Source organism: Macrotis lagotis, chromosome 3 (assembly GCF_037893015.1).
Source record: "Macrotis lagotis isolate mMagLag1 chromosome 3, bilby.v1.9.chrom.fasta, whole genome shotgun sequence".
NCBI classification, from domain to species: Eukaryota; Metazoa; Chordata; class Mammalia; order Peramelemorphia; family Peramelidae; genus Macrotis; species Macrotis lagotis.
Genome location: NC_133660.1, coordinates 295,605,022 through 295,749,200, shown reverse-complemented (window position 1 = coordinate 295,749,200; position 144,179 = coordinate 295,605,022). Strand labels below are relative to the sequence as shown.

Genomic DNA, 144,179 nt, shown 5'->3' with positions numbered 1-144,179 from the left:
GTCACAGTGTGATTAAACTTTTCCATTAATTCAATAACTTTTTTCTTTGCTTAGAAGATTATACATTTCTGAATTGCAATGACCTTTAGGCCTTGGAAAAATGAGGGGAAATCATCATTAATCACTGGAGAACACAACATCAACTTGAAATAAATACTTTTTACTTCCTTAACTCAACTAAATAACTTTTTTAATCACTCATTCAAAAAAAAAACTTGTTGAGTGTCTTCTATTTCCTGAAATATGAAAAGCTTTAGGGAAACAGAGAGCAAATCTAATACTGATTTCAAGAAACTTGAATGTTAATGTCTGCCATGAAATTTGCAATCATGTTATAAATATGTATACTGCTAGAATTGTTTGCCCTTTGACCTGGGTGCTTCGCCAGAGAGCCTCGAGATACAATGATTAAGTGAAAAATGTCTTTCAATATTAAGGAACAGATAATCCACTAAGATTTTATATATAGATAGATAAATAGATGGATAGATAGCTAAGTGGAGAGAGAGAGAGAGAGAGAGAGAGAGAGAGAGAGAGAGAGAGAGAGAGAGAATACATAGATAGATACAGAGATACATAGGCATATAAATAAGAATATTTTTATCCAAAGCAGATAAAAGATAAAAATAAGTATATTTGAGGAATCACATAGGAATTTGGGAGCCTAAGTAGGTTTTCACTGAACTGAGGTGTTTTTTCTTAGGTTTTTTCAAGGCAAATGGGGTTAAGTGGCTTGCCCAAGGCCACACAGCTAGATAATTATTGAGTGTCTGAGACCGGATTTGAACCCAGGTACTCCTGACTCCAGGGCCACTGCTTTATCCACTATGCCTCCTAGCCGCCCCCCCCCCCCCACTGAATTGAGTTTTGATGGAAACGGTATTTGAGACAGAAGCAGAAACTATGGATTAGCATCTTGGGCAATGGAAAGAGAACAGATGAAACATTTTCAAATGCGATACAATAATTAGGGCAGTACGGCAAGCTTGTCAAGCAGTTTAAAAATCTGTGCAAAAGTCTCTCAATTAAAATAAGAGGAGTTTACATTTGATCAGAGTTTTAGGTACCTACTGAAGTTTTATTGCTGTTTTTTGTTTTAAGTAGGAAAGTGAAATAGTAAGGCCTGCCAAGTCAAATCAAGTCAGCTATGCAAACATACTGGGAATAGAGGTAAAGTCAAATGGCAGTCCCTTCATCAAGGATATCATCGTTAAGGGGGAGAACATGAAAATAACTGTTTAGAAATGATAGATATATACTTCTAGAAATATTTAGATTTAGATGCTATGAATATAATATAAATGTCACAAAAATATTCAACAAAGAATCAGGAATTATTTGAGGCAGAGATGCCAGGTTAGAAACTTTGGGAAAAAAATCTAGGTGAGATGTAGAAAAATTTTTGAATGAGAATGAATATCAAATCAGTGGAGAGAATTTCATAAAGTTATGATAATAATATCAATAATAATAGGATTTTTTGTAAAGTGTTGTGTATGTATTATCTCATTTGATGCTCACAATAACATGGTGATGTAGCTTTTAGTCTTATTCTCATTATGCAGACAGGGAAATTGAGCCTAATTAGTCTAATTAAGCAACTTTCCGAGGTCACATGACTATTTAGTCTGATGCAGTCTAATGACAGCCCTCTTTAAATTTAAAGTCTACAGTTCAGTTTGCTCCACCAAGATTTGATAAATATTTCATATTTAGAACAGTCAATATTTGGCAATTGAATAGGTGTGTGCAATGAGAGAGAAAAACATTTTCTCTCCTCTGTTAGATTGTGATGTCTTTGAGAGCCAAAATTATCTTGTACCCCTAAGCGTATGATCTAGGTAAACTAACTTCAGTGTCTTCTTATCAACTTGGTAAAGGTAAGGGGTTATTTCTTCTTTCCTTTTAGTAATGACAACATTCAAATATTGCCTATCACCTAATAAAGGCTTTCAAAATGATGGATCCTTCACAAACAAAAGTAGGAAACAGTCATTCATAAAATACTCATTATTATCATATCTATAATCCACATTTCTTCCCACATTTTTTTCTTAAGTACTTGGATCCCAAAGTAAAATCTAGACTTTATAAATCCAGTGGATCCAAGAAATTATAGAAAGAGATATTCAAATTAGAGAGGTCCTTAAATGTTAATTCATCCCAATTTTCATTTTAGTGATAGTATCTCTACTGTTAGAGAGACAGTATCTGTAATCTCTGACAATTTCTACTTTTGTGATCTTGTTCAAGTCTATTGGAACACTGGAAGACCTGAGTTCAAATCTGGTTTTAATTAATTCCTAAATGTATGATCACATGGTCACTTAAACTCTGTCTTACTCAATTTCCTCAACTACAAAATGTCAGTAAAAATCGCACCTCCCTCCCAGGATATTTGTAAAGAAATAATTCCAAACATATGAAGTACCTTACCTAAGGTCTTTTAACTTTAAATTGAGCTCCTCAATCACTGGATTACATTGTTTCATATTCCCTAAATATTAGATTTGAAGATTCCTTTTAATTCACTTTAATTTTGGGATATGTTGTTATAGTATAGAGGTGCATTTCTGAATGCTTATATCAAAAGAGCACTTTCAATCTGAAATGTTATAAATAAAAAAAGAGATGAATTATTGAAAGAATTCTTCTTTTCAAGTATACAATTCATACTTTTTGTTGTTTCCTAGCGACTGCCTCACTGAAGACAACCCAACTCAAAGTAGTCTTGCTCCAGCATGATCAACGTGACCATCATCATCATCATCATCACCATTATTACTATTAATTACCATCCATGCATCATCATAACAGAGTTCATAAGTATTGCAGTTATAGATCAGAGCTGAATCCCCAACTGCTAACTTTAGTAGGAGTGAGTTCATAAACAAATTACCCTATTACTTAATAATTTTGTAACTAGAATAATTTCCTGAGATTTTTAATTAAATAATAGACAGAGAGGAATACTTGTTGGAAATAACTGTCATTTCTGAGTGTTCATACTCTGATTTGATTCTATTTTGAATCCTAGTGACTCTCAAAAAAGTCATGTATGATACAAAAACACATGATTTCATTTAATCTCCATTTATCAGATAAAAGTGATAGAGATGTCTTGATTTGACCTGATCTGCTACTAGGAAGTAGCAGAGCCAGAAATACATATATGAAGCATGATACAGTGGAATCCAAGGATGCAAGTTCAAATTAGCTTCTGACGCTTTCTACTTCTGTAATTTTGTTCAAGTCAATTCTAGCATTAGCTAGAGCTCTGAGTCTGAAGTCAGGAAGACCTGATTTCAAATCTGGCTTTAGGTAATTCCCAAATGCATGATATCATGGTCACTGAACCTCTGTCTAATTCAATTTCCACAACTACAAAATATTAGTAAAAACAGTGCCTACTTCCCAAGATGTTTGTGAGGAAATAAATAGATACAGTTTTCATAGAATTTAGCATAATTCCTGGAAGTTTTGGATTACTTAAAGTTTGTTTTCTTCTTTTACATTCTGGACCTGTTTCCTTATTTTTAGAAGGTAGTGAATTTAAAAATCACTTTGGTCTCTTCCTAATCTAAAGGTAAAAATCCCTGATTACTTTACCATATGAAAATATCTACATAGCAAGTCATCCTTCTTCTTTTGATCATTCTTCTTCTCTGTATTTGCACACACACACACACACACACACACACACACACACACACACAAAGAGAAATACAAACACATACCTAGATCCCACATGATTTTTAGTGATCCCCTATTGCTGCAATAGCAGTGTTTTCTGTGTTAGCCTCCTACAATCTGGCATGAATTTACCTTTCTAACCTTCCCTACCTTTCCAAACCTTGCCTAAGGTCACAAAAGACTGCTATCAAGGCTCGACTTGGATTACTGACTTTCTGACCTCTCTGCATCAAATTGAGCTGGTCTATGCTCCCCAAATACACACAATTTTAATTGTTTAATACACACCCCTGTACCTTTGCTCCTGTACATCTCTACATTTCAGATTCCCTCCCTCTATCCTGCTGATGAATTCCTGTCTTTTAAAGTCAGTCTTAAATGCTACTTTCTATAAGTATTCTCCCTAATCTTCCTCTTTGGTAAAGATTTTCCCTATCAAACACATTACTCTTTTATTTTGTAACTTATAATATTTTTACTTGTCTTTTTCTATGTACATATATTAGGACAGCAAATGGAAATGATTGAATAGATAGTCATATCATCAAAACGTACCTACCCACAATTAAAATATTTATTATTTTATACATTTCAATGCAGATAATGAAGAGAAATCATTGGTAAAGCCAATATATTATTTTACTTGCCATCCCCTATCTCAAAATGTAGTATTATCAATTACAGGAGGAAGAAATCACTTTCAAATCTGGAAGGGAAATCTTGCTTGGAGGAACTTGGAAAATCCTACCTCAGTTCCTGAAGAGTCAGATGAAAGAAAACATATAGAAGTAACCAAGATGTCACTAATTCAGTATTGTGCTAATAATTAAATTACTAATAACAATTCTAGTTTTTGGATGTTTTCAATATTAAAATTTAGTTACTGGCTTGTTTATTTTTCACTCCTGTCTAAAGTAGTGAATTCATTTGAAGATCTGTATTATACAAACTGTACAAGGCATATTATTAAGTGTGCTAAGGAAACATAATGAAATATGGAAGGTCTGATAATAAATAGTTTCTGCTTTAATATAGATAATAAAAATAGTGAATGTTACTAAGAGCTGAACAAAGTATTCAGAATTCCCTAAGAAGGCAGAGAACTTTTTCTACTCTCTCCAGATCCATTGAATTTCTGAATCCAGATAAAATCAAATTAAAAAAGCAAACATCTCACCTTGAACAAATACATGGAAAGGAGAGGCGACTGGATGTGGTTCAAAAATCAATAGAATAGAAGGCAAGACAGCTGAACTACAGCCATGAATCTGCCATTAGATGTCGATGTGACTCAGGATGAATCTTTTCACTTTACTGGGCCTCTTATGATCCTCATGTAAAATAGTATTACTATTGGATAATATTGAACCAGATGGTTATTGAAATGAATCATGATATAATTTCTTTCATCTTCTAAGTTCTCTTCAAATCAAATCCCATATTTTAAAAATGATATTAGCTATAATTTTTATGTTCCAACTGACCTTTACAATTTTTTGTTTGTGGGGGTGGCTAGGTGGCTCAATGGATAGAGCACTGGCTCTGGAGTCAGGAATACCTGAGTTCAAATCCAGCCTCAGACACTGAATAAATACTTAGCTGTGTGGCCTTTGGCAAGCCACTTAACCCCATTACCTTGCAAAAACTAAAAAAAAAAATAAAGATTTTATGTTTGGGTTTTGGAATTCTAACATTAAAAATCCTAACTTTTGAAAAAATTATTCTGGCTTGTCATTCTATGTCAAAAATTCATTTTAATCTTAATATGGTCATCAAAATGAATGACTCGTTCTCTACATTACATATATATGTTGAGCTTCCAGTTCATTAAAATGTCCAAGACTCCTTGATTTAAATATCCAAAGATAATGAGCATGCTTTCATTCTTTTCTAGGTTTGTGGGATTTTTTTCCATTCCCTTCAGTACTCAGAGGGAAATCAGTTATCTCTTCCTTCTTTTTTTACTGCTCCAGACTACTCATTTTCTCTATTTAAGCTAGGAGTTGGGATATGTGTTGGAATTTTATTTCAAATAAAGTTGCCTCTGAGCTAAAGTTTCAATGTTAAGCTACATCAAGATTTTTCTCTCCTCTACACCCTTCTCAGATTTCATGAAAAAATTCTAGATGGTGATAAACCCAAAGTTCAATTCTTTGGAGTGCAGGATATAGCTAAAATATTTATGCTCAATGTAGGACATTACTTTGCCCTTTGTTACCATTCTAGTATCATATAATTCACTTGGACATACAATGACTCAATTCCTAAACTATGTGATGCAGGAAAAATGTTTCTCTAAGGTCCCTTTCAGTATTTAAATCTCAGACCCTTGTGAGTTTAATGCCAACATAAAAGAAATAGCTTGAATTATGGGAGTTAAAGCATTATGGCAAGCTGGTATGTGAGACACTGAGGCTCAGAAATACCATTTTTGACACTAACATCCCACCATTCAGGCAGCTGCTTGTAAACCACTAACTTCCACTGTGAGAAAACCTTGAATCATGCAACTTACCGATAGCTCCAGAGGTAGTCATCACTAAGAAGTCCAAATCTGCTAATCTTGGATCCTTTTCTATTTGCTTTGACTTCCTCTGGGTATAACAACTGCACTTAGGTCTCATGGATTAGGAGATCTCTCTCAGAGGAGATCATGGAGCACACTAGGGAATCATGGTCTCAAAAATTGGTCTCTCCATGTCTTCCTTTCTCTCTTAGAATTCTGCAGAATTTAGAATAAAAACAATTAACCACTTTTACTTCATGGTCCAATAGACTTTGTAATTTGGGTGTGACAGGACTTTCAGTATCTTAAAGCTTCAGAAGCTAACAGAGCTCTATCACATGCACAGTTATTTCTCCAAATAACCATGGAAAAAACAATTTTAAGAATACCTTTTTGAAAGTGTAAAATATCTCAGCTCATTTGATGTTCTTTTGACTATATTAGATAAATTATGTGTTGAAATATGAAAAAATGAAGAAGACTTCTTGCAATAGTTTCTACTTCTTTCCTACTGAAAAATAGTGTCTATGGGTTGGAAAGAGGTCTACATTCAACAGTCATAGGACCTGAGTTTCAATCCTATATTTTATAGATTCATTCATTCATTTGTTTATTCATTCATTTATCATTATTTATTATTTTTGTATGTATGTATGTATATATATTTATTATTATTTATTTCCCATATGACTTTTGGTCAGTCAGTCAAATTCTCTCAGTCTGTTCTCTTTTCCATAAAAGTAAAAAGCTGACCTAGGTAGGTTATAAGGTTCTTTAGAATTGGCCATTCATAATCCTACAATTCTTTATTTTCAGTGCAGTAAGAAAGACATAATAAGCTAAACTCTTATTTTCTGTGAAGCAGAATCTAAACCCTAAAGATATGAAGCAAAGCAGTTGAAGTCTTCAAAGATTTTATATTCTAATGGTAAGATATAAATAAAAATAAATAAATATTATGTACACAGAAAATAATAAAAACAAATTAATGATTTCATAAAGGAAAGGATAAAAATACCTCAGACTCATAGAGTTTGTAACTTGGCCAAGGTCCTATACCAAGTCATATAACTCAAGAGTAAAACTTCCATTGAGGCCCAAATGGAGCAGTATCCCTTACTTTTTATGACATCAACCTTTGGGACTCCAAAAGCACTGAAAATGAAAATCTGTTAAAGTAGGAAGAACACTATTATAAGTTTCACTTTATATATTTTATAGCTGTGAGAACCCAGGAAAATTCCTTTGTGTCTCTAAGCTTAAATCTCTGCATTTGTAGAACGGGGAAAATACTAGCACCTACTTCAAAGAATAATTGTGAATTGTCAAGTTACCTAATGTGTGTAAACAATTTTGTAACTTCAAAGGGCTAATTAGATGTTATTTGCTGTTGTCGTTGCTGTACTTCTTTCGAAGAAAATGAAAGAATGACAAAAGAGACATAAGGGGTGCTGTCAATTTTGTCTAAGTAGACACACCTCCATAACATCCTATCCTTTGGTGAAGGTCACCAGATACAGGAAACTCCAAAGCTCTCATTTGAAAGACAGGAAAACTGAGAACCAGAGACTTAATCTCTGATTTTCCACTTGCTCAAGACCATATGGAAAAAAAAGGATCAGAGATTGAATTTGATTGTAGGACCTTTGATTCTAAAACCCGGGGGTCCCTTCAGGCTTTCACATTGCCCGGTAATGAGACAATGTCACTGTATTTCTTTGGACATGTTATGTCCAAAGACAAAAAAAAAAAATCACAAAACAACACCTTCAGGAAAAGCAGATATAATTTAATTACACTCAGTGGAGATATACGTAAAAGCAAGATGGATAAAAAGGAAATCAGAACGTATTCAAAAGAGACAAAAGTAAAAAAGTCTATGCAATTCCACAAGGTCAGAGTCATGGTTAAACAAGGCTCTAATACAGAATGCTCTCTCAATCTTTTGAGCATCTCAGTGAAGATCTTCAAAATCACATATGATGTTTATTTTTCAAATATTTTATAGAGGGGATTAATATGAGTTTGCTACTGTAGTCCATTTCAAACCTAAAATTCTCTGATTCTGTGATGATTTGGCCAATGGAGAAAAGAATGCATGCATGAATGAATGAATTCAGTCAAATGCTTAGAACTTATGGTTGTTCTGGGGCAGAGCCAAGAGGGTGGAGTGAAGATAACATGCTCCCAGGGTTTTTCCCTTCCAAAGATAGATGAAGCCTCAGCAATGACATTCAAACTACAGATCCCACCAAGAAAAAGAGAAGATGACAATAATGGGACATCATATCAAAATCATTGAATAAAATAGAGAAAAAAAGAAATCAATGATTTGGTCATACCAAAAAAAAGCTATAAAAATAGCCAATTAAATATCCCCAGCCAAATACCAAATTAGAAATTGTAAAAAAGGAAAGGAAAGAGTAATAAAATTGAAATCAGGAAAATCATTTATCAAATAAAAGGGAATTTGTTCTAGAGGGGAAAAAACAATAACATAAACAGACTTCTGATTAATGTGATTTAAGAAAAAGAAAGAACACCAAATCACAAGTATCAAAAATGAAAATGGTGAAACCATTACCAATTAGAAGGAAAATCCAGAGAGAATTTAGAGCTATTTTACTCAATTACATGCCTAAACTCAACAAACTGAGTGAAATGGATGAATATTTATAAAAATAATAAATACCCAAATCAACAAAAGAAGAAAAGAAATGTTTAAATAACACCATTTCAGAAAAAAAATGGAAGAAACCATCAATAAACTCCCTAAGATAAAGTCTGCAGGTCCATATGGATTCAAAAGCTAAACCTACTAAACATTTAAGGAACAATTACCAATTCTATGCAAACTATTTTTTTAAAAAAAGAAGGTATTTTATCAAATACCTTTAATGATACCAATTTGATTTTGATATTTAAATCAGGAAGTGTCAAAGCAGGATAAGAAAATTATAGACCAATCTCCCTAATGAAGATTGATGCAAAAATCTTAAATAATATTTTGGCAAAGAGATTTCAATAAGTAATTACTAGAATAATATACCATAATTAGGCAGGGATGATTCAATATTAGAAAAACACTCATAATAAATGAACACATCAACAAAAAAAAACAATAGAAGTCATATGATTACTTCAATAGATGCTGAAAAAGCCTTTGACAAAACACAACATCCATCCCTATTAAAAACACTAGGGAGTATCAAAACAAAAGTAGTTTTCTTTGAAATAATAAGCAGCATCAATCTAAAACCATGCACAAATATTATACGTAGAGGGGATAAACTGGGAACATTTCCAATAAGATCGGTGGTGAAACAAGGATATCCATTATTACCATTGAGTTTTATACATACATATATATATATATATATATATATATATATATGTATATATATGTATATGGCATTCAAAATGTTAACTTTAGCAATTAAAGAAAAAGGAATTGAAGGAATTACACTTAGCAATGAGGCAGTAAAACTTTCACTCTTTGCAGATGATATGATGATATACTTAGAAATTTCTAGAAAACCAACTAAAAACTACTTGAAGTAATTAACTTCAACAATGTATCAGGGTAAAAATAATCCCACATAAAACATCAGCAGTAATATATATATATATATATATATATATATATATATATATATATATATATATATATATATTAACTACAAAGTCCAAGCAAAAGATAGAATGAGAAATTTCATTTAAAATAACTGCAGTTAACATGATATACTTGGTAATCTACCTCTGAAGATATACCAAGAAACTGTCAACATAATTACAAAATACCTTTTACACAAATAAAATCAAACAAATAAAGTCTAAACACTTAGAAAAAACATCAATTGCTCAAGCTTAGATGGAGTAATAAACTAAAAATTATAATTCTACTCAAATTTAATTACTTATTCAGTGTCATTCCAATAAAACTACCAAATAGCTATTCCTGGGCTAAAAAATACTAACAAAATTAATCTGCAGCAATAAAAGGTCAAGAATATCATGAGAAAAGATGGAGAAAAATGCTATGTAAATGAATAAACTGTACTAGATCTAACTGAAAAGATTTGCACTAATAAAAGTAAAGCAACCAAGATTAGAATGAACAATTTTCACAGCTAAGAGGAAATGATAAAAGTCTCATTTCTATAATATATAGGGAATTGAAACAAATTTATAATGTTACAAAGCATTCCCCAATTGAAAATGGTTGAGTTATAGGAACAGGCAGTTTTTGAATGAAGAATTTTAAATACATAATATAAAAATAATAATATAAATTAATAAATTTATTAAGAAATGTAGAATATAATATATAATAATAAATGGTACATAATATAAACAGTAAATAAAAATAAATTAATTGATATAAAATAAATAATATATAAATATATAATTACAAAGAAAAATATGAAATCATTTCAGATTAGAGAAATGTAAATTAAAACAACTGTGAAGTACCACCTCACATCTATCAGATTGACTGAGATGACAAAAATGGAAATAGTTAATGTTAAAGAGGTTGTGGCAAGATTGGGACATTACTGCACTGTTGGAGTTGTGAAGTAATCTAACCCTTCTGGAGAACAATATAGAACTATGTCTGTAGAACAATAAAACTGATCATACCCTTTGACCCAACAATACCAATCCTAGCCCTATATCCAGAAGAAATCATATCAATGGGAAATGTTTCATATAATCAAAAACATTTATAGCAGCTCTTTTTGTAGTTCTGAAGAATTAGAATTTGAAATGTTCCCCATCAACTGAGGAATGAATGACTAAAAAAATTACGGTATATGAATTGTATGGAGTATTATGGTTCTATAAGGAACCACAAATTGTTGGACCCTAGAGAAGCATGGAATGAATTTCAAGAAGTGATGCTGAATGAAGGGAGTAGAACCAAGAGAACAATGTATACATTAACAACAACATTGTGAAATAATCACCCTGAGGGATATAACTTCTCTCAGCAGTCCAGAGAGCTAGGCAACCTTATTAGACCAGCTATGTGCAATGCTATCCCCAACCAAAGGAATAAAAACAAAAACAAACAAAAAAACCCCTCCAGAATTTGATGAACACTACATTCACTTTTTTTTTTTCAACAAGGCAACGGGGTTAAGTGGCTTGCCCAAGGCCACAGAGCTACGTAATTATTAAGTGTCTGAGGTCGAATTTGAACTCAGTTCCTCCTGACTTCAGGGCCAGCGCTCTATCCAGTGTACCATTTAGCTGCCCCTACATTCACTTTTTTTAAGGTTTTTTTTTTTTTTTTTGCAAGGTAAATGGGGTTAAGTGGCTTGCCCAAGTCCACATGGCTAGGTAATTATTAAGTGTCTGAGACCGGATTTGAACCCAGGTACTCCTGACTCCAGGGCCAGTGCTTTATCCACTGTGCCACCTAGCCGCCTCCCCCATATTCACTTTAAAACAAAATATCTCTTATGTATTTCCTTTCATCCTAATTCTTCATACCAAAAATGACTAATCTGTAAATATTTTTAACACAAATGCGTATATATTTAAACTGAAGAGCAACTAGGTGACACAGTGGTGCCTGCACTGGCCTTGGAGTCAGGAGGACAGGAATTCAAATCCAATCAGACACTTGGCTCTTACTAACCACAACATTGTTGTTGTTGTTGGGCAAATCACTTAACTTTGATTGCCTTGCATCAAGAGCCATCTCCAGTCATCCTGATCCATATCTGTCCACTAGACTCAGATGTATCTGGAAGAGAAATTGAGACTGGTGACTTAGTTTGGGCCCTACCTCAAGCACATCCAAATCACATGCTTGTCATTGTATCATCAACCTGATATTGTGGTCTCCTTTGAAAATGAAGGATAAGGAACGGCTAGGTGGCACAGTGGATAGAGCACTGGACCTGGGATCAGGAGTACCTCAGTTCAGACACATAATAATTACCTAGCTGTGTGACCTTGAACAAGCCACTTAACCTCATTTGCCTTGCAAAAAAATCTACAGAAAATGAAGGGCAAACATTATTATTCAAAACAAATAATATGTGGGGTGGCTAGGTGGCACAGTGGATAGAGCACTGGCCCTGGAGTCAGGAGTACCTGGGTTCAAATTTGGCCTTAGACACTTAATAATTTCCTAGCCGTGTGGCCTTGGGCAAGCCACTTAACCTCATTGCCTTGAAAAATCTAAAAAAAAAAAAATAATATGTAAACATGTTAGTCACAAATTTATATATACAACTTTAACCAGAATGCTTGCCACTGAGGGGACAGAGTTGAGAGGGGGAAGTTGGAAGAAAAATGTATGACATTGATATAAAAGTGGAAAATATCTATAGAATATAATTAGAATAATAAAATAAAATATTTTTAAATGCCTGAAAAATAGAGGAAACTACAAAATAACTCTTAGAAAATATGACTGGCCTGGAAAATAGAGCCAGAAGAGATAATTTACAAATTATTAGTCTACCTAAAAGCCTACATCAAAAAAAGAGACTGGAAAATAAATTTTCATAAGTTCTCTTGGAAAAGTACTGTAATTTTTTGGAAGAAGATAAAATAGTGTTTGAAAGAATCCACCATTCTTGTCCAGAAAGAGATACCAGAATAAAAATATCTGAAGAAATATTATAGCCAAATTTCAGCTAAAAGAAAAAATCCTGCAAGCAGCCAAAAAGAAGCAGTTTAAAAATCAAGGAACAACAGTTAGGATTATGCAGAACTTATCAGTTTTTATATTAAAGTATCAGAGGGTCTAGAATATAATATTATGTAAGGCAAAGGAGCTCAGATCACAATAAAAAATCAGTTAATCTGAAAAAGATTAACATATTCTTTCAAAAGGAAAAATATTCTCTGTAATAGAGATCTTTCAAAATTATCTGGTAAAAAACCAGAACTGAACACAAAAAAGCTAATCTTAAAATACAAGACTCAAGAGATGGATAAAAATGTAAAAAGAGAGAAGAAAAAACATTGATCAATAACATTAAAATGGAAATATCCCTAGTTGGGAAGAAAATATTTGGAACTTAAGAATTCTATTTCTATGAATGGACTACCAGGGCAGAGCCAAGATGGCAGTGTGAAGCTAACATAATCCCAGATATTTGCCTTTCAAAGGAAAATGAAGCCTCTGCACTGCTATAGTGTCTTTTTTTTTTTTTGCTATAGTGTCTTAAAATACATCAAAAAGCATGAAGAAAAAAGAGAAGGAATGGGGGGAGGGATGGTTGAAGAGTAAGGTAAGAAAGAGGAAAAAAAAGAAAAGGAGGAAAAGAAGGAAGGAAGGAATGAAGAAAGGACAAAAGAGAGAAAGCATGTAAATACTTTTAGAGTCCCTTCAGAGAGATAAAAAAATATTTATAAAATAAAATAATATAAAGGAAAACAGCAAAAGTATATCTCATATCATGGAAAAAATGTGCTAAAAACAAAAAAATAATGCCTCAAAGTAGAATAGATTCCCTTAAGAGATACTGGATTCCTCACTGATTTAAGTCTTCAAGATGAGATTAAGGGACAATTTATTGGATATAGTGTAGTGAAGATTACTTTCAGTAACTGGATCTTAGGTAAAACATTTACAATCAAAATTTCTTTTGACTCTCTGGTAAGTTTTGGTCTGCCAATTAAGGAATTCTCTTTCATAATGTTCCTGGCCTTAGGTTCTTTAAAACAATTTTGATCCTTGCTAACAATTAGATTCAGAATCATCAAATTCTGCAATATTCTCACAAGGAGTTTTGCTAAATGCTTGATTTGAGGAAGGAAGAACAAAAATAAAAGAATTTTCAGAGAAATCCTCTCACTCTCTCCTATGATGGATTTAAAAATCATTCTCACTTACCCCAATGCACTCACCTAGATTATCTTTAATATTTATCTGTGACATAAAGAACCAGTTGGATGACTTCATTATGTTTTGGACAGCATTTCAGCAAGAAGTCTATTACTTGATAGTTCCTACTTTTATGGAGCTTAATATCTCTAGAGAGAATTTTATGAGTTCCTCTCTCTCTCTCTCTCTCTTTCTCTCTCTCTCTCTCTCTCTCTCTCTCTCTCTCTCACACACACACACACACACACACACACACACACACACACACAAACATACCCATGCACATACACATATGCACATGAATATAAAAATGACAATATAAGACAAAGGTCTTTTCCAGAAGATTTAATATTCAATAGTTAAATAGTTTAAGGGAAGGATTTGTAGACATCTGATACAATATAGACTTTGTTAAGAAGAAAAAATAAAAAGCTATTAAATGCATTCAATAAAATATATGATTATAAATGAAAGCAATTTTTTATTTTTATTGATATTTTACTTCTACAAATACATGTTTTGAATTTTTTTTGAACATTCATCCAAGTGCCAATGTATACTTCTACATTATAAAATTTCCTTCCACCGTCCCTTCCCTTAGGGGCCAGCAGTCAGGGTAATATTGTAGTTATGCATTTTGGGGTTAGACATTTTTGGTATAAGGAATTAAGATTAAGGGAAAGAAATACATGAGATGCCCTTTAAAAAAGTGAATGTAGTGTTCCTCAGATTCTGAAGGCTTCATTTTGGTGTGGCTTTGTTGTTTTTCTTCCTTTGGCTAGGGATAACATTGTCCATAGCTAGTCTAATAGGGGTGTCCTAGGTCTCTGAACTGCCAAGGGGAACCATATCCATCATGGTTGATCTCTATCAGGGTTGATCATCTCACAATGTTTTTGTTTCTGTATGCATTGTTCTCATGGTTCTGCTACCTATACTCAGAATCAAATTCTGTAATTCCTTCCATGCTTCTCTAGAGTCTGACCCTTTATGGTTTATTATAGAACAATAGAATTCCATAGCATTCACGAACCTTAACTTGTTTAAGCAATCCCCAATTGATATACATCCCCTCAGTTTACAAATTTTGCCACTAGAAAAGCAGCTGCTAAGAGTATTTTGGGGGTGGCTAGGTGGTGTTAGGGGCAGCAGGGTGTCGCAGTGGATAGAGCACCGGCCCTGGAGTCAGGAGTACCTGAGTTCAAATCCAGCCTCAGACATTTAATAATTACGTAGTTGTGTGGCCTTAGGCAAGCCACTTAAGCCCATTCATTGCCTTACAAAAACTAAAAAAAAAAAAAAAAGGTAGGGACTTTTCCCGGTTTTAATGATTTCTTCCAGATATAGGCTTAGAATTGGAATTACTGGGGTCAAAGAGTATGAACAGTTTTATTGCTTTTCTGGGTATAGCACCAAATTGCTCTCCAGAATTGTTGAATCAATTCACAATTCCACCAACAATGCATTAATGACCCAATTTTCCCACAACCTCTCTGACATTGATCATTTTCCTTTTGTCATTTTAGCCAATCTGATAGGTGTGAAGTGATACCTTTTAATTGTTTTTAATTTGCATTTCTCTAATCAATAGTGATTTGGAGCATTTTTTATATAATTATATGTAGCTTTAATTTCTACACTTGAAAACTGTCTATTCATATACTTTGACCATTTATAAATTAGGGAATGAGAGTGCATTTGTTTTGAAAAAACTATAATTTTCTCCATCCAATTTCACATACCTTCTGAAATCTATCCATCAGCCTCTTGGCAATGGTTTTCCTTCACAACAAGAGGAGACCCTTTAATGGTTCGTAGAAGGGCTTGGAATACACTGTATTCTGTGTCATAGCCATATTCTGTCTTGATAGAGATGATACTCATACTGATAAAATCATTTCAATAACAACAAAAACCTAGGGAACATGTACAGGAGATAAAATGAAGGGAAAAAAACTGATTGACTCATTGACTTGATATATCAGTCTGGGAGTAATAGAAGAATGCTGACACCTGGAAGAGAAAGAAGGGAGTTTAGGATTAAGGCAGATTGAGAAGGGAAGCTAAGGAATCCAGGTTTTAGAAATGCTGATTTAAGATATATCTGTGATAACCAATTTGAAATATCTAATAAAGAAATGATGATCAAAAGAAAAATTACTGGAGAATTTGATAGAATGTTTCAGCTATCACAATTTTCCTAACTAACTAGCTTTGCATTTTGGAGTCTTTTTTTGGGGGGGATCCCTCTTAATCAAATACGGTACTTATCTAATGTATTTTGCCTCCTTAACTGATTCTCTTCTTTATACTCCTAGATTCTAGTGTCTCATGAATTTTAACCTTGTCTTTTTTCACCTTACATTGTAGAGGAGACTGATAGTCTTCTAAATGGTCTTCCTGCCTCTAGTTGCTTCTTTCAATGCATCCTGAACAGTCATAGATGTGGGGAATTCCCTCCCATATCACAGATCTATTCAACTTCTTAAGATTTTCCACAATCTTTTCTCCATGGAAACGTTCCATGAATAGACTAAGATTGCGGACTTGGATAGAAGATATAAGTGGTATAATGCATAAAAAAGACCTAATATAGAAGCTCACAAAATATCAATAGTGTTAATATTTTAGAAATCTTAAATTTGACTGGTGGGAATTTATAATAGGCTTAGGCTAAAAATGCTCACTGTAGACATAATAATAAAAGGTTGTTGTTCAGTCATTTTAGTCATGTTTGATTCTTTGTGATTTCATTTGAGGTTTTCTTGGCAAGCATATTAGAATGATTATCACTTCCTTCTCCAGCTCATTTTTACAGATGATGAAATGGAGACAAACAGGATTAAATGACATATTCAGAGTCACCATACTCAGACAGTAGGAGTCTGAAGTCCAATTTGAGTTCAGGCCTTATGACTCCAAATTCAGCACTCTATCCTCTACACCATCCAACTGACCATATAATATTAATTATTAGCTTTTGTATAACTCTGTACATTTTGCAAAGATCTATACAAATATTATCTGTTTATATACTCAATAATACTACCATTATTTTGAAGTAATTATTAATTTTTCTCAATGAAGAAACTGGGATAGAGTTTTAGTGCCTTCCCAAAGTCAAACAGATAATAGGTATGGATGGATAAATTTAAAATTGATTGGCTGTCTGTTTAATTAATTGCTTTCCTCAAGTATTTAAAAGTGTGCCTCATACAATCTTTTTAAACATTTGAACTTTTTAAAAGAACTACTTTGTCTTACTTAGCTGGGTGAACTTGGGAAAATCACTTAATCTCATTGCCCTTCCAAAAAACAATTATTTGTTTAAACACACATGTTGAATCCTCCTTGACAGTCATTCCATTTGTACCTCAATATGAGGCTATCAATGTTCAATTGATTTCCTAATAAAGCCAAATATCAGAATGGAGTGGACAAAAAGTAAAATTCTATGGTGCCAACTTTTCTATATTTCTAAAATGCAGGGCTTATTGATTTCTAGAATTTCTATGGCTTAAAAAATTCAAAATCTTCATCTTTTCTGAGCCTCCAACCTCTGTCATGATAGCCAAAAAGAAGCTGATATGGGAAAGTTAGGTGGTGAAGAAGAACACAGGACCATTTTACCAGCTGAAGAATATCTCAAAGGTGGGGGTGGCTAGGTGCCACAGTGGATAGAGCATGGGCCCTGGAGTCAGGAGGACCTGAGTTCAAATCTGTCCTCAGACACTTAATAATGACCTAGGTGGGTGGCCTTGGGCAAGCCACTTAACCCCATTGCCTTGGAAAAAATTTAAAAAAAAAATAAAGAATATCTCAAAGCAATTACAAAAGCTTTGACTTCATAATAAAGTCTTTTCCAAGAATAATGTCACACAAAGGGTTGTCTATTTGCCTTATTTAATGGTTCTAAACACATCATGAAGGTAATTGTTGACCTTGACTATGGAGAAATTTTGTTTTCTATTTAGGTCTTGAGTGAAATTGATGAGATTTTCAAGTTCAGTGTCAGGTTCTAGCAGCCCCTCATAAGGGCAGCAGGATTCACAAAAAAGTGAAAGAATTACAAACTCTAAGTGAACTCATTAATGTCTAGTAATCATTAGTAAATAAATAGATTAAATATGTGTTAGTAAGTGTAAATGTAATACGGGTTCTGGGTTGCTTCAAGAACTCAGAATCAGATTAGTAGGTTGGATTTCTGGAGAAAGGCTATTTCTTCTCCCCATTATAGTTCTAGGATAAATGCAAGACCCTAGGGTGCCTTTCTAGTACCATCACACATGATACCTAATTATTCTATTTTCACCCAAATATTCTGTATTCAAAATTATATGTGTTTAGTGTCCCTCAAATCTATTTAAGTGATTAACATCAATGAACATTTATAAAGTGATATTTAATGAGATTTATCAAAGGCTAAACTACAAAAGTGCTGCCCCACCCCAGTAAGTGCATTCTGTCTCTCTATACCTCACTAGAGGAGGGAACAAAACCAGAGAAAATTGAGGAAAAACTTAAAATGGTTTTAATAAAATATCTCTCTCAAAAAAGGGTTTTGGAAAGTCATCTTGAGCTTAAAGTAGAAATTGCAAAACATTCCCTTGCTCACATTCAATTTTGAATATTACATAGCTAATAAACAAATCTCTCCATTTCTTGTATGTTATTTACTGTCATCTGCCAGGTCAGTTTATTGATGGACTGGGTTAAGTAGCTCACTTCTTGGGTATACGCTCAGTCCATGCATTTGACTGATGTACCTATTAAAGATTTAGTTATGAGACATCACTGAATCTTCCATAGATCATAAGGTTATTCTATCTTCAAATCTCATTAACATAGGATCAGGGAATAATAAGCACAGCAAAAAAAGAAGGGGGGGAAGTATATTCAAATCACAAGACATTCAGTTGGAGAAGAGACTTCCTTAAGAAAAGGTTCATGATTCTCCTTCCTCCTCACTTAAAAGCTACTTTGGAGAGAATGAGAGAGCTCATGAATTCATTTCTTTTGTTTGCATACTTAGCTCCAACTAAATTAAAAAAAATTAAAGAATTTCTGTCTCCATGTATTAAGCCAAAAGAAGACAATAACAGAACAGCACCCCATTCTTTCAATTTTGCCAAGGTTTCTCCATTGCCCATTACCAGAAATAGCTTCACCAAGTCTCTATTTAGAATGTCAATCCCGTTGATTGTCTAAAGATTAAGCCTTCATTAATCAGTCTCCCATTAAATAAGAATGACAAATCATGGACTCTTATCAATATACAAATACAGGGAATACAAATGAGTTAAATATTAATATCAATTATGAACTCCAGGTAATAATCATCTCTTCTCTAGAAGCATAAGCAACTTCATACTGTTCATGACTGTGCTATAAACAATAGAATCACGGAATTGTCTATAATTAATTCAGGGTATTTTTTGTTTCTTTTATTTTTCCACACTGAAACTTTTAAAGTCCTGTTGTAAATTCTCAGTGATTTAAATATAAAGCAGAAGTCTCTGAAGTATAGACTTTTTATATTATTACTAAGTTGGAAGGAAGCAAAAAAGGAAACCCTTATAGGAAATGCAAATAATTTTTTTAAAAAATGAATCCAGTTAAATTTGTAGAAACTCAACACCAGTTTCTATTCAGAGCAATAAAGTATTCATCAACTCTCAAAGACCATTATTTGTTGTAAAGGAGTTTCAATCTCCATCAGCAAAGAATACCAATATTGCCAATATCATGAAAATGTTAAAGTCAAAGTCTTAAAGCAAGAAAATGGGAAAGTAAAATGTATTGTGGAAGTAGCTCTATAATCATATGTAGTTTAGTGAGAATTCTGTTTCCTTAAAAATAATAGTAATTTAGGAAAAGGCATTCTATTAATTGTATTCCACAAAGAAGATATTCTTTTAAATTTCCTTAAACAGTAAGTATTTTTCATAATAATAGTGATTTAAATTATAATTTAAACCAAAGATAAATGATTTAATCAGCATCAAGACATTGTTACACCATGAATGATCATAACTTATATATCACTTAGTAGATGACCTGGAGAAGGAAATGTCAGACCAGTCCAGTTTCCTTGCCTAGAAAACCCCAAATGGGGTCACAAAAAGTTAGAAATGATTCTCACAACTCAACTAAATAACATAAAAGAACAGTCCTAGAGAGCTACCTTAGACTGATCAAGCAATTTTTCTAAAGCATGGTACCTCACCTTCTCAAAATCTCCATGGGTTCTATATTCTCACCAACATAAAAAAGAAAGTCCTTTGTTTGGCATTTGAAGCTCTTCCAAATGAGGCTCTTTTCTATCTTGCAGCCATATTATATGCTTCTCATCTCCACCTAATCTCCACATATTTTAATTATCTCCCAGAGTAGCCTTCTCTCTGTTCCTTACATGTCATTTATGTTTTCTATGTGTGACTGCTAACTTTCCTCCTTGACTGGAATAATTTTCATCCTCATCTTCACAGCTAAGTTTCTCTGCTTCCAAGATTTGGCTCAAATCCCACCATATACAAAAAATTCCACTGAGGTTACTTTCCTTACACTATGTATATGCTAATTTATTATATTTTACCTATTGTTATAGATCATTGGGCCTATTGTAATTTAATTTTATATATATGTACATATACATATATATTATATGCCTATTGATTCAAATGTTTTCATCATCACTAAAATGTAAACTCCTTGAGGGCAGAATTCTTCATAGCTCTAGCACTTAGCATATCTTGGCCACATAGGATGAGATTAATAACCTATAACTGGCTGAAAGATAAATGAATCACTGATCTACATGAAGTCCATTTTCAAACATTGCCAGAGACAGGATTTGAGCTCAGATCATTCCCTCTACAAACAGCTCAAAAGGTACCACAACTAAGACTTTTTCAATATTAACTAAATAACCAAAAGCACTTGAATGTACAATCATATTTTTCTTCAAATATTAATAGAGTTTCACTTTGCTAGACCCAAAACTTCATGACATTACTTAAAATGTCTCAACTCTTACTATACTATTTTATACCTGGAAAAAGATGTTATATTCTAGATGATTTTAATGTAAAATGGTTGAAAGAATTCTGAGTTTCAGATGACAATCCCATTAAATATATATATGAATTTGAGGAAAAACCACAATATTTTCTTCATATTTAGGAAGCTGTCATTTTGCAGAGTTTCTTCAGGGCCTCCTTCACATCTTTATTCCTCAGACTGCAGATCATGGGGTTCAGCATGGGGAACAGCACAGTGTAAAATGTGGAGACAATTTTATCCCGCTCAAGGGAATAGCTGGAACTTGGACGAGAATAAATGTAGAGAATAGAACCATAGTATAAAGTAACAGAAATCAAGTGAGAGGAACAGGTAGAAAAGGCTTTGAGTCGACCCTGGGTAGAGCGAATCCTCAAGATGGCAGCAATAATGAAGAGGTAAGACGCCAGAATTAGAAGAGTAGGAGTGATGACATTGGAGGCTAAGAGGAAATAGAGCACCTCCTGATAACTGTCCTTCACATTACAGGCCAGTTTTATCAAGGGTGGAACATCACAGAAGAAGTCATCAATGATATTATCTCCACAGAAATTCAGAGTGAATGTATTGCTAGTAAGTATGATAGAATTAACAAAACCACCAGTGTAGGAAATGCCAACAAGACATATGCATAACCATCTAGACATGGCCTGAGCATAGAGCAGTGGGTTGGAGATGGCTACGTAGCGATCATAAGCCATGGCAGCCAAGAGGTAGCATTCACTGTATGCTAAACCAGCTGAAAAGAACTGAGCTACACACCCAGCAAAGGAGATGCTCTTGTCCTCAGAGACACAGGTCACCATGATTTTGGGGGTATATACAGAGGAGTACCAGAGATCCAGAAAAGACAAGTTCCCAATGAAAAAATACATGGGGGTATGCAACCGGGAGTCTGTATAGATTAATACTATCAAAGTGATATTCCCCACCATTGTCATAGAGTATACAATGAGGAAAAGTACAAAGAGTATCAGCTGCATCACAGGATCCTGGCTGAAACCTAGCAGGATGAATTCAGTTACAGTATGGTTGACTTTCTCCATACATACAGAAAGTTTCATCTACCATGAAGGAGGGTTTTCAGAAGCACCTTTGTCCATGCCTAAATAAAACAAATGAGAAACAAACATTGCATTATTGGTGAACAGGTTTCGAATACATATTGTGTTATTGATTTCATGACTGACATTTATGGATTAACCCAACTAATTCCAAAGAGGATTGTATCCTTCCAGTCTTAATAGTAAAGGATAGTTTAACCACAGCCATCTTCAACAAATAGCAACCAGGATACTGAAAGCTGTTGTATGAAATGCTGAATTATCCCCATCAGTGAAATCTCCATAAAGTATTGGAGTTTTTCATAGGGCATCATTTTAAATTATATGTAATTACAGTTTGGGTTCATAAGTCTATTCTTGCTTATGTTAACTGGGATCCCATTAATTAGCTCACTAAACACTATGAGTGGGACTAGAAATTCTGGAACCATTTCTTCAACAGTGAATCTAATCCTTTTATTTTTCAGAGAAGGAAATTGTGATTATGAGATGTATCCATCTGAGTCCATATTCAGTTCTCCTTACACCAAAGCACAATGTCTCAACTTTTTCCTGTATTAGCATGAAACATATATGTATCTGTGTAAACATCAAGAATAACAAAATCTCAGAATCTGAGAACTGAAAAGACTTTCATAAGTTGTCATCATTGTAAGTCAAGATTGAAATTAATTCTCAGTACAAAAAAATCTAAGAAATAGTTATCTAGTCTTTGTTTAATTACTTCCAGTAGCAAATAAAAAAAAGTTTTATTTTTCAAATCATAGTACACAATATGCATTGTGCTTAGGAATAAAATAATCAAGGAAATTCAACTAAAATTGTTTTTTTTCTATTCTACAATACAGACTTTCTGTTAATTATTATCCTCCCAACAATCTATGATAGTTCAAATTAGTGAAATTTTATCCTATAATGATGATGATGATCATCATCATCAACATGCATGTTGCATATAATGATTGAGTCCTATTATTGGGCTGCTTGGGCAGCTAGGCATGGACAGATGCAGGATCTGAAGGCATGAAAATTTATCTTCCTGAGTTCAAATCTAGCCTCACAAATCACAGATTTATCCAATTGGCCATGGCTAACTTATTTATAAAAAGAGTTGGAGAGGGAAATGGAAAAACTCATACCGGTGCATCTTTGAAGAAAATACAGAATGGTTCCAAGAAGAATCAGACATGATTTAAAAACAACTTAATTTCAACAAAACTGTGCTGGTAATCAAATTATGGAATCACATTCCACATCTTCTACCAGTAGTGTCCTCCATAGACACGACACAACAATCCCCCAGAACTTATATCTAGTCACTCTCACTCAGTTTCCATGACTTTTTTTAGTCCAAATCTCAGTTTTGGAAAGAGATATTCCTGCTTCCCCCAATTTCTAGTGTCTTCTTCTCAGCCTCTTTTCACTCCATTCTGAATAGATGTTATATTTTTCATTATTTATACATTTCCTACCAATAGAATATGAGCAACTTGAGGGTAAAATATATCTCTTCTGTGGAGCACTTTATACCCAACACTTACTACATCAAATGAAGTGTTTCAACCCTATTTTTGACTCTGGATTGGTAGAGGATAGTCTTATCCTAGGATAAGACTTGTTACTTAAATTCATGTATTTTTAACCATAATAATAACTCCCTCCAAATAAACTTTGTTGTTGACATATTTGATTTCATTTTGTCCTCACATCTCCAGAAAGGAGGTGACAACTTTATAAGGAGACCTTTGAAAGCACATAGTATTTTGGGGAAAAGGCATTTACTTGAATTTTATAGTTATACTTTTAAATATGCATGAAAATGTTCAGGCAGATATGTGCCAAAGAGGAGAAAGGATAATTCAAATCCCTCCTCAGACACTTATCAATTTTGTGAACTAGAACAAATGACTTGTCCTCTTTCTCTGCCTCCGTCTCCTATTCTGTAAATAAAAGAGATTAGATTAAGGGTCTAATCGAGATCTTTAAATTGTCTTTCAAGCATCCTTTCAGATCTAAATCTCTGATACCATAATTATATAAGTTTATGAAAAGTTAGAACTAAATAGAATTCAAAAAAGCAAAGAAAAATTACCAGGCTGCTGGCAACTCTGAAGAAAGGACCACAAGCAAGATATTATACTACCTTCATCCAAGTATGAAATTTTCTAAGCATTTTGACAAATGAAACTGCCCAAACCATGAATAGGTAGACCATGCTGTGCCTTGGCAATGAACCAGGCTTTGATTGTACCAGGAAGATGACACATATAGCCTTCATGTGACTTAGATATAGTTTGGAATTTCCTTTTCTGAAATGACTTATCGAGTTAATTAGTAATCTGTGCTGGTCACACCCTAAGTGATGTAAGAGATTATGATGTCATGACTTTTTACATTTTCTCATAGAAAATATAGAAAGATAAGTATATGTTTCAAAGTCAATCTTCTACTCCACCCTCTTGTAATTTAGTAACTTCAGTCATGTCCAATTCTTTAAACCACCCATTTGGTACTTTCTTGGCAAAGATACTGAAGTTGTTTGCCATTCTTCTCCAACTCAATTTTTCAAATAAGGAAACTGAGGCAAATAGGTTGAATGACTTGCCCAGGGTCACATATAGTGTGTGTGTGTGTGTGTGTGTGTGTGTGTGTGTGTGTGTGTGTGTGTATGTGTGTGTACCAGAAAGCTCAGGTCTTCCTGACTCCAGCCCTGACATTCAATCCATCCACTGCATTGCCACCTCAATGTAAACATTTCTAAATATCAGAATAATTTCCAGAAGCAGTGAATTACAAAGTGTATTTTTATACACACACATACAATATCCTTTGTTCCTCACAATGACTATGTGGGGTAGGCTAGTATAAGTATTTTAATACCAATTGGCATATGAGGAAACTGAGTCCAATTTAAAAAAAGTAAATTGCCTAAACTCACACAGGTCAGATCCCACTGGGGACAATGTATATTTCCAGTTGAATATTAGAAAATGTTCTGGATGGAGACAGAGATTTGGGGTTAAGAACCTAACTGAGTTATCTTAGCTGCCCAAGTCATTTAATCTCACAATTTATCATTTCTACCATCTGGAAAGAAGTCAGATACATTCTTGTGAAACTAGAAAAAATATAGAAATCATTCTCAAATCTATAAATGAAGCATCTATATCACTCTCCTTTTTATGTTGGGGCACCTGGAGAATTCCCCTCCCCTCCCACTGGGGCCATATAAAAAGTATGTTGTCCCATAGGGAGTTCCATATGGAAACTGTTTTTCTCGGGCTTTGCCAGAAAGGAAGCAGTCTGAAATAACAATCTACTTGGAAATAATGGTGTGAGAATCTTATTCCATGTGATAATTTCAGTCTCATATGCTTTCTGGATTAAAACATGTGGTTTCTTGTCCTTTCTGACTTGAACATTTGCTTAATCAAACTGAAAAACTGGGCTAAGCACAAAATGCTAAACATGGAGACAGCAATGTTCATAAATTCAAGATAAGCCTTTACAAAACCTTGTTCAACAGACTTCACGCTAAGGGTTGACTCAAGTTCAAATCCCATCTCCCACATGAAACACTTTTCACTCCCCTCTTTCCCCTTTAGAGCTTTCCCCCTGAAATTTCCTCCCAGTTACAGTGTATCTATCTTTTATATATACGTAATTATTTTCATAGCTGTCTCTCTAATTGGAATAACACCTACCTCAGAGAGCAGACTATGTTTTTTTCTTGTATTCCCAAACCTGAGCAAAACATCTGAAACATTCTTTTTTGTTTTGTCACTTTAGCTGTGTTTCAGTCTTTGTAACCCCTGAACAGGTGACCTCTGTCCGTGGAGTTTTCCCAGCAAAGACACTTAAGTGGTTTGACATTTTCTTCTCCAACTGCAAACAAAGGTTAAGGGACTTGCCTAAGGTTACACAGCTAGGAAGTTTCTAAATGTTGGATTTGAATTCAGGTCTTCCTGATTCTAAGCTCAGTGCTCTATCCACTAATCTATCCCACTGCCTCTGACTCGATGGAATGTCTAAGATTTCTCTTCTTTCTTATTAGAGGATTTCTTCTTTATAGCAATATTTATTATGTTACTTGGCCCACAGTAAATGCTAAATAGGTACATGTAGACTAAACTCTTTTGGATTTCCACATATCTGATTAGAGAATTTTAGCTTAATGGCTGCACTTAGTACCATGCCTGAAATGATGCAGGTGCTTAATTAATACTCATTGATTTAATTTAACTTGACTTAATAGTAATAAAGATAGTTAACAAATGGTCCTAAAAACTGGTGAAATGTTACTGACCTTCTTAGAGAGGCTTCCTCTCTTGAAGTCCTCCAAATTTTAGGGTCCATCCTAGCTTAGAAATACTCTCAAGTTCTCAAAATGAATAGTTAACTTTGACCCAAAACCTTTGTTGGAAATGAAACCTAGAATATGGTAAGGAACAGTAAAATGGAAATTCACAAATTTAGCTCTGCATCTGCTACTAAATACATGCTCTTGGGAGATAAACTATTATGTCTGACCAAAGAATTCTGATATGTAAAATAACCAGAATGTACAAAATTATAGGTTCTTAATTTTTCTTGTCTAATAGAACCTCGATTCTGCTACTCTGGTTAAACTAATGAACTATCTTTTCACAGTAGTTTTGAGATATTTTATCTATAAAATGCATACAATTACAAAGCAAATCAATCATATGAAAATATAGTTGTCAATAAATTATTTCAAAAGTAATATTTTAATATATCTAACATTAAAATATCTAACATTGAGTTCAATTGTAAGGTAATGTTTTAGAGTAATGTTGAATTATAAATGCTCTTTTGAGACATTTGTAACAATTACCAAGCTATATGAAAATATCTATGATATCTATGATTTCTATTGTTTGATAGAGTCTCATGGATTACTCATATTTCTATGTTCCATTGTTTAAAGACATAATGAAAGCAATTAAATTTCAGTTACAGGTTAAAAATAAAAGATGTAATCTTTGCTTATTTGTTAGTTTTATTCCTAGTCAGGGTAATAAAAGCATTAACCTGAAATCTGTCCAGAGATACCAGGTGAAGAACTGAACTTTCAAGGCACTAAGATCTTTGTGAAATTCTATGTGCTATGGCACAATGGACAAAAGTGCTACACCAGGATCAGAAACTTACTTCTTAAATTCATATACAGTCTCAGAAAATGACTACTTGGCCAATCCTGAAAAAGTCACTCACCTGTATGCCTCAATTGCTCATCTTGTAAAATCAGATGGAGAAAAAACAAGTAAAGCACTCCTTTATCTTTTCCAAGAATATACCAAATGTGGCCATGAATAGTCAGAGAAGATTGGAAATACAGAAAGCAACAACAAAATGTTTTAAAGTATCTTTGCATTCTAATAATTAGTAAGAGAAAGACCCTATTATCTCTAAATTTCAAGTTGTGGGTTCCTTTAATCTCTGACATTTTATTTTCCAAATTTTTATAGTTTGAAATATTTTATGTTGTATATCTAAAAGCCTCACCTAGTTATAGCATGGTTGCCATCACTTTCCATGCTCTATCCCCTAGAAGTCCCAGTTTGGGCAGATTAAGTCCTCAAACTCAGTTAGACATTATTTTCTAATATTCCTTCCAGATATTACATTCAATATCTATATTATGCACCTATATTTATGTATGTACATATATATATATATATATATATATATTTCACTGAATATTAAAATAAAAGTATAACCTTGTGTGGAAGGGACTAATGAAGTTAGATTTTCACTGTACGTTGAATAAATAATCCAAATGAATGCAATAAGTATAAGTTTGCATCCTTTCCCAAAGTTTTATTATTTTTCTTCCTTGCATTTCCCTATATTTTTGTTATCCTTCATTCCTTACTTTCTTAATTCCATCCTTTCATCTCTCCTTGCTCCCATTCCTTCATACATTTCTCCCCCTTTACTCCTTTCTTCTTTCTATCCTCCCTTCTTATTTTTTTCCTTCCTTCCTTCCTTCCTTCCTTCCTTCCTTCCTTCCTTCCTTCTTTCCTTCCTTCCCTCCTTCCTTCCCTCCTTCCCTCCTTCCCTCCCTCCCTCCCTCCCTCCCTCCCTCCCTTCTTTCTTTCTTTCTTTCTTTCTTTCTTTATTCCTTTCTTCCTTCCCTCCTTCGCTCCTTCCTTTCTTCCTTCGCTCCTTCCTTCCCTTCTTCCTTCCTTCCTTCCTTCCTTCCTTCCTTCCTTCCTTCCTTCCTTCCTTCCTTCCTTCTTTCCTTCCTTTCTTTCTTTCTTTCTTTCTTTTTCTTTCTTTCTCTTTCTTTCTTTCTTTCTTTCTTTCTTTCTTTCTTTCTTTCTTCCTTTCTTCCTTTCTTCCTTTCTTTCTTGGTATTCCTGTTGCTCTGATAATTTCTTATCACTGTGAATGCGAAGTTAATAAATATTTATCTTTTCTTGATATCAACTACTGAAACTATCCCATCTTCAATTTGGTGGGGAAACCAAAAGCCCAAAGCAAATACAAACTAGATCATATATTTTTTGAACTGAGATTTGAGAGTGTTACACCATATGGTTTGAACCAAATCTCTCAGACATTAGCATTTTCCCTTTTATCAATCTGCTGAGTTCATAACATTCTTTAGGAATTTACTCTAAGGCTAGGAAAAAATCGTAGGAAACTATAAGGTTATCCTTTCAACCTGAGGCTCTTCCAAGCAAATTGGGAAAGATTTTGCTTCTGGAATCAAAAGATCCAAGTTTGAGGCCTTGTTCTGCTCCCTGTTTGTTTTTGTTTACTCTATTTTCTTTTTCTGTAAAATGAAATGCTTATGGCTTCCAACTCTCAGTCATAGTAAATATATGAACCTGCTAGAGGTGATGCCAACATCAAAGGCGAGATGTTACATATTGAATTTCAAGTATTGTGTCAGGTCTATACATGAGATAGATGGAACCAGCTCTGTGGGAACTCACCTGGCACCCTACATATTATAGGCAACTGCATTTATACTTCAATAAACAGACTATCAGCTTCTACTGCAAGAACAGAATAATTCAAATGCATCTCCATCCCTGGATCATATAACTTACCCAAAAGCTGAGCAACATTGCCTTCCCAATGGAGTTCTATTCTGCTGATTCCAAAATCTTTTCTACCTTCTTTGGATTCTCCAGGGCCTCATGTTCCAATAAAAAAAAACACACTTGTCTAAGAAGCTCTTGGATATTGCAATTAAACTGAATTCCCTCTACATTGCCTTGTTTTAATTCCACAAGATGTTAGTATCACACTGGGGAATCATGCTCACCAGTTCACTCAGTCATGACTCACTTTAATGAGACCTAGACAATACAGTGAGGTAATACTAGCAATGATGTCCCACTGCACCAAAATCCAATAAAATCTTTAGTCTGGTTTGAGATAGGGGAGATTTCTACTTAAATGTAGGGGATATATTTTCTCAAGTTATTTTGAGGCTTTAAATTCTGTAAATTCATTTTCATGAGTCATAGAAAGAGGAAAAAAAGCTAAATTGCACAAAAATAAGGAATGGCTCAAAATTAATATATATAAAAAGAACTGCTAAAGTAATGATGGTCCTTTCTATTGTTTTTAGACGGTCTTTTGTTTGCAATGCACTTTCTTTTTTTCTTTCAAAGCCTTTTTGTTAATATTTTATTTTTACAAATATATGTTATGAAAGTTTTTCAACATTCATCCATATGCATATTTATATTTTTAAGTTACAAAATTTCCTTTCACCCTTCTTTCCTACACCCCTCCCCTCAATGGCCATAGTCAGGTTAACATTGCACATTCATATTTGTGGAAGACGTGTTATTTTTGGTGTGAAAAATAATGATTAAGGAAAAGAGATACATAAGACATATTTTTTTAAAAGTGTTTATCAGATATTTTGTTTTGTTTTGTTTTGTTTTCCTTTCTCTGGATGAAGCTAGAATTGTCCTAGCTCTCTGAACTGCTGAGAGGAGCTGCTTCCATCAAGGTTGATCATCTCACAATGTTGCAATGCATTTTCAAATCAATTCATCAAAAATATTTCTTCTTACAATGTGCAGAGCCCTATTCAAAGAGCTATATACATACATGCAAAAAAATCACTGTGTTTCAGGACTCAGCATTATATTACAGGGAGACAACATATAAACAAGTAAGTCCAATATAAATCTGACCTATAGAAAGTATTCATGGAGAGTCAAGATGACGAAGAAAAGGCAATGTCTTACCCAAATTTCCCCACAAATAGTAACTCAAAATAAATTCTGCAGTGAGAAAACTCACAAAAGAGTAAAGCAAAATATTTTTCCAGACTAAGACAAACAAAAAACAAAGCTGAAAAGGACTATTAAATCAGGTGAAAGTGGATCCAAGGCCAAGACAAGCATTCCCTTAACAAACCAGCAGTAGGACTTAGGGACAACTGACTTGATCCTTTTTGGTCCTTCTAAGGTTCTCAGCTCACAGATCATAAAGGACTTAGACAATTGATAAGAAAATTATATTGCACATGTACTGGATAAAGTTTTGAATGTCAATCCTAGAATGAAGAGGAACAATATCACACTAAATTACTTAATCTTAAATAATGATGGATCAAACAGCAAATAATAGAAATAATCAATAATTAAATCCAAGAAAATGAGACATCATACCAAAATTTATGGGATGCAGTCAAAACAGTTTTCAGGGGAAACTTTATATCCCTAAATGCCTATATGAAGAAAAATAGAAAAAGTGGAGCTCAATGACTTGGATATGCAACTAAAAAAATTAGAAAATGAACAAAGTAAAGATCCCCAATTAAATACCAAATCAGAAATTCAGAAAATCAAAGAAGAGATTAACAAAATTGATAAGCAAGAAAACAATTGATCTCAGCTAAGAATTGATTTTATAAAAAAAAATAAAATAGATAAACCTGTGGTTAATCTCATGTTTTTAAAAAAGAAGATAACCAAATTATCAGTATCAAAAATGAAAAGGGTGAACTAACCACAATGAGGAGGAAATTAAAGAGATAATTTTGGCCTTCTTTGCTGAACTGCACGTCAATGAATTGGATAACCTGAGTGAAATGGATGAATATTTACAAAAATACAAACTGCCCAGATTAACAGAAGAAGAAGAAATAGAATAACCCCATTTCTGAAAAAGAAATTGAAGAAACTATCAATAAAATCCCAAAGAAAAAGTTTCAGGTACAGATGTATTTACAAGTGAATTCTACCAAACATTCAAGAAAGACATAATTCTTATTCTACATAAACTATTTAAAAAAATATTTGAAGTTCTGCCAAAATTTTTTTATGACACCAACATGGTGCTGATACCTAAACCAGAAAGAACAAAAACAGACAAAGAAAATTAAAGACCCATTTCCCTAATGAATACTGATGCAAAAACCTGAAATAAAACTTTAGCAATGAGACTACAGCAAGTAATTACTAAGATAATACACTATGATTAGGTGGGATTTATAGCGGGTGGGCAGGGATAGTTCAATATTACAAAAACACTCAATATAATTCAACATATCAATAACAAAACCAACATAAATCATATAGCTATTCCAATAGATGCTGAAAAAGTCTTTGATAAAACAAAACATCCATTCCTATTGAAAATACCAGAAAAATGAGGGCAGCTAGCTGACAAAATAGATAGAGCACTAGCCTGGGAGTCAGGAGTATCTGAATTCAAATCCAGCCTCAAACACTTAATAATTGCCTAGTTGTATGACCTTGGGCAAGTCACTGAATGACATTGCCTTGCCAAAAAAGAAAAAAAAGGGAAAGAAAATACTAGGAAATTTAGGCATAATGGAGTTTTCCTTAAAATGATAAATTGTATCTATCTAAAACCATGAACAAATATTATTTGTAATGGGAATTAACTGGAAGCATTTCCAATAAAATTGGGGTGAAATAAGGATATCAATTATCACTATTACTCTTCAATATAGTATTGGAAATTCTAGTTTTGGCAATAAGAGGAAAAAAAAGAAGTGAAAGGTATGGGAATTTGCAATGAGGAAACAAAATTTTCACTCTTTTCAAACAATAAGATGGTATACCTTGAGAACCTGAGAAAATCAACTAAAAAACTCCTTGAAACAATGAACAAATTCACTGAAGTAGCAGGATATAAAATAAATCCACATAAGTCATCAGCATTTCTATATATGAATAACAAAGCCCAAGAGCAAGACCTAGAAAGAGAATTCCCATTTAAAGTAACTATAGCCAACATTAAATACTTGGGAATCTACTTCCCAAGACAAACGAAGAAACTCTATGAACACAATTATAAAGCACCTTTTAGCCAAATTAAGTCAGATTTTAATAATTAGAAAAATGTCAATTGCTCATGATTAGGTCGAGGTAATATAATAAAAATGACAATTCCACTCAAAATAAATTATTTCTTCAGTGTCATTCAAATCAAACTACTAAATACCTATTTTACCAAACTAGAAAAAATAGTAATTAAAATCATCTGGAGCAACGAAACATCAAGAATAGCAAGGGAACTGCTGAAAAATGTAATAGAAGGTGGTCTGGCTCTACCATACTTACCACTATACTACAAAGTGACAGTCACCAAAATTACCTGTTAATGGTTAAGAAATAAAGTAATGGATCAGTAGATTAAAGAAGCTGCAGTAAATGACTGCAACAATCTACTGTTTGACAAACCCAAATAAATCAGATTCTGGGATAAAAACTTACCATTTTACAAAATTGTTGGAAAAACTGGAAATTAGAACAACAAAAACTTGGCATAGAGCCACATTTCGCTCCTTACACCAAAATAAGATCAAAATGAGTAGAGGATCTAGCCATAATGGACAACATCATAGACAAATTTATAGATCAAGAAATATTCTATCAGATCTATGGAAAGGGGGAAAATTATGACCAAATAAGAAATAAAGTACCTTATAAACTGCAAAATCAATGACTATGACTACATTAAACTAAAAGATTTTTTCACTAATAAAATCAATGCTGCTGAAATTAGAAGGAAAGCAGAAAGTTGGGAAACAATCTTCACAACCAAGAATTGTGATGAAGATCTCATTTCTAAAATATATAGAGAATTGTCTCAAATTTATAATGTCATAAGTCCTACCCCAATTGATAAATGTTCAAAGGATATGAATTGACAGTTTTCAAGTGAAGAAATTAAAGCCATATATAATCATACGAAAAATGCTCCAAATCATTATTGCTAAGAGAAATGCAAATTAAAATAACACTGAGGTATTACCTGTCACCTTGCAGATTGTCAAAGATGAGAAAAAGGAAAAATTATCAATGTGGAAGAGGTTGGGTGAGGATTGAGACATTGTTGCATTGCTGGTAGAGATGTGAATGGAGTCAAACATTCTGGAGAGCAATATGATACTATGCGTGAAGACCAATGAAATTGTTCATTCCCTTTGGCCCAACAATTTCAATTCTAGGCCTATATCCAGAGGAAATTATAAAAAAAATGGGAAAAGTCCCACATGTTCCAAAGTATTCATAGCAGCTCTTTTAGAGGTGGCAAAGAATTGGAAACTGAGGGAATGTCCATCAATTGGGGAATGGCTAAACAAGTTATGGTACATGAATACTATGGAATATTATTGTTCTATTAGAAACCACATAAATGGTTGTACTCTAGGGGAACATAGAATGAGTTACAGGATCTGATGATGCTGAGCAAAGAGAGTAGAACCAAGTGAACATTGTGCACATTGACAACAGTATTGTGAGATGAACAACTTTGGTAGAAGCAGCTCTTCTCAGCATTTCAGAGAGCTGGGACAACCCTATTAGAGAGGCTAAGGATAATGCTATACCCAATCAGAGGAAGAAAAAGAAAACAAAGCAAAACAAAAGAGCAAAAATAACCCTTTGAACACTTTATAAAAATTATCTATTATGTATCTTTTCCCCCTAATCCTAATTCTCATACCCAGAATGACTAAACTGTAAACATTTTTATCACAGACTAGTGAACAGGCTGCTAGTGTTCTCTAGGGTGAGCAGGAATCTCCCCCAGCCCAAGAATCTTGGGACAGTAGATTCCACAATGAGTAAGAAAAGTCAGAGAAAAGACATGTAGATAGAAAACTACTTTGAAGATAAGGATGAGCGTAGGAATACATGGAGTTTTCCTTATAATTATAAGCAGTATCTATCTAAACCTATCACCAAGCATTATATGCAATGATGATAATCTAGAAGCATTTCCAGTGAGATCAGGGGTAAAATAAGGATACCCATTATCACCACTATTATATAGTATTTTATTAGAAATGCTAGCTTGAGCAATTAGAAAAAAAATTGAAGTAATTAAAATAGGCAATGAGGAAACAAAACTTTCACTCTTTTCAGATGATATCATGGTATACTTAGAGAATCCTAGAAAATCAAGTAAAAACTACTTGAAACAATTAGCAGCTTTAGTTGCAGAGTATAAAAGAAATAATCACAAATCATAAGCATTTCTATATAGTACCCACAAAGTACAGCAACAACATACAAAAGGGAAAAGTTCATTTAAAGTCATTATAGACAACATAAATACTTGGAAATTTACCTCCTAAGACAAATATATGAAAACAATTGCAAAACAATTTTCACACACAAAAAAATCAAATCTAAATAATCAGACAAATGTTAATTGTTCATATGTAGGCTAAGCTAATATAATAAAAATGACAATTTGATCCAAATTAAATTACTTATTCAGTACCATATCAAACAAATGACCAAAAATTACTTTATTGCATTAAATAAATAAAAAATGACAAAATTCAGATTAAGGAATAAAAGTTCAAGAATACAAAAGGATTAATGAAAAAATCTAGAGATGACCTATCTGTACCAGATCTATAACTATATTATGAAGTGATAATCATCCAAGCTATCTGGTACAGGCAAAGAAATAAGGAAGTAGATCAGTGGGAAAAAAATAAGGTACAAAAGAAACTGTAGTAAATGCTTATGGTTATCTACTGTTTCACAAATTCAAAGATTTCAGCTTCTGGGATAAAAACTCACTCTTATTTAAGAACTAGTAGTAAAACTGGAAGATTGCATAGCACAATCTAGGCATAGACGAACATCTCACACTCTATAACAAGATAAGGTCAAAGTAAGTATGGGATTTAGACACAAAAGGTGATATTATAAGCTACTTAAAAGGCCAGATCTATAGAAAGGGTAGGAATTTATGACCAAAAAGAGATAGAGAACATTATAAAATATAAACTAAATAATTTTGATTACCTTAAATTAGAAAGATATTGCCCAAATAGAACCAATGCAACCAAGATAAAAAGGAATGCAGAAGGGAAACAATTTTGACTACTGTCTCTGATTAAGAAGTCATTTCTGAAATATATAGAGAACTGCATTAAATTTGTATGATTACATATGATTCCCTAATTGATAAATGGTCAAAGGATATGAACAAGCAGCTTTTAGATGAAGAAATTAAAGCTATTTGTAATCATATAAAGTGTTCTAAATCTTTATTGGTTACAGAAATGCAGATAAAAATACCTCTGAAGTACTAACAATCATCAGATTGTTCAAAATAACTATAAGGAAAAATGCTTAATGTTGGAGGGATGAGGGAAAACTTGGGTACTAATGGATTATTGGTGTAATTATGAATTTATCAAAGCTTCCTGGAGATCAGTTTGGAACTACACCCAAAAGAATAAAACTGAACATATCCCTTGATCAAAAAGTACCACTGCTAGGTCTGAAGCACAAAGAGATCATAAGAGAGGCAAAAAAAGACATGTAAAAAATATCTATAATACCTCTTTTTGCATTGGCAAATGATTGGAAATTGAGGGGATGCCTATCTATTGGGAAATGGCTGAACATATTGAGGTCTATGAATGTGATTGACTACTGTTGTTCTGTAAGAAATCATGAGAAGCCGGATATCAGAAAACTCTGGAAAGTCTTGCAGGATCTGATGATGAGTTAGGTGAACAGAACCAAAAGAATACTGTACACATTAACTTTAAACCTATGTGATGATGAACTATGATGGACTTGCTCTTCTCAACAATACATATTCAAAGGGAATTTTAAAGGTGATGAAAATAATCATCCATATCAAAAAGTAACCATGAAGTGTAAAGGTAGACCAAAGCTTACTAATTTCAAATTTTAAAAATTTTATGTCTATATATGTGTGTACATATAAACACAAACATGTAAGTGGCAAATAGAGCATTTGTAAGAGAGAAATAGAGCATATTATAAACTGCAAAATGAGTGATTTTGACTATATTAAATTTAAAAAATTGCACTAATAAAATCAATGCAGCCAAAATTAGAAGAAAAGCAGAAAATTGGGAAACAATTTTCACAATCAGGAGTTCTGATAACTTTCAAATTTATGAAGTTACAGTCTTTCCCCAGTTGATAAATGGTGAAAGGATATGAACAGACAGTTTTCAAATAAAGAAATTAAAGTTTTATATATAAGTATATGAAAAAGTAATCCAGATCACTATTAGAGAAAGGCAAATTGAAACAATGAAGAGGTATCACCTCACATCTATTACATTAGCCTAGATGCGAAAAAGAGAAAATGAGCAACATTGGAGAGGTTGTGGGAAGATTGGGACATTAATACATTGCTAATGGAGTTGTGAATGTATCCAACCTTTCTGGAGAGCAATATGGAACTATACCTAAAGAGCAATAAAACTTTTCATACCCTTTGACCCAACAATCCCAATTCTAGGATTATAACCAGAAGAAATTGTTTAAAATGGAAAAAGTCTTACATGTTCCAAAATATTCATAGCAGCTCTTTTTGTAGTGGCAAAGATTGGAAATTGAAGGGATGCCTATCAATTGGGGAATGGCTAAACAATTTGGTACATGAATACTATGAAATATTATTGTTCTATAAGAAATAATAAATGGTCAGACTCTAGAGAAACATGGAATGACTTATGGGATCTGATGCTAACCAAAGGGTGTAGAACCAAGAGAAAAATTTATACATCAACATTATGAGAAGAACAACTTTGTTGGAAGCAACTCCTATCGGCAGTCCAGAGAATTAAGACAACCTTATTTGACAGATTATGGACTATATTCTCCCCAATTAAAGGGAAAAAAAAAACAAAACACACAGAAAAGAAAAAAAACCTACCAAATCTGATGAATACTTTATAAAAATTATTTCTTACGTATCTCTTTCCCTTAATCCTAATTTCTCATGCCAAAATTTACTAATTGAAAATATATTTAACAAAATATATACGTAAAATGCTAACCTGACTATTCCTTGCTGAGAGGAAAGGGTGGGAAGGGAGAATGGAAGTAACCTGTAATTTGGAAATATACATGTACAAATATATGAAAAATAATTAAATGAATGAATGAATGAACGAACGAATAAATAAATAAATAAATAAATAGAAAAGGAAAAAAAGAGAATTAGAGTCTGATTGAATTCCTGTAAAATTTGGACTTTGCATTGGATTTTAATTGAAGCAATAAAAATCAAAAAGTAGTATATGGAAGAGAGAGGTAATTATTATAGAACCAACAAGTTTCCAGAAATTATGCTAGACATTGTATAGAGAGTATTTCAATTAATCCTCAAAATATCCCTAAGTGAGTGTTATTATATTCTCCAAGCTGGTAATATAAATACTACAATGATTTGAATTTTACAATTCAGAAACCCGAGGCAGAACATCTTAAAGTAATTTGTTATGTATATATAGTGATACAGTTACTGTCTGTGACTGAATTTGACTCAGATATTCCTAACGCTGAGCTCAGTGCTTTATCCACTGTAACATGTTGCTGCTCTCTTCTGGTTGAAAGTAGAATTACTCTATTACTCTCTGGAGTACACCAAGTAAATACTGGAAAGTCACTTGCCATTTATCATTGTTCAACTCTGGATTGGACTAGCTTTCTTCTGAAATTGTTCCCTGTTCTAGTATCCAATGCTGGGACTGAAGCAAAGGAACAATGAACAAGGCTAGTTCATATTTTTCTGTATTTCCAGAAACTTTTTGATTTTATGGTTCAGGTCTTCATTACACTGGCCCATATAACAACTATTTCATAACTGAAAATTGTCTTTCTGGAGATGAGTCTCATCACACTAAAGAAAGTTTGATCTCTGGAAAATAGATATTCATTATGGAAAAAATTACTTAGTCTTTCTGACTTGTTCATTCTTTCCACAGACTGTTCAAAAGTTATACATTTGGGGTGGCTAGGTGGTACAGTGGATAGAGCAGTGGCCTTGGAGTCAGGAGTACCTGGGTTCAAATCCGCCCTCAGACGCTTAATAATTACCTAGCCATGTGGCCTTGGACAAGCCACTTAGCCCCATTGCCTTGAAAAATCTAAAAAAAAGTTGTACAACTGCCAAAAGCCCACGTAACTTACAAAATATGAAGAAATATTTGGCTAGGATAATGATGGAGTATATTATTATTATTTAGGTAACTCTATAAAAGGTTACGTGGGTCTCATACCAAGGGTAAATATTTGGGATTTCGAAGAGTAAAATGAACTGTCATTCAGAAGGTTTTATCCACATTTCTGGAAGTTCCAGTTATCTTTGATCTTAAAATTCAATGGACTGGTATAAACACAAAGGAAGAAGAGGCCAGGGGATTTCATAAATTCAGCCAAAGATGCTAGGAGTTATGGTCATTCATCTGTGATTCTGTAATTCTGAGCTTATCAAGTAGCTTTAATAAATGTTACCATGAATAAATTTATGCCCTTATTCCTGATTATATTGGACTTGGTTGCTAAATATTACAAAATAAAGTGAACAATTAATAAGAAATAAATATGTAAGAACCTATTCCTAGAAGGTAACAATTAGCTCATTTAAAGTAAAATGTAATAAGACATCACAAGTACTCTGGCCACCTTAATGACACAGACTCTTAGTTAAATTTATATAAAATGAAGGTGAAAATTTTATGGCTCTCAAATATTTCTGAAATTACACATGGGAACAAACTAAAATTTCCATTTATTTAAAAATTATTTATAAATAAATTCTACATTTGACAGCTAGGGGGCACAGTGAATAGAATTCTGGGACTAGAGTGAAGTACACTCTTCATGATTTCAATCTGGTCTCAGCTACTTGTCAGCCAAGTGACCCTGGTCAAGTGTCTTGACACTGCTTCCGTTTCCTCATCTATAAAATGAGCCAGAGAAGGAAATGGCAAGTCACTGCGGTATCTTGGCCAGGAAAACCCTTAAAGGAGACTTTGAAAGTCAGGAAAAACTGAAAAGCAATCTAACAATTGCATTTTTTTCATATAAAAAGATCAAAGAGAAAAATAAAAAAAGGATACACATCTGGGACCAGAGAAAATTGATCAGTATTGAAAGAACAAATGAAATAATTTTTTCATCAGTTTAAACAGGTTCGAAATAACTTGTGGAAACTCTTGACCCTTCAAGAATACATCTTTGAGGAAAAATATCACAGAAATATTTGAAAATGCACAACTCCTGAGCATCATTGTAGTTGATAGTTTTCAGTTTCTCACAATTAATAACTTATATTTATTCTTTGTCAGTAGGGTCTCAACAGTACTAAGGAGTGTGGTTTTTGGCTTGTTTGCATCGGAAAACACATTGGACTTGAAGTTAAAAAGCTCAGATAAAAGACCTGAAGCCAAAAAAAAATCTCAAACCTGAATCTTATTAACTCACTGACAACAAATCACATTTTTAACTAAGATCTAGTTATCTCATTTGAATACTGGAGTAATGATATTTATATTACCTAAATTACAATGTCATTGGAAGGTAAATATTTTACAGACTTTGAAAGTCATGGACATACATACATATATTTCATGCATATGTACATAAATATATTTGCACACATGTATAATATGATATTGTTTCTTCATTTTCAAAGAAGAGCATAAGATCAGGGAAGTGATGCCATGAGGAGTATATGATTACATTTGAGTCACATTTTCTCCTACGGAACCATCTGGGTCCAGTGGCCAGATAGGAATCAGGACGACTGGAGATGGTCCTGTATGAGAGGCAATGTGGCTATATGAATTGTCCAAAATCACATAGTCAATAAATGTCAACTGTCTGAGGCTGGATTTGAATTCAGGTTCTCCTGACTTCAGAATCAGTGTGCCACCTAGCTGTATACACATTTATTGTTGTGACTACATAAAGAATTTGTCACAACTATAGTAAAGTAACAACTCTTCATGAATTTATTGTACTGATTCCCATCAAAACCATTCTTTGACTCAGTAGATAATTTGTTAGGAGTTGCCTTGTAGTCTTATAAATATATGATATATTATTTGGGATAGTTGGAAGGATGATATAGTGTTGTGGGTGATGGGCTTTGATCAAGGAAGATATGGGTCCAAATTCAATATTTGATACTAAATACAGTATCTGTCTGACAATGGGGCAGCTCACTTTATCTCTAGATTTCCTGAAGAAACTTCCTCAGATCCATCTACTGATATATGGGGATGAAATTAAGATGTCAGTAGAAATATAAAACAAACTAAAAAAAACATTTAGTGATCAAAGATATTGATCAAAGGGCATTATGAGAATAGTACTTAGAAATCTAGGAGGAATTTCAGCATTTCATTCATTTTAATAGCTAACTGTTTTCAAGGAACCCTTACTATCCAATATGATTATAATTCCTGTAAAATTACATGGACATAGACAAATAAGTATACTTCTCAAGGAATTTTACATGTGTGGCACTAATTTGTAAAATGATGCTTTTGTCTAGTCACTAATCTAATTTCATTTTCAGTTATACACAAGACTTATTTTTATAAACTGAATTTGTGATAAGTAGTCAATAATGCCATTAATTACAGATTGATTTAATTTTTTTAAGGTAACAAATCACCAAGAGTTACAGATGACAGAAAAGTTGTCTCAAAATTAGGAAAGTGACATTTGGAAGAGTTTTTTCAGGACTTCTTCCACATTTTTTCCCTCAGACTGTAGATCACAGGATTCAATACAGGAAAGACCACAGTATAAAATGAGTAGATAATTTTGTCACGCTCTAGAGAATATCTGGAACTTAGGCAAGAATAAATGTAGAGAACAGAGCCATAATACGAGGTGACAGAGATCGAATAGGAAGAACAAGTAGAGAAGGCTTTGAGTCGGCCCTGGATAGAATGAATCCTCAAGATGGCAAAAATGATGAAGAGATATGAGGCTAGGATGAAGACACTCAATGTTATGATATTAGAAGTAAAGAGGAAATAGAGAAAAAGATGGTAATTATCTTTGATATCCCATGTCAGCATTACAAAGGGTGGTAGATCACAGAAGAAATCATCAATGGCACTACCCCCACAGAAAGGCATGGTGAATGTTTCATGTGTAATGATGGCACCTTTAGTGAATAAGACTTACACAGATCTTTGGGGGCATGATCTGTGCATAAAGCAATGGTTTAAAGATGGTCATGTAGTGATCATAAGCCATGGCAGCCAACAGGAAGCATTCACTATATGCCAGTGTACTTGAGAAGAACTGAGCCACACACCCAGCAAAGGAGATGCTCTTTTCCACAGAAATATATCACCTTGATTTGGCGGATATAAACAGTGATCCAGAAAAGACAGGTTTCTCAATGAAGAAATATACGGGGATGGGCAATCAAGAATCTATACAAATTTAGACTATCATAGTAATGTTCCCTACCACTATCTCCATGAGAAAAAAACAAAAAGAGCACCTGATGTATCACAGAATCCTAGGTGAAACCTAATAGGATGAACTCAGTCACAGTGTTATTAAACTTTTCCATTATTTCAACTCATTCTGTCTTTCTTTGATGAGAAGATTATTCATTTCAGAAGTGCAATGACTTTTAGTCCTTGGAAAAATGGAAGAAAATCAATATAAATCACTGGAGAACACTACATCAGCATGTTAATAAACAGTTTTTATTTTCCCTCTATAAGCCAACAAAATTAATTTTTTTTATTTATTCATTCAAAAAATTTGGTGAGTACCAACTATGTCCTGAAATTTCAAAGACTTTGGGGATACATAAACAAGAGAAAAACTGCCATTGATTTCAAGAAACTTAAATGCTAATGTCTGCCATGAAATTTGCAATCATCATATAAATAAAAAACTGGTAAAATTAAGTATTCCCTTTGAGCTGGGTAATTTATATATAGCCATGAGAATACAATGATCTAAGTGGAAAAGTCTTCAACATTTGGAATAGGTAACCTATCTAGATGTGACATAGATGATAGAGGACAGATACATAGATAGATAGATAAGAATATTTTATACAAAACATAAGGAAATTTGAGGGATCACATAGGAACTCGAGAGCCTGTGTAAGTTTTCATTGTTTTGAGTTTTGAAGAAAATTTTTTTTTTTTGTGGGACAGAGAAGTAAAAACTATGAAGTGGCATTCCATGCAAAGGTAGGTGAAGCAATTTCAGTTGAGATACAATAATTAGGGTGACATGGCAGGATAGAAATATATAGCAAGCTTGTCAAGTAGTTTAAAAATCTGTTTAAAAGGCTCTCAATGAAAATAAGAGAAGCATAGATCAGAGTTTATACAGATGTCCTGAAGTTAGATTGTTCTGGTTTTTTAAGTCGGAATGTGAAATAGTAGGACCTACCAAGTCAAACCACTTCAACAAGGTAACATAATGAGCACTATCCAAAATACTGGGAATAGAGGCAAGGTAAAATGGCAGTCACCTCATCCATGTTTGCATCCATGTCATAGTTAAGGGGATATACTTCTAGAAACAATTAGAATTAGATGATATGAATATAAATGTTTACAAATATATTACATATGTGTATGTAATATTTTATATTATACACACACACACACACACACACACACATATGTGTGTGTGTATGAATTACAGATAATCAACAAAGGACCAAAAAAAGACTTGAAGCACATATGCCAGTTTAGAGTCCTCAGAACACAATCTAGGTGAGATGTAGAAAAAAATTTGAATAAAGATTGATGTCAAATCAGTGGAGAGAATCTCATAAATTTATAACAATAATAGCAACAATAATAGAATTTATATAAAGTATTGTACATGTGTTATCTCATTTGATTTTCACAATAACAGTGTGTTGTAGGTTTTATTCTTATTCTCCTTATGTAGCCAAGGAAATAGAGCCTAAGTAGTATTAAGGAACTTTCTTAGGTCACACAGCTATTAAATGTCTGATGCAGGCTTTGGACTCAACCCTTTTTAATTTAAAATCTAGCATTCTGTCTATTCCACCAAGATTTGAAAAATATTTCAGAGATAGAAAAGTTAATATTTGTCAACAGAATAGTTATGCAGTGACAGAGAAAACATAGAGAAGGATTTTGATTGTATTCTGGAAAATGTCTATTCCTTCAATGCATTTCATACTTTAGAATTATTTGGAGTTGATTCTGGCCTATAGAAATTTATTTATGGTGCTAACTATATCTAGTAAATTCCATTAAGTTGTAAAGGCTTCAAGTACATAAATAGAACTTTGCTATCTCTTATACTTTATGTTTCTTCTTTAAGGATAAGATTTCTCTCTCATCACATTCAACTGAGATCAATGTATACCATGAAAACAATATAAAGACTAACAGACTGCCTTCTATGGGGGGGGGGGCGGGAAGCAAGAATGGGGGGAAATTGTAAAACTCAAAATAAATAAAATCTTTCTTAAAAACAATAACAAAGAAAAATATCACACACAAATATACATATGCATACATATATACATTAAGGACTCTTGCTCTATATTAAAGGCGACATATCATCTTATGAAGGAAAGTCATACCCTTGTGTTTAGCAATCTAATGCAGAGGTTCTTAACTATGTGTCATAGATTCCCAAGAGACTCAAGAATAGATTTCAGGGAGTACATGAATTTGCTGGAGAAAATCACATTCTGTTTCAAAATAAATACTTTTTTTATAATTATATGTATTTTATTTAATGCATTTAGTATAAACATTATTTTTGAGAAAAGATCTATAAGCTTCTTCTGCTTGCCAAAAAGTATCAATATACATGTCCATATCAAATTAAACCTAGGATCCTTAGATGATACACATGGAGTCTCCCTTTGGATCTGCCTTCAAATTCTTTTCAGCTTGTTAGCATCTTCCAGACTCTGTTCCTCATGGGAATCAAGAGTCTCCCCATGCCCTGAACAGTCTGAGAATGTGGACTTTGATCATGATATGAACAGTATAATCCTCCTATAAGTTATAGAAATGCAAAAATATCAATCATCTAATTGTTTTAGAAAGTCTCACTTTTTTTCTGGGAGCATTTTATCATATTAGCTATAATAATAGTTGTTTCTCAGTCATTTTCATCATGTCTGACTCTTTGTAATCCCATTTAGGGTTTTCTTGGCAAGCATAATGAAATGGTTGCCGTATTCTTTTACAATTCATTTTACAGATGAGAAAAATAGCAGTGACCAGGAATAAAATACTTGGGATGTGTCGAACATCATATCTGAACTCAGGACTTTTGACTCCAAAGGGAAAATTTGAATTTAGATCTTTACTCCAGATTGAAAAGCCTATTTAGGTGATTACTGAATTGATATGTTCAAGTGCTTAGGAGTTTTTTTTTTCCCTTGTGAAATTATTTTTTGAAAAACTCAAATTTTAAAATACTTACTTTGATTAAATCCCCATCTTGAACTCTCAATGGCAATGATTTCATTTATTCTTCAATATATGAGGCATTCAATATTGATCTGATTTTCTATTAAAACAATATCTGGGTAGAGTATATACATACATATATATATATGCATATATATATATATATATATATATATATATATACATATATGAATAAAATCCTATGCTAAAATACCTTCTATGTTTCTAAAAAGTAGAGCTTATTTATGTCTAGACTTTTCATCCTTAGAAAAATCAAGATCAGGATCTATTGTGAGACTCCAACTCTTTTGAAGAGAGAAAAAAATAAGCAGACTCTTCTATAGGAAGACTGAGGAAGACTGGAGAAAAACCACAATTCTTGGTGATATTGATTTCATGGTAAAACCAGTCTCCAAAAAGAATGTCACACATTGGATTGGCTATTCCCCTTATTTGAGGATTCTTAGCATATGAAATTGTTTATGATCCTGACTGTGGGAAAAATGCTATTGTCTATTTAGATCTTAAATCTAATAAATGGTATAATGATATTTAAAGTGACATGTCATTTGTTAATAGATTCTCAAAAGCTATCAGGACTCAGAAAAGTAAGTAAAACAAGGAGATTCTTTGAATGTCCAAGTATAGTTCTATCAATCATTAGCAAATGAGCAGATTAAACAGATCTGTTTTAAAAGCTGTAAATATAACACAGAAAGACTTTGGGGCTATGCTAAAAGTTCAAACTCAGGTTAGTAGATTATTCAGATTAGTAGCTTGGATCCTTGGACATAGGTTATGGTTCTAGGATAAATAAAAGACTAGGATTCTAGTACTTTCAAAATGATCCTCCAATCTGATATACTTTCTTTTATATCATTCAGCCGATTATCTTATTTTGATATCAGATAATATGTGATTAATTTCCCCATTGTCAATTCAATTAATACCAATTAACTTCTATAAAATGGTATTTAATGAGATTATATGAAAGACTAAGGCAGAAAAATACTGTTCCACCCCAAAACAGGGCAAATTCCTTCTCTTTACCTCAAATAGGTAGATGGACACTACCAAAGGGTATTGAACACAAACTTTAAGTGGTTATAATAAAATATTTGCACCCCCCCAATAAAAACTATTTTTGACCATGCTAGGCCCTGGGGAGTTTAGACTCAAACTTAAAATGGTAATTACAAAACATCCCTTTCAATAAATTCTCTTTTGAATATGAAATAGCAGATAGGAATTCACTCCATTGCTTGCAGGTTATTAAGGGTCAGCAGTTAAGACAATTTATTGATAGAAATGGCTAAGCAACTTATTCCATGGACTCTGTTGCTCTACATACTGCCAATTTGGCTTTGCTCTTCCATTATGGGTATTTCTTAGATCATAAAGTAGTTCTATTCCCAAATCTCATTTTCCTAGCATTAGGAAAGAACACACAAAATAGAAAATGAGAGGGGAAATGTACTCAGTGAACATGACATTCAAATGGGGAAGAGGCTTCCTTAACAGTAGGCTCATGATTCTCCTTCCACCTCACTCAAGTTTTCTATGGAGAAACAGAGAAAGTTTATTCATTTATTCCTTTTGTAGACATAGTTCCCATTCAGTAGGCAATTTAAATTATTCTCATCTTCATGAAATATGCCAAAAAGTCTCAATCATAAAATACTCCTCCCTCCAAACTTTCAGTCAGGGAAGAGAATGTCCATCACCAGAGGTTGATAGAATAAGTCTCCATTTAGATTGCCAACTGCTGATTGCATGATAAAAGGCTGAGCATCCATTAGCTAATCTCCAATGACCTAAGAATAACAAATCATAAACTCATCCAAATAAAAATGAAGGAAGTACAAATGAGTTATTGAGTTTTGTTAATATTAATAATCAGCACTCCAATGAATGATCATCTTCTCTCTATGAGTTCCAATCCATTCACGATGTTCATGTCTGTTCTATAATCAAGAAAATCTCATGGAACTCATTTTCACAAATTGTCAGAAACAGGATTTGAACACAGATCTCCCTCCATATAAACAGAGCAAAAGAGTCACTATAACTAACACCACCTCTTCTATCAATTAAACAGCTAAAAACTTTTGGTTCTATGCCAACTTGTTTTTTCAAATATTAATCCAATTGATCCAATTCACCCAAATTATTCCAATTAAAATCTCCCAGCTCTTATTATAATATTGTATACTTAGAAAAATGGGAGGCATATTCTAGATCACTAAAAAACATTAGACAGAATTCTGAGTATCAGATAGCAGTCTCATCAAATATCTGTGTATTTTTTGAGAAAAAAAACCATATTTTCCTTATTCTTAGGAAGTTGCTATTTTGCAGAATCTTTTCAGGGCCTCTTTTACATCCTTATTTCTCAGGCTGTAGATCATGGGGTTCAGCATGGGGAAGAACACAGTATAAAATGTGGAGACAATTTTATCCCGCTCGAGGGAATAGCTGGAACTTGGACGAGAATAAATATAGAGAATAGAACCATAGTATAAGGTAACAGAAATCAAGTGAGAGGAACAGGTAGAAAAAGCTTTGACTTGGCCCTGGGTAGAGCGAATCCTCAATATGGCAGCAATGATGAAGAGGTAAGAGGCCAAGATTAGAGAAGTAGGAATGATAACACCGGAAGCCATGAGGAAATAGAGCACCTCCTGATAACTGGCCTTCACATTACAGGCCAGCTTGACCAAAGGTGGGACATCACAGAAGAAGTCATCAATGATATTATCTCCACAGAAATTCAGAGTGAATGTGTTGCTAGTAAGTATGATAGAATTCACAAAACCACCAATGTAGGAAATGCCAACAAGACATACACATAACCATCTAGACATGGCCTGAGCATAGAGCAGTGGGTTGGAGATGGCTATGTAGCGATCATAAGCCATGGCAGCCAACAGGTAGCATTCACTATAACCTAGTCCAGCTGAAAAAAAGAATTGGGCCACACATCCACTAAAGGAGATGCTCTTGTCCTCAGAGACACAGGTTATCATGATTTTAGGGGTATAGACAGTGGAATACCAGAGATCCAGAAAAGATAGGTTTCCAATGAAGAAATACATGGGGGTATGCAGCCGAGTGTCTGTACAGGTCAATACTATCAAAGTGATATTCCCCATCACTGTCATAAAATACACAATGAAGAAAAGTACAAAGAGTATCAGCTGTATCCCAGGATCCTGGCTGAAACCTAGCAGGATGAATTCAGTTACAGTATGGTTGACTTTTCCCATGCCTGCAGAGGATTTCAGAAGTAGCTCAGAAGCCCCATTGCCTGAACCTAAACAAAGCAATGAGAAATAAACATTGAATTATTGGATGAACCGGCTTTAAGCATAGGCTATGTTGCTGACTTCATGAATGCTATTCATAACTCCAAATGGGCTGACCATATGCCAGTCAGAAGGATAAAGGATATTTCAACCACATTTATCTTCAACTATTGTTTATCAAACTAATGAGAGTTGTCATAGGAAATATTGGAAAAAATTGTCCATGACAAAAAAATAGAAGTATTGGATAGAGCATTATTTTAAATTATATATAATTACACTATTGAGCCACAAGGCTATTCTTTCTTACTTTTAATGAGATTCCATTAATTAACTTTCTTTAAATTTTGTGTAACAAGAAATTCTGGAGCCATTGTGATATTGCTATCCAATCTTTTTATTTTTCAGATAAATAACATGGGACTCAGGGAGTAGAGGTCATCTTACTCCACATTTAGTTCACTTTCCACCACAACAAAATGCCTCATTTCTTTCAGTCTCTTGTTGTATTAGTATGAAAAATGTGTATTTTTGTAAACATCAAGAAAAGCAAAATCTCAGAAGCTGAGAGTTGAAAAGGCTTTCTTAAGGCATCATCAATGCAATTCAAGACCGAATGAAATGTTCACTGCCACAAAACAAAGAAGTGATTATCTAGCCTTTGTTTGATGGCTTTCAGTCTCAAATAAATTAATTTAATAATTTTAATCAGAGTACACATTCTGAGTTTTGTTTAGGAATAAAATGAATGAGGTAAGTGGCAAAGAACTCTTATTTTGTGTCCTATAATATGGAATTGTAGCTCATTCCAATTCCCCCCCACTCCACTAAATGAGAATAATTCAAATAAGTGAAATCTTACTGTATCAGCAGCAGCATCATTGTCATCATTGTCATCATCATCATGTATCTTGACATAATTATTGGAATAAGACAACTAAGTGCTGTCGCGGATAGCATGTTTGGCGTAGAATCAATAACATTCATCCTTCCTGAGCTGAAATCTAGCCTTATTTACTGACAAGTCTTTTAACCCTAATTTCTTCAGTTTCTTCATCTGCAAAAGAACTAAGGAAGAAGTTGGCAAACCTTCTAGTATATCTGTTAAGAAAACCCAGAATGGGGAAGCTTGCTAATGCAGTGAATAGAGCACTGGCTCTGGAGCCAGAAGGACTCAAGTCCAAATCTGGCCTCAGACACTTAACAATTCACCTAGCTGCATAATCTTAGGCAAGTCACTTAACCACACTGCCTTGCAAAATAAAAAAAAAAACAGAATATGACAATAGAGACATAAATGATTGAAAAACAACTGAATAACAACAAAACTGTTCTGATAGTCAATGGATTATGAAATCACATTTCATATCTGATAACTAGTGGTATGTTCCTTAAGCAAGTCACAGTAATTACCTGGGATTTTCCTCTTATCCCTCATAGTTTGAAAACTGATGCCCTTTGGTTCTCATTGAATTCCTTTCCTCCCCTCCACCAATTTCTACCTTCATCTTTCATTTTCCTTTCAGTCCATTTGTATACATCTTCCATGTAGCTCATTATGTACACATTTCCCACCAAGAGAATGCAAGTAACCAGAGGAGGTGAGAATCTGTCTTTGTTTTGTGCTCCCAATGCTTAATCCAGCAAGAGGAGTCCTTCAACCCTAATTCTTACTCTGGATTAGGAGAGGATATTCTCCTTCCCGGCATTCCACATGTTACTGAAATTCTTCATGTATTTCCAATCAAAATTAAAAAATAAAATTTTTGTTGTTTACGTATCTGATTTGATTTTATCCTCACAACAGCTGCCAAGGGGAGGTGGTGACATTATAAGGAGACTTTTTAAACAACATGGCACTTTGAGGGGGGGGGGACCGTAAAGTATTTAGTGATCCCTTTGCACAAGCAATGAAGATGCTCAGGGAGTAGTAAGTGGAAGATAAGATATAATGTTAGTTCATAAGATCTAAATTCAAATCTCTACTCAGACACTTATCAGCCATGGGTTTTTTGGGCAAGTGACCTATCTACTCTCTGCCTCAGTCTCCTCAATGGTACATGAGAGAGATCAGACTAAAGGGTTGAAGTTTGAAGAATCATTCAAGTTTCCTTTCAGATCAAAACCTCCAATACAATGATCATATACATATGTGACAAAGTTGAACTAAAGGGAATTCAGACAAGCAAATAAACCAAGAATACTTGGCTAATTTAAGCTCTTGCCAAAGGACCATATGTCATACCATAGAGTATGACAATAGAATGTAAGCAGCTAGAGTTTGAGGTTTGACCTGTGTATGAGGTTTCCTATGTATTTTGGCAAATGAGATTGCCCAAGTCATGAATAGAGAGGTCATGATGTCACTGGGCAATTAATCAGCCTGATCCTATGAGAAGTATGGCAGATGTAGACTTCATGCAACTTAACTATAAGAGTTCATGTTATGAAATGGAGTTCCCTCTTTGAAATGGTTTATCAAGCTCATTAGTAATCTGTGCTTTTCACTCCCTATGTGATACAAAGGATTATGAGTCATGGTTCTCTGCAATCTTTCATAGAAAATATAAAATAAATTATTATATGCTTTAAGGCAATCATCTACTCTACGCTCTTATAATTTAGTCATAACTAAAGTTAGTCAACTTTAGTCATGGTCAATTCTTCATGTCCCCATTTGGGGTTTTCTTGGCAAAGATCCTTGGGAAGATCTTCCATTTCCTTCTCCAACTCATTTTGCAGATGAGGAAACCGAGACAAACAGGGTTAAGTGAACTGCCCAGGGTCACACAAGTCCCTGAGACAAAATCTGAGCTGAACTGACTCCAGGTCCAGCACTCTGTATCCACTGTGCTGCCACCTCAACGTAGATAGTTCTAAAAGTCAGAATAATTTCTATAAGCTCTGAATTACAAGGTGTGTTGTACACATACAAGCTTTCTTTCCTTTACAAAGGCTATATGAGGTAGGTAGTATAAGTACTTTTAATGCCAATTAGCATGGGAGGAAATCAAGTCACATAAAAATGAAATGAATTGCTGAGCCTCACACAGATGGGATCACAGTGGGGACAATATATATTATATATACATTTTTGCATAGTAGAACAATTTCTATGGTTCAAATCCCAATTCATTTCTCTTAGCTCCCCTTAACTTATCTATTCATCATTTCTCCCATCTGTTAATAACTCAGATAGCATCTTATGATCCTAGACCAAAGCAGAGAAATCATTCCCAAACCTAGGAGTAAAGTATCTCTATAGCTTTCTCTTTTTGTAAACTGTACAGGGCTACTTGATTAAAAGATCTAAAACTTACAAACATGTTCTCATTCTTTCTAGATATTTTAACCCTTTTTCCTACAGTATCAACTATGATTTCTCAGAACTCAGCGGGAAGTTCATTATCTTTCTCTTTATTAATTACTGCTATCTATTTATTTTCTTTTAAAGCTATATGTTGGGAAGTAACTGGAATTGTATTTCAAATAGATAAAATTTCCTCTGAGCTAGAGGGATTTAGTGCATCAGTTTAAGCTAGATCAAGATTTCTTAGGATCGTCTCCCCTACACTCCTTTCTGGCTTCAAGAAAAAGTTCCATAAGATGATTGCCTGAAGTTCAGATTGCAAAGAAGGTAGGATGTAATTGCACAATTCATATTCAATAGAAGTCTACTTGCTTTGACTCTTGATAACATTGTGCCATTGTATAATTCTCTTTCCAAAACTATGTGACCAGGAGACATGCTATTTTTTTCCCTAAAATCCCTTCCAACACTAAAATCTAAGATTTATGTGAGTTTAATGTTGTAACATAAAGAAATTTATTCTAATGTTGTTGGAATTTCAGGCATTATAGCAGGCTGGTACATGAGATGCTTGAGCTCAGAGACACATTTTTGACCTTCATATCTCACCATTCAGTGAGCTACCTACTTCATATAATTGAAATCGCTAACTCCAACTGTGAGAAAAACCTTGAATCAAACAACTTACCACCACCTCCAGAAGCAGATATCCCAATGAAATCCTTGTCTGCTAAATCTTGGAACCTTTCTTATTTTCTTGGACTTCCTCTGGGTATTCAACCATACTTAGAAGATCTCTCTCAGAGCAATTAATTTCACAGGAGATATGGAACACACTAGGGAATCATGCTCTACAAAATTGGTCTCTCAATGTCTTTCCCTCTCTTATTGAAATCTAGAGAATTTAGAATAAAATCGATTACTTTGATTCTAAAAACCTGTGGTTCCTTCAAGTTTTTACAATGTCTGCTAGTGAGACAATGTATATGATTTTTTGGCTATATTATATACTAAAACAAGCAAACAAATAAAAACACCTTCACCAAAAAGCAAATGTAGATTAATTGGGGACTTCTACACTCAATGTAGATACACATAAGAACAGGATGTGGGGAAAAGGGAACCAGAAATATTCAGAGATGAAAAGTCTAATAGATGCTTCCGAATCAAATGAATCAGAGTTAAAAAGGTTATACTATGGAATGTTCTCTGAATCTTTTGAGAGTCTTATTGAAGGTCTTCATGAATACATATGATGATTGCTTTTTCATCATTTTAGTGTGGGGATTGATATGGGTTTGCTATTGTGGTCCATTTCAAGTCTATAATTCTATGATTCTGTAATGATTTGACCAATGGAGAGAATGCATGCATCCATGAATGAATGAATTCAGACAAATGCTTAGAACTAATTACAGTTTATTTTTTTCACAGTTAACTATAATCTTTCATTTAGTAACAACTCTAAGACTCTACCCTAAGTGCCCAATCTAAATGATTTCATTAATGTACAGAAAAAAACAACTACCAAAATAATGGCTTTCTAATGAAATAAATCTTAGAATGAAATTCATAAGTAAATAAAAAAATTGAATGCCTCATACTAATTTCTAAAATCAGAGGTGTGACAACTGATTTATGGGATTTCCATTACTTTTTGAAGTAATTAACTATTTAAATGACTTATCAAATTCCCAAAAGAAATGCTAAGAAATTCATTGAGTCATAGAAATTTATTCAGAAAAAAAAGTCCCAAGTAATATCTTGGTTTTACAATTTGGGAAAAAAACTCTCAAAGGCTATGTGGTTTTTCAGTGACATTTTAAGCATAGAAATAGATTAAAGTATTGTTGCAGTAGTTTGGGAAAGAAGTGGAGAGGACTAGAACTCATTGCAGCAATAGGAGTAGAGAGAACAAAATAAGAGAAATCTTTTGAATGTAGAAATGACAAGTTATCATGAGGCTAGATATGTGATGAGTGACCATAAGAATATTTGAATGACACCATGCTATGATCCCAGATGACTAGGAAAATTATCATGCCCTCAAAAGGAATGAGGAAACTCAAAAGGAAAAAAAACATATTTTGGAGGACAAAGATATTGAATTCTATTTGGTTCATGTTAAATTTGAAATGTCTTTTGTGACATCCAGTTTGAAAATGATAAGAGGCTCTTCTAAATGCATGATTGTGGCTCATCAGAGACACTAGGGCTACATATGTAAATCAGGAATTATTTTCCATAAAGTTAATAAGTTAACCTATGGAAGCTGCTGAGATCCGTATGTGAAATTGTAGGCAGAAAATAGAAAAGGAAGGCCAGGACAGGGATTTGACAGATATTCAAAGTAACATATTGACATCACACTCATTAATTCATGCCTTATATAAATGAAGATTCAGCAAAAGAAATAGAAAATAAGATGTAAGGGAGAAGAAAATCGAATTTAATATAATATATTGGAAAGCTCTCTATGCTTTTCTATAAAAAAGACTCCAAATTTCTTTTCTGATACTAATTACATGAATGACCATAAGGAACTCATTTATTTTCTCTGAGTCTTAGTTTTCTCATCTGCAAAATGGAGTTAATGGTTTATGCTAAGTCATAAGTTTATGGCAAAGAAAGAAAGAATTTTGTGAAACTTGAAATGAGTATAGATGATATAGATAAAAATTTAGATAGAAAAATATTTATATGTAAGTATATCTATACACATGTAAATATATGGATGTATAATGTATAATAAAAACATGGATGTATAATTATTTATAGGAGTATAAATATGACATCAATTTATAGGAGCATAAATATGACATATAAATATGACATGAATTTTATATAAGCATGAGGTATATGTATACATATATTTATGTAAGAACAATATAAAAATATTTATATTGACAAATATGATAATTCAAAATAGTCTTATAAGGCTTTTGGTTTAAGAAATTTCTTCACAAATACATAATGCAACTAACACATGACATAGATAAGACAACAGTGATGACCACTGAAATTCTATATAAATATGAGATATTTTTAATAAAACTGAATAATAGAGTCATGAAGGGAATAATAGATATGAAACCTGTGGCAAACAGAACCAAACCTTCAATGTGCCTTTCATAGGATTCCAGCAAGTACTCAGTTAGTGATAGTTCATATTTTCATGTAACTTAAAGCCTCTAGAAAAATATCACACACACACACACACACACACACACACACACACGCACACACGCACACACACAAACACATCCCAAACTCTTGCTCCAATTTGAAGTAGACTGATATCTTCTTTTTTAAACCTAAATCAGATTTTTACTTTATCTTTGAGGACTTTTTTTTGCTCTTTCTTTCATGACATGATTATTATGGAATTGTTATGACTGACTACACCTGATAACCTATGTTGAATTGTTTACCTCCTTTTTTTTAAAATTTTATTTATTTTGAGTTTTAAAATGTTTCCCCCATTCTTGCTTGCCTCTCCCCATTCCCCACAGAAGGCATTTTATTAGTCTTTACATTGTTTCCATGGTATACATGGATCTCAGTTGAATGTGATGAGAAAGAAATTATCTGATATCTTCTTTATGAGGGAAAGTCACAATCTTGTGTTGGGGGGGATATAGGGAAAATAAGACATTAATACATTGCTTGAGTAGTTGTGAAATGATCCAATTATTCTGTAGAGCAATTTAGATCTATGCTCAGAGGGCTCTAAACACTTTGACCTAGAAATGTCACTAGTAAGTCTGTATTCCTGAAGAGATGAAAAAGGGGAAAGAAAAGGATCTATATAAGGTCCTTATATCATCTCCTTTATGATAGTAAGGAACTGGAAATTGAGGAGATGCCCCATGGAATTATGATGGAATGCTATGCTGATATCAGAAAAGAGCACAATGCTCACAGTAAAACCTGGAAAGACTAATATGAGCAGATACAATGTGAAATGAACTATATACAAATTAACAGCAATGTTGTAGTATGATCAGCTATGAATGACAGGTTTTTCTCAGCAGGGCTGTTATGCAAGACAACTCAGAAGGACTTATGACAAAGAATGAAATTCGGAGAGAGAACTGGCGAGTTGATGATGTCTGAATAGGAATTGAAGGGTAAGTTTTTACTTAAAATAAAACAGCAACATTGGATGATGATCAACTATGATGGACTTAGCTTCTGTCAGCACTTCAGTGATCAAGGACTATTCTAAAAGACTCACGATGGAAAATCCACATGCTGAGGAAAACCTACAAAGTCTGCACAAATTCCAAATCATACTACTTTCACTTTTTAAAAATTCTGTAATGATTTTTCTTCTTTCTAGCATTTTTGCTCTTTGTTCAGATTCTTCTTTCACAACATGACTAATATAGAAATATGTTAAACATGGTTGTATACGTATGAACTATAACAGATTGCTCACTATCCTGGGAAGGGAGAAGGAAAAGGAGGAAGGTAGAAAAATGTGATATTAAAAAGCTTGCAAAAAGATGGATGTTGAAAACTATCTTTGCATGTAATCAAGAAATAAAATAACAGCTATAAATAAATAAAAAGGACACAATTTAAAAATGATCAAAAAATAAGACGAGATCACATTCCACATCGGTTCTATCATTGTCTCCTTTAGTAAATCACAGCAATTCCCTGACACTTATCTATTGTTTCACATAGATTGAAAGGCTTACCCTTACCTCTCACATGGTTTCTGTGACTTTTTGTTCAAACAAATCTCAGCCTAGGTAGGAGGCCTTTCCTAATCCCCAGAATTTCTAGTGCCTTCTCCTCTGAGTTTCCTTTTAGTCTATTATGCATAGATCTTGTATTTAGCTCTTTATTTACACCCATTGCCCCACTAGAATGTGAGGGTAGGATGTGCCTTTGTCTTTGTCTTTGGATAGTTTGTATCTATCATTTACTACACTCTAATTCTGACTCTGGATTGGAAGACAATATTCTCTTTCCAGGAATTTTATGTTTCATTGAAATTCTTCATGTATTTTTCATCATCATAACTCTCTCCAAATAAAATTTCTTTTATTTACATATGTGATTTTATTTTGTCCCCACAACAGTCCTAAATGGAAGGTGGTGACTTTAGAAGGAGATCTTTCAAATCACAAAGTACTTTGGGCATTGGATTGATCCTTTAGACAGGCAAAAAGATGTTCAGGCATATGTGTGTTAGAAAGGAAGTGTTAGTTCCTGAGACCTAAATTCAAATCTCTGTTCAGGCACTTAGATATGTGAACCTGGGCAAGTGATTTCCCTGGTCTATCTCAGTCTCATCTCCAAATGAAGTGATTTGACTAAGGGTCCCCATGAGATCTTTGAAGTGTCCTTTAAGTTCTCTTTCAGATCTAAATCTCTGACAAATTCCACTATCATTGCAAGTGAAACATTCACATCGGAAAGCAAAAGGAAATAAAGTACAATGTGCTTCACATCACATGCCAGTTTCATTAGGGGCTGTTGGGGTTCACTCACATGCCAGTTTCATTAGGGGCTGTTGGGGTTCACATGTCCATAAGATTGGGATTTGGTGATGGAGATCTGGGAAAGAATTCACTAGATGTGAAACTCTCTCCCTCTCAAGGAGGCATTTTATTGAGCACTGCGCCGGAAAAGTGGGCTGGGAGCTGGGTACCAGAAGTTGGTGCCACCAAGTAAAAAACCTTCTACAAAGGACTTTTGGATACCAAAGAATACTCTAGGTGGTGGAAGATAACTTTATGCAGTGTATACTGAGAAACAGGAAACAAAAACCCTTGAGCAAGAGATCTAGGTAAGGATTATAGGTCCATTAATGAAGTCATCCTTGGATTTCCTAAGGCTAGTAAAGATTCAGGAAAGATTACTCTGAATGGATTTGAATGTTGGGGAGGGGGCTCATTAATTGGAATTCCATCAGAGTGGCAGATAAGAAAAGAATCATCAATGTTATTATTCCCATAGAAATTCAGGTTTCATGGAAATTTTGGTCTGAAATTTAGCGAATTTTTTTCTGAATCTCTCCCTGACCTAAATTTCTTTTAAATTGTTTTAATGTGTGGTAAAATTTAGGTCCTGAATTACCAAAAAGGCTATTAACCAAGATCTCTGTCATCAGCTTGATTTGAGAGGAAGGAAGAACAAAGCCAATAGGATCTTTAGAGAATTCCTTTCATTACCTCCTTGGGGAAAATTTTAAAATTATTCTCACTATCACCTATGCACTCAACTTGTTCATATTTAATACGGACCTGTGAAAAACAGAAGCAAGACTTTAGTGTGTCTTGCGTAACACTCCAGTAAGTGGTCTGCTAGTGGTAGTTTCTATTTGCCTGTAACTTAGAGTGTCTAGAAAACTATCATACACACAGATACACATATTTTAAAACTCTTGCTCCAACATTAAAGTAGACCGGTGCCTACTTGCATTTAACAATTTAGTGCAGAGATTTTTCAGCTCGTGTCATGGATGTCCAAGATTCCCAAGGTTAAATTTCAGGAGCTATATGAGCTTGGGTGGAGAAGATGACACTATATTTCAAAATAAATGTTCTCCTTTATAACATGTGTATTTTATTTAATGCATTTAATAACATATTAATTAAAAGGTCATAGGTTCCCCCAATGGCCCCAAAGTTCCAATATGTACATGTAAGCACAAATACACACACAACCATGAAGAATTTTTGTTCCATCTTAAATTAGGCATGTAGTCTCCCCTTGGACCTGATTTCAAATTCATTCCAGCCTGTTAGTAGCATTTTCCAGAATCTATTTCCTATGGGAATTCTGGTTCCCCTCCATGCCATGAATAGTCTGAGGATGTGAACTTTGAAAACTCATATCAAACTATAGAAATACAAAAAAAAATCATTAGTCTCATTATTTTAGAAATCCATATTTTTTTTTTCTGGGAGCATTTAATAATAACGTATTTTACTTAAGAATAGGAGCATGTTTTTCAGTCATTTTAGTCATGGCTGACTTTTTGTGTTACTATTTAGGGTGTTCTTGGTAAGTATGCTAGAATGTTTGCTATATTCTTCTCCAGTCTCATTTTACAGATGAGGAAATTAAGGCAAAAAAATAAATAAGTTATCCAAGGTCACAGAGAGTATGTGTCTGATACCACATTTGAACTCAGATCTTTTGACTCCAGGTCCAACATTCTATCCACTGTGCCAATCAGTTGTCTATATTATTGTAATTGCTAGCTTTTAGATAAAATTATATAACTTGAAAAGTTTTTTTTTCCAAATATTTCCTCTCTCTAGCCTCATGACAACTCCAAATAGTAGGCCCTAGAATAATCACCATTTTATTCTAATTATTACTTCCTACCAATGAAGAAACTGGGATAGAGTTTTGATGTCTTTTCTATAGTCAAGGAATTAATAAATGAGCCTCCATTTGAATTTAGACCTTCTTGAATTCAGGTTCAAAATTATATCTCCTGTAGTTTTTGGATTGATTGTGTGATTAATGAATTGATTTGTTCATGTGTTTAAGAATATTTTTCTCTCATGAAATTCTTTTTAAAAAATGAACCCTTGAGCCCTCAATAGCAATGATTTCATTTATTCCTTCAATATAAGAGACTACCAATATTGATTTGACTTCCTAAATAAATGTGAATATTAGTGTAAAGTGGATAAATAAGGAGAAAAATTCTATGCCAGCATCCTTTCTATGTTTTTAAAAAATGTGGAGCTTATTCATTTCTTCAATTTCTATTGCTTAAAATATCAATATCTTGCTGTATTCTGAGCCTTCAACTCTTGTCAAAGAGGAGAGCAAATGTTCTGTAGGAAGTCTGGGAAAGCTGAGTAGTGAGAAAAAAATATAAGAGTGTTGTGATTTTACATGCTGAAGAAGATCTCAAAGCACTTAGAGAAACCTTGGCCTTGTAGTAGTTTTCTCCAAGAAGAATTTCATGTTGGGTTGACATGGATTGATTTTCATTATTTAATGTTTCTTAACATAACATGAAGAAATTTGGTGACCCTGACCATGGAGAAAATTCTGTTGTCTATTTAAGTCTTGAATCTAATGAATGTTATTTTGAAGGTACATGTCACATACTAACAGACTCTCCTAAGGGCACCAGAATTCCTAAGAGTGAGTAATATAATTAGATCTTCTGAATGAGCAAGTATAGGTCTATCAATCAGAAAATAAACAGATTAAACAAATCTGTGCTAACAGATGTGAATGTTACACAGAAAAATTATGAGGCTACTCTAAAAATTCAAAATTCTAACTTAGATAAGTAGATTGGATCCTAGGATGAAGGCTGATTCTTCTCATAATTATGATTTTTAATATAAATGCAAGTATCTTTCTATTATCATCACACATGATATCCCCCATCTGATGTACTTTATATCATTCACCTAGTTATACTGCTTTCAATATCACATAATATATGATTAGCCCTTCTCCAAGGCAAAAGTAAGACTGATGACTTAGCACAACCACAACAACCACACACTCATATGCAATTTATATACATGCCATGGTATCACTTCCCTGATGTCATTTTTTTCTTCAAGAACAAAGGATAAACATCATCATCATCATCATCATCATCATCATCATCATCATCATCATCTCCTCAATAGGGAGGTGGACACAACAAGAAGTATTGGACAATATCTGAAAATGGTTGGAATAAAATGTCTCCCACTATTATTTTTTAATCATTTAGGCTCCTGGGGAGAGTTGGTTCAAATATTACAAAGTAATTAAAATATTCCTTTCACAAAACTATCTTTTCAATATGATAGGAAAGTCACTCCATTGCCTACAAGTTATTGAGTATTAATGACCAAGTCAATTTCTTTGATGGGATGGGTTAAATAGCTCAGTCTAAAGGTTTGGCTGCTGGGAATATTAAAGATTCTAAAATGAATTCCCTTCTCTGGATAATTCACTAATCAAAAGGTTGTCCTGTCTTCAAATTTCATTGACCTGGCATCAGGGAAGAATAAAAACAACAGATAAAGAAGGAACTAGGGTGTTCAAACATTCAGAGACTTCCTTAACAGGTTAATAATTCTCCCTCCTTACTCAAAGGCTACCATGGAGAGTTCATCCATTTTGTATTACTTAGTTCCAATTGAATAGCTAATTTAAATTATTTCTATCTCCATGCAGTAGGACAAAAGGAGAACAACCATAGAATACCCCTCCAAGCTTTCATTCAGGGTAGAGGATCTCCATTGCCCATCATCTGAAGCAGGTTGACTAAGTCTCCATTTAGATTGCCATCTGCTGATTACATGAGTACCTTGGGAATGTTGTAAGAGATTAATAGACGATTGTTGACTGAAAACTCAATGGATGACTAAAATATATGGAGGTTATTTTCACACACTGTCAGAAACAAAATTTGAACATAGATGTCACTAAGTAAAAACAGAGCACAAAACCCACTATAACTAACACCACCTCTAAGAATTAAACAGTCAGAAGTACTTGATTCTATAATCCCATCTTGATTCAAATATTAATCCAATTTACTTTGCTAGATTCAGGACTACATGACTATCTAAAATATTTCAACTCTTGGGGCGGCTAGGTGGCGCAACGGCCTTGGAGTCAGGAGTACCTGGGTTCAAATCCGGCCTCAGACACTTAATAATTACCTAGCCATGTGGCCTTGGGCAAGCCACTTAACCCTATTGCCTTGAAACACCTAAAAAAATAAAAATAAAATATTTCAACTCTTACTATTCTATCCCGTACTTAGGAGAAAATGAAGGAATATTCTAGATCACCTTTAATAGAAAAGATCTGACAGAACTCAAATGTCAGATAGTGGTCACATCAAGCGCCTGTGTGAGTTTCAATTAAAAAAAAAACACAGTATTTTCCTTATACTTAATAAGCTGTCATTTTGCAGAGTTTCTTCAGGGCTTCTTTTACATCCTTGTTTCTCAGACTTTAAATCATGGGGTTCAGCATGGGGAACAACACAGAATAAAATGAGGACACAATTTTGTCCCTCTCTAGAGAATAGCTGGAACTTGGGCAAAAATATATAGAGAGAGGTGAACCAAAGAATAAGGTAACAGAAATCAAGTGGGAGGAACATGTAGAAAAAACTTTAAGATGGCCTTGAGTAGAGTGAATCCTCAAAATGGCAGCAATAATGAAGAGGTAAGAGGCCAGGATGAATAGAGTAGGAATAATGACGCCAGAGGTCATGAGGAAATAGAGCACCTCCTGATAACTGGCCTTCACATTACAGGCCAACTTTACCAAGGGTGGGCCATCATAGAAGAAGTCATTAGTGATATTATCCCCACAGAAATTCAGAGTGAATGTATTACTAGTAAGTATAATAGAATTAACAAAACCGCCAATGTAGGAAATGCCAACAAGACAGATACATAACCGTCTAGACATGGCCTGAGCATAGCGCAATGGGTCAGAGATGGCTATGTAGCGATCATAAGCCATGGCAGTCAACAGATAGGATTCACTATATCCTAATCCAGCTGAGAAAAAGAACTGAGCCACACATCCATCAAAGGAGATGCTCTTGTCCTCAGAGACACAGGTCATCATGATTTTGGGGGTATAAACAGTGGAATACCAAAGATCCAGAAAAGACAGATTTCCAATGAAGAAATACATGGGGGTGTGTAGCCAAGAGTCTGTATAGGTCAATACTATCAAAGTGATATTCTCCACCACTGTCATAAGGTATACAATGAGGAAAAGTACAAAGAGTATCAGTTGTATCACAGGATCCTGGCTGAAACCTAGCAGGATGAATTCAGTTACAGTATGGTTGCCATTTTTCATGACTGCAGAAGGTTTGAGGAGATGTTCCAAAGTACCATTGTCCATACCTAGATACAAAATTAAGAAACACATTGAATTACTGGGTGAAAAGTCTGCAAGTGCATCCTATGTTACTGGCTTCATGACTGCTGTTTATAATTCCAAAGAAGCTCATAATCTGACAATCTGAAAGATAAAGAATATTTTAACCACAGTCATCTTCAACAATTATCTACCAAGCTAATGAAAGTTGCTCTATGAAATGATGTAAAGATTATCCACAACAAAGTATTTGATAGGGTATCATTTTAAATTATTCATAATTATATGAAGCCTATTTTAGATTATTTCCTCTCAGGGGAAGGGGAGAGGGAAGGAAGAGAGGGAAAAAATGTAAATTTCTAAACTTTGCAAAGAAAAAGATAATTGAAAACTGTCATTACATGTATTTGTAAAAATAAATAAAATATTTAAATTAAGAAAAAAGTCAAATTTGCTAAAATTAATTAATTAATATATACTATTGTCCCATAAGGCTATCTTGCTTATGTCTAATGGAATACCATGAATCAAATCTCTTTTAATCTTATGGAATTAGAAATTATACAGCCTTTGCTTCATTACTATAACTGTTTTATTATTCAGCTAAGGAAACTGAGACCCAGGAAGTAGATGTGATTTGTCCAAGGTCATCTGACTTTAAATTCAATTCTCATTCCACTAAACCTCAATGCACCATAACTTTAAATCACTTTTGTTAGCATGAAACATATATTTTTGCAAAGCATAAAGAATAATCAAATCTCAGAATCTGAGAGTTGAAAGGTCTTTCTTAAAATGTTATCAGTTCAACTAAAGACTGAAAGGAATTTTCTACAAATCTAAGAAGTAGTCACCTAACCTTTGCTTGATGATTTCCAGTTTGAAATAAAATATTTTATTTTTTTTAAAATCAGAGTGCATATATAGAAATACTGGTGATTTATGTGAGTTTATATTTTATATCCTATTACCTTGCCAAAATATTGTTTCAAGTAGTTTTTAATTGATTCTCTAGGATTCTCTAAATATTTGATTATATCATCTTCAAAGAATATTCTTATTTGTTCATTGCAGATTCTACTTCCTTGTTTCTTTTTTCATTTCTTATTGCTAAAGCTAACAATTCTAGTACAAATATCGAATAATAATGATAACATAAATCCTTGATTCAGTCCTGATTATTAATGAAAATGCATTTATTTCCATTATATATAATATTTGATGGCTTTAGACAGATATTGATTTGTATTTTAAGGAAATTCCATTTATCCTTTATTCCTAGGGTTGCATTATTTTTAATAGAATTTGGTACTGTATTTGTTGTCCAAGGATTTTTCAGCATCTACTGAGAAAACATATGATTTATGTTAATTTTATTATTGATACAGTTAATTTTGCTGATTTTTTCCCCTAATACTGAGCCATCCCTGCTTACCTGGTACAAATCCTACTTGATCCTGGTGTATTATTAGTAATAACTTGCTTTAATTGCTTTGTTAAATTTTATTTAAAATGTTTGCATATTCTGATGCAAATAAACAAGCAAGGAGCCAGGGAAAAGCCAGTCCAGGGCAGAAACAGAAAGGAATCAACTCATACAAGCAGTTAGCATGGCATAGCCTGATTTAAAAAAGTCATTGAAGCTGACTGTGACAGGGAAGTTACTCTGGCTTTTTCCAAGGGCTACCAAACCCACCTCAGGATGTACAACCAGTGCCAGACCCCTACTTTCTGAAGAATCAGCTGCAGTAGAAATGAGGCATTAGGAAGCTAGTTAACCAGGAGGTTAACTTTGCAATACATTCATCTTTTTTGGACTTGTAACATAAATTGACCATAAATTCTAATATAATCATTTGTAAATGTCAATTTTAAGGAGAATCTTTGTGCAAAACTTCAGGATACTGAGGACAATCTTAAAAAATCTGGGTCTGTGATGAGTTAAGCTTCCATTAATTAATCTACATAGACACTCAAAATATCAGATACTTCAATGTAGTAACACTGAAATATAATCATACTGTAGTTATCGATCTGGATCTCAGCGGACTCCAAGCCTGCCTCCTTTTCCAAGGAGCAATGAGAATCTGATGTCCATATTGCCCTAGAAGCCATCCCAGTAATACCTTCCCAGAAAGCTTGCTTCCAGGTGGATTGCCAGTTTCTGAAGGATAAATTCTGAACTAACAAGAGTAATCATGCAGGTCAGAGACCAGAGGTGAGGTGACTTCAATTGGGTACACTCAAAAGGCTTGACCACTCATTTTCATGCCTCCATTTTGCAGTGTTTCAACTACAACAAAGAATTAAGCCCAAGGGTGTGCCTATTATTCAAGGAAGAGTGGTAGGTGGCCAAAAGCTCCTGAGAAAACAATGAGCAGTGAAGAGTGGAAGGTGGTTGAAAACCATCAAGCTACCTCATCAGCTTTATAAGTACTGACAAATCAGAGAGTGTGATAGGCATAGTTTAGGGAAAGGGAGGGTGAGGCTCAATAAGAAGAAACATTGAGACTGAAGGGTTGGCTGTGAGGCTACATACATGCAGGTGGAGACAATAAATTTGAGGATGCAGCTAAAACCTGACCAAAAAATGGATGGTTCCAGTCTCCAATCAGGGAAAGGGCTTTGCTGACTCTTTGGGAGTGGGGATGGGGATGGGGATGGGGATGAGGGAGTGCTTCCCTCCCTCCCTTTTTTTAAACTGATGGATTTGTAGCTCACAACACAAAAAGGAAAGGAAATATTGATAAATGGAGAACTCTGGAGGAAGAAACTAAAGAAAGAAGGAGAGCCCAGGGGTCCCATTCAATCTTTAGTGCCCCGTTTCTAAACACCAAGGCTGGCAGGTATGTGCTGGCACAGACAGGACATGGTTTGTCATGCAACAGCAGTAAGTGCGGAAAAAAGGAGCTTTAATGGAGACAGGGAAAACCTCAAGTTCTGCTTCTTAAATACAAGACAAGAACAATTTGGTCCTAAACTATTAGTAAAAAAATCAGATGCTCATCTTCTGCTCTACATTCATCTTCTCCAAAACCTTTACAAACTCTGAAAGATATAGCACTGTTCCCATCCTGGTCAGTTTTTTGGACTGCCCTGAGATGATACTCAGCTGCTCATCTGAAATATCCACTCCAACCATCATATCTAGTACCTGTAAAAATTCGTCTCCAGTATTCTTGTCATCTTTATTCATGTCGCATTATCGAAAAGAAAAGTGTACTTTATTGCTCCAAATGTTGAGTAGTTCTGGTCCATTTACATCTGCTTTTTTTCATTATCTTAGATCGGTTGGAATTGAGCCAGAGCTCTCAAAAATCCACAGAAGTTTACCTGGTCCTCTTCCTCAGGGAAGAAGGTACTGATGATCCGATCCCCCAGAGGGTTGATGGCAAATTCTGGAATTCCCTGGACGTCTTCCTGGCTGAGAGTACCATTCTCTCCTTTGTCCAGGCTGGTAAACTGGCTGTAGGGATGGGTGGTTTGACTATGGGAAAAGTACATCTCTTTGTTTATCTCCTCGAATTCCTCATCCCCACAATAATGTGGAGGCCCAAGAACCCATTTCTGAGACAGCCGAGCTTCTCCTGAGGAGACAGCAGCAGCGGCAGCAGGGAAGGGGGGCAGTGAAAGGGAAGGAGTACATTTGATATTTTTGTAAATATTTGCACAATTTATTTATGTTTTAAAATTACTTTGCATACTGTTAGATAAAATAGCTATGAATTAGTACTTTAATTTCTTCCTCATTCATGAGTTCACCTTTTGCAACTTTCATTTCATGATTTCAGTATTTTGTTTCCTCTTCTTTTTTATATAAGAATGAAAAGCTTAACTTTTTGTTTGTTTTTTTAGAAAACCAGCTCATTTTTATTTGTTAAATCAATAGTTTTCTGAATTTCTCCTTTGATTTTCAAAAATTTTAATTTCATAATTAGTTGGGGATTTATTTTTCTTTTTCCTAGCTTTTTTAGTTGCATGTCAAGTCTTTGGTTTCCTCCTTTTTATCCACATAAGCTTTTAGAGCTATAAAATTTCTTCTGATAACTCTTTGGACTGCATCCCACAAGTTTTGGTATGATGTCTCATCATCACCACTATCTTGGAAGAAATTATTAGTTATTTCTATGATTTATTGTTTGATCCACTCATCCTTTAGAATTAGGCTATTTAGTTCCCAGTTAATTTATTGTCTGTCTTTCCATGAACCATAAATACATGTAGTTTTTATTGTATCATGATCTGAAAATAGTGCATTTAATAATTCTGCCTTTCTATTTTGGATTGTAAAGTTTTATGTTGAATTTTTGTCTCAGTGCTATGTACCACAGAGAAGATATATTCCTTTCTATCCCATTCAATTCTCTCCAGAGACCTTTCATATCTTGTTTATCTAACATTCTATTCCAGCCCAAGACAACTTTGATGATTGACAGGAAAGACCTGTGGTGCCAAGATTAGAGAGAATCACTGGGTTGCTCTGGTCTTGCCCCAGAAATCCAGGAACAGAGGAAGGCTACCGAATCAGTGACAACTGAGTGGTTTGCAGATATCTCAGCCCAGGAACTGCCAAGGATAATTTGGAAGATCAACAGGAAAAGTCTGGTACACCAAGATAAGAGTGAAGCATAGTCCATCACAGACATCAGGAGCACAAACTAGGGTCCCAGCAGAGGCCAAGAAACTGTCCTTGGGAGCCAATGAATCCATGTAAGAAGTTGCTTCTGAAGTTCTTGGTCTACAGAGGGTAAATGGATTGGAAGGAGATTATACTGGTCTCTGCTATCATTGAGGCAGTTCTCAATTGCTTTGGACACCCTGCAACCTGGGTGGCAATACTGTGTTGCAGACCCAGGAAGAAGAGAAGCAGTAGTACAAGAGGGTTCACTCCCTCAGGGGTGGGGGGACCATCCTTATAGATCCAGGATAGGATTTCTTGTGATCACCACAGACTAGCACATGGGCCAGAAGAGTTGTAAAAAAAAAAAAACTTGGAAGAATTGAAAACTCGGCTAGAAATGTTTCTGAAAACAGTTACAAAAAAATCCAGAAGCTTGGGACAGTGTGCCCTCAGTTTTGGAAATCAAGAATTCCTTAGCAAAGACTTAAAATAAAGTGATAGGATTGGGAAATAAGGGAATGAGAGTAAAAATATGATCATAGAAAAGTATAATAGTGTCAGGAAAAATCAAAATACACCCCCAGAAGAAAATAACAAGGTGAAAGTTCTTATATTCAAAGCCTACAACAAAAATATAGTTGATCAAAGGTCATGAAAAAACTCAAAAAGGATTTTGAAAATCAAGTAAGGGAAATAGATGAAAAAATGGGAAAAGAAGTGAGTGATGCAAGAAAACCCTGAAAAACAAGTCCAAAAGTAAAAAATCCAATAACTTGGTGAAGGAAGCACAAAAATACTGAACAAAATAACATCTTACTAAACTTACTAAACTTACTAAACTTTAAGACCAAATGGAAAAAAGAGGTTCAAACAGTTAATGAGAAGTTACCTTAAAAAGTAAAATTTGCCAAATGGAATACAGGTACAAAAGCAAACTGAAGACAATAATTTCTTAAAACATAGAATTGAGCAAAGGGAAGCTATTAACTTTGTAAGAAATCAAGAAACAATAAAACATTCTTGAGAAAGTATCAAGGAAAACTTCCCTGATATTCTAGAAGCAAAGGATAGAAGAAAAATTAAAAGAATTCATTGATCAACTCCTGAAAGAGATAGAAGTATCAAAACTTGAAGGAATATTATAAATAAATTTCAAAACTCCAAGGTCAAGGAGAAAGCATTGAAGGCAACCAGAAAGAAATCATTCAAATATCAGATTCCATAGTGAGATAACACAAATTTGTACAAGTTCTACATTAAAGCATCAGAGGGCTTGTAGGAAGGCAAAACCCTTGGTATACATTCAAGAATTGACTACTGAGCAAAATTTAGTACGCATTTTCAGGGGAAATGATTAAATTTTATTGAAATAGAGAATTTTCAAATTTTCCTGATGAAAACATCAGAAGTGAATGGAAAATTTGATCTTCAAAAAACTAGATTCAAGTAAAACATAAAAAAGGGAAACAGGAAAGGGAAATCATAACGGACATAATGGTGTTAAACCATTTTGATTGCTGCATGGGAAGATGACACTAATTGATTACATTAACTTTCTCATTTATTAAGGTAGTTAGAAAGAGGATGGCGAGAGTTGAACACAAAGGGATAATATGCTAAAAAGGTGGCATTAAGACTTTCAATTATGTTTAAGATGGTTACAAATGTAAAACCTTTATCACATTGCTTTCTGGAGGGGGGATGGAGGAAGGAAGGGAGGGAGGGAGAAAAACTGTAACACCCCAAATCTCTCAAAAAATGATTGGTAAAAATTATCAGTGTTTGTAATTGGAAAAATATAAAATATTTATATAAAAAGATGGAGGTAAGGGGTGAGAGAGGAATGTCCTGGGAAAAATGAAAAGTGGAAAGTAGAATGGGATAAGTTATTTCATATAAAAGAGGCAAGAACACATCTTTGGAGTAGAACAGAAGAGCAGGACTGAGAGTGAGTAAGTAATCCTTACTCACATCATAATTGGAACAGAGGGTGAAACACATATTCAATTGGGTATTAAAAATCTGTCTAATCATACAGGAAAGTAGGAGAGGAAAGGAATGGGAGAAAGAGGGGAGTGAAAGAATTTGAGCTGATTGTGCAAAGGGGTAGTCAAAACAATTTTTGAGAAGGGACTTGGTGAAAGGAAAAAAGAATGGGGTGAGGGAGAATAGGAAGGAGGGAAATACAGTTAGCAATAGGAAATGTGAGGAAAAAACTTTTGAAACCAGGTTCTCTGATAAAGGCCTTATTTCTCAAAAATAGAGAACTGAGTCAATTTTGTAAAATAAATTAGAGCTATTCCCCAATTGAAAATGATAAAATGAAGCTTTCAGATAATTTATCAGTGATAAGCCCATATTTTAAGTGTTTTAACTCACTATGGAGAAATGAAAATTAGAGAAATTCTGAGGTGCTACCTTGTACCTATTGAATTGCCTAAAAAAATTGAATGGGGGTGGTTAGGTGGCTAGGTGACTCTGTGGATAGAGAAATGGCCCTGGAGTCAGGAGTACCTGAGTTCAAATCTGGCCTTAGAGCCTTAATAACTACCTAGCTGCATGGCCTTGGGCAAGCCACTTAATCCCATTGCCTTGCAAACCGCCCCCCCCAAAAAAAGAATTGAATGAGAAAATGACATATGATAGAGGGGATAGTGGGGAAAACGAAACATTAATACATTGTTAGAGGAGTTGTGAAATGCTTCAATCATTCTGTAGAGCGATTTGGATCTATGCCCAAAGGGCCTTGACCTAACCATGTTACTTGTGTGTCTGTAGTCCTGAAGAGATGAAAAATGGGAAGGAAAAGGACCTATATAGGTATATTTATACCAATTCATTTATGTGGCAAGGAATTGGAAATTGAGGGGATGTCCAACAGTTGGTGAATGGTACAACAGATTGTGGTATGTAATTATGATGGAACGCTATTCTGTTATTAGAAAATGATGAGCACAACGCTCTCAGTAAAACCTGGAAAGACTTCCTTGAGCAGATATAATGTGAAATGAACTGTATACAAATTAACAGCAATGATGTGTTATGATCAGCTATGAATGACAGTTTTTCTCAACTGTGCTGTTATTCAAGACAATTCTGAAGGATTTATCACAAGGAGTGTTATCCGTGAGACAGCAAGTGAGTTGATGTCTGAATAATAGATTGAAGCATAATTTGTTTTTACTTAAAACAAAATAGCAACATTTGGTGATGATCAACTATGATGGATTTAGCTTCTTTCAGTAGTTCAGTGATCAAAGACAATTCTAAAAGACTCATGATGGAATTATACTGCCACATGTAGATGAAAACATGGACAGTCCGAATAAATTCTAAATCATACTTTTTCACTTTATAAATTCACTTATGATTATTTTTTTCCTCAAATTTTCCCCTTTGTTCAGATTCTTCTTTCACAACAATAAGGAAACATGCTAAACATGGTTTTACATGTATAGCCTAGTGAGATTGCTCACTCTCCTGGGAAAGGGGAAGGGAAGGGAGGGAAGTATAAAAAGGTGGCACTAAAATGCTTGCAACAAGATGAATGTTGAAAATGATCTTTGCATGTTATTGAGAAATAAAATAAAATAACATTTATAAATGAAAAAAGGAGCTAAATTTCAAAAATGAACAAAAAAATAATAAAACATGAGATAACTTTCCACATCTAATACTATTAGTGATTCCCTAAGGTCAGTCACAGCAATTCTCTGGAACTTATCTATTGTTCAACATGGTTTGAAAAATCCTCTCCCTCACCTCTCATTTGGTTTCCATGACTTTTTTACAGTACAAATCTTAGTTTAGGAAAGAGGTCTTTACTATTCCCTGAATTTTCTAGTGCCTTCAACTCTCAGCTTCCCTTCAGTCTACTCTGTTTTTAGCTCATAATTTATACACTTTCTCCCATCTAAAAGTGGGTACCTTGAGGATAGGATCTGTCTTTGTCTTTGTCTTTGGGTATTTTGGAGCTAATGTTTACCACAAAAAATGTAGTTCTTCCATTCTAATTCTGACATTGGATTGGAAGAAAACATTCTCATTCCAGGTGTTCCATGTTTCACTGAAATTTTTCATATATTTTCATAATAATAACTCTCTGCAAATAAAGTTTCTATTGTTTACATATGTAATTTTATTTTCTCTTCAAAACCATTATAAAAGGAAGGTGGTAACTTTCTACGAGAGCTTTTCAATCCACAAAGTACTTTGGGCTTCATATTGATCCTTTAAACAGGCATGAAGATGTTTGGTCATATATGTGTTAAAGAGGAACTATTAGTTCTTGAGACCTGAGTTCAAATCCCTACTCAGACACTTATCAGCCATGTGAACTTGGGAAATGATTTCTCTTCTCTCTCTATCTCAATCTCATCTATAAATGAGAAAGATTAGACTTAGTGTCCAATTGAAGTCTTTGAAATATCCTTCAAGTTTTCTTTCATATTAAAATCTCTGACATTTGCGTGTTAAGGTATAATTAAAGGTAATTCAAAGAAGCAAGCCAATAGTGTGTATCTATTGGAAGCTATGTACAAAGGATCACAAGCAATAAGGGTTCCTATGCACTTTGGCAAATGAAGCTGCCCAAGCCATCAACATATTGACCATGCCATCACTTTCAAAACCATGTTTTTACCTTATGACAAAGATGACAAATGTGATTTCATGTCACTAAATTTATGTTGGCAACTGGAGTCCCATCTTTTGAGATAGTTTATCAAGATTACTAGTAATCTATGTTGGTTGCTCCCTAAGTGATACAAGGCATTATGGAAACATGGCTTTCTGTAATCTCTCCTAGAAAATATAGAATAATAAATATATACCTCAAAGTCAATCATCTAATCTACCACTCTTATAATTTAGTCACTTTAGTCATGTTACATCCCCCCCATTTATTCCTTCATGGGTGGCAAAGATACGGGAATGGTTTGCCATCTCCTTCTCCAGCTCATTTTGCAGATGAAAAAATTGAGGCAAACAGGGTTAAGTAACTTCCCCAGGAAGTTACACAGTAAGTGTCTAGTCTCCAGGTCCAGTACTGTATCCATTGAGATACCACCCCAATGTACTCATTTCTAAAGGTCAGAATAATTCTCATAAACTCAAGTACAAAGTGTTTTACATGCACACTATCTTCTTTGTTCCTCACAAAGGTTTTATGGGATACATAGTGTAAGTATTTTTAATACTAAATAGCATTTGAAGAAACTAAGGCACATAAAAGTGTTGTGATTTGCCTAGTTCCCCACAGGTAGGATCACAGGGACGATGCATGTTTCCAGTTGTGTAATAGAAAAATTTCTGTGTTTGGAGACAGAGAGCCGAGATTCAAATCCCAAAGCAGTAATCTAAGCTTCCCTGGTGATCTTAGATAAGTCATTTAACCTCCCTATTCACCATTTCTCTCAACAGCAAAGAACTCAGATATCCTCTAAGGTCTTACAAATATAGATCTCTGATCTGATAGTTATTGTAGCATCCCATTAACATTTTTCTTACCTCTATTTCCCCCCTTCAAATTTGTTACTTTTTCATTTCTTTCACTTAAAAAATCAATTCTTCTACCTAATATCAGAAAAAAGCAAATGTCTACTTTTTAATTTAGTTATTTATGTTTCAGTTGTGCCAAAGTCTTCTTTACCCCTTTTTGCGGTTTTCTTGGCAAAGATATTGTAGTTGTTTGCCATTTCCTTCTCTAGCTCATTTTATACATATGCAAATGAGGTTGAGACTTGCCCAGGGTCACATGCCAAGTAAGTATCAGAGTCCATTGAACTCAATCGGATGAGTCTTCCTGATTCCAAGCCCATTGTTCTATCCCTTAGCCAGGTGGATGCCCAATTCCTTTGATAGTCTCGTCTAAAAAATAAATGTCTTATTGTACAATTTGATTCTATCACCAGTCTGCTGGGAAAATGATAGAATGTTTCAGTATCTGTCTTCTAATTCAGTATTCTCAGCTTGCCTAATCTTGCCCACATAGTGATTTGGTCAAGTGACTACTCTGTTCAGTAGTCAGTGGTTCTTTCTGTCTTCTAAAGTCCAAACTTCTCTGTCTGGAATTCAAAATCTTTCACAATAGGGATGACTTATCCATCTGACCTTCCCTCTTCCTTTTTCCCCTACACTTTAAGCACCAGACATGCCAGGGAAAGTTCTGTTTCCTAATATTCACTACAATCTTAGTCCTCCATATCTTTTCTTGACTTTTTCTCTGGGCCTTGAATACCACCCCTCCCTCTAATCTCCTGTTGAAATCCTGTTCTTCCTTTAATGTCTAATTCATCTGTCATCTTGTTCCATAAATCCTTCCCTGATATCCCAGAATATAATGACTCATTTTATTTTGCTTTTTCCTAAAATACTAAGGATGTGACACTGCATGTCATGATAACCTAAACTGGTATCTTCATAAATAAGACTAACTATAAGTTCTCTGAAGGCAAGTACCTAGACTTTATCTAAAATGTGTCTTGAACCAAGTGCTCTCCAGCTATTAAATGTCTGATATCCATGGAATATATTTCACTTCTATTTAGTAATTTGATCTTTGGGACTAAGAGAGAGAGAGAAGGTTAAATAATAAATCAAGGGCTGGATTTGGAGGAAGAACAATGTGGATTCAGATCTTGCCTTTGGTCCATACTACATGTACAAACCTAAACAAATTGTTTAACTTTTGGGGCCCTCTGGCACTTTTCCAAGACTATAAGGTTTAATAGTTGCTAATCTATATGAAGAAAGGAAGTTTTTCAAATGAGTGAAGCCACAGATATTGTAGTTAATCCCCTCCATTCCAACACATTCCACCACCCTTACCCCTAGAAAAATAATAAGGCTTAGAAAAATTAAGTTTTCTGGATCACATTTTTTAAAAATATGCTTTACATTTTATTTCATTATTTCCTTTCATATTCTTGACTTTTTGTTCTTCCAAATGAATTGTGTCATTATTTTTTTCTAATTCAGTAAACTAATTTTAGATGATTTAATTTATATGGCATTGAAATATAGAAGGAAAAAAAAGACCAAAAGGAAATTTACACAATGATTTTGTATATTTGAAAGGAATAGCAAGTGCATAGGAGATCTGAAGTTACATGGGTAATCATCTTTTATTATACTATGTTATGAAAATGTTTGTTTTATTGCATAAAATAAAAAAGATATTTTAAGTTTAAAACTAAATAAAAATATATTACTTAGAAATGTTTTGATGGATACAATCACTTTACTGCCAAACTCATGATCCTAGAACAGAATATAGGAATTATTCATAGGTCAAAAATAAAGCATCTATATATCTCTCTCCTTTTTTTATATGTAGGGGCACCTAGAGAATTTTCCTCCTTACCTACTTGAGTCATATAGAAAGGGTTCTGTATTCTAGAGAGCTCTGGAGAGAGCTATGTCAAAAAAAGGAGAAAGTCTAAAGTGACAATGTCTTCTTGGGAATAATGCTGCAAGTTTATTCCATGTGCTAGTTGGCAATCTTGTATAATATCTCACCTGAAAATGTGATTTCTTGTTTGTCTTTTCTGTCTGGGGCATTGTTGAAATGCAAATATGTTGAAACATATTTTACAAATACTGGGTTGAGCACCACCTGCTAGACGTGGAGGCAAGCATTGGTTTTGGCTTCAAGACCAGCCCTTGCAAAGCCTTCTTGTTCAAGAGGCTTCACTCTGAGATACGATGCCAGTTCAAATTCCATCTTCTACATGAGACACTTCTTATTACCTTCTTTCCCATTTAATGCTTTCCTTCTGAAATTATTTCCCACTTATTCTGTATCTATCTTCTATGTACATAGTTATTTTCATGGCTCTCTCTCTCATTGAAATATGACCTTCCTCAGGGAGCATAGACTACCCCCCCTTCTCTGTATTTCCAAATCTCAGCAAAATAGCTGAAAAATCTTTTTTTGTTCTGTCATTTCAGCTGTGTTTGACTCTTTGTGATCCCATGGAATTCTCTCCATGAGTTTTTCCTGACAAAGGTATTGGAGGGGCTTGCCATACAACAGCAAGCCTGCGTTAAGAAATTTGTCCAAGGTCCCAAAGTTGGGAGGTTTGTATTTGAGTTCAGGTCTTCCTGACTCCAAGCTTAGTGTTCTATCCACTAATTCAGCTAGCTGCCCTTTATTGCTCAATACATGTTTGTTCATTTAGTGGATGGAATTAAGAGTATTTAATTTTTCTATCTCATTAGAGGATTTCTGCTTTATAACAATATTTAGTATGATCATTGCCCATAGTGAATTTACACATATCTGATTAGAGAATTCCAGCTTAATGGCAGCATGTTGTACTATGTCTGAAATAATGGAGTTATTTGATGCATATTCATTCACTTCATTTGATTTGACTTAAAAAGTTATCAGAAAGAATTAATAGCCCTTAGACTGGTACTGAGTCCCTTAGAAAGGCACAGGATCTGTCGCCCTCTCTCTTGGGGTACTTCAAATTATTGGGTTTATCATAGCTTGCAAATACACTCAAGATCTTAAGATTAAACCATTATCCAAAGCCTGGTTGGGAGATGACTACAAGATGGCAAGGAAAAGAAGAATGGAAATTCACAAGTATGCTTCTGTGTCTGCTACTAAATGTTGTGTGATCTTAGCACAATAGCTGTTCATCTCTGTTCAAAGAATTCTGTTGTATAAAATAACAAGATTGTAACAGATTAGAGACTCTTAGTTTTTCTTTGGTATTGAACCTCAACTTTGTTTCTCTGAAAAAACTTATGAACCCTCTTATCACAGTGTTCATATATATATATATATATATATATATATATATATATGTATATATATATACATATATATATGTATATATGTGATTACAAAGGAAATCATTTATATAAAATACAGTAATCAAAGGATTTCAAAAGTAAAAATTTAATATAAATGACAGTGAGTCTAATGAGTGCAGTAACTTCAAAGTATGGTAGAATTGTAAATGTCATTTTGGAGACACTTGTAACAACTATTCTGTGATATGACAATATCTGTGACTTCTATTATTGACAAAGTAACAGGAATTACTCATATTACTATATTCTGTTGCCTGAAGACATAACTGAAGGAAATTAAATTTCAGTTACAGGTTACTGAAAATAAAGATCCAATGGTTTGCTTTAATTTTTCCTATTCAAGATAAAAAATCCAGAAATCTGTCCAGAGATACGAGGTAAAAAATTTTGAATTTTAAAATCACTAAAATCCCTTCTTGTTTGTGAAATATATATTCTATGGCACAGTGTCAGAGTACCAGACCAGAAGTAAGGAATGCTCTCCTTCTTAGGTCCAGTTTTAGTTACTTACTAGGTGGGTAACCCTGAGAAATTTACTTAACCCTGATTGCCTCAGTTCCTCATCTGTAAAATGTGATGGAGAAGGAAAAGACAAAACATTCCAGTATCTTGTCAAGAAAAGTCCATATGAGGGTCATAAAATTCAGATATGACTGAAACCACAAAGCAACAAGAAAAAATGCTTTAATGTCTCTTTGAAATCTAACATTTAGTAATATAAAATACTTGCTAGCTCGAAATTGCTTGTTGTAGGGTCCCTTTTATCTCTAACACTTTATTTTCTAACTCTTTGCATTTTATGTTCTTATAATCAAAGGGTAATTTCCAATCATTGTATTTTGTCTGCTTCAATCACTTTCTATGTTCTATAATTCAGGGGTCACAATTTTGGTATTTTAAGTCCGCAATTCCTGATACTAAGTGTTCTAGTATTTATTTCAGATATCGCATTCTGTCTGTATGTATGTATGCATATATGCATGTATGCATATATGTATACATGATTTAACTGAATATTAATATAAAATTTAACCTTGTGAGGATGGGACCAATTAAACAGAGTAGGATTTCTTATCCTTGGAATAAATAATACAAATTTGGGGGATTTGTAAGCATTTGCATATTTTCCAATAGTTTATTTTCCCTTCCTTCTGTCCTCCCTTCCGCCCTTCTTCACTCTATCTTTTACTTCATATATCTATCCCTTCCTTCCTTTTTCCATTCATCCTTTCTTCTTTTCTCTCCCTCCCTCTCCTCTCTCTCTCTCTCTCTCTCTCTCTTTTTCTTATATTTTCTGGGTATTTCTGTTCTGATTATTTCTCATCACTGTGAACATGAAGTAAACGATTGTCTTTTCTTCTCATTTACTGATTACATCCCATATTCTATTTTTAACCTTCTCTTGTTTGGGAAACCAACTGTCCAAAGTAGATATAAACTAGATAAATATTATGGAATGGAGACCTGAGACCATTAGTGCTTATGGTTTCATTCAAATAGTTCAGTCCTTAATAATCCCTTTCATCAATTTCCTAAATTTATAACATGCTTGAGGACCCAAAATGCAGAGACTAGGAAAATGGAAAAAATTTGTAGGATTTTCTTTTCAACTGAAGCTCTTGGGGTAGCAAAGTGGAATAAAATTAACTCTAGAATGAAACCTTCCTCTGCCACTTTTTCAATGATTGACTCAATTTTCTTTTCTGTGAAATGAAATGCTTAGATGAGAAAGAAAGTTCCCATGTAAACTAAATCTATGATCTAATGAACTTGCTTGAGAAGATTCCAGAACACAAAGGAAAGGTGTCACTTATGTGATTCCAGGCATTTTGTCACACTAGGGCCAAATTACTGAGAATTGGCCTGGCACCTTAGCTGGCCTCTTAAATCATACATTATAGGTAGCTGCATTTATGCTTCACCAAACAGAGTATCAGTTTCTAACATAAGAACAAAATAATCTATTGCATATCCATCCCTGGGTCAAACAACTTACCCAAAACTTGAGCAGCATTGCCATCCCAACAGGGCCCTATTCTGTTGATACTGAAACTTTTCATAGCTGCTTTGGGCTCTCTAGAGCCTCACTTCCCAATCATGTAACATACTTGGCAAGGCAGCTCTTGGCTATGGCAATTAAACTGAATTTCCTCCTCATTGCTTTGTTTTTAATTCCTAAGAAAGATGGGAGTCACACTAGGGAATCATGCTTAAACAAGTCAATTCATTCATGACTCTCTTCTTTAATGAGACTTGGAGTATACCAGAAAGTAATAGCAACAATGAGATACCATTGTACCAGATTCCAGTAGAATCTGTATCTTGGGGTTGAAAGGGGAGATTTCTACTCAGATTCAGGGAAAACAGTTTTATAGCCTATTTTAGGGGACTATAAATTCTCTAAATTTATTTCCATAATTAACAGAATGGGGAAAAAGTCCAAATCATCATATTTCTTGGTGCTCAGCGTATGTAATGCATTATTCAATGTACAAACTATTCACATAAAAATCAAGATGTCTCTGGCCTCAGAAATTTTATGTTCTACAAGGACACAATATGTAAACAGCTAAATAAATCCAGTTTAGTTTTGATCTGTAGAAAGTATTCATGTTGGGACCAGAGCCACGATGACAGAAAAGAGTCAAAGCCTCCCCTGAACTCTGACAAATTCCCCCCGCAAACTACTTTAAAATATCAAACCAGAATAGATTGTGCAGTGAAAAAACTCACAGAAGAATAGGAAAAACAATTTTGCAGACCAAACAAAATGAGAATGTCAGTAGAATGTGTCTATTACATCAGGGTTAGAATGAATCAAAGGCCAGTATTACCAATGTCCTGGCATATCAGGAATAAGTCTTGGAGGCAACTGAATTGGCAACAGTAACTTCTAAAGCTCCCATCCCAAAGATGGTAAGAGGGTCAGACTATTGGTCAGAAGAAAAATATAGGAATTCCATTTATTGGTGCTGTTTACAAAACTCTGATGCATTGTCCATGTACAATCTTTATCAAAATCCTGGGTCTTAGTCCCAGGATTAGAGGGAACAGGGTCCCTGGTCACAATTCTAGGACAGAAAGAAACATATTTGATACTCACAAACAAGATCATAGGCTAAGGAAATAGTAAACACACTTGTCCTTGGATCATGCCACCTTGAAAGAACTGAAAACTTACAGATTCCTAGAACTAGCTCCAAAATCAACTATACAAAAAGCCTAAGTCCCCACCACCCCAGGAGCAAAGTCCAAATGTAATATTAAGTTCAAAGTCACGAAATAAGCTGAGAGAATGAGCAAATAGCAACAACAAAAGAATCTGACCCTAAAATGTTAATATGTTGACAGGAAAGACTAAAACACAAACTCAAAAGGAAAAAAAAAAACATCAAAACTGGTACATTGAAAACTTCAAAGAACAATGTAAATTTGGATATGTGTCCAAAAAGAATTTCTAAAAGAGTTCAAAAGGATTTTAAAACCAAATGAGAGAGGTAAAGGAATAAATGAAGGAAAATGAAAGTCATGCATCAAAATCTTGAAAGTCAATGGCTTGGTAAATAAAGAACAAAAAATACTGAAGAAAAGAACACCTTAAAAAAAAAAAAGAAAAGACAAAGTGGTAAAAGAAAAAAAAAATCCACTAAAGAGAAGTTTCTTTAGGTGCAAAATTGGCCAGATGACAAAGAACAAGAAAAATAAAGCCCAAAAGAGCAAGAACAAGGAGTCTAAGAACAAGAAGAAAAAGGAGAGGGATCAAGGGGAGTGGGGAAATGAGGAATATAACCGGAACGAGAAGAACAACAAAATGAACTACGAGAAGAGCAAGTCTCAGCTCAGGAAGGAGATGAAGGAGGAGGAGAAGATTAATGATGAGAAGAAGGGGAGGAGGAGGAGGATCCCTGCCCTAGGAAGCTTCTAAAGACAAAGACAACATATAAAGAACAACTGGGTAGATAAAACCCACAGACATGTATATAGATATAGAAATATACACTTATATTGTGTATATTTACATATGCGTGTGTACATACACACACATGCATGTGTGAGTAGAAAGGCTATCTGTAAGAGAGCTGAGTGATATAGAAGTTTTACTTTGAGTTGAGTTTTAAAGGAGGCCATGAAAATTAAGAGGCAGATTTGGGGTGAGGTATATAATTATTTTACTGCCTACAATGAATCAGGAAATTTGCTAACCATTGTACAGATATCATTTCAATGTATTCTCACAATAACCCTGTGAAATAAGTGTTATTATAGTCTCCACACATGTAATATAGGCAAGATTATGATTCCCATATTACAGTTGAGTAAACTGAGATAAGCAATGGCTATTTGTCCAGGGTTATACAGATAGTTAAGAGTCTAAAATTGGAGTTGATTCTACTCTGAGCCCAGTACTTTATCTATTATACCATCTAGTTTCTATCTACTACACTGAATGAGCCTTGAAATTCTTCCTAATCTACAAAGTTCGTCACAAATATGATAGACTAATTTGGGTGAGATTGCAGAATTTCAGAATCAGAAAATTTCTCTCACTAGGGGATTTCAAATAAAACCTGGAAGATACTTGGCAGGTATAAAGCCTAGGATATCATTGTTCATTTGTGGGTTGGATTAGGTAACCTCTGAATTTGTTTTTCAATTCTGGCCTTCCAACTGGCATCCAACTGTGGGACTCGCACCCTGGAAAAATGGAACATTGCTAGAGTGCAATCTTCTAGAAGTCCATGATTTCATGATTTGGGGTTACATTGACCAGTATTACAAGTCTTTCATGACTGAATAGATTGCACTTCTGGAGATGAGTCTCATTTCACTAAGTCAGGTTGGTCTTTGGCTATATAAAATGGAAAAAAAAATTCAGTCTTTCTGATTCATTCCCTTCTTCCATAGCTTGCACAAAAGTTGTGTAATTTTCAAAAGCCAATGTGATCTCCAGAATACCTGAGTAGGATTTTAATGAAATATATTGATTTAGAAAATTCTACAAAACATTACCAGGGACTCAAACCAAGGACAATTACTTGGGTGTTAGAAGAGGAAACTGATCTGGCAGTCAGGAGATTTTACCTAGACATCTGTAAGTTCCAGCGATCTTTGACCTTAAAATTGAATAGGCTTTTATTAATAAGAAGCAGGAGGAGGCAAGAAACCTTCATAAGTTTGGTCAAGATGACAGGAATTAGGGCCATTTATCGGTGATTCTGTAATTTTGTGATTATTGAAATGTTAATGAATGAGACCATGAATTTATTCATTCAAACATCCTAGATTATTGTGATTTTAAATACTTCAAAATAAATCTAACAATTTATAAGAAAATTAATCTGTATAAGAGCTTGCACCTAGGAGCTAATGGCGATTAAGTCTTTGAAAAAAAATGTAGTAAGACATAAAAAGTAACCTGCCCTTCTTAATGATACAGGTTTTCAAGCTAAATTCATAAACTGAAGGTGAAAATTATATAACTCAAACATATCTGAAATAACACAATGTTCTGCAATGTTCATTTTTTAAAATTTTTATTTCTAAGCAAATTCTCCATTGGACACATAGGTGGCACGGTGGATAGAATGTCAGGACTGGAGTCAGGAAGACTCATCTTCATGAATTCAAACCAGTCTTAGCTAATAGCTAAGTTTTTAGCCTTGGGTAAGTGACCTCACTCTGTTTATCTCAGTTTCCTAATCTCTAAAAAGAGTTTGAGAATGAAATGGCAAATCACTCCTTTATCCTTCCCAAGACATGGAAAGACACATTTGACTTGAAAACAACATAGCAACAAAAGTATATATAAAAAAGAAAAATTAAAAATATATGCTTCTGAAAATCAGGGGAAGCTGATCAGTGAGGAAAGGATAAATGATATATTAGTTTCTTTCATTAAGAAAAGGTTTCAAATAACTTACAGAAGCTTTTTATCCTTGGAGAGTGTGTATTCAATAAAAAAAATCATAGAGATATTTTTAATTGGGCAATTTCACCCAAATAACATTGCTAATGATCACTTCCACTTTCTCAGAATAGATAATTGATATGTATCCTTTGGTATTAGGGCCTCATCACAAACTAACAGAGTATTTGGTCAAAGAGAGTGGAGTTTTTAGTTTTAGTTTTGGAAAGTGCATTGGACTTGAAACCAAAAGACCTGGGTCAAAAACCTGAAGTCAAAATCCCAAATCTGAACTTTATTAATTGAATGACTATGAACAAAAATTTTTTCTGAACTCTAATTCACTTGTAAAATACTTTAGAAAGTCATGCACACATACACACACACACATGAACATGTATCTATCTATCTATCTATCTATCTATCTATCTATCTATCTATATATATATATAGGGAGAGAGAGAGAAATGTATGTGTCTATTAAATATATATACACATATATACATTTATGTATGTGGATACAGAAAAAATTTATGAGAACTACTATATAGTGACAATTCTATAGGAATTTCTTACACTAGTGCAAATTAAATCAAATGTTTGACTCAGTGGATAAACTTTGAGGAATTGCCTTGCAGTCTTATAAATATATGAGATCTTGTTTGGTACATTTGTAAGGATAGTATAGTGGATTGAGTGTTGGAATTTGAACCAGGAAAATGTGGGTCCAAATCCAATATCTGATGCTAAGCTGTCTGAAACTAGGTGAGGCATTTACTTTTATGTTTCATCAAGCAACCTCCTACAAATTTTCTACTGATAAGGCAGAGATAGAATCAAGCTGCCAGCAGAAATACCAAACCAAAAAAAAAAGGATCCAGAGATCACAGATGTTCATTGAAGGGTATGATAAGAACTGTACATTTCATTCATTTTTAACAGTCAATATTTTTTCAAGAAATACTTACTTATTCTAAAATTTGGTATTATTACATGACTACAATTCCTATGAAATTGCAGAAAAATTGATAAAAATATAGTTATCAAGGATATGTACATGTATAGCACTAATTTAGAAAATTATGCATTTGGATAGTCACTGGTTCATGTCATTCTCAACTAGACAGATAACTTATTTTTTATAACAAATTTACAATAGGCAGTCAATAAAGAGAAGAATAATGTTAGTCTGACTTTTAATTTTTTAAAGCTGACAGATCAGTAAGAGTTGCAGATGACAGGAAAACATGCTCAAAATTAGGAAGCTGATATTTTGAAGAGTTTCTTCAGAGCTTCTTTCACATCTTTGTTCCTCAGACTGTAAATCATGGGATTCAACATGGGGAAGACCACAGTATAGAATGTGGAGACGATTTTGTCACGTTCTAAAGAATAGCTGGAACTTGGGCGAGAATAAATGTACAGGATAGAGCCATAGTATAAAGTGACAGAGATCAAATGGGAGGAGCAAGTAGAGAAGGCTTTGAGTCGGCCCTGGGTCGAGCGAATTCTCAAAATGGCAGAAATGATGAAGAGATATGAGGCTAGGATGAAGACAATGGGTGTTATGACATTAGAAGCCAAGAGGAAATAGAGCAAAATCTGGTAACTGTCCTTGATATCACATGCCAGCTTCACAAGAGGTGGTAGGTCACAGAAGAAATCATCAATGACATTCTCCCCACAGAAAGACATGATGAATGTTTCATGTGTAATGATGACACAGTTAGTGAAGGCTCCGAGATATGAAGCTGCAACAAGACCTACACATATCTTTGGGGTCATGGTTTGGGCATAAAGCAGTGGTTTAGAGATGGCCATGTAGCGGTCATATGCCATGGCAGCCAAGAGAAAGCATTCACTATAAGCCAGTTCACATGAGAAGAAGAACTGAGCCACACACCCAGCAAAGGAGATGCTCTTGTCCTCTGAAATACAGGTCACCATGATTTTGGGGGTATAAACAGTGGAATACCAGAGATCCAGAAAAGACAGATTGCCAATGAAGAAATACATGGGAGTGTGTAGCCGGGAGTCTGTACAAATTAAGACTATCAGAGTGATGTTCCCCATCACTGTCACAGAGTACACAATGAGGAAAAGGGCAAAGAGCATCTGTTGCATCACTGGATCCTGGGTGAAGCCTAACAGGATGAATTCAGTCACAGAGTGATTAAACTTTCCCATGACTTCAACTCACCTTGCTTATGTTTGATGTGAAGATTGTGCATTTCAGATGTGCAATGACTTGGTTGCCTTAGAAAAACGAAGGAAAATATGCATCATCAATCCTTGGATATATCACCATCAACATGGCAAAGAACACTATTTACTTCTCTATCTCAACTAACTATTTTATTCATTTATTTAAATTATTTATTGAGTGTCTACTTCAGTGAATGACTTTAGGGTTACAAGGACAAGAGCAAAAGAAGCAGAGATTTCAAGATACTTAAACATTAATATCTACCATGAAATTTTCAATCGTCACCTAAAATCAAAAAATTGGTAAAATTAAGTATTCCCTGTGCTCTAAGTAATTTTTAGATATATCGTGGGACAACAATGATATAAATGGAAAAATTTTCAAAATTAAGGAAGAGATCATCCAGATACAGACAGACAGATAGAATATCAATAGATCAATTTATAGATATAGCAGATAGATGAGATAGAGAGATAGATATAGAAACATATATTAGATATCCAAGAATATCAATTTATACAAAACAAAAGATCAATATGAGGTAATTTGTGGGGATCACATATGAATTTGGGGGCATAGGTAGGACATTTGGATTGCATTAAGTTCTGAAGAAAACAGATTGTGTGAGATAGAGAAGTGGAAGTTTGGAGGGAGATTCTGTGCAAAAGGAAGAGGATATGTAAAAGGAGACTTATCTCCATAGAAGGTACAATAATTAAGGCAAAATAGCAGGACAAATATATACAATAAGTTATGCAAATAGTTTTTAAAAACCTGTCTAAAAGGTTCTCAATTCAAATTAGAGGAGTTTGGATTTGTTCAAAGCTATTAGGGAGTAACTGAAGTTTTGTTATGCTTTGTTTTTTTTTTAATTTGCTTTTTTTAAAAGTCAAAAAATAAAATAATGATGTTTGTCATTTTTTAGGGATCATGTTTAAATATCAGCCTTCTACAAAAAACTTTTTTTCTATCCCCTTGAATTTTAGTGCCTTCCCCTTGTGATTCCATACAATCTGTCCTACCTATCAAATGTTTTAGAAAGTTTTTTTTTATTATTTTCTACCCTTGATTAGACTGTGAGATCTTTGAGAGTCAAGATTATCTTTTGCTTTGATATGTATCCCAAGGGTTTGCCATAAAGTAGATTCTTCATAAATCCTTTTTTATTTGAAATGACTTGTCATTGTAATGCCAGGTCAGCTAAATTTAGATAGGCTCCTTATCAATTTGTCTAAGGGCAAGGGATTTAATTTCTTTCTTCCTCCTTCCTTCCTCTCTTTCATTCTTCTCAAATACCTAAGAAGCACTATGGAAGATCTGTATTTCTGAGGACTAGAGAAGATTTGAGTTCAAATCTGGATTTAGACATTTACAAGCTATGTGGTCTCATGATTACTTAACTTCTGAATCAGTTTCCTCAACTGTAAAATGTCAGTGAGAATGGCACCTACATCCAAGTATTTTGTGAGAGATTAAATAAAATGATATTTTCAAAGCATTCTACATAGTACTTTGAAATATGTAGGTATTTAAGGTTTGCTTTCTTTTCTTTTGGGGGAGTTTTATAACCCCATCCATGTTAGGTCATTTCTTGGCATGCGAATGCATATGGGTACACACCTCACACGCAAAAAAAATTACACAAATACACACTTACACATAGGACAAATTTTAGTGACTCCATTTTGCCTCTACAATGAACTTTTCTTCCTGACAGACATTATCCCTCTAAAATCTGGCACAAATTTATCTTTCTAACCTTATCTAGCTTTCCAAGCTATGCCTAAGGTCACAAAAGTAATCACTGTCAGAGATTGACTTGGATTAATGTAACTTGTATAATTCACCTCCATACATTCTCTGAATCAACCAAGTAGACTGGTCTCTCTTCCTCAAACACACAATGACAATTTGACCACCCTTAAGTCTTTGCTTGTGTTCTTCCCTAGATGTGGGATGCCCTCCCTCTATTCTTCTCTTTTAATGTCTCAAATGGCATTTTCTATATGGGTTTCTCCCTGATCTTTCTGGTTGGTAAAGATTTTTGCTACCAGACCACATTATATTTTGTTATCTTTTTGTGTAAGCTATGAAATGGCAACTAGATATACCAGTGGGTAGAGTGCCAGACTGGACAGCAGGACTCACCTACCCACAATCAAAAATATTCGAATTTACACAGTTCAAAGCAGATGGTGAAAAGCAATCATAGGTGAAGCCAGCAACTCATTTTATTTATTGTCTCAAAATACAGGATTGCCAGTTTCAGAAGGTAGAAATCATTCTCACATCTGGAGGGAAACCTGCCTTGTAAGAATATGGGAAATCTCATTCTAGTTTCTGAAGAGTCAGAAGGAAGAACAATGAAGGGAGTGACCAAGATGTCACTAACTGGGTATAGATGTTTTCAATATTAAAATCCATCTCCTTGGTTTTTGGGGTTTTTTTTTTTATTCTGTCTTCAGTGGTGAATTCATTTGAAATCTTGAGTGTACTTACTATAGTAAGTATATTCTGTGACCAAATCCTTATTCTGCTAAGGAAACAGTTAAATGTGCAAAAACTGGAATTTTTCATGTAAGGATGAATAATTTCTGCTTAATATTGATACTAAGAAATAGAAAATGGTCCCAAGAGTTCTACAAAGAATTCAGAATTGCCTAGGCTGAATAAAACTTGCTCTATTCTTTCTAGGTCCATTGAATTTCTATGGACCAACAAGCTTAAGGCAAAAGTCAAATTCTTAGAGCAAACATTTCAACTTGACCCACTTCATGGGTAGGAGGGGCAGCCTGAACTGGTACAAATAACAAGTGAATAGGAGAAAGGACAGTAAATTATGGTCTTAGCCTTTAATTAAATGTCTTTGCAACTTTCTGTGAATCTTTTCACTTTTCTGGGTCCCAATATCCTCATATGCAAAATGATAATATTGGACTGGATGGTCACTGAAATACAATTGAACTCTGACATTTCTCTTTTATATCAAGTTCTTTTCATATCAAATCCCTCCATTACCCATCCTAAACACTCCAGTAACCCTAAATTTTAAGTTCCAATTCCCCTTTAGCACTAACATTTTGTATTAAGTTCTAACATTATAAATTCTACCCTCTGAAAATCCTTCTGGCTTATTCATTTCATTACTTAAAATTCATTCTCCATCAAACAGTCTACATCATATTGTGGCATCTTGATCAGAGTGTGTTAACCAATTATTTCACTCTACAATAATATATATTTTTGAGCTCAGGGTTCATTAAAATGTATGGGTCTATTTGACTTAAAGGTGTAAAGATAATGATCATTTTTTATTTTTTCTAGGTTTTTTCCACTTTCCCTTCAGTATTATCTATAATTCCTCAAAGACAATAGAGAAATGTCAATTCTCTTTCTGTTTTTAATAATTGCTGTTACTAAACATGTTCTCTGTAAAAGTTATATTTTGGGAAATGGTTGAAATTATATTCTAAATAGATAAAATTCCTTCTGAGCTAGCGGGATTTAGTGCATCAGTTTTAAGGAAGATCTGGGTTTCACAGTATGCTCTGTCCCCCCTCAACCTCAACCTCCTCAATTTGGTTGCATGAAAAATATCCAGAGTCTTATAAAATCACAAAGTTCAAATCTTAGGGACTGGCAAAGGAAGCTCTACTATTTATATTCAAGGGAAGACTTCATGGTTTGCTCCTAGAACATTGTATAATTCACTTAAATTCACTGTCTTTATCTCAAAACTATGAAACTATGTGACCCAAAGAGATGTGGTCCCATCCAACACTTGAATCTAAGACCCTTGTGAGTTTGACTTAACATAAAAGAATTAACTCTAATTGTAGACTTTCAAGCATTTTAGCAAACTGGTATAAGAGACACTTGGACTCAGCGATATCTTTTTGGAACATCACACCATGCAGGCAGCTATTTGCTTCATATAAATTATTAACCACCATAGTGAGAAAGACTTGAATAACACAACTTACCAACACTTCTAGAAACAGTCAACCGAATGAAGCTCAAAGCCTGATAATCTTTCTATATAACCCTTTCTATATTTTTTACTTCCTCTGGGTAGAGTTCTCATGGATTAGAAGAGCTCTCTCCTAGCAATTAATTGCCCAGGAGGTCCTGGAACACACTGGGGAATCATAGTCTCTAAAATTGGTCTCCTTGCCTTTCCATCTGTTACTGAAGTCTGGAGAATTCAGAATAAAAAAAAATCAACTACTTTTGCTCTATGATCTAATGGATTCTCCAATGGATTTTGGCGTGAAAGTACACTCTGGTTCCTAAAGCTTCCGGTGTTAACACAATTTTATAACAAACATAAAGTTACTTCTCCAAATAACCATGGGAAAAGAACTTTTGTAAATAACTTTTCAAAATGTGAAAGAGTTCAATTTATTTGAGATTCTTTTGGACTATCTTCAATGAACTAAATGCTCAATTATTAAGAAACCAAGAACACCTCTTGCAATAGTTTCCATTACTTTACTGCTGAGAAATTCTGCCTGCTGGGTGATACAGTGAACAGAGCACTGGCCTTGCAATCAGGAGGACAGGAATTCGAACCTCGCCCTAGACACTTGACTCTTACTACCTGTTTGACCTTGGGTAGGTCATTAAATCCAGATTGCTTCACATACAGGGCCATTTCTATTCATCATGATTCATATCTTGCCACTGGATCCAGATGGTTCTGGAGGACAAAGGGAGACTGGTTACTTGGCATAGCACCCCTTTACTCAAATTCAATTCACATGATTTTCATGACAACAACTCCCTGATGTAGTCTTCTTTGAAAATGAAGGACAAACATTAGATTAGTTGCCTTGGAAAGAAGACTGTTCTTAAGATTCATAGGAAATGAGTTTCAACCCTGAGCCTTATTTTATTCCTTGGACTTATTGTCATTAACTTAAATTCTCTGTATATTTCCTAATCTATAAAATAAGGGACTGACCTAGGTGGGCTTTTAGGTCCTTTAGGACTGTACATCTATAATGCCATTACTCTTCACTTTCAGTTCAATAAAATGCACTGATTGGACCCCTATTTTGTGTGAGCAGTTTGGGGCACTGAGGATATAAATATAAAAACAAAAGTATCTGATGTCTTCAAGGATCTTACATTCTAATGGCAAAACCCAAATGTTCACCAATAAATACAAGCTATGTACATAGGAAGCAATATGAAATGAATAAATAATTTTTATAGGGAAAGAATAGAATGTTCTTAGACCCAATAAGGTTATATCACTTGTCCAAGGTCAGACCATCAAAGAGAAAAACTTTCATTGAAGTTCAAATGGTACAATAACACTATACTTTCTATGAGTTTAAAACTTTGGGACCCCAAACCCCCTGAAGATATCTGATGTTGAAGGCAAAGCCTGAATATTGCTTTGAAGTGATTTAGGAGCTGAATGAGGTAGAATTAAAGAGAAAATACATTTCAGACTTCAGGGTGAGGGGTCTGTATGAGAAAAAGTCATGCATAATCCATAGGGAAATTACTTTATCTCTATAAGTTTCTTTGATCATTTGTAAATTGGGGAGAATTATAGTTTAGAATTATAGTATACCTTAAATATTTCATAGTTGTGTGAACCTAAGAACCTAAGAAAATTACTCTATGTCTAATCTTCATTTCCCCATATGGAGACCGAAGAAAATGATAGTATCTACTTCACAGGATATTTGCAAATGGCCCAAACTAGGTAATAAATTAAAAGAAATTTATAATTTCAAGGTGCTACATAAATGTTAGATATTGTTATTAATTATTCTTATCATTATTATTACTTAGCTTCCTTCATAGAAAATATAAGATGCTGAAAATTAATGTAAGAGCTGACATGTCAGCCTGTATCTAAGTAGACGCATCTCCATCACATTCTACTCTTTCTTTGATCACCACCCAATACAGGAAACTCCAGAGCTTTTAATTGAAAGAGAGGATATCTGAAAATGAGAAATCTACTCAAGGTTATATAGGTAGCAAGATCAGAGCTTGAATTTGAATGATGTAGGGCCTTTGAATGGTACCTTAATGCTATCACAATGCCTGCTGGCATGACATTGTATGTGTCTTTGTTTGGACATATGTATGTGAATAAAAATAGATATAAGACAAGCAGGAACTTCTACACTTGTAGATAGGCATAAGAGCAGGATGAAGAAAAAGAGAACCAGAAAATATTCAAAGAAATGGAAAAAATGTAGGATATGTGGCAAATTAGTCAAGGCCAGACTAGATGACGTTCATTTTTTGAACTGAAGAGGATCATGTCATCATTTGTTTGATGATAAGACTTTCACAATATGTTTATTATAGTAGGGGTGTATTGTTCAAAGACAACCTTCTCCCTTACCTTTCCCAGAATCACTTCACCTCCTGTTCTAACTTGATAGAAAATAGGAATTTGGGTGATGGTCTGGTGTTGCAGGAGTTCTTGGCCCATGAGTAGGATATTTTTCTTCCTGTATCAGCAAGGAAACCTCAGTGATGATATCTGGTGACAGAAAGACAACACAGAACATACATAGCACCAGGATATTTCAACAACCAATCCAAATCTGTCTTTTTTTATAGACTATTTTTCAGTCATTTAAAGAGGAGGAAAGGGCCATGGGTCTGTGTTGCTCCCCTCTGCTTACTCTGCTCTATTAGTACATTCCCCAAAGATCAAGTTCACCAGAAACCCAAAGCAGAAAGTTCTTTCAGTCTTTTGAGTGTCTCATTGAAAGTCTTCAAGATTGCAGAAGTTGATTGTTTTTCAATTATATTATATTGGGGAATTCATTCTTGCTGTGGTTTGTAAATAATCTTCCTTTGAATAATAAAATCCTGTGATTCTATCATAATTTGAGCAAAGAAATAAGGGCATATATGCATGCATAAATGAATGAATGAGTTAATTCTTTCAGATGTTTTAAATTAAGCTTATTCATTTTTTTCACAGATAATTCTAATCTTTTACTTGAAAATCTCTTTAAGATCCAGTCCTTAGGGCAGCAAGGTGGCACAGTAGATAGAGTATTTGCCCTGGAGTCAGGTGATCCTGAGTTCAAATCTGATCTCAGATACTTAATAATTGCCTAGCACTGTGACCTTGGGCAAGTCACTTAACACCCTTGCCTTAAATAAATAAAAATAAAAAAAACAAGATCCAGTCCTCAGTCAAATGGATAATATGCAGAAGAAACGAGGTATCAAAATCATGGGTTTTTAATAAAATCTATCTTAGATTGAAATGCATAATGAAGAAAAGTCTATGCCTTGTGAATATTTCTGAAATTGTATATGGTAAAGGATGTGAGTGACAACTTATTTTTTTAAGGTTTTTTGCAAGTCAGTGGGGTTCAGTGACTTGCCCAAAGGCCACACAACTAGGTAATTATTAAGTGTCTAAGGTCATATTTGAACTCAGGTACTCCTGACTCCAGGGCCAGTGCTCCATCCACTGTGCCACCTAGCTGCCCCGAGTGACAACTTATTAATGGGATTTCTGGGTCTCTTTGAACATATCAATGAATGAAATTTTCTTACATGAATAGGATCAAAGATATTGAGAGTTTGGTGAGTCACAGAAATTTATTCATAGAAGTGACCAAGAAATAGCTTAGTTTTACCAGTTGAGAAAGAAATCTCTAATTTTTAATGTGAACAAGTTAGTTTGCATTTTAGGTAAGAAAATAGATTCAAATGTTGTTGCAATAGTCTAGGAAAGAAGACATGAGACTAAACTCAGATTGTGATGACGACAGTTGTAAGGAGAAAATAAGAGAAATCCTGTAAAGGCAGAAATGGCAAATTATCAGTGGGTTAGCTATATGGGGTAAATGAGAGTAAGGATATTTGAATGGCATCAATGTTATTAACTTGGTCTTCGGAAAAATAATCATGTCTTCAAAAAGAATGGCATGTTTAGAAGGAACAAGCATCTTTTGGAGGAGAAAGATAAAGGGTTCTATTTTGCACATGTTGAGCTTGAAAAGCCTATTGAGAGATCCAGTTTTGGATTTGTAAAAAGGTGGTTTTAGATGTGTGACTGCAACTCATCAGAGACAATAAGACAAGATCCCTAAATCAAGGACATTTTTCTAGAAAAATAATCATTTATCATGTTAACCACTGAAATCCCCAAGTTACTTGGTAGACAGCAAAAAGGAGAAGAAGACCAGAACAGAGATGTGAGAGATATTCAGACTGACACATCCACATCACATTCACGAATGAACGTGTTATGTGAATGAAGCAGCAGAAAAGGAGACTGAAAAAAGTCCACATAGAGATCAGGAGAGAGTAGTGTGACAACTTGGAATAGAGAAAAGAGAACACATTGGAAAGCCCACTTTACTTGTCTATAAAATCTCTAAATTTTAGCTTTTATATATGTTAACTGACTGACCATGAGCAATGCACTCATTGTTCTCTGAGTCTTAAGATTCTCAGCTGTATAATTGGGCTAATTGTATATATGCTACTTAACTCATAAGTTTGGTGTGAAGAAATTATTTTGTAAAACTTGAGATTATATATATATATATATTTATATTAAACACAAAGGCACACACTGAAGTATTCATAAACATATGTGCATAGGAATATATGAATTCATATCTACAGACGAACACATACATTGAAGTATACAAATATTTATATACATGTAGCTTCAAGCTTATATATATGAAAGATTTGTCTATATTTATGTGTGAAAATTTATATGTTTAGATTTTTTTCCAAATGAACAAAGAAGCTATGATTTCACCGGTTTAAGAAAATCCAATTGTCAGAAATTCCACCAACAATACTCATTGCAATTTAAAAAAATGACTTTTCGATAAAGTGTTAGGAAGGAGCCTTGAAAGTCTATATAAATGTGACACTTTTCATTAAAGTTGAATGATAGTGTCAAGAAGAGAGTGCTGGACATGTAAATAGAAGCATATGGTTAAAAACATGACTCTGGTCAAGTTAAATTACTTCTCAGAGGCCTTAAGCAGCTCCCTGGGTGTTGATACTTGAAAGGTCAGAGATGGAGTCAATCTGCTAGGAATGATTTATTAGATTGATTTGTATAACCCTGTTATTCATCAAGAACCCTACATGGGAAATATAGTAAGACAAGGAATCCAGGAGGAATTCAGACATTTCTTTGACTTTAATAATCATTTTCTAGAGACACCCATTCAGTATACAATTTAAGATCATATGTACATAAATATAAGAAAATCCATTAAAAGACATTAAATGATTTGTAAGGATAGCATTGCTTTGCTATAAATTTAATTACCCTCTTTGATAGACACATTACATATAACGTCAATGGACTTTAGATTACAAACTGAATTTCCTAACAAACGGAATTTCCTCAAAGCTAATCTAAGACAGAATCTAGATGAACACCACCTTGGCTGAAGTCTAAGAACCGATAACTTGCACCATAGATCACCCCTGGTCTGTCACGGTCTTTTGTCCTTTTTTCATTGAACTCAGATCACCAGTTTTCTTGGGAAGTAGCCTTTCAAATTTTTCATTCTTCTTTCTGACCCTCAATTTCTCAAAGAACATTATTATTTATAGAAATGTGAATAAAAGAAAGTAACATTTTAGCAGTTAATATACAACTGTTTAAGGTTGATAAAGAGATCTGCAAATATTATATCTTATTTATATATGCAACAACATGAGGAATAGGTGTCTTTCTTTTACAGAAACAAAAGCTCATACAGACAAAGGTTAAGTGACTTGCCCAAGATAACATATCCAGTATATGACATCAATCATATCTGAGCTCAGTTATTTTTGACCCTTTGTCAGCATTCTCATTATTGTAACACTTAGCAGCATGGTCTTAAGGAGCAAAACAAAGAGATACCCAGTGTAATAACAGTAATCATACCTGAATAGTCTGTTTATTCCTGGAGAGAAAGGGATACCAAGTAATAAAATATCATGAAATGATTATAATAGAGTCCAGTTATCCATCAAAGTTTGTACAAGTGTTAGAAGATAATTATTGAAGGTTGTTGCAGGATTCTTTGATAGACTGTCATGATAATTATAATACACCAATTTCAGTTTGCTCTACTGAGCACATTCCAATCAAATGAGAATTGTCTTTCCAGTGACTGCATTTCCTCTCTAAGGGAGATGCTTTAGTTGATGCCTAAAATTAATATTAATAATTATTTTTCTTCAAAAAATCTATATCAATTACAGCAATAACAAAATCATTTCTATTAATTAATAATGATATTGATAATAATAGTAGATACTGATCTATTTGAGAAGCTGGTCCTAGAACCATTGTGGTTACAGATGTATTGGTAATGGTTCCAGTAGTTTCTATAAGTCAATAAGAATTTATAAATCATCTACTGTGTTTCAGTCACTATATAAATTGCTGTTGATACAAACCAAAGTATAAGATAATCCCTACCTCCAAGTAGCTTAAATTCATATCAGGAAGATTTCAATAGGCTAAATTAAGGATAATAGAAGGAAAACACTGAAAATTAAACAGAATTGAAAAGGACATCCAGTAAAATTAGAATTTTAGTTAGAATGAAAGAAGATAAGTGAAAACATAAGAAAGAAATGGGGAGGGAGATTATTCCAGACATTAGGAAGAGTAAGTAAAGTTGCTTTTTATTATCACTCAAAGACCTTTCTGGACCATCCAATGCTCTTTAGGTCAAAATTCTTCCTTTAACATTTAACACACAATAATACAGGCCAAGCTAGTTGTATCTCCACTTTATTTGAGATTCGGTGGCCCTCTTCAATAAGGGAACAAATATGTGTATGAACAAGTTTTTGCCCAGCTTTTAAGGCAGATAAAGGATATCCATTATACCTTGAAGCTAGCTGAGGAAAAGGGGGTGAAATAGAACAACTTATAATCACAATTCCATTCTACAACAAACTAGAAGCACAGGAAGAAATGATTAATAATTATTTTTAGGAGAAAGTTTTTGCCAAAATGTGAATTATTTCAAGAGATGCTTCAAAGATAATGCAGGATTTCACAATTTTGTTAAAGCTGGAGAATGCTATCCTCAATTTCAGGAAACTGTCATCTTAAAGAGTTTTCTTAGTGATTCTTTCATATCTTTGTTGCTCAGACTGTAAATCATGGGGTTCAGCATGGGGAATACCACAGTATAAAATAAAGAGACAATCTTATCCTGCTCCAAGGAGTAGCTAGAGCTGGGACGATAATAAATATACAGAATGGAGCCATAGTACAATGTTACAGAGATCAAGTGGGAAGAGCAAGTAGGGAAGCCTTTGAGTTGACCCTGAGTAGAACGAATCTTTAAGATGGCAGCAATGATGAAGAGGTATGAGGTCAGAATAAAAACAATGGGCATGAGGACATTAGAAGCCAGAAGGAAATAGAGCACAATGTGATAATTTGCCTTCACATCACATGCCAGCTTCACTAGGGGTGGTAGGTCACAGAAGAAGTCATCAATGACATTATCCGCACAGAAAGTCAGGGTGAATGTTTCACTTGTAATGACAGTGGAGTTTATGAAGCCTCTGAGATATGAAGCTGTTATGAGACCCACAAATACCCTTGAAGACATCACTTGAGCATAGAGCAATGGGGTAGAGATGGGCACATAGCAATCATATGCCATGGCAGTCAGGAGGTAGTATTCGCTTTATCCTAACCCAGCTGAGAAGAAGAATTGAGCCAAGCTACCAGCAAAGGAGATGCTCTTGTGCTCAGAGACACAGTTCACTATGTTGTTAGGAGTGTAAACAGATGAGTACCAAAGGTCCAGAAAAGATAGGTTCCCAATAAAAAAGTACATGGGAGTGTGCAGTCGGGAATCTGTACAAATTAATATTATCAGAGTGATGTTCCCACCACTGTCACAGAGTACACCACCAGGAAAAGGACAAAGAGCACCAGCTGCATCATTGGATCCTGGGTGAAAACCACCAAGATGAATTCAGTCACCATATGATTAACCCTCTCCAAGGTTTCTAAGGGTCTCAGCTACACTTCACTGAAGAAAGGGTGCATTTCAGAACTGTGGTCCATGCCTTCAGAAAGTTGTTGGGAAAACAGAATTGATCACTAGATAACCCAGAAGAGTATAAAAAGAAATATGTGGTAAATCTATACCTCATTGACATATTTTTATACATTATTTCAATTAATATTTATCAAATGTAATAGCCTACCATATGTCAGGGATGTAGAACTTTGTATATATAGAAAGAAAACCAGAATTATAGCTGAAGGCAAGGACTTTCTTTTCTAGTGTCTTCCTTTAAATAGCTATCATTTCTTAAGTGAAATCACAGCTCTAAGTAGAAATTCAGCACTTTCATTTTTTAATAAATCTTTCAGCTTATTTATTAAGTATCTTCTTATGTGATAAACAATTTATTAGGTTTTGAAGTTGCAAATATATAAATAAAATATGATCTGATTTTATATTCATTTAGATATATATATATATATATAAATACGTACATATGTGTATTTGCATATAGATAGACAGACAGACAGGATAGACAGATAGACATGATAGATTAGAAGGATAGATAGATATATAGATAGATAGATAGATAGATGGATGGATGGATGATAGTTAGATAGATGTGTATGCGTGAATTTAAGAGTTACGATTGTGATTATACCAAAGCAAGCACTATGAGTATAAAGATCACTTTTGTAATTTTCAAGATGAGAGTAAATAAGGACCAGATTGTTGACCAAATGAGAGGAAAGATGGGGCAAATTTAAGATATTTTATAGTTAATTGAATGGAAGACTTTATATACATATTGTGATTTGTTAGGTGAGAGAAAGAGAGAAATTATTGTTCCTGGTGTCCAATCGAATGTGAGTACCATGAACAGTAATGGGAGAGTCCATGGCAATCTTCTCTGCCTGATACTCTCGATCTATATCCTCTATATTCTGATAACAGCTTATCTTTTCTAACAAAGATGAAATGTGTTGATTGAATGGTCTAAATTGCAAGGCAACTTCATGTTTAATAATGTTGATGTTCATTATTGTACTGCTTTTGTACTGCTTTGACTTTTTGTTCCTCTATAACTGTGTGCTATCTTCTCTTATTTATTATGGTATATATGAATTTTCTCTCTGAATTAGACCCTCGGTTTTCCATAGGAGCGAAAACTTTGAACTCGGTGCTTTAGAAATAAAAGGATCTCAGTGAAGATGCAGATCAGTTCTGAAGTGAACAGGATTTGCTTGCACAATATCCCCAACAAGAGGTCATTGAATCAAGAAAGTATTTCAGAGAGAAAATTCATATGACAATAAGATAATCAAGAAGATTTAGTATAAAGATAAGAGAAACAGAATAAAAATAATGAATTTCCATTTTAACATTGTCTCAGCAATTTATATAGGCATTCTACACGCCAGTTTCAATACATGTCAGGGACTTGTGGGGTTTTTGTTTTTGGTTAGCAGAATCCAAATCCCCCCTCAACCTTTGATTAGCTGTATGATTCAAGGAAAATGTCAGCATCTCTGGCTCAGTTTCCTTTTCCATTAAATGAAAAGAAGAATAACAGGTTCTGCCCCACAGGGTTGTGAGAATCAAGAGAGATAATAGATGAATTGCACTATGCAACTTTAATTTTGATTAAAATTGTTAATTTTTCATCTCATAGCAGGATTAAAAATTAATTTCATAGTTCATGATTATAGACTTATAGATTATATATTTGAATTCATGTTGGTGGGGATGGGCAGAAAAGAGCCTTTCTAACAATAAGAGCTTTCTAGAGACAAAATAGGATAACTCTAAAATTGATTTAATAAATGTCATATTATAATCATTCTTTTTCATTTTCCTTGAGTAGATAATTCATTTTAAGAATTCAGGTGTCACAATGAACATATTTGTGTAAATGGGAAGCACAATGTTTGAAGAACAAAGCCAAGGCATTTAATGATACATATACATTGTGATAGACACACCAATATTTCACCTTGGGTCAAATAAGTGAATTGTAAATATGTTAATATCAATGATTGCTCATTTTTGCATCAGGAAAAAAATGTCAAAGGAATTTTATATTACATCAAATGACTTCACCCATCTATACCTACCACAAATATATTTATGCGTGAATAAACTCAATCAAATCTTGTGAATTAAGTGGAGCTTTTAGAATTCCTCACAATAAATCACAAAGTTTATTAAAGACTTATTCTTAGTAAGAATCTCATCTTAGTAGTCAAGGAAAATAAATACAATTTTCACACAAATATAACCAATCATTAAAAATAATATCATTTTCTAATGAAACAGACTTTTAGTTTAAAGTACAAAATATGGGGGCAGCTAGGTGGTGCAGTGGACAGAGGGCAGTCCCTGCAGTCAGGAGTACCTGGGTTCAAATCCAGCCTCAGATACTTAATAACGACCTAGCCAAGTGGCCTTGGGCAAGCCACGTAACTCCATTGCCTTGAAAAAAACTTAAAAATATAAAGTATAAAATATAAAGTGGAAAAATCACATTTTCTCACATATTTCTAAAAACATATTAAGAGTGGGGACATCTACTTTTGGAATTTCCATTCCTATATCCTTTATTTGTAAATGACTTCCCCCTTATTCAAGATTACATTCTCTTTAAAAATAAAGCACAAATGGGAACTTCAAGGAACCAGGGACAACATCTGGTTTCACCATTTGAAAAACTTATGGAAGCTGTCAGACCTTTGAGAGCCTGTCTTCAATGGATGATATCATTGATGTTGATAATTAGTATGTTTCCAGAGACATCCAGTGATCACACAATTTGAGAATATAAAAGAAAAAAGAGATGAGAGAGGGAGAGAGAGAGAGAGAGAGAAGAAAAGGAAAAGAAAGAAAATGAGAAAAATATTATTTATTAAGTACTTACAATGTACCGGGCACATAAGTAAAGGACAGTTAAGTGGTGCACTGTTCTGGAGTCAGAGAGATCCAAAATTCAAATCCAGTTTTTTTTCTTAAAACTTACTAGCTGTGTGGCATTGGGCAAGTGATTTTAAACCATATTTGCCTTAGGTAGGTCCTCCTGTGTAAAATGATTTACACCAGAAAAGAAAATGACAAACCACTGCAATATTTTTACCAAGAAAAACCCTATGGAAGTGTTCAAGGCTAGTGCTAAGGGTTGGGATATAAATACAAGATAGCAAGTCTCTGTTTCTAAAGATGTCACATCCTAATCATGAAAACAATCCTAAAGTTTTCTAGTTACAGAAAAGGTAGAATATCCTCACAAGGGCATGGTGAGTAGAATGTGGGAGTTCTATGGAAGTTTGGACCCTGGCTAGATAAGAGAAAGACATGCCACAGTCAGGGATCCAGAGGTAGAGTCCAATTTTCCAAAGAGATGGAGATGATCAGAGAGTTGAGCCATGGAAAGGGGAAATTGGGGAATGGCATAGAAGCCTTCTCTCTCTGTGAAGATAAAAGCAAAAAGCTTATTTCTAATAGCTAGGCATATAAATGTCAACAGTATCATTCCTATCAATTAACATCAATATTACCAAAAAAACATTTTCAAAGATGCAATAAATAAATTGTGATTATAGCATCGAATTGGTTTTCTCCAAAGGAAATCATTTCTTCCTCTAATAGTTATATAACCTAAATAATAAACCAAGGTATGTCAAGCCATTAGATATGGTTGTTCTCCAAAACAATCATACCTTTACATTGAAGTTACACCAAATATTCACATGGTTATATAGAAAAGAAAAATAAAACCAGTTTTGTTATTTGCAAATGCAATTCAAGAAGCTGTTATCTTTAAGAATTTCCTCAAGGATTCTTTCACATCTTTGTTCCTTAGACTATAGATCATGGGGTTCAACATGGGGAAGATCACAGTGTAAAATAAGGAAACAATTTTATCCCGCTCCAGAGAATAGCTAGATTTGGGACGATAATAAATGTAAAGAATAGAACCAAAGTACAAAGTGACAGAAATCAAGTGAGAAGAGCAAGTAGAGAAGGCTTTGAGTTGACCCTGGGTGGAGCGAATCCTGAAGATGGCAACAATGATGAAAAGGTAAGAGGACAAGATGAACACAATGGGAGTAAGAACATTGGAAGCTAACACAAAATAGAGATAAATGTGATAATTGGCCTTCACTTCACATGCCAGTTTCACCAGGGGTGGTAGGTCACAGAAGAAGTCATCAATGACATTATCCCCACAGAAAGGCATGGAGAATGTTTCACGTGTAAAGATGCCACAGATGACAAAGGCTCCAAGATATGAAGCTGCTACAAGACCCACACAGACCCTTTGAGTCATGACTTGAGCATAGAGTAGTGGTTTGGAGATGGCCATGTAGCGGTCATATGCCATGGCACCCAACATATAGCATTCTGTATAAGCCAGTCCACCTGAGAAGAAGAACTGAGCCGCACACCCAGCAAAGGAGATGCTCTTGTCGTCAGAAATACAGGTCACCATGATTTTGGGGGTATAAACAGTGGAATACCAGAGATCCAGAAAAGACAGGTTCCCAATGAAGAAATACATAGGGGTGTGTAGTCGGGCGTCTGTACAAATTAAGATTATCAGAGTGATGTTCCCCATCATCGTCACAGAGTATATCATGAGGAAAAGAACAAAGAGCACAAGCTGCATCGCTGGATCCTGGGTAAAACCCACCAAGATGAACTCAGTAACAGAATGATTAAACTTTTCCATGTCTTGTTTTTCTCATCTATATAGGATGGGTGAAGTATATATTTCAAAGATACAGTGACTTAAGTCTTGGAAAAAAGGAAGATTGTGAAATCACCTATATGGATAATTCAAAATATCAATAGAAAAATTAACACATTGAAATTTTATTCCATAATTACATTTTTTATTCATTCAGCACAGTCATTATTCATTCTTTCACCTATTTATTATGCATGCAACTATTTATTCACCAAGCTTTTTATTGAATGACTACCATATGTAAAATAAATCATTTCTATGTTCTATGAAAAAAAAATGAGATAGTGTGCAATTCAAGGAACTTACCTTTTAATATCTGTCTTTCCATTAGGTAGATGTGGTGCATCTGGTAAAACCCCTGCACCTACAAAATTCAGAATCTCCAGTCATTTAATAAATCATTAAATAAGTATCTCAATATTTACTTTGTCCCAAAAATTGAGCTATACTAAGATTCCAATGGAGCCAATCATGTCCAATATAAAGGAACATAAATGCTCTCAGAAGATGTGGGAGAAGTCCTAAAGTATTTGACAATTTACAGACTGCACACACACACACACACACACATACACACACACATACAAGTGTAGTTTCTTTATTTGTGTTTGAATTGTTTGTTTATATGTGCATGGGGATGGGGAGAATGGGGAGTGTATGGAACTAGCTGACACAATGGATAAGAGTACTGAGTCTGAAATCAGAAAGTCTCATCTCCCTGAATACAAACCGGTCCTCAGGTGCATACCATTGGTATGACCCTGAACAAATCACTTAACCTTCATTACCTCAGTTTCCTCAGTTAAAAAATGAGCTGGAATGGGAAATTGCAACTCACTCTAGTATCTTTGCCAAGAAAAACCCTAACTTGGGTCATAAAATCAGACACACTGAAATGAGTCAAGAACAGCAAATATATCCATGAGTTTATATAGAATTTGATTTAATTTTTGCCTCAGTATTCTCCTGCCTTCTTCTTCTCCATTTCCCATTTAGAAAACAAGAAAACAAAACATATAACCATGTATATTAATTCAAAACAATTTGGAATGATGAGGGGAGACTACCAGTTGGGGAGAATCCGAAAGAGCCTTAAGGAGAATTTGAAATCAGGGATTCATAGAGTCAGAGTTAAGGAAGAGGTTGCATTCTACACAGGATAAAATATGGGATATACATATCATATGAACAATATCAATTGGGTCAGTACTAGGGAGAGGATCATTTATGGTTGTGAAGGATAAAAATGTAGGGCCAGCCAGGATTTAAAGGTTTTCATCAGATTGACCAGAGTATTTAAAATCGTTCTGGTTTTTAATGGGGGTTCATTGCAATTGATGAATCAAGGAAGCGACATGATCTTTGCTTCAAAAAGAATATCATTTTGTTAGTTATTTGGAGGATGAATTGCAGGAGAGAGATCCTTGATGTGGGATGACCAATTAGGAATGTATTGCCTGAGTTGAGGAAAAAGCAACTGATGACCTAAACAAGGATAATTTCCATAAAAGCTAACAAAAGGGGACAGATATGAGATATTTAAGATACAGAATCAAGTAATGACAAGCGATGAGATATGTGAAGTAAGGCAGGAATGAGAGAAAAGATTGACTTTGAAATTGTAAACTTGTAGGGGCAGCTAGGTGCCATAGTGGATAAAGCACCGGCCTTGGAGTCAGGAGTACCTGGGTTCAAATCCGGTCTCAGACAATTAATAATTACCTAGCTGTGTGGCCTTGGGCAAGCCACTTAACCCCATTTGCCTTGCAAAAAAAAGAAATTGTAAACATGAATGCATCAAGAATGATGATAGTGGAATTATAGTGAAATTTCTCATGATCACAGAATTTCTACTTATTATCAATAATAAAAAAAATAGCAATGGACTCCAAAGATTAATCAAGTAGTTCATAATCCCCTATGGTAGAATAGAGGTCAGTCCTCTCTCTGTATCTCTCTCTCTCTCTCTCTCTCTCTCTCTCTCTCTCTCTCTCTCCCTTCTAAACTACAAAGGAAAGGAAAAATCAGGACTAAACCTAAGTTATTAGGGCAAACATCAGAATTATAGAGAATAGGAGGCAGGACATCTGACCTATATTCAAAGAAGCATAGATTTAGAACTGCAAGCTGAGGCACAGAGCAGTTAAATACTTTACCTACTGTCAGATAGTATATCACTGAGGCCAGATTTGAACTCAGGATGATGACTCTTTCTAATTATAGACCTGGTGCCTATATGTACCACCTACCTTCCTGTTTTACGATCACTATGAATACTGATTATTCTAAGGTATAATAACAAATATTTCTTACCTCCTAAAGGGGCATAAGGCTTTAAATCATAAAGCAAATGGACCAAGGTAGCAGATATCTGTTCTTTCTATTTTACTATTTTTTTCTCCCAGTTAGTACTTCTCAGTATTATCAGTATAAAATAGTGACAGATACTTCAATTGTTGTTATCTTCTAATTTTCTTCTTTCAATCTCCTGGGTGTTGAAAATCAAGAAAACCAATATTTTTAGCATTGATTGTAAAGATTAAACTTCATTCTGGTTTCATGAAAAAGGTTCAGAGGATGATTTGCCCAAAATTTCTATCTCAGGGAATGTAAGATGTACCAGCATCATTTATAATCAGTAGAAGACTTCCTGCGTTGCCCCATGTTAGCATTGCAACATTATATAATTCACTTCTACTCACTATGTCTAAATGCCAAACTATGTGACCAGAAATGTTTTCTAAGGTCCTTTTCTACATTTAAATCTAAGACCCTTGTGAGTTTAAATCCTTAATATATAAGAATTAACTCTTAGTTGTGGAGCTTCAGTTTTATAGCAAACTGATGCATGAGAAACGGGCTAAGAAGCACCTTTTTTTTGGACCCCCTCATATCCCACCATACAGGATACTACTTGCTTCATTCAATCAAGCCACTAACCCCACTTTGAGGAAAGACCTGAATAATGCAACTTACCAACACCTCTAGATGCAGTCAACCCAATGGTGCCCAAGACTGCTTATGTTGAAACCTTTTCTATTTTTTTAGTTCCTTTGGGTATACAACCACTGGCTTAGGAGATCTCTCTCCTAGCAATTAATTGCACAGGAGGTCATGGACCTCACTGGGGAATCATAGTCTCTAAAATTGGTCTCTCCTTGTCTTTCTTTTACTGAAGTTTGGAGGATTTACAATTAAAGCAACAAACTACTTTTGCTTTATGGCCCAAGAGAGCTTCTTATTCTAGGGTGGGAGTATTTTCTAGGTCCTAAAGCATTAGGAGCAAAACAGTGCTCTATGACATTCAAAAAGTAACTTCTTCAAATAACCTTGGAAAATGCACTTTTTAAAAAGAATTTGATAACGTGAAATATTGAGATTCTTTTGGCCTATCTTGAATGAACTAAATACATAAATCAAGATGATCTCTTGCAACAGTTTTATTTTGTTTATTGCTGAGAGGCAGGGAAAAAAGACTGCACTCAAGAGTTACTGATTTTTTCTAATATTAATATACCTAAAGCATTTATGAAAGGTTCATTGAATCACAGAAATTTATGTATTTTGGTTTTACCAGTTGAGAAAAAAATAATATCAAATAGCATATTGGAAAGAGGAGGGTGACATTTTAAATGAGAAAATCAATTAGAACATTATTTCACTAGTTCAGAAAAGGGAACATAAGGTCCGAACTAAGATTGAGGCAATAAGGATGGAATGGAGAAAATAAATGTTGTGAAGATAGAAATGGCAAATTATCAGTGTGTTAGATCTATGGGCTGAGTGGTAGTAAAGCTATTTCAATGGCATCCATGTTATGAAATTGGGTAACTGGGAAAATGTTCATGCCTTTCAAAGGAATAAGGAAGTTTAAAAGGAAGATGTATCATTTGGAAGGGTAAAATAATGAGTTCCATTTTGTGCTTATTGAGTTTCAAATGCCTTTTTGTACATCCAATTTAGACTTATAAGAGTCAGTTATAGCTGTATGACTGCAGCTCATGAATATACTCATAGAAATGCATACACCAAAGTATTCCTAAACACGTGTATATGAAAATATAAAAAACACATATGTAGAAGTATATAAATATTAATATACATTATTTATGACTTCAGGCTTATATATATGAGGTATATGATATATTTATATATGGACTCTATCTACATACTTCTATATATGTATAAATAGGAAAATACAAAAGAGAATTTGTAATTTCCCCAGTGTAAGAAAGGCCATGTTTAAGAAATGCATATTGCAACTAATACATGATTTTTAAAAAAAAATGTCTTAGCAAAAAATCTTGAAAACCCACAAAAATATGAGCCACTTTTTATGCAAGTTGAGAGATAGCATCATGAAGAGAGTGATGTAGGTGAAGTCAGAATGATGCAAAATCAAACATGGTTCTGGTAAATCATCTTATTTTTACAGTATACTTCCTTCCTCAATGAAAAGTCAGAGGAGGAATCAATATACTAGAGGCTATTTATTTGACTGAGTTTTACATCATTGATATTTATCAAAGACTCTATATGGACACTATAGTCAAACAAGGAATCTAGAAGGAACTTAAGCATTGCATTATTTTTAATAATCAACTCTATTCTGGAGACATTCATTCAGTACAAAAGATAGAATTAATTGATTTGCAATTATAGTACATTATTTTATTATATTTTAGTATAAATAATATAAATTATATTTTGCTATAAATTATAATTTCATGCTCTGGTAGACACTGGAAATCACCATTATAACTTACATCTCCACAGAGTTTATCTAATATAGTAGCCAGTTGACTGAAATCACAGAACTGTTGGTATGCACCAGTGACTATCCTTGACCTGTCACAATTTTTTTTCCTCCATTCCTTGAACTTGGGTATTTTGGGGAATTTTGGGAATTAATCTTGCAAGTGCTTCATTCTAACTTTTGCACTTTAATTTCCCAAAGAAAATTGCTATTTATAAAATTTAGCATAATAATTAATACTTTAATAGTTAACAAATACATTATTCTTCAATGTTTACAAAGTAACATGCAATAAATTATCTCAGTGTCAGCTAAGTATACAGTGGCTAGAACACTGGCCCTGGAGTCAGGAGGACCTGAATTCAAATTCTACATCAGACACTTAATTACCTGTGTGACCTTGGTCAAGTTACTCTTAACCCCATTGGCTTAAATAAATTTTAAAAAATCTCATATTTATCTATACAACAAGTTGGAAAGTAGGTGCTAACAATCTTCATTTTTTAGAAAAAAAGACTGAGGCGGATAGAAGTTACATGGCTTGCCCAAGATCACATAGTCAGTAAGTGAATAGGGACATATTTGAGCTCAGTTCTGTTTTGACCCTTTGTCCAATGCCCTGTCCATTGTGGCATTTAGCTGTGTGGTCTCAAAGCGGGGAGCAAAAGGGTACCCATTGTAAAAACATGAATCTTATAGTCCGTTTATTCCTGGACAGAAAAAGGACACTGAGTAATTAATTTTTAAACGATTAAAACAGAGTCCAGTTGCCTATCACTCTTTGCATTGGTCTTGGGAGGCTATTATTAGAACCTGTTGCAACAGGTTGCAACTACCATGCTAATTACAATTTACATTGATTATTGCACTATACAAATTTGCAATTTGCTTCACTGGGCACAATTCTGTCTAACACCAATGAGAATTTTCTTTCCAGTTGCATTACATTCTCTCCAAAGGAGATGCTTTATTTGATGTCCCAAAATAATAGTATCATGATTTTCTTCATATGTCTATATCAATAATTGATAATATCAAACCTATCAATATTAATTATTAATGAATTTCATAATGGATAATAATAATAATAAATAGTGATCTAATGCATAGCTGACAGTGGAGTCACTGTGGTAATAGATCCAGCAAAGGAGATGTTCTTGTTCTCAGACAGTTTGTGCTTCTATACCAATAATTAAATATTTTTTCTTTCTTTAGTTCAACCAATATTTATTAAATATATTAACTTACCATGTGCCAGAGATGGAGGCCTTTGTGTATACTGAAAGAAAACCAAAATTTTGGCTGAAATGCAGGACATTATGCCCCAGTGTCTGCTTGTCCTTTAAGAATTTATTCTGTCATAAGTAAAATTTCAACTCTACTAGAGATCAAAAGGCAGCTAGGTGATGCAGTGAATAAAGCACTGCCCTGGAGTCAGGAGGACCTGAGTTCAAATCCAGCCTCAGACACCTAGCTGTGTGACCTTGGGCAAGTTACCTAACCACATTGCCTTGCAGAAAAAAAAGAGAGATTATACACATATACATTTAATAAATCCAGCAGCATATTTATTAAATATTTGATTATGTGATAAAGAATTTTCAAGGTTTTGGAGATACCAAAATATAAATGAGATATACCTTGTTTTATATATGGGCATGCATAAATACATGCATGCATACATAGACAAGTTTTTATGCACAGGCATACATACATACATGTAGATATATGCTAAAACCTTTATATCTGTGATATAAGAATATCACCATGGTACCTACAATGAGGTATAAAAGTTGCTTTTGCAATTTTCAAGGTGAGCATATTAAAAAAACCTGTATATTGACCAAAAGAGAAGGAAAAAGGGCAGATTTAAGGAATTTTAAAGATATGATTGGATTTCTGAGTTGTGAGAGAGAGGAAGAAATAAATAATGATATCAAGTTTCTTTTTTTTAGTTTTTTTTTTCAAGGCAAATGGGGTTAAGTGGCTTGCCCAAGGCCACACAGCTAGGCAATTATTAAGTGTCTGAGACTGAATTTGAACCCAGGAACTCCTGACTCCAAGGCCAGTGCTCTATCCACTACGCCACCTAGCCGCCCTGCTATCAAGTTTCTTAATATTGCTTTCCAAAAGGATGAAGATATCATGCAAAGAACTGGAAAAGTCTTTTGCAAGCTTCTTCATCTGGTACCTCAGATCTCTCTACATTCTGACACTAGTTTTACCTTCCACTCTTAACCGGCACTATTCTAATATATGTCCTCACAAGGCTCTGGTTACCAGACACTTTCTAGTCTCATCCTTTGTCTGCCTCCCTCCTAGTCTTCTTTAAGTCTGGAATTTCTTTTTTTTTTTTTTTCTATTGCTGAATTCTTCCACCAGCTTCAACATTCAAATTGAATGCCACCTCCTTCATAAAGTCTTCCCTGATACCCCTAACTGGTGAATCCCTTCTCCAGACAACATCACTCAACATCTTATTTTACAATTCTCTGATTCCCTTGTTTCTAAGATTACATAATATATTTTAAATGTATTTATTTTCATCTATATGCACATGAAAATTTCCAAGTTACAAAGTTGCCCTCCACCCGTCCTTCCCACCCCTCTCCCCCCAGCAAGAAACAGTCAGGTTATCATTTTATATACATATTTTCTTAAATCTGTTTATAAATTAGTAATTTTCAGCATGAGGAATTAGGATTAAGGGAAAGAGATAGATAAGAGATCATTTTTATAAAGTGTTCATCAGATTCAGAATTTTTAATTTGTGCAGGTTTTATTGTTTTGTTTTTCTTCCTCTGGATGGGGATAATATAGTCCATAGCCAGTTAATAGAGTTATCCTAGCTATCTGAACTGCTGAGAGGAGCTGCTGCCATCAAGGTGTTCACTATATAATGTTGTTGTTGTGTACGTTGTTCTCTTGGTTCTGCTCCCTTCGCTCAGCATCAGATCCCATAAATCATTCTAAGTGTCTCTAGAGTTCAACTATTCATGGTTTCTTACAGAACAATAGTATTCCATAGTATTCATGTACCATAACTTGTTTAACCATTCCCCAATTGCTGGGCATCCCCTCAATTTCCAATTCTTTGCCACTACAAAAAGAGCTGCTATGAATACTTGGGAACATGAAGGACTTTTCCCTTTTTTATAAATTATTAAGGATATAGACCTAGAATTAGAATTGCTGGGTCAAAGGGTATGAACAGTTTTATTGTTCTTTGGGCATAGTCCCATATTTCTCTCCAGAAAGATTGGATCCATTCACAACTCCACTAGCAATGCATCAATGTCCCAATCCCCTCACAACCACTTGAGCATTGATCATCTTCCCTTTTTCTCATCTGAGCTAATCTAACAGGTATGAGATGGTACCTCATTGTTGTTTCAGTTTGCATTTCTCTAATCAATAGGGATTTGGAGCATATTTTCATTTGTGTAAATATATATATATATATATATACACACATAACTTTAATTTCTTCATTTGAAATCTGTTCATATCCTTTCACAATTTATCATTTGTGGAATGAGCATTTTTATCACTATGAGTATTTATACCCTTGTTACTTGACTTCAGGTTTCTTAAGTATAGATTATTTCCTCATTGTCTAGTCCAGTGCATTTCATCTACTGAAATATCTGGTCTATTATATTTGTGGATGTTTAAATAAAATTGGTCTACTGGGGCCTGAAGAACTAATATTACTTGATAGATGGCTGACCTTTCACTTTGAAGACTTGAATGCATGAGCTTCATCTGTTATTACAAGCTATATGAGTAAAGGTAAGCTACTTGAATAATCTATGACCCATAACTGTTTGAAATTATAAATTAGAGAAGAGCTGTCATTCTGCATCTGAGGAAGAAATTTGTATACTATTCAATGAAGTCATCAAGATCCTTAGCTATTCTAAATTCGAAACAAACTTAAGATCATGAATGAATATTGTACAATTCCTTGATGTTTTAGAAAGACAAATTTTGGTTATCATCTCTTTCCTTCTGTGTCTATACATTGTTCTAAATTTAAAAAGTAGGCATCATTCACAAGACTAGAAAGAAAATCTAACTCTCCCCTGCATGTTGCACCCCTGGAAACCACCTTCAGTTTCAGCAAAGTCAGAAGGAAAGAGAAAGATGGGAATAATAAAGACATCTTCAACTGTGACTAGAGAAAGTAAGTAATTTGATGAAAACAATTCTGATTTTTGGATACTTTTACTATTAAAATTATAGCATCTTTTTTCTCTCTTCTGTCTAAAGTGTTTCCTGAATTCATTTGATGTAAAGGGTTGTATACAATGGGGTAGATTATTCAAAGGAGGAATAGAGCTCATGTCATCCTTTTGTGGACTTCAGAATTTTGCCGTCAGATGAGAAGATCAAGATTTTGTTAATTAAAAACTCATTAGTTTCACCTGCTACAATCCTCTGCTTCTCATCTTCCCTAAATCTGGAATTTCCTCTTCTCTTCTGTCCTTTTGAATCCCTATCTCTTTCAGTATCTGATTAAATATCATCTCTGATACTCCTATTTGGGAAAGGGAGTTCCAGTCCTTGGAACTAGCAACTTACCTTGATCTTGAGTAAAAAACAAACAAAAAGAAAACAGCTTGATCTGAAGGAAAGAGTAAGAGAGTGGGAAACTGGTCAACTAAGTTATAATCCTGGCTCTGCCGCTAAATTGCCATATGACCTTGGAAGAGTCTTTTCACCTCCATGGATTTTAATTTTCTAAATAAGTTTAGAGTTCACAATCAAGTAGATGCCTTTTCACTCAGGGATCCTTTGTCTTTTGTTCTAAGTTCCAGCATAATACCAACATTCTCTATTTTTAAAAATATTTACATCTAGATTTTATATCACAAGGACTCATTTCCTCAAATATTTTGTGTGCTAAGTTTTCTAAGTTAAGCTTTTTAAGTTCTAGGTGCTAAAATCCCTTCTAGTACTAATACTCTATGGCCTAAAATTCATTACATTTAAAGCATTCTTTAAGAGAGATTCTTGACCATGTTTCTGTGTATGCTTTGGGGGTAATGTTTCATATTTACATTGCAATATAATTCATTTTCTTTATTTTGTGAATTTGAAAACATCATTTTGAGGGAAAGTCCACTGAGTCAGGAGTTTTCCAAAAGGGACCATGGCATAACAAAATTTAAGAACCCATGATCTAGAGGCATTTTCTTTTTTTCTTTTATATCCCTAGTAGGTTATGTGTCTAAAACTTGGTAAGTATCTATTTCATGAAATTTCTTTCAACTTTAACAATTCTAATTCATTAGAAATACTAAGATACAATTCGAATTTCAGGGTCCAAGAAGATGTGCCTAGATGACTGACTTTATCATAACTGTCAATAGATAGCAAAATTTTCTTCTTTTCTATATTTTCTTTCTCTTCCAGTTCGTTTGTCATTTTTTAGCACTATTAGTACAAAGTAACAGTTATCAATTATAGACATCTTCTAATTTTCTGTTAGGTCTATGTATTTGAATGTATTCAAATATATTAACAAGACTAAGCTAGGGATTTAGCATAGGTTTTAAGAGAGATCATATTTCAGAAGAATGCTGTATGTCCTTTTGGTTCCATGACCAGATTTGAGAGCTATGGGATCAAAATCTCTGATACTTTGGAAAGTAGCTAGCAACATCAGTATACATGTTTCATTAAAAATCTTTTTGATTCTCTGGAAAGCATCTTAGATTTATAGTTAGAGAATCCAGATTTGAATTCCTTTTCTGCAACTTGCTATCTAGGAGAGCTTGGAAAAATACCTATTGTTCTTGGACCTCAGAATCCCTTTCTGTAAAATGATGGTAATTGAGATGATTCTAAATCCCATCTACCCTAAATCTAGGTTACTACTGGGTGTATGCCTTCATTTCAAACCAATTATTCTAATGGTGAAAAATCATTACTCACAGCACCCTCTATATAGTACTATTTCACCTAATGAGGGATTTGAAAATGAAACTTTTATTGTTCCAGGAACCTGAGACATAAAATTTACCAACAACCACAGCAACACTGTTATCACAATTCAGCACAAGTTTCCAAAATTGAATCGTTTTTTATTGGCTCTGGGCTCCTCAGGGAATCAGCCCCAATTCGAGTTTTCTCGCCCAGAGGTATGCCTCATTGTATTTAATTACAGAGGGAAAAAATGGACCTCACCAGGGAGTCATGGTCTCCAAAGTTGATCTCTCTCTTTGACTTTCCTCGTCTTATTGAAATCTGGAGAATTCAGAATAAAATCACACAACCCATTTTGTTCTGCAACCTAATAGATTTGGTGATTCTGGGGTAAGAGGATGGGCTCTATGCTCAACTAGAGATGCTTCATCACAATTGAGATTCATTGGACCTATCTCAAATGCCTTAGCTGTCAACAGATGTATAAATCAAGACTCACTCTACCAATAATCTCCATTTCTATAGTGCTGGGAAGTAGTGGTTATTCCCTTGGAGTACTATTGGCAAAGAACCTGGTTTAAATCATGTGTTACTTATATGATTACTGTTACAGTGCATCAAGCTCTCAGTATCCGTTTCTGCAGTAAAAAAAGTGAGGAGTTAAGTCGAGGTGAACCATAACGTACCTTCCAACATTACATCTACTTTGCTAGAATCTTTTAGTTTACAAAATACTTCCAATTCAATCGAAAGTACTTATTATATTAAAAACACAGGGCTAGGAATAGGATTACAATGTCAAAAACACATTAAACATGATCCTTAAAACCATATTATAAGGGAAAGTTGCAATAAGTGAACGGATAAGCAAATTCAATGTAGGTAGAAATTAATGAGAAAAAATGAAATACTTCCAAGAGGAAAAGAACACAAACCTGCAGGAGTGGGGAGGGAATGGTTAAAAAAGCTCTCATGGAGGAGGTACCAACTAAGTTTTGGAATCTATGGGTTCTGTGACCACTTCCAATTCAGGGTCTGTATGTGCACAACTACATTGAAAGAGATAAAAAATGAGAACAGGCAAGAGATGTGAAATGTCCAGTATATGTGTGGGCAATACTTTCTCACATCCATCCTCCAAGGAATGTATGGCACATATGACCATCCGTATTTACAGAAAGTAAAACGTAAGGACTGAATGATGAAGAGAATTCCTGGTACTAAATGTCACCATTATTTGTACTCCAACCTGAAAACCTTGAAATCGGGATTTTTTTTAATCTTCCAAGAATAAACCTTTTGATGGAAATGTTTATGGTCTGATCACATATAGGTAAAATTATCTGATAGAATAAAGAAAAACAAGTGGCAGCTACGTGGCACAGTTAATAGAGTATTGCTTTTGAAATTTGGAGTTTTAAATAATTATTAAAGTAAAAATTGAAAAAATATTGAAAAATTTGGAGAAAACAACATTAAGATGAATTTATTCATAAAGATACAGACATGAAATTTTTAAGCATTTTGAGTTTTGCTTTCTTTATTATTATATAATATTTCATTTTTTACTTTTCAGGTTATATTTCAATTCATTATGTAAAAGTAAGTGCTTTCCAACTCACATCATAGAAAGTTAGATGATAATGGAATCAATGCTAATGTAGAAAAGCAACCTCAGTTCTTGGTTTTTTTTTTTTTATATTTACTTTGATAATTATTAAACCATTAACCAGAGGGGGAACTAGGTGGCAAAGTGCATAGAGCACAAGCCCTGGAGTCCAGAGGAATTGAATTCAAATCCAACTTCAGACAATTAATAATTTCCTAACTGTGACCTTGGGCAAGTCATTTAACCTCATTGCCTTGCAACGAACAAAAATAGATAAATAAATAAAATCATTAACCAGAAGGACTCATTAACAGGTTAAATTCTCATGAAATTGTTTTGTTTGTTATTTATTTTTACAAGGCAGTGGGGTTAAGTAATTTGCCTAAGATCACACAACAAGGCAATAATTAAGTGGCTGAGGACATATTTGAACTCAGGTCCTCCTGATATCTGGGCCAGTGCTCTATCCTCTGCACCACCTAGCTGCTCCCTTGTGATTTTTTTAATAAAATTCTTCCTTTAGGTTGTTGTTAGCGGTGCTTCTGTCGAGGACAATGGTTTAGATAATAACACTGGATATATAAAGCCCCAATTCTCTTAGGTTTCACGTAAACCCTGAGTTGGTGTTAGGGGCCCATCTAAACCTCTGTTATTGACAAGATCAATACTTCAGTATTTCAGTATTTCCTCATGTTGATTAGTTCTTGGAGAAGTAAATTTTAGATCATATTACAATCTTGTGTAGAGATCTATAAAAGATTTTAGCAGAAATATCTTGGAATCAGAAAGAAATCCACTGAAATGGCCCTCCTGTGGCTAAGATATTTTCAAAACTGTCTCAAGAAAAGATGTGCCAACAACCAGAAGACCATATGGGACAATTATTATCCAAGATGAAATGTGTTGCTTTAATAGATTAAATTGCAAGGAGACATCACATTTGTTAATGCGGATGTTTATTATTGTATTGCTTTGAGTTTTTGTTCCTCTATATCTGCATGCCATCTTCTCTCTCTTATCTTTGTGTCATATGAATTTCCTCTCTGAATTAGCCCCTCAGTTTTCCAGAGGACAGAAAACTTAGCAAGCTGAGTGGTTTAGGAACAAATGGGACCACAATGATGATCCAGAACATCCCCTAACTGAATATTCCCAAGAAGAGTCACTGAACCAAGTATGAAGGAGTTCATAACCCAGGGAAAAGCTTGAATATTTGAGTTACAAAAGTGGGACAGTTTCTTCCAAAATGGGAATAATAAAGGAGGAGAAAAAGAGTCATTGGGATAAAAGAGTTCATGAATATTGGATCATGGACAGAGAATTTTTGGTTTACCTAGAAGGATTCAGCTGCACAAATGATTTATCAGTCTAGTTCAGACTGACTGGTACCTGTCTTGGATCTGGTTTAAATCCCAAAGACCCAATGAGTGTCCAAATCTGGAAAATATGGCAACTCAAGAAGACAAATTAAGTTGGCTTTAGGATAACATTCCCCCTTGTGGTCAAGGCAACCTCTGGACATGTCAGTGACCACACCTAGTAAAAGATAGATGCTGCCTGAGTGGATCATCTGGAGGCAAGGTTAAAGAGACATTTAAGAAAGAAAAAAAAGACAGAAATAGACAGAAAGCTTCCAAGAGACCTTAATCTCCACTCTACCAAGGATGACCAGGGCCAATGTCCTTAAACCTCAAGAGACAAGATTTTCTGAAATAAGATAAAAAAAAGGAAATGGGGTTTGATCAATTTACAACATATTGTGGGTGAGGCAAAATAGTTCCAACCTCAAGGTAGAACTGGAACCATAAGCAAATCACAATACAAACTGTAGCAAGAATGTAAGAATGTCCTGCATTAAGGACTAATTCAGAGAGAAAATTCAAAAAACAACAGATTAAGCAAGAGAACTTACTATTCAGATAACAGAGAAACAAAAAAACTTAAGCAGCACAAAATAAACATCCATTTTAACAGACAATAAGTCACCTACTAATTTATATTGCTATAGATCTACATGCACATTAATTTCTCTTGTACTGAATCTAGTATCAACACATGTCTCAAGGACTTGTGATTTTTTTGGTTAATAGAGTCTAAATCCCCCTCAGACATTGATTAGCTTTCTGACCCTAGGAAAAATGTTAACCTCTTTTCAGTCTCTGCTTTCTTATCCATAAAATGCAAAGAATAAAAATTAGCATTTCTCTCACAAAGTTGTGAGAATCAAAATAATAATGGATGAAATAAATGTACAATGGATAAGAGGGAGGAAAAGCTATTATTTATTAAGTACTTATCATGTGCCGGGTACATGAGGATGGGGCAGCTAAGTAGGGAAATGCATGGAGTATTGAGTCAAAAACATATGACTTTGAATTCAGTTTTAGACACAGCAGCTGTGTGACTCTGGGAAAGCCCTTTGAACCCTATTTGCCTCAGTCCATCCTCTATAAAATAGGTACATCCTGGTGAAAGAAATGACAAATCAGTCTATTATTTTACTAAGAGGAAAAAAATGGGAGAAGCTCATGGGGTCATGTAGAGTCAGACATGTCTGAATAATATTACAAAAAGTATACTGGGGGTGGCTAGGTGGAGCAGTGAATAGAGCACTAGCCCTGGAGTCTGGAGTACCTGAGTTCAAATATAGCCTCAGACACTTAATAATTACCTATCTATGTGGCCTTGGGCAAGCCACTTAACCCCATTTGCTTTGCAAAAACCTAAAAAAAAGTATACTAGGCCCAGTTGGTAATATAAATACAAGAAAGCTAATCAGTCTCTATCTTTAAAGATGTCATATTCTAATCATGAACACAATACTAAAGGTATATAAGAGAAAGAAAAGGGAAAATCCTCTAAAAGGTCATGGTGGAGTACACTAAAGGTAGTTGTATGGAGGTTGAGACTCTGGTAAAATTGGAGGAAATGATTGTATGTCCTAGCCAGGGATCCAGAAATAGAATGCAATTTTCTACAGAGAAGGAGATAATCAGAGGGTTGAGTCATGGAGAGATTTTTGGTAAATGGCATGGGAACCTTGTCCCCATTTTAGATATGATAAAAGCAAAAAGCTTATTTCTAAGAGTTAAAGTCAAAAGAGTCACCTATGCCATTTCTATTAACAGAGATCTTTTTCAAAGAGATAATAAGCAACTTGTGAGTATACCAACTAAGTACAATGTTTTTTTCCAAAGAAAATGTGTTCTTCTACTGTTTGCTTTAATGTAAATACCAAAGCAAAATATGGCAGATGATTAACATTCTCCAGAACAATCATAATTCCACATTAATTTCACAAACACACACACACACACACCAAATATTTACAAGGTTAAAATAGAAGAGCAAAAAATACAGTTTTGTCATTTGTTTATCCAATTCAAGAAGCAGCCATCTTTAAGAGTTTCCTCACAGTTTCTTTCACATCTTTGTTCCTCAGACTATAGATCATGGGGTTCAACATGGGGAAGATCACAGTATAAAATAAGGAGACAAATTTATCCCTCTGCAGAGAATAACTCGATTTGGGACGATAATAAATGTAAAGAATAGAACCAAAGTACAAAGTGACCGAAATCAAGTGAGAAGAGCAAGTAGAGAAGGCTTTGAGCCGACCCTGGGTGGAGCGAATCTTCAAAATGGCAACAATGATGAAAAGGTAAGAGGCCAAGATCAGCACAATAGGTGTGAGTACATTGGAAGCTAATACAAAGTAAAGAAAAATCTGGTAACTGGCCTTCACTTCACATGCCAACTTCAACAGGGGTGGTAGGTCACAGAAGAAGTCATCAATGACACCATCTCCACAAAAACTCATGGTGAATGTTTCATGTGTAACGATGCCACTGATACCAAAGGCTCCAAGATATGAAGCTGCTACGAGACCCACACAGACCCTTGGAGTCATGACTTGCGCATAGAGTAGTGGTTTGGAGATGGCCATGTAGCGGTCATACGCCATGGCAACCAACAGATAGCATTCAGTGTATGCCAACCCACCTGAGAAGAAGAACTGAGTCACACATCCAGCAAAGGAGATACTTTTGTCCTCGGAAATACAGGTCACCATGATTTTGGGGGTATACACAGTGGAATACCAGAGATCCAGAAAAGACAAGTTTCCAATGAAGAAATACATGGCAGTGTGCAGCCTAGAGCCAGTACAAATTATGACTATCAGAGTGATGTTTCCCACCACTGTCACAGAGTACACCATGAGGAAAAGGGCAAAGAGCACCAACTGCATTCCAGGATCCCGGGTGAAACCCACCAGGATGAACTTGGTAACAGTGTGATTAAACTTTTCCATGTTTTCAGCATTTATCATCTATGTATGATGAGAGAAGTAAACAATTCAAAAGTACAATGACATATTCCTTGGAAAAAATGGAAGGAGAAATTAAAATCACCTAAGTGAATAATTAAAAAAATCAATAGAAAAATAAACAAATGGAAATTCTATTCCTTAATTGCAATAATTTTTCATTCAACATGTAATCATTTATTTCTTCACTTAATATTCATGCACTCCCTTATTCAGGCTTTCATTAAATTCCCACCATAGGTAAAAAATAAATCTGTCCTAAGTACTGTGGATGCAGAGACCAAAAAAAAAAAATGAGAGAGTCTACAAGCTCAAAGAACTTACCTTTTAGTGTCTGCCTTTCCATTTGGCAGATATGGAGCATCTGATAAAACCTCAACACCTACAAAAATTCAGAATCTCTAATCATTTAATAAATCAATGAACAGGAACCAATAACTATTCACTTTGTGTCAAACAATTGGGTTACAAAAAATACCAATGGAGTCAAATGATCCCCAGTATGAAGGAACTTAAATTCTATCAGAAGATATGGGAGAGCAACTAAACATTTAAGAATTTATTAATGTGAGTGTATTCTGGGGCAGAGGGTAGCAAGAGTAGGGGAAGTTTATATTAAGGTGGGCCTGAAATCAGAAAGAATCCTCTCCCTGAATACAAGGCTAGTTTCAGATACTTGCCATCTCTGTGACCGTGGACACTTCATTACCTCAGTTTTGTCATCTATAAAATACATTGAAGAAGGAAATTGCAATACCCTGCAGTATCTTTTCCAAGAAAATTCTCAAATGGGGTCATAAAGTCTGAAAAAATCTAAATGATTAGAGAACAACAAATATATTCACATGTGTTTATGCATCATATATGTATATGCCTATCTTCCCACAGATATTTTATTCAATTAAGTTTTCAACCTTAAATATTCTTTCCTTTCTCCTCCCCCTCTTTCATATAGAACACAAGAAAAACAAAACTCATTAAAAGTTTTATATTCATTCAAAACACAATTTCTTACATGTTAATTGGGAATGGCAGGAGAAGACTAACAGTAGCTTGGGAATCAGGAAAAGCCTCAGGTTGGACATGGTCAGTAAGCTACTCTTTGAAGGAAACCAAGGATTCATAATAATCAGAGGTGAAAATGAGGCTTTATTCAATACAGTGAAAATTAAAAATAGGAGATGAAGTATCATATAAGAAAGAATAATTGGGTCAGTATTGGATAGGGGAACATATAGGGTTGTGAAGAAGGAAAATGTACAATCAGTCAGGGTTTAGAGGTTGGCACTAGATTGACCAGAGTATTTAAAAGTATTCTGGTTTGTAATAGGAATTTACTGTAGTTTAAAGAGCAAGGAATCAGACCTGTGCAATAAGAAAATTATGTTGACAGTTATTTAGAGGATGAATTGCAGAAGAGAGATCTGTGAGGTGAGGCATAACAAATTGTCAAAGTCGAGTTTAATTTCCATATGAGTGAACAGTTGGGGACAGATATAAGAGATGTTTCATATGGAATCCTTTAGTCTTGGCAAATGATGACATATGTGGAATAAGGGAGGGATCAGAGAAGAGATTGACTTTGACATTGTAAACTTGAATGCATCAAGAATGATGATAGTGGGATTATAGTGAAATTTTCTTGCCAACACAATTTCTACTTAACATTAATAATAAAAAAATAACAAAGTGCTGCAAGATTTAATCAAGTTGTTCAAAATTTCCTTCAGAAGAATAGGTCTCAGTCTTCTCTGTGTGTGTGTGTGTGTGTATGTATGTGTGTGTCTATCTCTCCCTCTCTCCCTTCCCTCTGTCCTTCTCTCTCTCTCTCTCTCTCTCTCTCTCTCTCTCTCTCTCTCTCTCTCTCTCTCTCTCTCTCTCTCTCTCTCTCTCCCTCCCTCCCTCCCTCCATCTGTCTGTCTCTCTCTCCATATATATATATATATATATATATATATATATATATATATATATCAAGTTTTTAGTGCAAACATGCTACAATAACCTTTACCCTATATGGAAGAGGCAGCCAGGTCTGGCGAAAACAATTATAGAGACTAGGAGGCAGAACATCTGTGTTATATTCAAAAAAGCATAGATTTAGAACTACATGGGGACTTCCCATCAATTCCTTCATTTACATATGTAGAAACTGAGGCACAAAATAGTCAAATTCCTTGTCCAGAATTGCACAACTAGTAAGACTCTGAAACCAGATTTGAAATCAGGAAAATCAGGAAAATGAATCTTCCTATTACAAGTCCAGCACTCTTTGTGTGCCACCTTTCTATTTTATAGTCATTATGAATATTACATGACAGGAATTGATGTTTCTTAATTCATAAAGGAACATAGGACTGTTGGATCTTAAGACAAATGAGCCCAATAGCAGATATCTGCATCTTTCCTTCTATTTTACTCTTTTTTTTTTACTCTTTACTGCCTGGTATTTCTCAGGATTGTAAGTGTAAACTAATGACCAACACTTTCTATTGCCAATTACTGTTACTTTCTAATTTTCCCCTTCACACTCCTAAGTGTTGAGGATCGAGAACACCAATGTTGTTAGAGTTGCTGGTAAACCTTTTATAGTATCCTATACCCTTCCCCATTCTGGTTTCATAAAAATGGAACAAAGTTCCTATATCAGGAAATGGAGGATGTAATGGTACCATTTATATTCAAAGGAAGACTTCCTGCTTTCCTTTGTTAGCCCTGAGACATTGTGTCATGTATTTAATTCATTATGTCTAAATTCCAAAGCTATGTAACCAGAGGAATGTTTTCTAAGGTCCCTTCAACATTTAAATCTAAGATCGGTGTGAGTTTAATGTCTCAACATAAAAAGAATTAACGCTTAATGGTGAAACTTCAGTTTTATAGAAGACTGGTGTATGGGACACTAAGGCTCAGAACCATCTTTTTAGACCATCATACCCCACCTTGCAGGCAGCTACTTGCTTCATTGGATCACACCACTAACTCCTCTGTGAGAAAGACACGAATAAGGCAACTTACCAGTCCCTCTAGAAGCAGTCTACCTAATGAAGTCCAAGAATGCTAATCGTGGAACCTTTTCTATTTTTTTTTTTTACTTCCTCTGGGTATAGTGCTCATGACTTAAGAGATTTCTCTCCTAGCAATTAATTGCACAAGAGGTCATGAATCACATGGGGAATCAGTCTCTAAAATTAGTCTCTCCAAGTCTTTCCTTTTCTTATTGAAGTTTGGAGAATTTAGAATGAAAGGAATTAATGACTTGTTTTAAGGCCCAATAGAGCTTCTAATTCTAGGGTGGGAGGACTTTCTTTGTCCTAAAGCTTCAGGAGCCTACAGAGCTCTACTACATCCCTACCAATAACCATGGAAAAACAATTTTGAAAAGAACTATTTGCAGAGGCTAGATGGTGCAGTGGATAGAGCACCAGCCCTGGAGTCAGGAGTACCTGAGTTCAAATCCGGCCTCAGACACTTAATAATTACCTAGCTGTGTGGCCTTGGGTAAGCCACTACACCCCATTGCCCCACAAACCCTTACATTGCCTTAACTAAAAGAAAAAAAAGAACTATTTGATAATGTAGAATATTTCAACTAATTTGTGATTCTTTTGGCCTACCATGAATGCAAAAACATGTCCAAATATAAATCATGAACACCTCTAACAATAGTTTCATTTCTTTCCTGAGAAACAGTTGCCTTGGAAAGAAGAATGCATTCAAGATTTTAAAGGACCTGACTTTGAACCCTAAGTCTTCATTTTATGACTTGTATGACTTCTGGTTAGTCATTTAATTTTTCTTATTCTGTTCTTTCAACTATAATGTGAGGGGCTTGGCCTAGGTAGACTATAATATCTTTTTAAGACAGAGCATCTATAATATTATTCTTCACTTTCAGCTCAATAAGAAGCACCTATTAAACCCCTATTTTGGATGAGGCACAGTGCCAAGTGCTGAAGATATAAAGACAAAAACAAAGTATTGGGGCAGCTAGGTGGCAAAGTGGATAGAGCACTGACCCTGGAGTCAGGAGTACCTAGTTCAAATCTGACCTCAGACACTTATTACCTCCCCGTGTAACCTTAGGCAGTTTACCCCATTGCCTTGCAAAAACTAAAAAAAAAATATTCAGTGACTTTAAATATCTTACATTCTAATGTCAAGTTATAAATACAAATCAATAAATTAACACTATGTACATAGAAGGGATTACAAAATAAATAAGTAATTTCAACAGAAAAAAGAATACAGATTCCTTTGGGGCAAAGGAGGTTTAAGTCACTTGATGAAACAGCCAAAGGGCAAAACTTCCACTGAAGTCCAAAAGTAACATTATATACTTTCTATGAGGTCAAAGATTTGGGACTCCAAACCCACTGAAAATCTCTGATGTAGAAGGTAGTATCTGAATATTGCTTTGCAGTTAGCTGTGAGTTGTTATGAAGTAGAAATAAAGAGGAAATCCGGGGCCGTACAGCTGCCCATCATCTGCACACCCACCCCAGGAGAGCACCAGCTCTCATGGTACCAGAGCCGTGCAGCTGCCCACCATCTGACATTGACAGCTATCACCACTTGGGGAAAGTGAGAAGTCAATGTTACCAGGAGTGGTTGTTGAATTGAAGTTTATTTTTCAAATTACATACTATAGAGGTTTTTCAACATTCAGCCACGATAAGGAAGAAAGGAAAATGGCAGAATTGAATAGAGATAGATGCAGAGAGAAACCGATCGATTGAGTCCTTTTTGGTCATTATCTGTGTGTTTGTGATTATGTGCGTGTGTGTCTGTGCATTTAGTTTGTGTGTGTGTCTGTAAGGAGTACAAGAGATTCCTGGAGGTATTCTGGGCAAGTCACGGGGGAGTCCAAGTTGCTGTCATCCTCAGGAGACAAACATGTCTTCTTGGAAATGGTTTCAGCTAGCATGGAACCATCAGATTCTAAGTTGATGAAAGGGGTGCCTATTTTGACTTGAAAATATTCCAATTTGGGGGTCCGGATAGAAGACATTCCATAGCATTCCCTTCTGCCATCCCATGGAGGAAACTGGGCCCTTCCCAGTGTGAGCCCTCAGCATCTTGTCTGACATCACAAGGCATGGCTGCTGGAGAAGTGGAGGGAAGGAAGGCTGGGTAGTTTGAGCTCAGGTCCAAATGGGTGCTGCTGGTGCTGGAGCTGCTGCCCTGAATAGAGTCCAAAGTTGCCAGCAGAGGTGACTCTGGATCCCAGATTTCCTACTAGGGAATGGAGAGCTCATTTCTCTAGTCTTGGGACAGAGGCTGTCTTGGCCACAGTCAGTGACTCAGGATTACAGAAGCTCCCTCAGGGTAATGTTGGTTCTGAATCCTTGGAGTGTGGGAGACCAGGCCTGTTGCTCCCTAATCTCCCTCAAAAAAGTCCCTGGCTCGGGGTGGCTAGGTGGGGCAGTGGAGAAAGCACCGGCCCTGGAGTCAGGAGTACCTGGGTTCAAATCCGGTCTCAGACACTTAATAATTACCTAGCTACGTGGCCTTGAGCAAGCCACTTAACCCCATTTGCCTTGTAAAATTCTAAAAAGAAAAAAGTCCCTTCAGGGAGACAACCGTCTCTTCTTGATTGACACACTATTGAATAAGCCCAATGTGACTTGGTCAGATAGGTCGAGTTTTCCTTGAGTAGCCATTGCTCATCTTGGGCTTCCGGGTGGTCTTCCTTAGGCTTTAGGTGCCCAGATCTGAGCCAGTCTATATTGCTTGTCTTGGAGGTGTCAGAGAAGGCCATGGGGGCCACTCCTAGTGAGACTAAAAAGTCATGGTAGGTGGAGAAGCAGAATGTAGGGCGCCTGGGGTCATGGCATCATGGCCTGAGGGCACAATGCTCCTACTGCTCCAGCCAGGAATGGAGGTGCAGTTCTGCTCTGAGGGGGTCCGTGGGATGGGGCTCAGATGGGAAGGACTAGGGAAAACCCTGTCCTTGTCTAGGGCAGCATCCTCCTTGCCTCTGAGGGCATGGCCACTGATCAGAGCAGCAGCTTCTGGAGAGGTATTGGCACTAGCTTCTCCAAGGGGGGATTGTTGTTAAAGATCCCTTCACCCAAGGGCCTTTTCCAAAGGCCATAGCAAAAGGATTGTTGCTGATTTTGAGGCAAATGATCTCCATATTGTTATACTTTGGAAGTGGAGGGATGGGGGAAAGACAATGAGTTGAATTTTGGACTTGTTTGAGATTTATAGGTAACATCCAACTCGAGATGTTTTAATAGGAGGCTGGAAATGTGGAACTGAGGTCAGAAGAAAGGTGCAGGACTGAAGCAGGAGATCTGAAAATCATCAGCATCGAAAGGGTCATTGAATCCATGGAGGCTGATGAGCTCACCAGGTGAAATGAAGAAGAAAAGGTCTAGGACAGACTCCCACCACTGCTGAGCGCCACCTGAAGGAAGATCCAAGAAAGGAGTCTAAGGATGAGCCAGGAGAGGTGAAGGCTACAGGGAGCTCCCCAAGGATGAATACCAAGGTCACGGGAAACCAGATCTTAAAAAGCCAAGTCCAGCTGTTCCCTCTTTTCAGAAGAGGACAAAACCTCTACCTCGTTGGTTGGATAGAATGAAAACCAACTCCTTGCTATGTCTTTTTTATCTTGAATTATTTAGGGCATCTGATTAATCTTCTCGGACTCCCTTTCAGTTTTTACAGAACCCAATTCACTTTTTACCTCCTATTTCTTTTCCTTTAAAGCAGAGAACAGTAAGGCCTGTTTGTTTCTATGCTACCACCAAGCTAAGAATGGCTTTACATTTTAAAATAAGTTTAATTTATACACATGTATACATATATGCCTATATATCTATATATATATATATATATATATATATATATATATATATATATATATATATATATATATATATATAGTTTAAAAATGTAAAAACCATTCATAGCTGGAAGTACATAATAAACACAAAACAACAATCTAAATGCCACATATCCCTGCTTTGAGTATTTCAGAGGAAAGATTCAAACAAAAGAAGGAAAAAATTAGTAGCAGCAAATTTGTAACTTTCTGGAGGTCAGGAATTGTATTTTGCTTTTTTCTAGCTCTAGAGCTTAGCACAGGGGCCAGTAAACAGTGGATGTTTATAAATATTGATTAATTGGTGATATCACAAACCATAGAACTAAGTCCTACCTAAGACACTGATTATGTAACTAAACAAGTTACTTATCCTCTCACATCCTCAGTTTTATCATCTAAAATTGTGATATAAGTATTTATTTTAACAGGGTTCTTACAAGGATCAAACGAGACAATATCTATCTAACCATCTATCTCTACTCTTTCCATTTATCTAATCAATCTAGTCTTCTGCCTATCCATCTATTTACCCATTCATCCATCCATCCACCTCTATAAATCCTCATTCATCTATCATTTATCTATCCATCTATCTACCTACCTAGCTATCTACCCATCTGCCTATTCATCTATCTACTCATCAGCCTATCTACCATTTACTTATTTATCATCTCTCGTCCATCATGTATCTACCTATCATCTATCATCCATCATTCATCCATCATCCATCATCCATCTATCCATCTATCTATCATCTATCTGCCTATCCATCTGTCCACTCATCTGCCTGTCTACCATTTACTTATCAATCTTCCTATCATCTACATATCATCTATCATTTATCCATCTATCATCCACCATCTATCTGTCTGTCTGTCTGTCTATCATCTGTCACCTATCTGCCTCTTCATCCAACCATCTACCTACTCATCTTCCTCTGCACCTGCCTAGGCAGCCCTCCGCCTCTCCACCTGCCCATCCGTCTCTTTATCTCTTCATCTAAGCAGCTGTTTCCAAATACGCTTCTCCCTCCCTCCGTCCGTCCGTCCGTCCGTCCGTCCGTCCGTCCGTCCGTCCACCTTCAGCCCCTCACACCTTAAAGTTCTTTGGAGGCACGAGCTGGTGCCCTTGGCGTTATTCACCTGCATCACTGGGGTCTTCTCGGGCACTTAATTAAATCCACTCGAGGCCAGAGAATGGGAGGACTTGTCCGGGGTCCAAAGGCGGGTGGGGCCGCGGAGGCCCCGCCCCTGGGCCCAGAGAGGATTCTGGGAACCCGGGGTTGCTAGGAGACCGGGCTCACACACAGATGGAGGCAAGGCCCAGGGTCAAACCAGGCAGCGGGGTGACTTCCGCTTCCGGCTCCAGAGGTCATTTCCGCCCCTCCGCCTCCAGCCTCCCTCCTCTCTCCCCAGCCCCCCACCCCTGCGGAGACCCCGCCCGGAGCACTCAGCATGAAAGTGAGTGTGGGAGGGAGGGGGCGGTGGGGGAGGGGAGGGGAGCTGGGCCCAGAACACACCATGTCACGGGGAGCCTAGAACAGGGCATGTCAGAGCCATGTAGCATGGCATCTTGTGTCATTTCTGTAGCTCCATGCATCCCATGTCATTTCTGTCACACCATGCCACAGGGAGCCTAGAACAGGGCATGTCGGAGCCATGTAGCATGGCATCCCATGTCATTTCTGTAGCTCCATGACATCCTGTGTCATTTCTGTCGCACCATGCCATCCCATGTCATTTATGTCCCACCATGCCACAGGGAGCCTAGAACAGGCCATGCCTCAGGGAGCTTAGAACAGGGCATGTCAGAGCCACGTAGCATGGCATCTCATGTCATTTCTGTAGCTCCGTGACATCCTATGTCATTTCTGTCACACCGTGCCACAGGGAGCCTAGAACAGGGCATGTCGGAGCCATGTAGCATGGCATCTCATGTCATTTCTGTAGCTCCATGCATCCTATGTCATTTCTGTCACACCGTGCCACAGGGAGCCTAGAACAGGCCATGCCTCAGGGAGCTTAGAAAAGGGCACGTCAGAGCCATGTAGCATGGCATCTCATGTCATTTCTGTAGCTCCATGCCATCCTATGTCATTTCTGTCACACCGTGCCACAGGGAGCCTAGAACAGGCCATGCCTCAGGGAGCTTAGAAAAGGGCACGTCAGAGCCATGTAGCATGGCATCTCATGTCATTTCTGTAGCTCCGTGACATCCTATGTCATTTCTGTCACACCGTGCCACAGGGAGCCTAGAACAGGGCATGTCAGAGCCATGTAGCATGGCATCTTGTGTCATTTCTGTAGCTCCATGCATCCCATGTCATTTCTTTCACACCATGCCACAGGGAGCCTAGAACAGGGCATGTCAGAGCCACGTAGCATGGCATCTCATGTCATTTCTGTAGCTCCATGCATCCTATGTCATTTCTGTCACACCATGCCATCCCATGTCATTTCTGATCCCCAACATTCCACAGGGAGCCTAGAACAGGCCATGCCTCAGGGAGCTTAGAACAGGGCATGTCAGAGCCATGTAGCATGGCATCTCATGTCATTTCTGTAGCTCCATGCCATCCTATGTCATTTCTATCACACCATGCCATCCCATGTTATTTCTGTCCCACCATGCCACAGGGAGCCTAGAACAGGCCATGCCTCAGGGAGCTTAGAACAGGGCATGTCAGAGCCATGTAGCATGGCATCCCATGTCATTTCTGTAGCTCCATGACATCCTATGTCATTTCTGTCGCACCATGACATCCTATGTCATTTCTGTTGCACCATGCCATCCCATGTCATTTCTGTCCCACCATGCCACAGGGAGCCTAGAACAGGCCATGCCTCAGGGAGCTTAGAACAGGGCATGTCAGAGCCATGTAGCATAGCATGCCACAGGGAGCCTAGAACAGGCAATGTCAGAACCTAGAACAGGTCATGTCACAGGGAGTCTCAATCTGGTCATGCCACACAGAGCCTAGAACAGGTTGTGCCACACGGAGTCTAGAACGGGTCATGTCTACCTCACAGGATACTTGTGAATGGTCCAAACTAGGTAATACATTTAAAGAAATGTATAACTTCAAAGTGCTACATAAATGTTAGATATTGTTATTAATTATTCTCATTATTACTTAGCTTCCTTCATAGAAAATATAAGATGCTGAAAATTAATGTAAGAGCTGACATGTCAGCCTCTATCTAAGTGGATGCATCTCTATCACATTCTACTCTTTCTTTGATCACCACCCAATACAGGAAACTCCAGAGCTTTTAATTGAAAGAGAAGATATCTGAAAATGGGAAATCTACTCAAAGTTATATAGGCAGCAAGATCAGAGCTTGAATTTGAATGATGTAGGGCCTTTGAATGGTACCTTAATGCTATCACAATGCCTACTGGCATGACATTGTATGTGTCTTTGTTTGGACATATGTATGTGAATAAAACCAGATATAAGACAAGCAGGAACTTCTATACTTGTAGATAGGCATAAGAGCAGGATGGAGAAAAAGGGAACCAGAAAATATTCAAAGAAATGGAAAAAATGTAGGATATGTGGCACGTTAGTCAAGGCCAGACAAGAGGATGTTCATTCTTTGAATTGAAGAGCATCATGTCATCATTTGTTTGATGACAAGACTTTCTCAAATATGTTTATTATAGTAGGGGAGTATTGTTCAAAGACATCCTTCTCCCTTACCTTTACCAGAATCACTTCACCTCCTAACTTGATAGGAAATAGAATTTTGGTGATGGTCTGGTTTTGCAGGAGTTCTTTGCCCTTGAGTATGATATTTTTCCTCCTGTATCAGCAAGGAAACCTCAGTGATGATCAAAGTACCAATATGTGATATCTGGTGACAGAAAGACAACACAGAACATACATGAAACCAGGATGTTTCAACAATGAATCCAAATCTGTCTTTTAATACATGAATTTTCAGTCATTTAAAGAGGAGGAAAGGGCCATGGGTCTGTGTTGCTCACCTCTGCTTACTCTGCTCTATTAGTAGATGCCACAAAGATCAAGCTCACCAGAATCCCAAAGCAGAAAGTCCTCTCAGTCTTTTGAGTGTCTCATTGAAAGTCTTCAAGATTGCAGAAGTTGATTGTTTTTCAATTATATTATATTGGGGAATTCATTCTTGCTCTAGTTTGTAAATAAACTTCCTTTGAATAATAAAATCCTGTGATTCTGTCATAATTTGAGCAAAGAAATAAGGGCATATATACATGCATAAATGAATGAATGAGTTAATTCTTTCAGATGTTTTAAATTAAGCTTATTCATTTTTTTTCTCAGATTATTCTAATCTTTTACTTGAAAATCTCTTTAAGATCCAGTCCTTAGGGCAGCAAGGTGGCACAGTGGATAGAGTATCTGCCCTGGAGTCAGGTGATCCTGAGTTCAAATCTGATCTCAGACACTTAATAATTGCCTAGCACTGTGACCTTGAGCAAGTCACTGAACCCCCTTGCCTTAAATAAAATTGAAAAAAAAAAGATCTGGTCCTCAGTCAATTGGATAATATGCAGAAGAAACAAGACATCAAAATCATGAGTTTTTAAGGAAATCTATCTTAGATTGAAATGCATAATGAAGAAAAGTCTGTGCCTCATGAATATTTCTGAAAGTGCATATGCTAAAAGATGTGAATGACAACTTATTTTTTAAGGTCTTTGTGCAAGTCAGTGGGGTTCAGTGACTTGCCCAAAGGCCACACACCTAGGTAATTGTTAAGTGTCTAAGGTCATATTTGAACTCAGGTACTCCTGACTCCAGGGCCAGTGCTCAATCCACTGTGCCACCTAGTTGCGCCGAGTGACAACTTATTAATGGGATTTCTGTGTCTCTTTGAACATATCAGTGGATGAAATTTTCTCATATGCATATGATCAAAGATATTGAGAGTTCAGCGAGTCACAGAAATTTATTCATAGACGTGACCAAGAAATAGCTTACTTTTACCAGTTGAGAAAGAAATCTCTAATTCTAAATGTGGGTAAGAAAATAGGTTCAAATGTTGTTGCAATAGTCTAGGAAAGAAGATATGAGACTGAAAACTAAGATTGTGATGATGGCAGTTGTAATGAGAAAGTAAGAGAAAACCTGTAAAGGTAGAAATGGCAAATTATCAGTGGGTTAGATATATGGGGTAAATGGGAGTAAGGATTTTTGAATGGCATCAATGTTATTAACCAGATCATCAGGAAAATAATCATGCCCTCAACAAGAATGGCGTGTTTAGAAGGAACAAGCATCTTTTGGAGGAGAAAGATAAAGGGTTCTATTTTGTACATGTTGAGTTTGAAAAGCCTATTGGCACATCCAGTTTGAGATTTGCAAGAGGTGGTTTTAGATGTGTGACTGTAACTCATCAGAGACAATAGGACAAGATCCCTAAATCAAGGACATTTTTCTAGAAAAACAATCTTTTACCATGAACTACTGAAATCCCCAAGTGACTTAATAGACAGCAAAAAGGAAAAGAAGACCAGAACAGAGATTTGAGAGATATTCAGACTGACACATCCACATCACATTCATTAATGCACGGTTTACATGAATCAAGAACCAGAAAGAACCAGAAAGAACCAGAAAGAACCAGAAAGAAGGCAACAAAGACATCAGGAGAGAGTAGTGTGACAACTTGGAATAGAGAGAATAGAATACATTGGAAAGCATGCTTTACTTGTCTATAAAAAGTTCTAAATTTTAGCTTTTATATGTATTAACTCACTGACCATGAGCAATGCACTCATTTTTCTCTAAGTCTTAAGCTTCTCATCTGCACAACTGGGCTAATTGTATGTATGTTACCTAACTCATTAGATTGGTGTGAAGAAAGTATTTTGTAAAACTTGAAATATATATAAATATGTATAAAACACATAGGCACACACTGAAGTATTCATAAACACATGTGCATAGGAATATATGGATTCATATCAACAGATGAACTCATATGTGGAAGAATACAAATATTTATATACATGTAATTTCAAGTTTATACATGTGAAATATTTGTCTACATTTATGTGTGAAAAAATTTATGTTTAAATTTTTTACATATGATAAAAGAAGCTATGAATTCACCAGTGTAAGATAATCCATTTCTCAGAAGTTCCACCAACAATACTTATTGCTATTAAAAAAATGACTTTTTTAAAATGTTTTTAGCAAGGAGCCTTGAAAGTCTTATAAATAATATAAGACACTGTTTTATTAAAGTTGAAAGTTAGTGTTAAGGATAGAGTGATGAATATGTAAACAGAAGGACATGGATAAAATCATGACTCTGGTCAAGTTATATTACTTCTCACAGGTCTTAAGCAACTCCCTGAGAGTTGACACTTGAAAAGTCAGAGATGGAGTCAATCTGCTGGGAGTGATTTATTAGACTGATTTGTATAACCCTGTTATTTACCAAAAACCCTACATGGGCAATATAGTCAGACAAGGAATCCAGGAGGAATCTAAACATTTCTTTTACTTTAATAATCATTTTCTAGAGACATCCATTTAAGACCAAAGGTACATAAGCATAAGAAAATACATTAAAAGATAACATTAAATAATTTGTAATGATAGCATTGTTTTACTATAAATTTAATTTCTCTTTGGTAGACACATTCCATATAACATGAATGGACTTTGCATTACACACTGAATTTCCTTAAAGCTAATCTAACACAGAATCTATTTGAACATCCCTTAGCTGAAGTCTAAGAACTAATAATTTGCACCATTGATCATCCTTCGTCTGTCACAGTCTTGTCTTTCCTTCATTGAACTCAGATCATGAATCTTCTTGGGAATTAGACTTACAAATTCTTCATCTCAATTTCTCAAGGAATATTGTTATTTATAGAAATGAGAATAATAAGAAGCAACACACAGAAGTATTCAGTAGTTAGCAAATTTACAACTGTTTAAGGTTTATAACGTGATCTGCACATATCTTATCACATTTATCCACACAACAACATGGAAAATAGGTGTTAGTGTTGTCTTTCTTTTATAGAAAACAAAGCTCATGCAGACAAAGGCTAAGTGACTTGCCCAAGATAACATTTCCAGTATATGACATCAATCATATCTGAGCTCAGTTTTTTTTTGACCCTTGGTTAGCATTCACACTATCGAACCACTTAACAGTATGATCCTAAGGAATGAAACAAAGAAATTCCCAGTATAACAACATCAATCATGTCTGAATCAGTTCATCCCTGGAGAAAACGGGATACCAAGTATTAAAAGATCATGAAATGATTACAAAAGAGTCCAGTTTTCTATAATGGTTGTACAAGTATTAGAAGATTATAATTTAAGCCTGTTGCAACAATTTCTTTGAAAGACTGTCATGATAATTATAAAATACCAATTACAATTTGCTCTACCAAGTACATTCCAATCAAACATAAATGAAAATTTTCTTTCCAATGACCATATTTACTCTTTAAGGGAGATGATTCAATTGAAACCTCAAATTAATAATAATAATGGTTTTCTTCATATCATCTATATCAATTATTATCAATATCAAAATATTTTATATTAATCAATAATGACACTAATAAAAGATAATAATGGTAGATACTCATCTACAGATGAAGCTGGTACTAGAGCCATTGTGGGTAGAGATGCATCTGTAATGGTTCCAGTAGTTTCTATAAGCCAATAAGAATTTATTAATCAACCTACTATGTGACCATATGAAGTCACTATATTAATTGCTGTCTAATAAAAAAGAAAAGCATAAGATAATCCCTACCCTCAAGAACCTTAAAATCTTATATGGAGGACTTCAATAGGCTAAATTCAGAATAATACCAGGAAGACACTAAAATTCAAAGAGAACTGAAAATGGCATTCAGTTAAAAAATTAGAATTTTAGTTAGGATTAGAGAAGATCAGAGAAAACAGAAGACAGAGATGGGGAGGGTGATTATTCCAGACATTAGGCACAGCAAGTCAAGTTGCTTTTCATCATAACTCACAGAACTTTCTGGACCATCCAATGCTGTTTAGGGCAAAATTCTTCCTTAATGTTTAACTCACAAAAAAAAAAAAAAAAAAAAAAAAAAAAAAAAAAAAAACAACCATCAACCAATATATAGGCCAGGATAGTTGAGGAGAAGGAGGAGAATTGGGACAACTTATAATCACAACTCCATTCTAGAACAAACTAAAAAAGGCAAAGAAAGACATAATCAATGTTTGTTTTAGGAGAAAGTTTTGCCCTAGTGTGAATTATTTCAGAGATGTTTCCAAGATAATGTAGGTTATCATAAATTTTTTTTAAAAGATGAAGAATATCCTAAATTTCAAGAAATCATCATATTGAAGAGTTTTCTTAGTGCTTCTTTCACATCTGTGTTCCTCAGAATGTAAATCATGGGGTTCAGCATGGGGAAAACCACAGTATAAAATAAAGAGACAATCTTATCCTGCTCAAAGGAGTAGCTAGAGCTGGGACGATAATAAATATACAGAATGGAGCCACAGTACAATGTTACAAAGATCAAGTGGGAAGAGCAAGTAGAGAAGGCTTTGAGTTGACCCTGAGTAGAACGAATCCTTAAGATGGCAGCAATGATGAAGAGGTATGAGGTCAGAATAAAAACAATGGGCATGAGGACATTAGAAGCCAGAAGGAAATAGAGCACAATGTGATAATTTGCCTTCACATCACATACCAGCTTCACTAGGGGTGGTAGGTCACAGAAGAAGTCATCAATGACATTATCCGCACAGAAAGTCAGGGTGAATGTTTCACTTGTAATGATAGTGGAATGTATGAAGCCTCCGAGATACAAAGCTGTTACGAGACCCACACATACCCTTGAAGACATAGCTTGAGCATAGAGCAATGGGTTAGAGATGGCCATGTAGCGATCATATGCCATGGCAGTCAGTAGGTAGCATTCGCTATATCCTAACCCAGCTGAGAAGAATTGAGCCAAACAACCAGCAAAGGAGATGCTCTTGTCCTCAGAGACACAGTTTCCTATGTTGTTAGGAGTGTAAACAGATGAATAACAAAGATCCAGAAAAGATAGGTTCCCAATAAAAAAGTACATGGGAGTGTGCAGTCGGGAGTCTGTACAAATGAATATTATCAGAGTGATGTTCCCCACCACTGTCACAGAGTACACCACCAGGAAAAGGACAAAGAGTACCAGCTGCATCATTGGATCCTGGGTGAAACCCACCAAGATGAATTCAGTCACCATATGATTGACCCTCTCCATTTTTTCTAAGGGTCTCAGCTACATTTCACTGAAGAAAGGGTGCATTTCAGAACTGTGATCCATGCCTTCAGAAAGTTGTTGGGAAAACAGATTGATCACTAGATAACCCAGAAGAGTATAAAAAGAAAGATGTGGTAAATCTATACCTCATTGACATATTTTTATACATTATTTCAATCAATATTTATCAAATATAATAGCCTACCATATGTCAGGGATGTAGAACTTTGTATATATAGAAAGAAAAGCAGAATTATAGCTGAAGGCCAGGACTTTCTTTTCTAGTGTCTTTCTTTAAATAGCTATCATTGCTTGAGTGAAATCACAGCTCTAAGTAGAAATTCAGCACTTTCATTTTTTAATAAATCTGTCAGCTTATTTATTAAGTATCTGTTTTTCTGATAAACAATTTGTTAGGTTTTGAAGTTGCAAATATAGGAATAAAATATGCTTTTGTATTCATTCGTGGATATGTATATATATATATATATAAATATATATATATATATATAAATATATATATACACACATAAATACGAACATAGGGGTGTTTGCAGATAGACAGATAGATAGATGTGTGCATGTGAATTTGAAAGTGACAATTATGATTATACCAAAGCAAGCATTATGAGTATAAAGATTGCTTTTGTAATTTTCAAGATGAGAGTAAATAGGAAGCTGATTGTTGACCAAATGAGAGGAAAGATGGGGCAAATTTAAGATATTTTATAGTAATTGAATGGAAGACTTTATATAGGTAATGTGAGTTTTTAGGAGAGAGAAAGCGAGAAATTATTGTTCCTGGCATCCAATTGGATGTGAGTACCATGAACAGTAATGGGAGAGTCCATGGCAATCTTCTCTGCCTGGTACTCTCGATCTATATCCTCTATATTCTGATAACAGCTTAGCTTTTCAAACTTACCTGCTATTATTCTACCACATATTTCCAAGTCAGATTATATCTGATGGAACTGTGTTAAGCAAATACTCACTAGCCTCACCCTCTCTGTGTCCTTGCTTCAGTCTTCTTAAATTCTATTAGCCCTATTCTTCTCTTCTGCTGAATTCCTATCCCCTTCTTTCAACATCCTATTTAAGTGTCAACTCTTGCCTGAAGCCTTCTCATATCCTTGTGAAGTCCTTCTCTCTCTAATGTCAATAGCCATCTTATTTGACACCTCTCTGATTCCCCTTGTGTCTAAAATTGCACATTATGATTATAGCTAGAATTATATTATGCCCTTGTTCCTTGAATTCAGACTTCTTTAGTATAGGTTATTTCCTCAATGCCTAACTCAATGCTTTTCAATTGATAGTGTGATAGATGGCACTGACCTTGGAGTCAAGAGGACAGGAGTAAAAATCCAAACACAGACCCTTAACATTTATGGGTGGTGTGACCTTCAGCAAGTCACTTAATCCTGATTGCTTGGCATCCAAGACTATCACCAGTCATCCTGATTAATATCTGTTCAATGGACTCAATAGCTTTGGTGGACAAAAGTGAAACTAGTGATGTTGCACAGCTCCCCCCTCTTTCAAGCCCAATGCAGGTGTTTGTCATGGTATCACCTCCCAGATGTTGTGGTCTTCTTCAAAAATGAAGGACAGCTATTATAATAAATATTTATTCTATTATATTTGAAGGATTTTAAATAAAGGAGGTCCACTGGGACTTGAAGAGATGACATGAAATCCTATCTTTCACTCAGGTAGACCCAAATTCAAGAGGTTCATCTGATACTCACCAGCTAGATGTTGAGGTATGCCACTTGAATTCCCTTTGACCCATAACTCTCTTAGATAATAAATTAGAGAAGTCTTGCCATGGTGTATTGGAGGAGGAAACTGCTATACTACCTAATGAAGTCAAGACCCTCCTCTCCCCTAAATAGACTTAAGGCAAGGAATTAATATTGGAAATTTCCTTACGAATCCAGAAATATGGTTTTTCCTAGGTGTTTTGCAAGGCAATGGGGTTACGTAGCTTGCCGAAGGCCACACAGCTAGGTCATTAAGTGTCTGAGGCCAGATTTGAACTCATATAGTCCTGACTCCAGGGCCAGTACTCTATCCACTGCACAACCTAGCCACCCCTAGAAAGATGTGATTAACATCACTTTCCCTCCATGTCTACACATTGTGTTCTAAACTCTAAAAGGAAAGCACTATTCAAAAGACTAGGAAGTCTAACTGTCCCCTGATTTGTGTGAATTCCCCTGCAGCCTCTGCAGTTAGAATGATGGGAATAATAAAGATATATCCAATTGTAGATAGAAAAAGTAATTCAATAATAATATTTCTAGTTCAGGCATAATTTCAATCTTAAAAGAGAGACTATTTTCTCTCCTCAGCTTTAACTATAATCTTGAATTCATTTGATGAGCAGGGTTGCACACACTGTGTTAGATTTAAAGGGGAGATGGGTGACACATGGAAGGTATAGAGCTCCTGGTATTCTCATAGGGTTCTCAGAAATTTTGAAGCCAGGTAAGATCAACACTTTGCTAATATAAACCTCTCCTGGTCTACATCTTTGCCTCTAGTCTTTCCACAATCGGGAATTTCCTCTTTCCTTCTCTCCTGCTGAATTCTTATCTCTCTTTAAATATCTGATTATAGATCACCTCGATCATGTAGACTCCTTTGATACTCCTCTTTGGGAAAGTGAACCTCAGCTTGAGTCCTTGGAGCAAACAATTCAACTTGATCCTGGGTAGAAGAGGAACCTGGACTGAAGGATAGAATAAGAGGGCAGGAAATAGGACAGCTAAGTTATAGTCCTAGCTCTGATACTAAATAGCTATTTGATATCAATGTCCTCAGATAAGGCTAGAGTTGATAGTCAGGCAGATGACTTTTAGCTTTGAAATTCTTGGCTCTGTTTTCTAAGTTCCCTTATCATACCAATATTCTCTATTTTAAATCTATTAGCCCCAGATTAATATATTACTAATAGTCCTTTTGTCATCCATTTTATTTGCAAGGTTCTTTGAATTACACTCTAGTTTCTAAAACCCCTTCTAGTATTGAAATTCTATGTCTTAAGATTCACTCCATGTCAAATATTCTTTTATTTTTATTTATTTATTTATTATTTTGCAAGGTGATGGGCTTCAATGGCTTGCCCAAATTCACACAGCTAAACAAGGATTAATTGTCTGAAGCTGGATTTGAACTCAGATCCTCCAGACACCACTGCATTACCTAGCTGTCCCATGTCAAACATTCTTTGAGAGATTCTTGACCTCAGGGTTATGTGCTATTTTTGGTGAATATTTTATAATTACATATCAATATAACTAATTGCCTTTGTAATCTGTGCCCTTTATTTTGTCATATGAAAACATCATTTTGAGGAAAAAGTCCATAGATTTTACTAGTCTTCCAAAAGGGACCATGACCCCAAGTGAGAGATATTTTCATTTTTCTTTTATATACTTAGGGCGAAATACAGAGGATGAAACTTGGTAAACATGTAAAATGTTTGAAATATACATATATATATATATATATAATTTAACTTTACCATTTTGTGTTTATTAAAAGAAAACATTATTTCAATTTCTAATAAGATACAATTGAGACCTCAATGTATAAGGACATGTGTCTGGATGATTATCTTTATCATAATTGTAAAAAGAAAACAATGCTTTGCTCTTTCCTATTTTTTTCTTCATCTCCCAGGGTTCCCTACGTTTTCAGCACTATTCCTACAAAGTAGTGCTTCATTCTTCTTGCTAGAGGAAACGTTTCCAATTTTCTCTCTTTGATGTATGGGTTGGGAAAATAACTAATCAAAGCAGTAGCAATGTGCGAGCCTGGAGAGCTTAGGGCATGGGTTTTAGGAAAGATCATATTTCCTAGAATGCTATAGAACCTGTTGGTTTCATGACAAGATTTGAGAGAGCTAGAGATCAAAAGTATTGACCCTGAGAAAAGTAGCTAGCAACTGCAATCTTGGCATTTCATAGGAATGGTTTCTCAATCTTTAGGAAGATTTCTAGTGGAGTTAGAGGACCCAGATTTAAATTCCTCTATTGACACTGACTTTCTGTGTGGCCTTGGGCAAATTACCTAACCTCCTTTTGCCTCTGGATCACTAAGTGTAAAATGATAGGGATAGAGTAGTTGAATTCTAAATTTCTTTTACCTTATAACTGATAAAAATAATAGCGTTTTTCCTTCACTTTGAAAAAGTCCATGACATCAGGGAGGTGATGCCATGACAAGCACATGGATTGAATTTGTGTGAAGGGATGCTATGCCAAGTCACCAGCTTCACTTTTTCCTCCAAAGGCATCTGGGTCCAGTGATTAGACATGAATCAGGAAGACTGAAGATGGCCCTGGATATGAGGCAATTATGGCTAAGTGACCTACCCAAGGTCACACAGCTAGTTACAGTCAAGTGCCTGAGACTGGATTTGAACTCCAATTCTCCTGACTGCAAGCTCAATGCTCCATCCACTGCACCAGGAGGTCTAGCCTCAGACACTTAATTACCTGTGGGACCTTGGGCAAGTCACTAAAACCCATTGCAAAAAAAACACCTTATATCTATGATATTCCTGGATGTAATGCATTAACTTCAAAAATGTTATTCTAATGGTTAAAAATCAGGTTGGCAAAAGATACATTTGGATTGTTGAAAGACCTTTCTTTGCACCTCATATCATCCCTTACAGGCCACTGAATATTTTACTTAATGAGACATTTAATTCTTACTGAAAGAAGAGAATTACACTATTACAGGAATGCTGGGATATACAACTTACCAACATCCACAGCAACACTGTTATCCCAAAGCAGTCCAAGTTTCCAATATTGGAGCCTTTTTTATTTGCTCCGGTATCCCCAGGGAATCAACCCTAATGCAGGTTTTCTGGTTTAGAGGTATGGCCCATAGGAATTAATTGCCAGAAAAACATGGACCTCACCAGGGAGGCATGGTCTCCAAAGTTATTCTCTCCGTCTTTCCTTCTCTTATTGAGGTCTGGAGAATTCAAAAATAAATTTAATCAACCCATTTTGTTCTACAACCCAATGGATTTTAAGATTCAGGGTTGGGATGATTGTTTCTACACCTCAATGGAATGGATATGACTTTCCAAGATGGCTTCAGATTCTGTCACCATCCCTAATTGTTAAGTCTCACTGCTGGCCTCTTTCAATCTTCCCCAGGTGGATGCTTGGAGGAGCAGGAGACAAGGATTACAAAGGAGACAAGTACTCCATCAAGATCTCCAAGTGCTCCAAGTGCTCTGTTTATTCACCAGAATAAAAGTACTTAAATATCTTTTCCAGACACTAATCCATTCCCATTCCCATGGCACTTAGCAAGGCACCAGGTGATGATGATTTACAATGCTCCCATACACAATGGTTGCCAAGAACTAACCACCCCCAAAGTTACTTTTCCAAATAACAATGGAGAAATCATTTCCTGACTACAAAAGCTACATGAATAGAGGTGAAGCAGCAGGTCTCTGTCCCTAAGTAGATAAAACCTGCAAAAGAGAGCATCCTAAATTGTGTTCTGCTAAATGTTTAAGAACGAAATCTCCAGAAAGCAACAAGCATACATGAACCACTTCAAGTTTAACTTCATCAATTACATTTTCTCTATCATGTTTTAAAGGCTAAACAGCCAGCCATATAATAAATCAATATGAAATGAAGTGTTGGCTAATTTCTGACATAAATATAATTATATGGAATAGTCAGTTGTCATATGTCAGTATCAATTGGATCCAATAGACCCAGAGCCTCTGGAGCAGATTACCAAGCCTCCCACCTGATTAAGAACTCTTACCTCTACTCTGATGAAGGTACTTACCACCTTTTGGATGCTTCCTGAGAAATGATGTTCAATGCTTTCCTGCCAGGTCCACCTGTCTAAAATCAGTTCAATTTGCTGGGTAGTATGGAACTTTGTGCCATTTTGATTGGATTTCTTTTGGATTGACTAAAAGTAGCCTTTCTTTAACAAATCAGTCATGATCTTCAGTCTTGTCTGGTTCTTCATGATGTCAGAATCTTGATGGATGTGCTGGAGTGTTTTGCTTTCCCCCTCCAGCTTATTTTAGAGATAAGAAAAGTGATGCAATCAAGGTTAAATAACTTGCCCAGGTACAAATGGAGAGAGAAGCATCTTGGGTCAGATTGAAACTAAGAAAGGACACCAGACCCAGCATTCTGTCCATTGGGTAAACTTTGTGCCCCAAATCATCATTATTTTGCTGTTGGTGAAAAAATGTATAAACAGAATTTTAAGGTTACATACAGGCTTACTTTAAAAATTGTTAGCTTAATGAAATATTCATGTTTGTGTATTTTAAGGTCATTTTAAATGAGAGAGAATCAAGGTTCTAGAAAATTATAAATAGGTCTCATTCTATTCCAAAGCTCATGTTCCAGTGAGAAGGCTCAACTGACAACTAAGGCTGGGGCGGGGGGAGAATTAGTGTAGGGATTTTAAAATTTAGTAATAAATAATAAAATCACAACAGCTGTTTCCATTTCGTAAGGGACCATCACCAATTTAAATCAATTGAGATCACCTGAAAATCATTTTAACAAGCTCACACATATTCAACTTCTTTAAAAGACAATTAGCATTAGGAGCATTAAACAACTTTGATCTCCCCTTTGTGTCATTTTTTTAGAATTAAATCAAGCATTTCTCTTTTGTCATAAAGGAATGATTTTAACTTTTTGTTTACACCATATTTTTACTTAACTAGGAATATGATGTGCCTCTAATATACTGAAATTTTACATTTGTTAAAATGTCCGTTGTTGTCTACATCTAATTGTAACTATACTGATATGCATCAGTCTATAACCTATACCTATCTAGCCTAGTTCTCAACACTTTCCCTTTCAAATCTATTTCATGTGTATTTCTATGGCTTGTTTTCACTTTATTTTCATACCTCACATGTCTCCTTATTTGAATACAAGATCTTTGAGGGGAAACCTTGCTTCATTTTCAGTTTATCCTCAACACTTGATTCAATCTTTTACACATAGCAAACTTGGAAATATGTTATTAAATTGAATTCCTTTGGAAAGATATTATCACACTTAATCAAGAAGAGCCTCTGATAAGTTTTATAGCTCCCAAAATTTCTTCATGCTTTCTTATCCTATTTCTATTCATTTTGATACATTCCCATCACCAGTTCCCCAACATCCCATGAGATATGATGGTTATCTCCAGGTGTTTTTGAGACCTTTTTTATTTTTTAAATCTGTCTGGCATTCTAGTAAGATAAATTACTATGCTTTTCACCTGAAGGAAATTCTCAGTGTCTATACTGTCAAATCCACAAATGAAAAATATTCTCCATTACACTATAACTGATAGGTGCTCATCCAAATTCTATTCAAAGATCTCCAATGAGGGAAAGGCTACTGGTTTCTAGACCAGACCATTCCTCTTTAGGCAACTGATTTCTAGGAAAGTTTCCTTCCCTCAAGTAAAAGGTTTCAGTTTTTAGATTTATGACATCATTTTCTTCACTGATGGAACTCGAGAATTTGTGTCTTTCTCCTTTATTATGGTGCCTTTCACATTGTCCATGACACTTCAAATATACTTGACTGTTAGTAAGGAATTGCCTTTGCTGGTACTTTCAGGACTCAGTGATTTCTTTCATCTAATACAGGTGGCTTGAATTCACCCATGGCAACCATTTTCATGGATTCTTCTCTTCTCTAGCCCAAAATATCCCCTTTCAAGTATTATTTTCTGTTCAGTTGCTGACAGTCCTAATTTCTCTTGACTTGGAAGAGAAACCAGAAAATTGATGAAGATGTTTCAAAAGTTCTGTTTCATTTCGAATAATAGCTAGAATCTGTATAGAACTTGCTCTTCTCCAGGTCCTATGCTAAGCATATTACCAATATTTTCTCACTGGACCTTTACAAAACCCCAGGAGTTTGGTGCTGTTATGATCTTTACCGTACAGTTGAGGAAACTGAGACAATGTTTAAGTGCCTTATTTAAAGTCCCACAGCTAACAACTGTATTCTATCATCTGTACCCCCATCTTCTACAAGTGTTGCTGCCAACACTCACTGACCCATTCAACCCAAACAACATTTAAATCTCTTCTGAGAGGATCCTTTACCCACCGTTACTAGTTTCACAAAACAAGCACACCAAAGCACTGAAATGAACAAATATCTGCTGTGGCTAGGTTTTGTTGCCACGTCCTGAAGATTCTAAGCCTGTCACTATCCTTGGATGGTGGTACTGCATTTTCTAATCATGGTCTGCTGCCTCCCCTTGATTTAATGTTGTTTTATGTGAAAGTCCTTCTATATCTGAAGGAATATTCCATAGCCCATGAAAACCTGAAGAAGAATGGTACTTTCCTTGAGTACTTTCATCTTGTTTGAGATCTGTAATAAATTTTAACTTTGAAGGTTGATAATTCCACTTCATATAGTACTTTGGGTCAGATAGGTGTCACAGTGGATAGATAGAGAACTGGATTCATTTTAAGAAGGCTCAGTGTCCTGAGTTCAAATTTGGACCTCAGACACTTACTGACTGTGTTAACCTGGGGAAGTTATAACTATTTTGCCTGTTTCCTCATCTGTGATGTTTGTTCTTTGAACAAGACCATGAAATCAGGGGGGTGGTAAGCACATGAATTGATTTTGAGTGAGGGGCAGCCATGCTAAATCTCCACTCTCACTTTCTCCTCAAAAATTACCTGGGTCCAATTGCCAGAAATGAATCAGGAAGACTGGAGAGGACCCTGAATGTCAGGGTCAAGTGATTTACCCAGAATCACACAGCTAAGAAGTGTTCAGTATCTGAGGCTAGATTTGAATACTGACCCTTTTAACCTCTAACTTTTGAAAGGCCTCAGTTCATTCAAGGCTCATCTGAAATTTGGCTCACACATTGTGCTTGCAAAAGGATTGTGAAATCAGCCTTAAATGATCTATAAGAGTTAGAGTCACCTGGACTTCTCCCTTTAATCACTCAATCACAAGTGGGGCCTAAATATGAATGAGATCCAGGTGGCCTTACTTAAATAATCAGTCATGAAAAGGAATGTCATTTGGGTATAATAGTAAGAATGCTGTAATTGGTTGAAGGGAAAAAACGGTCCTGACCTATGGGTTTTATATAAAAGAGCAAGTCAGTTTGGAAACTTCAATTCACTGGTGGGCAGAGCAGTTCTGGAGAATCCCCTAAGACAGAACCATATTGATGGGGACTGGAGAATCTCTACCTCCCTTTCCCCAACAGAGAATGTCTTGTGACATTCGGAGGCTCCAATGACTCAGAGCTCTCTGACAACCCAGCAGAATCTTCAGGACCAGACTACTGACAGCATGGTAAACCAAGTAAATGTTGATATTTTAGGGAAAACAACTTCGGGACTCCCTGGGAAGGTCAGTAAAAAGCCACATGTTTCTAAGGAGAAACACCCTGAGGATTACAGAAAAATGATTTGGGGAGGATCTGTGACTTATTCCCTCTTCTACATATGCACTCTAAACTTGAGGCTACTTACCCTTGGACGACAGGTGTGTCTACTCGTGGAGAAAGCATCTGGGCCTTCTATGTGTTCTAGACCACACCATACCACTTAAAAGGTAATTACTTCTAACCGAATAATTCATATTGGCTAAAAATCAAAGGAGAGGCACCATGATAAAGGCAAATGAATTCTAACTCTAGAAAACGTATTGGTTTCTTTCTCCTTGTTAAGGAGCCTGAGGGGAGAAGGAGCATGTGACTTCTGGAGAGCCAATCTGCCAGTCCAGGTTAAGTGAGTCTATGCTATAAAGATCTTTGGTTCAATTCATATGCACTTTTAAGGATCAAATAAGAGTGTTTTTTAACCTTAGACTTAAGGAAGCAATTTTGGCCAAGAAAATAATCAAAGTGTCTCTTCAGAAATATGATTTGATTGCTGTGTGTAAGGAAGATTGGAAAAGGGAAGAGACTTGAGTTCAGAAAACCAAACAAGGGATTATTGAAATTGTGCAGTTGAGATTCTAAAGAAGGCAAATGTTAAGATTAAGGTCCTGGGAGGATAGAAACCAAGAAGCAGGAGAGAGAGAGTGTTCAAACTGATAATTCCTGGAAACTGAGTTGATTGGGGAAGAGGGTGAGAGTGGAGCTAACGACAACTTGGAGTTTAGGAACTTGAGGGACAGGAGGTTTTGTGGTTTCAATATAGAAGTGAAGAATTTGAGAAGCTTCAGGGAGGGAACATCGGAGTTCTTATTTGGACACGATGGGTTTGCATTATATGTTGTTCCTAAAGTCATTGGTTTAGGGGTCCTTTCTTCATTAATTCATGAATTCGTTAATGGGCCACTCTCCCTTTAGCAGTTTGGGGATGCTCATCAACCTCATCTCATAATCATGGTTTAAGTGAATGAAATAAAATTCCTCTGATACAAATCGGTCAAGTAATACAGAAGCTGAAAGACTAGAAGCCGGTGTGGGGAAGAATTGAGTTCTACATCCAACTAAGTCACCTACTAACTATACTATTTATGTGACCCTGGCCAATTCAGTCATCTTTTCTCCCTGAGTTTCTTCACCTATAAAAGTAAGATAATAATGTGAGTCAACTCCCCTGCTTATTATGATGCTCAAATGAAATTCTGTTGGTGTTATCTGTTATTATCAAAGTGATTTGCAACCCTTAGTGTTAGAAATTATGACATTAAGATGAAGCAATTCTATGTATTATAAAAAATGACATGGCATGTGTTAATATTATCTTACAGATGAGGAAACTGAGGCTAACAGGT

The 144,179-nt window shown here is 35.0% G+C and overlaps 8 protein-coding genes, 1 long non-coding RNA gene and 3 pseudogenes across 13 annotated transcripts in view; 1 reads left to right on the top strand and 11 right to left on the bottom strand.

The window, feature by feature from the left end:
- Window positions 1-26, bottom strand: part of LOC141516796 (olfactory receptor 9G19-like) — a 930-nt gene extending 904 nt beyond the window's left edge. The window contains exon 1 of the mRNA XM_074227770.1: window positions 1-26. This exon is cut by the window's left edge and continues 904 nt beyond it. Coding sequence (XP_074083871.1) covers window positions 1-26 — 26 coding nt within the window.
- Window positions 27-21,226: 21,200 nt separating this feature from the next.
- Window positions 21,227-22,153, bottom strand: LOC141516793 (olfactory receptor 9G19-like). Its single transcript, XM_074227764.1, has one exon. The coding sequence runs from the start codon at window positions 22,151-22,153 to the stop codon at window positions 21,227-21,229; it is 927 nt and encodes a 308-aa protein (XP_074083865.1).
- A 19,001-nt stretch (window positions 22,154-41,154) lies between these two features.
- LOC141516792 (olfactory receptor 9G19-like) lies at window positions 41,155-42,037 on the bottom strand (annotated as a pseudogene).
- A 5,199-nt stretch (window positions 42,038-47,236) lies between these two features.
- LOC141516791 (olfactory receptor 9G19-like) lies at window positions 47,237-48,166 on the bottom strand. The gene has a single exon (XM_074227762.1). It carries the CDS (start codon window positions 48,164-48,166, stop codon window positions 47,237-47,239), a length of 930 nt encoding a protein of 309 aa, XP_074083863.1.
- Window positions 48,167-61,469: 13,303 nt separating this feature from the next.
- On the bottom strand, window positions 61,470-62,336 carry LOC141516790 (olfactory receptor 9G19-like). Its single transcript, XM_074227761.1, has one exon. The coding sequence runs from the start codon at window positions 62,334-62,336 to the stop codon at window positions 61,470-61,472; it is 867 nt and encodes a 288-aa protein (XP_074083862.1).
- Window positions 62,337-65,352: 3,016 nt separating this feature from the next.
- LOC141516789 (calcineurin B homologous protein 1 pseudogene) lies at window positions 65,353-65,922 on the bottom strand (annotated as a pseudogene).
- Window positions 65,923-82,966: 17,044 nt separating this feature from the next.
- On the bottom strand, window positions 82,967-125,512 carry LOC141516795 (olfactory receptor 9G19-like). Of its 5 annotated transcripts, none has more exons than XM_074227765.1 (5): window positions 125,218-125,512; window positions 106,669-106,699; window positions 100,971-101,028; window positions 90,289-90,429; window positions 82,967-83,965 (listed from the first exon to the last, which is right to left on the bottom strand). In XM_074227765.1, the coding sequence occupies exon 5, from the start codon at window positions 83,894-83,896 to the stop codon at window positions 82,967-82,969; it is 930 nt and encodes a 309-aa protein (XP_074083866.1). In that variant the 5' UTR covers window positions 83,897-83,965; window positions 90,289-90,429; window positions 100,971-101,028; window positions 106,669-106,699; window positions 125,218-125,512. The 5 variants fall into 5 exon arrangements, with proteins under 5 accessions (XP_074083866.1, XP_074083867.1, XP_074083869.1 ...); XM_074227766.1 differs by having other exon boundaries at window positions 125,265-125,512; XM_074227768.1 differs by lacking the exon at window positions 106,669-106,699 and having other exon boundaries at window positions 125,265-125,512.
- LOC141517185 (olfactory receptor 9G19-like) lies at window positions 94,988-96,963 on the bottom strand (annotated as a pseudogene).
- Window positions 99,717-100,646, bottom strand: LOC141516787 (olfactory receptor 9G19-like). The gene has a single exon (XM_074227760.1). It carries the CDS (start codon window positions 100,644-100,646, stop codon window positions 99,717-99,719), a length of 930 nt encoding a protein of 309 aa, XP_074083861.1.
- Window positions 116,343-117,272, bottom strand: LOC141516786 (olfactory receptor 9G19-like). The gene has a single exon (XM_074227759.1). The coding sequence runs from the start codon at window positions 117,270-117,272 to the stop codon at window positions 116,343-116,345; it is 930 nt and encodes a 309-aa protein (XP_074083860.1).
- Window positions 125,513-125,525: 13 nt separating the features above from the next.
- Window positions 125,526-143,183, top strand: LOC141516794 (uncharacterized). The gene is made up of 3 exons (XR_012476784.1): window positions 125,526-125,582; window positions 142,774-143,006; window positions 143,123-143,183. It is a non-coding gene; the product is annotated as an uncharacterized LOC141516794 (long non-coding RNA).
- On the bottom strand, window positions 132,454-133,380 carry LOC141516785 (olfactory receptor 9G19-like). The gene has a single exon (XM_074227758.1). The coding sequence runs from the start codon at window positions 133,378-133,380 to the stop codon at window positions 132,454-132,456; it is 927 nt and encodes a 308-aa protein (XP_074083859.1).
- Window positions 143,184-144,179: the final 996 nt, after the last annotated feature.

What these genes read in the sequence shown, in the direction of transcription:
- LOC141516790 (XM_074227761.1), bottom strand. Translation starts at nt 62,336, where the DNA reads ATGAAAAATGGCAACCATACTGTAACTGAATTCATCCTGCTAGGTTTC.
- LOC141516795 (XM_074227765.1), bottom strand. Translation starts at nt 83,896, where the DNA reads ATGGGAAAGTTTAATCACTCTGTGACTGAATTCATCCTGTTAGGCTTC.
- LOC141516791 (XM_074227762.1), bottom strand. Translation starts at nt 48,166, where the DNA reads ATGGGAAAAGTCAACCATACTGTAACTGAATTCATCCTGCTAGGTTTC.
- LOC141516793 (XM_074227764.1), bottom strand. Translation starts at nt 22,153, where the DNA reads ATGGAGAAAGTCAACCATACTGTAACTGAATTCATCCTGCTAGGTTTC.
- LOC141516786 (XM_074227759.1), bottom strand. Translation starts at nt 117,272, where the DNA reads ATGGAAAAGTTTAATCACACTGTTACCAAGTTCATCCTGGTGGGTTTC.
- LOC141516785 (XM_074227758.1), bottom strand. Translation starts at nt 133,380, where the DNA reads ATGGAGAGGGTCAATCATATGGTGACTGAATTCATCTTGGTGGGTTTC.
- LOC141516787 (XM_074227760.1), bottom strand. Translation starts at nt 100,646, where the DNA reads ATGGAAAAGTTTAATCATTCTGTTACTGAGTTCATCTTGGTGGGTTTT.